Source organism: Phyllostomus discolor, chromosome 4, assembly GCF_004126475.2.
Source record: "Phyllostomus discolor isolate MPI-MPIP mPhyDis1 chromosome 4, mPhyDis1.pri.v3, whole genome shotgun sequence".
In the NCBI taxonomy this organism is placed as follows: Eukaryota; Metazoa; Chordata; class Mammalia; order Chiroptera; family Phyllostomidae; genus Phyllostomus; species Phyllostomus discolor.
This window is the reverse complement of record NC_040906.2, coordinates 22,334,802-22,442,422: the sequence shown is the minus strand read 5'-3', so window position 1 is coordinate 22,442,422 and position 107,621 is coordinate 22,334,802. Positions and strand designations below refer to the sequence as shown.

The window sequence follows — 107,621 nt, the reverse complement described above, 5'->3', positions numbered from 1 at the left end:
ACTTTCCTTCCTGAAAATAAAATATGAATCCTGAAAATAAGTGATAGTAGCACATGAGAACTGTATAAACGCTGCACTGTGTAAAAATTTATAAGTAATTTGAAGCTTTTTGATGCCATCGAAACTTTATTAAAAAATAAAAAGCATTTACCTTTTTCTTACCGAAGCCTGAGAAAAATAAGGGGAATAAGCTGTTGCAAGGCCTTTTATAGCCTATTAAATATTTTTAATTTATAGATATTCAAAATTTCCTGTTAAATGTCCTGCTTACAGTTTTCTCCTTGGTCCAGCAGTGAGTGGTTTTCTAGCTTGGCTTTTATTGGACCGTGTAAATAGTAGGGTTCTGTTGGTTTTTGTGGCATCAGCTTCTCCTTGGCGTTGGACCCACTAGCAATGGGCTTGTGTAAAGCTGCCAAGGAAAGTAATCTGTAGAACGTCTGCTCGGTTAATGGAGTGGAAACGATCACGGAGGAGCCTGTTGGCAGAACAGGTCAGGCCGCTCATTATTCCTCAAGTGTTAACAAACCGCCTTATGCAGTATTCAAAGCATCTAGTGCAATGCCTTTTTTTGTTTGTTTTTGTAACACGGGTGCATTGTATAATAGAAAAGTTAAAATTACAATCATGAGCATTTTAATAATGCTTCTGTGTTGGTTTTGTAAAAAAATGTACATTATGTCTTTTGACAGGTTTAATTTTAACTTAGAGAAATGATACTGTAAATCATAATAGCCTCTTTTAACTTAGTATGAAAAATTGGATTAGCAATGTTGAACATACCTAATGTATTATATTGTATATATTTCTCTACTTTGGTTCCATCTGTTTTATATGATTAACATGTTATTTAAGAGATAAAACCCATTGGCCTTTTAAAGACTTATACTATAAATAAAGAACACTTACAATAAACTGAGAATCCGTTTCACTTAGTTTTAAATCTGCTTGAGCTGAACACAGCGTGCAAGACTGGCCCCTGGTCATAGGCCCCGCTGCTCCTTCTCCCCCCTTTGTTTTCTGAGAATCTGTCTTTCACTAATAAATAGCCCTTCTCCTTGCATCCCAGAAAAGGGGTCCTGAGTTTGTGGGTCCCTTCCACTGGTAAGAAGCTGCCCAGCCTTTTCTGCCGGGAATGCTGAGTTCGCCTTAGCTTCTTCTGTGTGGTCCCAGTTTACCTACAGTGGGTCTCACTGTGGTGTAACCTGGGGCTGTGGGTGCTGCTGCCTGCCTCACAGGGACTGAACTCAGACTGGTGGAAGGCAGAGCCACTGGACTGGGGGTGGCCCCACCCCCGGGGTCCCTGGCCCCGCCCCTCAGCTTTTCCCTTGCCAGGGAGGAAGATGTGCAGGCGTAGGTACCAGGCACTGAGCTTTCTGTCCCCAATCCCCTAAATTAATTTGTGTTGGAAATTAATTTCTTAGTTCCTAGAGTAATTCTTAATAAAACTTAAATTTTTTAAAACCTGATTTTAACATTTATGCTACAAAATAAAATTACTCACCTTAACCATTTTCAAGTATATAGCTCAGTAGTGTTAAATATATTCACATCGTGTCTCTAGAACTGTGTCATATTGCAAAACAAACTATACCCATTAAACAGCCCTTCTTCACCCCTCACCCCGGCCCCTGGAAACCACCATTATACTTTCTGTTGCATGAATTTGACTATGTCAGATTCTTCATTATAAGTAGAATCATAAATATTTTTCTTTTGTGATGGGCTATGCCACTTAGTATAATGCCCTCAAGGCTCATTCATGTTGTAACTTTTCCTTCCATTTTTAAGGTTGAATGATGTTTTATTGTATGTATGTACATTTTAAAAATTCATCATCAGTGGACATTTGGATTATTTCCACCTCTTGGCTATGAACATGAAGTGCAAATATACCTTTAAGATCATTAAAAAACATTTTGGGGGGTAAATACAGAGAGGTGGGATTGCTGAATCGTGGTGGGTTCATTTTTTAACCCTTTGCGAGAACTCCGTACGGTCTTCCCCAGTAGCTGCGCTCTTTTCCAGTCCCAGCAGCAGAGCACAAGGTTCCCACTTCCCCACGTCCTCTCCAACATTTGCTTTTATTTAGTGGTTGCCCTCTCATGGATGCGAGGTAATGTCTTGTGGTTTCGATTTGAATTCCTCTGATGACTGATGATGTTGAGCATTATTTTCATGTGCTTGTTGGTTAAAGTATTCTGACTGTTTCAGATATCCAGTCTCTTCTACTTACCAAGTCCTCCTGTCTGCAACAAATTAGAATAGACAATAGCATTGGTAAGGAGAGAGAGGCTAATTAACTTCAGTATGCAAAAACATGCCTTGCGGTGCCACCGGGTAGTTATGGCCCTGTGCACGGCTATCCATTAGCACCTGGCCGGCGCACGTTCCCGAGAGCACAGACACCTGAGCCGGACTCCTGGAGTCGCCGTTGTCTTCACCTTCTAGCTTCTCAACTTCAAAGAGCTGCATAACATCACAGTTGTTTAAGAATGCCGAGGCGTGGCAGCAGAGTTTGGTGGGTACTTCTAGATTCTTCTACATAGAATTGGATGGGCATTTCTCCTGCTAGCTTGCTGCTTCATCTAGGAAAAACCCATCTGGCAGCTCCAGCCCCCAGACTCTGACACAGTCATCATCCCCAGGCATATTACGTACAGCACCAAACTGTGATGTGATATCGTCATGGAGCTGCTCCTTCGGAGAGCCCAGCTCAAGCTACTATCAGAGTAGCACGCCCTGTGTACTAGCAGCGTTCCTCCAGGGGTGTGTTTTGTCTGGTCACACCACCACGGTGTAGGGGCCCCGCTGAATCATTTCTATGTCCATCTGTAGATGCCCTTAGCTGGAAATTACAAGAATTACTCTTACTGTCAGAGGAGTGCTTGTTGCTTCTGCCTATCCAAGTGAATGCAGTTGTGAGTGACACTGAGAAAGCTGAATGAGACGGCTCTGAGAGACCCAAGCTCTTCAGCGCTGGTGGAGAGCGGCCTTAACCCAGGCCTGGAACCTTCACTCTGGGCATTCTGGCTGGCCGCCACAGGAGTGGGGTTTTTCTTCCTTTCTATTTATTTATTTTATTTTTTTATTGTTCAATTACAATTGTCCCCATTTTCCCCCCATTACTCTCCCCTGCGCTACCTAACCCCCACTTCTCACATTCAGTCCTCCCCTCTCCCTGTTGTCTTTGTCCATGTGTCCTTTATACATGATTCTTGACTCTTCCCCCTTTTCCCCCGTTATTCCCCTCCCCCGCCCCTCTGGTCACTGTCAGTTTGTTCTTTGTTTCCATGTCTCTGGTTCTATTTTGCTCACTTGTTGGTTTGTTGGTTAGGTTCCACTTATAGGTGAGATCATATGGTATTTGTCACCGCCGGGCTTACTTCACTCAGCATCATGCTCTCCAGATCCACCCATGCCACCTCCAAGGGTAGGAGCTCCTTCTTTCTGCTGCGTAGCATTCCATTGTGTGAGTGTACCACAGTTTTTTGATCCAGGAGTGGGACTTTTGTCTGCTACTTCTCATCAGCATGGTGTGTGCTATTCACAATCAGCAACACTTTTCTGCTCTATCTGGTGGTTATGAACCACCTCGTGAACACAGGGTTTCCCTATCCAATCAATCCATGGCTATTTGGCTTCATGTCACCTCGGTTTTTAATTCTTGTTTGATTTTGCAACATTTCCTCAAATTGCTCTGTGTGTGTGCAAACTTACAGGGAAAATTGCCAATAGCTGGATGACTCTACAAATACTTTGTCTTTGTTTTGCTTCTAACTAAGTTTAATTAACCAGAGAAAACCTAAATCGTGTATAATGGAAGCTGTTTTTGACTGAGAGCATATTAACTTATGTTGCAGTCTATGAATAAATTGATGATCTGGAAACTTTTATGCTTAGCTGATCAGTGAGATTTACCAATTTTGATTTTGCTAATTATATCTGCTCCAGCACTTGCTGATTTAAAAATCACACACTGAGAATTGACAGCCCCTGCTGTTGCCAGAATGGTGTGTACAGTATGTTTAAATGAAGGATATGACTGTTTTCGGGGCAGCAACAGCGTATCATTTTTAGAATAAGATAAATCCTAAGTCCCAGCAAATGTTAGTTTTACAGTTCATGTGAAATTTCATGCCTTGTCAGATAACTCAGTACAGTATTATTTATTTACGTGAGTGTAATATTTTTTAACTCACTGTGTGAACTGAAGGAATTTGTTTCTCTACTCGTTTGTATACTTTCGACCTCATCCCGAAGGAGTAAGAGTTCATTCTCCTCTCCAAGATGAACTCCCTTCTCCTTTTATTCTTGATCCCTTACTCTCCTGTCTCCTTCTAGAAGTTTCTCTAACAAGTAGCCCTGAGCCTTTAGCTTCTTCTGTTGTATCGACTCTTTCACTGTACTGGCATGGTGAAGTTCCAATTAGAATCACAGCTTTCTCCCTCACCCTTCCCTAGTGCAGTAATCTTGTCTTTCCTCTGCCATTACCGAGCTTTGAGGAGGCACATGCCACATCCGCCGCTCCCTCACACTGACCTCGCCTCCCCACTGCAGTCCGCTTTCTGCGCCCCACTGGTTGCTCCTGTGCAGGTCACCTTGGGTTTAGCATGCTCGTGAAATCGAATAGCTTAAATGCATGTTCATTACTGGTTAGAATTGAAACGACTTTTATTTTCAAAAGCAACTAAATCCAAATAACACCTTCACTGATTCAGTCAGCAAACAGGCTTATTCAATAAGCAACATGACACATTTGCTGACTTGAAGAATGGTACATTTAGGTGAATCCAGAAAAGAGATCTGTTTTTACTTTTCCAATTTTAGGGAATCCTGGCTATAAAAATGTTGTGTTTTTGGTAGATGTATACTGACACAGTCTTCTTGGTGAAAGCCAGGGAGAAGAAAGTTCATTGTGAACACGCAGTTTCAAGCATTTCTCCTTGGACATGCTGAATGGCCCAGGGAGGGAGGTTCTCTAAGCTAAGGCAGACTCATAACTCAAAAACTTTACAAAGACACCTAAGTGAAATCCCATTAAAAACATATTAATAGTTTGAGACTGCTTTATGAAGGCAGGGACCTTTCCTTACTTCTGTGTCTTCAACAACAGTTTTTTCACAGTTAAACTGACAAGAGCATGGCGCTAGGCACAGAGTGCTACTTTTAGGGAGCCACAGTTCCTTCTGAGTAAGCTGCCGTGTTTTTCTGTCAGATGACTCGGTTGTTGTGATGCTTGTGATTGGGTCCAGTCCTTGACGCCCAAAGCAGCCCTCTGCATAGGCTAGCTATGCAGAGCCCACCAGCTTAGGAGGGTTCTGTCCAACAGAAAGGCTTCCTGTGGGATAGCGCCTAGTGGATCCAATCAAATGCTCTTGCTTGGTCATTTCAGTTTCCAGAGAAGGCAGTAGAAGTAGGGACTGTGTGTGTCAGCTCAGACACAGAGGGAGAAACTGAGCGGAAAGCCGGCCTCGAGTAGCGTGGGCTCGGTGGACTAGGAGTGAGAAGGCGCTAGCTTCCCAGGTGATGATAGGATGCCCATGTCTCCAGTGCTTCTCCAGGGCCTGAGCTGCCATTCAGGACAGGAATGCCTTGCTGGTTCTCCATACAGTCCAAATAGGCTCTAAGGATTTTCTTTCACGCATATAGAAATAAATGCCCATCAGGTGACCTGGGCGTGGCCTGTTACTTAAAGCCAGTAAGAGTCTGACACAGTATTTAGGCACTAAAAATTCTAAAAGGAATTATTACTGCTTTCGTTGCCATACCATACATTGTAACAGCATGCCAACTCCGCCATATTAACATGGAGCTTTGTGGCTTTAGGTTGTTCCTGTTTTTCAGTCAGTGATGGATGCATTTTTTGCCAAGATAATATAGTGGTAAACGGTACTGCTTGAAATACTATGCTTTTCAATGTAAAAGAAAAAGTATCTAAATAGTATTATATCTAAAAAATATTATATCTAAAAAGTATCTAAAAAGTATTATAAAGAAAACCAACCAGGTAAGCCTGAGAAGCAATTTTATTATCCAGATTAATTTACAATTGTTCTTATTTAAATCAAAATGCCTGGTTATATTCTAAAGTATTTTGTACATATAAATAAAACCAGGCCTGGCCTACGTGTGGTTTTTCATTAGACAGGCTTTCCTTGAAGCTTTAATATTTTTTCTACAACTTTCTTGTTTGAAGTTGAAATTCCATGTTATCATAAGAATTGATCCACAGATGCTCATATGCAATCTGTACATTGATTGGGAAGAGTACCCTATAACAGGGTTTTAGCTGTTATTTTTTGGACTTACTCCCCAACCCAGACAGGCAATTAAGAAAAAAGGGGACAAACCGCCCATTACAATCTGGGCTGCACTCGGTGACACAGGCTTTGTCTCCTGGTCTCAGCGGTCAGCACGGCCTCGTCCCTGTTTACATCTCGGGCTGTGCTCTCTCTCCACAGCCCTCCGACTCCCCTTCCATCTTTCATGTGACAGGCTCCCACCCCCACCCCTTTTAAGTGAAACGCCTCCTTCTGGTGAGGAAGGTACCTGTGCTAGGTGACATCAGCTCTTAATGCCTTTCCTCCCCCCTCACTCAGTCCTTCCCGGACTGAGAACATGAGAACACATGATTTTTTTTTTAAATGTGCTGTCTATGCACACAACACCAGGAATTCAGGTTAAAATGGGGGAAACTCAGACAGACGTGTTTGTTCTCCCAGGTAGAGCTGCTCTCCTTCCTTGGTACCTAGAAAGGACTTTAACAGAAATTGGGTGTTTTCGTTTATTTAATTATAAAGCCAGCCCAGTGGCCGTACCGTTCAGGGGTTTCCAGGCAGCACTGAGTTGGCAGGATCTCTGATGTGTGTTTACTCTCCTAGTTTCCACTGCTCTGTGGATTTAAAAGCATAGAGCAAATATTTTAAAACTGTCAACTCAAGTCTTTCATGCAAATGTTATGGTGAGTAAAAAAATATAAATATATGTATTGAAAATGTAATGGGCTCCTCATGAAAATTCAAGAATTTCAGAATGCCATGGAAAAATACAGGAAGGCAGAAATCAGACAAACTATTAAAGAATTATTGCTGGATTTGTATCAGGCTCCTATTAATTTAAGCCCCGAATCCACAGGCATGCATTTATCGCTCAGTTAGGACTATGAACATAAATCAGAGCCAGGTTTATCATTGAACACATTTTGGAACTTTTCCTTTTTATTTCTCTTTCGACCCACATACTTGGCAGGTAAGCACTTACTGCCAATAATGGCTCACAGACCAAGAAGACCTTCTTCTCCAGTGAAAAGTCATTTCTGTTTCAATGTAGCTGGGTAACGGCCACTTCCCCTCCCGCGGAGGTAGCGCCAGCAGCACCTTGCACTACCTCATCGCCACTGTTCTCTTCCAGTTCTAACCGGCCGTTCCTGCGCAGGGCGTAAAACGCTCCCTTGGGGCAGTCAGGAGTTTCGTTCCGGAAAGCTGTCATCCCTCCCAAGCCGTGTGTGGCTTCCATCTTTTATTAGAGACAAAATCCCTGGTCTGTTTCTATTAATCAAAGTGTATAATTGTTTTTGTTGTATTTTTCCTGGAAAATAATTTTACATTTATTTCCAATTTGTTTGCCAGCGTAATAATATAGGACCACAGAACCTGTTTTTAGTAATTGCTCTGTTCTCTAGAAATGAGCATTAAACCTGTATAGAGAATAGAGAAATTATCAAAGAAAGGTTCTATAGATCTTGATATTTGGCTAGTGAACAAAGTGGAAATGCATGTAAAATCATTATCATGAAAAATAAGTCTTGTTTAACTTGTGACACCAACTAGCCAAGTGGCCATGGTTCACTCTCCCCAGTCTTGAAATGAGAATTTGGTTTCCATAAAGCTCTAGCAAAATATTTTCAGAAATATAATGCATTTGACATATCAAATATGTAAATATTTTAATGAAATACATGAATGGTATTAAAATCACTATGATAAAAATAGAAAAATATGGTTTACTTAATAATGAGGCATTAAAAGAAGATACACTTTAATTTTTCTTCTTTTCTAAGGTAACCTGAAATCTGTGTGGTTCTGTTTTTTTAAGAGGATCCATGATATAACGGGATGCCAGGCTTGGTAGTGAAGATTTCAGCTCCCACCACACATTGCCTCTGTGACCTTGGGCAAGTCACTTACCCTTCAAGGAGTCCTGGTTTACTTGTTTATAAAATGGGCTTAATAGCTGCATCGTTAAGTAAACACAGAGGAGTGGAAGTGCAGGGCCCTAAGGTAAGTTTATGTTTAAGATGGTAGGGAATTGCCAAGATGTTTTCTAGAATGGTTTTATCATACTCGATTTTTAAAAGAAGAGACAGACTAGCTATTTTGATGCTATCTGTCTATAACCTTGGAGATGGATGAGTTTCCCAATCAAGTAGGAATTGCCTGGCAATACATCACAGAGAGTGTGGATGGAGCAGGCGCACAGGAAATGTAGGTTGGAAAGTTCTGCTTTAGCATGCCCGTCCCACCTCATTCCTGAGTCTGACCTCACTGCTCACAAATAGAAGGGTTCTTCAGCCTTTAGCCCCTTTTCTGCCCCAGCCACTGAACCATCAGACAGAGGCAGAAAGAACTTAAGCTATTTCAGGGAAATTTTGATAGTGCTGTGTACTTCTGGACCCCCGGATAGCACTGTGGTGACCATAGTGCCCAACTCAACCTCAGGTGTATTAGCCCAGTGTCGACCGGGACACTGTGTCTGCCTGAGTTTTGCTTCATGCTGTTAGTGAGCCCTGGGAGAAACCGGGCCTCAGCGTTGGATCCATGCCGAGCTCCTTGCTCCGCCTTCCCGTTACTATCTTCTAGGGAGACCACATAATTATCATTATTAGTCTATTTTGCCTAAGAGCTGCACCTGGGCCCTAGTCTGTTGACACTGTGGCAGATCTGGGGCTAACCTGTGCCCTCCGCTTATGTACCAGCCCTTTTGACAGTAAAACTGGTGTGTTGTCTCAAAATTCATTGGTGAGAAAACTATTCCAAGGGAAGTAGTTAGAGATTGCGAGATGTAATAAATATTTTTATTTCTGTAAGTGTAATGTGGATCTAAAGCAAGGGTGATTTTCCTTTTATTGTACAGTATATACCAACTGATTCTTAGACCTTGGGCAGAATTTGTCAAAGGCCGTGGATGTAAAGCGGGGTGTATCTCTTCTGTTTCACCACCTCGGGAACTTCCCCGGTGAGATCTGAAACTGGCCCCCATACACAGAGGGCCAGCAGAGACCGAAGAAGAGGCACACCACTGCAGATCGACCGGTGGCAGTTTCATTAAGCGAGGGAACTGCCATGTGAGGCCTCGAGATCAGTACATCTCCGCACCCGCCTGCTAGATTCCTGAGGGTTTCTACAGAGGCCTTACCTGGCCGCAGTCACGGATACCATCCAAGTGGCCTCAACAACACACTCTGCTCCTGAGGCTGTGTCCCCGCAATGTCTGCAGCCACAGGGACAGTGGGCAGAGGTGCAGGCCAAGCACAGGGAGAGGGAGAGGAGCCTCTGTTCGCCCAGGTCCAGCTTCGGTGTCAGCTGGTGGTCATGTGCTCCCGATGACCTCCTCCCAGAATCACGTGTCTCTGCCCAACTGCTCACACGTAGCTACAAGGCAGAGATTTAGGGGAGTGCTGTACATGGCTGAAGAGAAATCATAACATTGTCAGGGACCCCAAGGCACTTTAGAAGAAATTGCTTACATTTTCTGGTAGAATTGTTTCAAAAGGTAGAAATGCTTGATTGTTTAAATATGATTCTTGTGAAACTTATGCGACATTCAGTGACAACTCTAACAGCCCTCTGAAGTTTGATTTATTCTGGCTATATTGTGCAGCCTCAAAAACCAGGTTATTTTTAGCCTTTCTAGCTAAATTTCTTCTGGCCTATAAATAATCCCAGGGAAACAATCTGGAAACTCGACATTCCATTGAAGCGATGAAGGAGGAACATATCGATGGCCGACGGCTGAACTTAAACCTAATGCATGAGCGAGAGGGCTGGTGTTGATGACCCACAGCGAGAACAGTGAGCTGTCGCTGCTCCGCTGAGAGTTGCGGCCTCTCCCCAACGCACAGGGAGTGTCCACGGGGAGCTGCTTGTTCCGGTCAACACGGGTCTCCGTGCTGTGTGCCCGTTTTCCTGGATGACAGTAGTGGTCTGGGAGGAGCAAACAGAGAGTGGAATGTGGGGAAAGGTCAGATTTTTTTTCTAGTTAGGACCCTTCTTACAGAAGCCAAGAGTAGGAAACAAAAAAACAAGTGTTCCCACCTAAAATTTGCTTCAGAGAAGACATCCATGGGAAAAATGGCTGAATACTCAAACAACAGCTTGGGGCCAAGAAACAGCGTGCATGGCACAGAAAAGAAGCGTGACAGCAGTTTAGCAGAGCGGGAGCTCCAGGCAGGCTGGACTGGTTAGAGCAGGTTTCTTGGTGAAGGTCAGGCTTGAATAAGGTCCTTAAGGATTTGTATTGGTGGAAGGACATGGCTGGACAGCTCACAGCAAAACAGGCTGTGCCAGTGGGCTTGATTGTGTTGGGAGAGCCAGTAAGAATGGGGCATGATAATGTGGAGAGAGCTGCTCAGGCGTGGGGGCTCGTGGTACTCAGTTTGGGGAACACTGACTAGGGCCTCTGGGGAGTGGGGGGAGAGACGGAATGAAAGCTTTTTAAATCTGAACTTGATAAGCAGGATGGGTAAGTTCCCCAACATCTTACCACTCCATTACCTCTCCTATAAGAGATAGTCCCCAAAAACAATTTAGTGTAAAAAGATTGTTAATTCAGTGCTGTAGCTGAAAGCTAGCCCATCACATCTCATCATGTCACATCATATCTCATCACATCACATCATGTCTCATCACATCACGTCATGTCTTATCACATATCTCATCACATCGTGTCTCATCACATCACATCATGTCCCATAATATCACATCTCATCACATCACACATCCCAGCACATCACGTCATGTCTCATTTCTGAAGCTATAATTCCACATGTAGTTTTGGAAAGGTCCCACCCTGGGTGGCGTTTCATGCAATCCTTCAGCCATGAGGTTTCTTTCTTCTGTTGTGTCTACTTGTGAATCTCATTAAATCAAGACATTGGTAACCTGTTAGGTCATGTATTTATCTCCCTATTTTTCCTACATATTTATCTACCGACTCTGTGCTGCAACATAAATATCGTAACTCATGAAATCCTCTATCTTTGCATAAACTGCATCCTTAATGAAACACCAAATAATAGTAATTGCTCTGGAATAGACAGATAAGAATTCTAAGGCAAAGTAGAGATGGTGAAATAAATATGACTTTAGAAACAAAACTATTAAGGGCCATTTCCAAACTACTAGGATATGAGCAAAACAAATCACCGCCCATATCCCTGAACTCTGTTTTCCTGATGTTTGGTTATTGTTCTTCCCCCAGAACTGCAAACATAGTTTTCAGCTGGCGCCTACACTGTGGGAGAGAATTCTAACCCAGGGTCCTGTACCAGGTACACACTCATGGATGTAAGCAGCAAATATCTCGTAGACCAGACTCACTAGAACATGGCACGCACAGAGGAAAGCAATGGAAGATTATTTAAACCTTGCATGAATATGTTGAATTCCAAGCAACCTCATCAATTTCGTTGCCTTCTTCCAAGGATCAAGAGAGTCTGGTTAATAATAAGAGGTGTTCATGATGTGAACATGAATTTAAGCATTAAAAATCATCTCCAAATTTAAGCATTAAAGTGTATTACATATTCAAGGTATTGGAAAAGACTAAATTTCTAAGCGTTTATTTCCCTTTACGCGGAACATCAGACGTCTGCCCTACTTTATAGAGTATCCATGGAAAATGAGTGTGTGTGCGTGCATGCGCACACGCACACTAGTTATTTGGGAGAAAAATCTTCCAATAGATGGTATTCCTTGGTGCAGCTCTACAGCATTATGCTCTATTTCATTAAAAGTCTTCTTTCTCATTACTTTTAGTGCTTGCCAATGTTTTACTTAGTTTAATCGATGGTGGATTACTGCCAGTTCTGAGTACAGAAACCTGGGTAGTTTATTAACTCTCATAAATGCCAAGAGATAACAGGAGCATTGGAGGGCTGATGATTAAATGCATCTTTTGATTTCTGGGCTGTGCGTGGAATCAAGCTCGTGCTAGCTTGCAGGCTTTGCCACTGTGTGGACTCGGGAATAGCCCCCCCCTCCCTTCCAGTCCCAGCTGTGTGTGACCCGTGGGGGAAGTTGTGAGTCATCGTTCAGCTGGCTGTCCTGTTCTCTCCAATACAGTGTGCCAGACATCGATGTTGTATTGCAGACCATCAAGGAGCAAAATTTTAAGATTCTTGAAAGATTTTTTGTTGTTGTTATGTTGCTACAACCTAGAAAAGTACCTGACACATAGTAAGTGTTCAGTAAATATTTGTTGAAACAAAAAAATTCTTTAAAAATTTACATTTATTTATTTATTTTTAGAGAGAAGGGAAGGGAAGGAGAAAGGGAGGGAGAGAAGCATCGATGTGCAACAGAATCATCAATCGGGTTGCCTCTCGCCCGCATCCTGACTGAGGCTGAACCTGCAACCCAGGCATGTGCCCTGACCGGGGATGGAGCTGTGACCTTCCGGTTTACGACGAGATGACGCCAGCCCACGGAACCATACCAATCAGGGCACAGATTATTTTTAGTTCTGTCTTTGAGAGGATATTTATATATTTGGTTTCCAAATACCATATATCAGAATATATTTACTGAAAGCAAATATTTATTATCCAATGAATAACAATACTACATGCGATTTGTTACTAGAAAGATTTATTCATCCAGCTGAAAAATAAAATCAAGCATTAAAAAATTACTTTTGGGGGGCCTTTGATTCTTAGTATTTCTTAAGCCACAGAGATCATGGAAAAAACCTGAAGTCACTACCTAAATTTAGTAAAAAATTTAGTTTCATTTAGTAAAAAATACTAGTTTCTTTTTCTCTCAGAAGTATTCTAAGTTCTAGAGCAGATACATCTTCATTATCCTTAACAAAATAGTGATGATTCTTAATTTTCAGTGTATAGAGTCCCACTTAGCACTGCTCGGTATTCTCCTAAGGCTCCGATGCCAGCATGGCCGTGTAAATGAGACACTGTCTCATGCCAAAAATAAAGCAACACACTCACTGCAGGCTTGTAGTAACTGCTGGCCGGAAGTGTGTATCGTTCGTAGGAGCCATGATTGATATTGCACCCATCGCCAATCACCGTGTCCATTCACTGAATGAGCTAGAGGGGTGTTCTTCGATAGGACCTGTGAAAGGGGAGAAGAAAGACAACCACACTCTGGTGTTTCTTATTTCAGAGTCATTTCAGAGGTGGGATACGGGGCATATGGATGTGGCTTGGGCACGTAATTAGACTGCTCTGTTAAATATGTTTACAGGGACTTCTCTCTTCCCCAGAGTTGTTATATTACCGATCAGTTTATCACTGTCTTGACTTGGTGCCATTTGATAGGTGCCTGGAACAACTCGAGTCTGAAGGCAGAGCAGAGTTGTCTGGTAGCCTGAAGTCCCTGGTGATAACACGAGAAAGGCTTGAATCATCCAAGTAAACCCTCTTGAATTCTAGCTCTTGACCAGCACCAGACTTGACGGATGGCTCAAGGGTCAGGCAAACACTGGGCACAAATAAAAACGTCTTTTCTTGGAGAGGTCTGAGGCCACCTTAGCATGGCTTCCTAAAATGGCCCTATTCTCAGGCAGGACAATGAGCTTTAGTTTTATATTAAAAAACAAAACAAAACAACTTATTGATTGATTGGGGGAGAGAGAGAAAGATCAATTTGTTGTTCCATGTATTGATGTGTTCATTGGTTGCTTCTAGAATGTGCCCTGACTGGGGATTGAACCCACAACCTTGGTGTATTGGAACGATGCACTAACCAACTGCACTACCCTGCCAAGGCCTGGTGTTAGAGTTAACAGACAAGTTTCTTTCTAAGAGACCTATGCTGATACATTGTCCAAACAAAGGAGTAATCTTGGTAATGGAACATAGCTTCTTCATACCCACAAGTTGACTGTGCGATCCACCCTCATTTTGTGGCAAACCATACACCCATAAATCTGCAAATGCTACGTTTATTTACAATAAATGTACCTGGTCAAGATATATCCTCTTAACAACACTGTACAGATAGAGACTTTCCATTATCTTTCCCTCCCTAGTAAATGCCATTAGCGAGCTTACGGGGAAGTCTGTTCATTAGTATGGGTGTGGGAAAGAGTTAACTCAGCAAGCCTGGGTTGCTCAAACCCTGCACATTCCCAAGAAAAGTCAGTCCTCAGGACTGGCCCTTGGCTGGCCCCTGGGGGACGACCTCCGAGTCCTTGTGATAAATATTCTTCTGGACAAGTGGTTTCGTCTGCCCGAGCCCTTGCTGGCCTCAGTTTGACCAGATAGTGTATGCTAACAATGGAATGTTTGGTGACTGTCTGTTTTTGCTTGAGATAGGGGGAGGCTAGAACAGGTGAGGTTAATAAAATCCCTGGTCGCCAAAGCCTGGGTGAGCTTCCCTGGCTGGCAGCGCTTTACGTGAGGGGCTGGGCATCATTGCTGGGAGAATTAAGCATGGGGTTGGTTTCTCCTGCGCTTGACCCCACGTGCCTTTTCCCTATGTTGAGTTTAATTTGTATCCTTTCACTGTAACGAGCCGTAACCATGAGTGTAACCGCTTCTGACTACTCTGTGACCTTCTAGCAAATGGCCCAGAGTGAAGATGATGGCCTGGGGACCCCTGCCTGGCATGTTTACAAGGAAATTGGAGGTTTCTCTTTCCTCTCTGATAGAGAGAGAGAGGTTTGCTGGCCTGCTGCTTACCTTTTCCTTCCCAGAGTGCAGAGTGGAGCCCCAGACCTCTATGCTAATATGCCTCTAGCTCTTTAAACTGATACTCTTTCTCTGGAGCACTAAACCATTCCACAGAAAACACAACTTTATTCAGTAGATCTCTGGTTAAATTGCCTGGAAAGTCAAAGTCTGCCTGTATCTTAAGCTACTTTCTTCAGTTATTTGACCTATTTTGTTTTGCCGATAACACTGAGGTTTATAGCTTACTAAAATAAATATTAGATTGTAGTGGTTGGTTATATGTCCAGAGGCTGGTAGACTACTTGTTTGTTGCAAACAACACAAAATATAAATTCTAAATAGTAATCCAAATTCTTCAAAATGCAAATGGTAGAATTGATTTTTAGTACTTTTCTTTTTAATAATAATATAATATCCTGAGAAGGACCCACCAAAAAAATATGCCCCGTTATTAAATTAGTCATTTGGAGCTACCTAAAATGAAAGGATGTCTCTGTTCATTCTGTAATGGGTATTCTTATATTTGCAGAAAGAGCAAATATTTGAATTTCTCATTAGAACCTCTCTTTTTTTGAGATGTCTGGTTTAGCCTGGGAACAGTAAAAATAGCAACATTACCCAAATCACTAAGAAATGGTTCAGAATAAATTTTATTGATGGTTACTTTGGTATTAGGTTTATTATATTATCTATAATTTTTATACAGATCCCATTGATTTATTGATTAATTCAGGGAAAACTGTTTTAGACATGATAAAATCAGACAGTAACTTAATTTTACCTCAATGTTTTCCAGTTTAAGTCAGAGAGAGTTCAGTCTGTAATTACTAAGAACAATTTCTTTAATTTCTAAAGCCTATTTACGTTTTAATGGAACCATGATATGTACGTGTTATATTCAATTAATCAAGATTCTCTTTTATCAAAAAATGCTCAAACGTCTAGACAAATATTTAACCAGATGTATTTGTATCTTTTGAAGTTTTCTGAACAAGCAGATCAATTTTATGGAGAAAATAATAGTAAATTTCATAGTAGCTCTTAATAAATATTTGAAAAGCGTTGACTTCATAGCTCCAGAATAGAAACCAACTGGGTAGATTTATTAGCGTCAGTAGATCTCATTGACCAGCTTTATGCTCGTTCATGAATTGTGCTCCAAATGCCTGCAGGAGGGGCACGTAGGACCATGACACGCTCGGGTGCATTGGGTGTGTGTGAGCCTGTTCTACGAGGAAATCACATCCTCACATACATTGACTTTATTCAAGTGATTTACCCACTGATGGTCTGAGTTTCTACTGTATCTGGACTATTCCTAAATCTGTTGTCACTCAGCCCCATGCTCCAAGTCCACATTCTGTGTAGTCCTCGAACTCTCCCCGCCTGCTGTCTGCGTGTTGTAATGTTACCTGGCATGTGAAACCAGCACCTTTTCCTGCCAACACGATTCCCATTTGTTTGGTCCCAGGATTTGCAGAAATTTTTTAAAAACCCCATCATTCCTTTTACCCTGCAATGCTAATCGGTGACCAAGTGATGATAATATTTTTTTCCACCTTGTCTCTCAGCACTCTCCCTTCCTGTGTATTGTCCTGCTTCTCGTTTTCATCCTCCTCACCACAGACACTCCAGGGGCCACCGTGCTCTCCCGCACTCCCCACCCCCTCGCCCAGGCTTTTCTCGCTGTCCTGGATGGCCTGGTCACGCTCTCCCTCGACTCTCATAGGGCCATTCTTCACACTCAGTCCCCACGTTCCCCCTAGAAATCCTCCCCACCCCCCGAAACACAGGGGTAAGTGGACTTGCACTGATTCCGCTGCTTCCTCTTGGGAGCACGTTAAGGACAAGGCGGGATTTTTCCGTCTGGAGTCTGGTGCCAGCACAGTCCCCGGTGCGTAGCTCCCTGGTTCCTCCTCACCGCGTTTTTTGGTCTACCCAGGGCAACAGAACATTTTTTCTTCCCTGCAAAAACATCTTTATGTGTCACCTTTGCAGTGGGCATGGCCGACCACCGTGTTATTCCAAATTCTGTATCTTAGCCAAGTAACTAGACTCCCAGGTGCTGTGACTTCTCACCTTGCCGTTCCTGCCAGCAAGGCAGTTTTCTTCCTGTTTTTGTATATAAATGCATTATGTAATATACCTATACTGTGTAACATTTTATACAATACACTCAGCTTCTTGGTGAGTTCACATCACACTAAACACATAAGTGCCCGTTCCTTCACCGTATCACCCGACAAGCTTTGCACTTCTCACTTCCCGAAACCTCAGCTCCCAACTGATCACTCCTCACGCTGCAGCCTGTGGCTATTCTTGTAATACGTGCTTTTGTCTATGTTGATATTCTGCTTTGTTGTATACATTCTTTAGGGCAAAAATAATATGTTCAGCTTCTTTTTTTTAAGCCAACATTTACTTCTTATGGTGAGCTTTGGTGTCTAGACAGATCTAGTATAAATTGCTAACAAACTGTCATGCTTCCCTAAGTCTTAAAAGTCTTAATCAAATTATTTTCTTTCAGGTTTCTTGCACTTTTTTTTCAAGAGAGAGAGAAACAACTACATTTTCAGTGTTTTTTCTTAACCCATCCTCCAATGAAGGTGCCATTCCTTTTCTTATCTAGGTTAAATTTCTCTTCTTAGTGTAATTTGGTACATTCTCAAGAGCATATGCCTGGCTCCCTGTGCGGAAAGAACCAAAATAAGTCGGCCACGGCCAAGTCATACTGCCTGAAATGCGACTGACCCTGTGGTTTAATGAGGATCCCTTTCAGCAATGTGGCTGTACCAGGGAGTTGTCTTCGTGAGGAAATGGGAAAGCGGATGAGAAGACCCTCGGTGGGTCTGTGGGGTCCCCTCCAAATGCTGGCGTGCACGATGTCAGGGTAGGAGAGGGTGGTAAGAGAAGTGGCAGCTGTGGAAACAAGACCCAAGCTGAAGGCTGCGCCTGTGGCTGTGTGTCCTTCTGCAAGTCCCGTGGCTTCTGAGGTACAGGTTCCCTATCCAACTGGGTGCCATCCTTAAAATGGGTGCCTGAGTTTGCCTGTCTTTTTGTTGTGCAGGGGACCGGGATATTTTGCTAATACAAATATTTGGCAGGATATACATTTAATGAATAAAACTTGTAAAATGTAGCACACTGAGTTATTATCTATGATAAGATAAATACAGTCACTAATTATAGCCAGTTCAATTATGGCCTTTTAATCCATGGTATTGGATAGTCCAGTGAAATGTTTTCCATGTAACTCTCACCATGTACTGAAGTAGTGATATTTTCATCACTAATTTTTTAAAGATTTTATTTATTTATTTTTAGAGAGGGAAGGGAGGGGTAAAGTGAGAGAGAGAGAGAGAGAGAGAGAAAGAAACATCAATGTGGGGGGTTGTTGGGGGCCGTGGCCTGCAACCCAGGCATGCACCCTGACTGGGAATTGAACCTGCGACACTTTGGTTCGCAGCTCGCGCTCAACCCACTGAGCTATGCCAGCCAGGGCTTCATCACTAATTTTTTATACGGGAAATGTGCCTATGGATTTATAAGAGCAATTTAATTATTGCAAAGAAATGGGAAGATTTTTCAAATACTAGTGTTTGTGAATCTGTGGCATTTCTAGAGAAGAATCACAAGTTTCAGACATTTTGGACAGAAGAATGAGTCAACTCTGAGAAAGCTATATCATGTTGGAAAGAAGAAAATAGTTACAGGAGCAAAAAGGCAATATCTGTCCAGTCAACATTTGGAAAGAATTGAATCCTGGCCACAAGGGACCTAGCAATTGATGAAACCAAACTGTTCTCTTCTTATGCCAACAGTTAGATGAGATTTTTTTTTTAATTCTTTTTTTTCCTTAAAGAGTGGTTTGCCACTTACAACAAACTGGAGAGGAGGGTACAGAGCTATCTCAGATAGCCCCGCCCCCACAAAGGCCTAGCTTCAGTGTTCCAGAGTTTGGCCTTTCTAATAGGCGAGGAGTGGTATCTCATTGTTGCTTTAATTTGCATTTCCCTGATGACCTATGACATGGAGCATCTTTTCACATGCTTATTTGCCCTCTGTACATCTTCTTTGCTGAAGTGTCTATTAATGTCTTTGGCCCATATTTTAATTGCATCACTTGTTTCTTATTGTTGAGTTTTAAGAGTTCTTTGTATAGTTTGGGTATGAGTCCATGATCAAATGTATCTTTTGAAATATTTTATCCTGGTTGCTGGGTTGTCTTCTAACTCTCTTGATATTATCTTCTGCAGAACAGAAATTTTAAATATTAATGAAAGCCAGCTCATCAATTATTTCTTTCATGGATTGAATCTTTAAAGTGGACCCTAAAAAGGCATCACAATACTCAAGGTCATTGGGTTTTCTCCTATGTTGTTTCCTAGGAGCTTTAATAGCTTTGTGTTTTATATTTAGGTCTGCAATCCATTCAGAGTTAATTCTTGTAAAAGTTATAAGGTCTGTGTCCAGATTCACGCTTTGCATGTCGGTGCTCAGTTGTCCCACCACCATTTGTTACGAAGACTGTCTTTGCTCCATTGTATTACTTTTGGTCCTTTGTCAAAGATCAGTGACTATATTTATGTGGGTTTATTTCTGGGCTCTCTATTTTTTCCCATTAATCTATGTGTCTCTTCTTTCACCTATACCACAATGTCTTTTTAATTTTTTTTAAAAGATATTAATTTGTTTTTAGAGAGCAGGGAAAGGGAAGGAGAAAGAGGGAGAGAAACATCAATGTGTGGTTCCCTCTTGCTTGCCCCCTACTGGGGGTCTGGCCTACAACCCAGCCTTGTGTCCTGACTGGAATTGAACTGGTGACCCTTTGGTTCATGGGCCCACACTCAATTCACTGAGCTATACCAGCCAGGGCACCTATACCATACTATTTTGATTACTGTAGCTTTACAATAAATTTTAAAGTCAGGTTCCAACTTTTTTCTTCTCCTTCAAATATTGTATTGACTATTCTGGGTCCTTTGCCTCTCCATATAAACTTTTGTAGGTGAGGTTTAGAGACCATAGGAATAGTATTTTGATGGTGAGTTGGTGTTTATTTATGGTCACTGCATAACAGCTACCCCTAAACTCATGATGTAAAATAACTACAGTTATTTATTGGCTCAAAATCTGTTAATTTGGGCGGGGCTCATCACTGCTCCACATAGCATTAGCGAGGCAGCTGGACTTGGGCTAGAGGACCCATTTGTCATATGGCTGCTGAGCTGGTGCTGGTTGTTGTCTGGAATGTCTGTTAGGGGTGAGAGCTGGGGCCCTCAGTCGTCTCTCTGGGAGCTCCACTGTTGGACTTCCACAAGAGCACGGTGGCTCGGTTTCAAGAGTGCAAGTGAGTGCTCAGAAGTGGAAGCTGCCAGTTTCCTAAGGTTAAGGCTCATTTCTGCGGTATTTTCTAGGCCAAGCAGTCACAGAGCTCAGAATCAAGGGGAGGAGACATGGACCGCCCCCTCAAATGGGAGGACTGTCGAAGAATTTTGGAGACATGTTTTATAAGCTCTCCGGAGAGATGCTGTGACGAGGCAACGGAGGTCTGGGTGCTGGAGGGCAGGGTCGAACTGGGATGTTCGTTAGCTGTAAGGGAAAAGGGTCTTATCTAACTGTTCAAGAAGCAAGTGGAAACCACTGGGTACCACAAGCCCGGGTAAGTAGATTTAAGAAAGAGGAAGTGGAGTGGTGCCTGACACCTAATTATTCATCTTCTTAATTTTCTTAGGGCTTTATTGTGACTGAAGTGGGTTCTGTATTTATTAATTGTTTTCTTTAATCCTCTGTAGGAAAATTTTAAGATTTGCTGTTGCTTCCTTTTCATTATTTTCTCTGAAGTTACCAATTAATTACCGAGTATCTTATAATAGGCTTTGCATATTAACAACTGTGCATTGAATTCGAGAGTGTAGGAAGGTATTCTATAGACACCAAACTTACTGTTGTTCGTGCAATTCTGTACAGCTGATAAAAGTTTCGCTGACTTTGTCATCTCATTTAGTTGTCATGCAGACATTGTGAAGCGGGCTGCTAGTATTAATAACAACCCTCTCGAGAGGAAGCAGACGGGAGACTACTTGGGTGGGAGCCACTGCATGTCAGTTTGGGGTCCAGACAGACTCTCCCTACATGTGGAGCACCTTTTCCGTGCCGTGATGTGATACCTGTTCGATACCTGTGTTTAAATGGCCAGACTGTGGCCTGCAGCTCTCTGCCTACTTCCTGAGTCCTAGCCAGAAAGCCCTCAGGATGGAGCTTTGGAGGCCTAATTTCTTATAGATTTTAACATTTAACAGACACTCAGAAGAAATATTGCTGAGTGGTTGCTAGGGCCCTTTATTGCCTGGGTTTGATGAATGGACTTTGGATAAAATGGACAGATGCTCTATTAAACCATCTGCAAACCCTGCTTTAATTTCTGAACCTCTTCCAGTGTAGCAGCCTTATGTGGGGCTTAACTTGTGATTTTAGAGCCATAAGTAAATGTTTATTCCCTACCTCCCTTGTTAAAATGTCTTCCGTGTTAAAAAGATAGACTGTTTAATAAATGATGCAGAAATTGTGGAATCACCATTAAGAAAATCAATACTTTAAAATGTTAGATTTTGAAATAGTAGACAAGAACTAGAAAAAGATCTGAGGGAAGGTACTCTTAAGTTTTAGAATGCAGTTTCTTTCTTGGTTTCAAAGCTAAGAAAGAAACTGTAAAAGATTGCTAGATTTAGATACATAAAAGTATTTTTTTAAAAGAAACCTTCTGTACTGATTGAACATTGTAAATGTTTAAATGCACAAATTAGGCCAAAAGGAGAGTTGGGAAAAAAAGGTTTGCTATTCTAAATAGAGATAGCGCTTTTCTACATAAATGGGAAACATTCAAATTCACCACGTAGGATGTGGGGTACAGTTTCAGAGGCTGTGGTCACAAGACTACAATTATTTATAACAACAGCAACAATAACACTCATCATGATTACAGTTATTGAGCATTTTTTCCTGGACAAGACATGGTTTTTAGTGCTTTATGTTTGTTAATTAACTCATTGAACTTTTCTAACAAACTTCTCAGGGAAGTACTCTTATTTTCTCCATTTTACAATTGAGATTAAGATAAAGAAAGGTCGTAATTTAATTTGCCCAGGATTACACAGGGAGGAAGTGCCAGAGCTAGAATTCAAACCCATGCTATCTGGCTTTAGGTTGTGGGCTCCTTAATTTCTTCCCTCAGGACACAGAAGTGGGGGGATTTATTTATTTATTTGATTAAATTACTTTTATTTTTAAAAATTTTTTATGGTTTTTTTTTATATTACCTTTTAGTGCCCTTGTACCCCCTCCCCAGCAATTACCACATCGTTGTCCAAGAAGTGATACAGTCAGCCAACAGATATATATGATAGTTAACCTTATTAATAAGCTGATTATTAAAATAATAGTGACAGGTTGTCTTTGTTAAATGGACAAGAATCTAAAAAACAACACCAATGAAAGCAAGAGTACAAGAAGAGATTAAATAGGTTAAATGTATTAACATCCACAATAAGCCTAAAATTTGAGCACAATGTTTGACAAGTCCGTTGACCATCTGTTGACCCAAAAGCTGGACCCGAGCAATCAGAGGCTCCTTACCTGTCCCCTGTTCTCTGAATGTACTTCCTGCCCACTGTTCCCACAGTGGGGGCTGTTTTCAAGGGCACAGCCTTGAGAGAGCTACCTGCTTTAGAGGCCATCTGGATGGGATATGTGACTGAACCCAGGCAAAGCTTCTATATAAGATTTTAAAATTCTAGCAGGCAGGTGTGGAGATCTACTCATTCCTGTGGCTGCCCAACACAAGACTCGCAGGCAGGTTCTCTTGCTTGTTAAAGCTGCCCACCTACCAGTCTGGGGTGGTCTCCCTCTTTCTTCAGGCTCCTCTTGCCCACTGTGTGTGAGGGCCGGTCTCAGGTTTCACCCAGGGAGCTCCCGTGATTATGCACCAACACGTGGATTTTTAACACAACTCAATTTAAGAAACTTATTTTAAGACAATATTCAATGATGGACATAAAGCACACATTCAAGAAAAGTCATCACAGTGAATTTTCATTTTCAGAACATTTTATCACATAATAAACGCATAGCAAGTATAGAAAATCAAACAATAAAGCTCATCCGGCCCAACATTCTTATCGCATCTGCTTGTCTCTCATCCTTTAAAATATTTTATGTACAGTACAAAGTTGTTTTTGCTTTAAAGTAATTATGAGCAGACAAAAGATTAGGTAAAGTATATTGACTGATTTTTCTTTGTCATTTTATGCATTTCAGAATTCCTCTTGAGACATGTATTATAATAAACAAATGTGACTAAGCATTTTTAACGAGGCACTTTTGGGTTCCCAACAAGAATGAGACTTAGAACATATGTTTGTTTCTCCTCTCTGTTTAAGGCCCAGTTGAAATTAGAGAATATACAGAAATATATATTTTAAGGAATCAAACTGCATCATACTGGGAAATATCAAAGGAGGAGAACGGTGCACTAAAATTTTTGAGGAATTCCTGGAATGTTAAAAGCAGATGCAATTGCAAACACTCACAGACACAGACACACTCACAGATTACACACTCACAGATTACACACACAGATGACACATGTACACACAGACATACAGACATACAGACACATATACAGGCACACACAGCAACAGCAGCAGCCATCCTTAAAAGGACTCAAGAGAAAACATCAAGGGAAATTGCACTGATAATTAATTAGTTAGCCTCCAATTAATTAACTAGTGTTAGCATTTCAGTTGCCCTTCCCCCAAATACAGAGCAGCTGATAGCAGGGATCTTTGCTCCCAGAAGAAAGCCCCCCAAGTCAGTCTCCAGAGACAGGGGGTGGTCTGCTCAAGAGATGCTCAAGGAGGAATACTGGAGCCTAAGAAAGAAGCAGAGCTTCAGATGCTACCACCCTCCCCAACAGATACAAAGAGAGAAGCACAGCGTCAATGCAAGAAAAGACACCTATCCTCAGAGACGGAAAGCGTTTACCTACCACTCCTCCCCCTTTGCTGCAGAGGATAATGAACTGCTCATGGAAAAAAGTATTTGGCTAACAGAACTTCAAACCGCCCATTTAGCCCACACTAAGTCGAGTGTATCCGTCAGTCTAGACAGTGGTGCCAAACTTTATCTTGAAAAAGAATTGCCCAGGAGCTTGTTATGAAGGCAGATTCCTGAACCCCAGCCTTGGAGACTGGGGCTCAGCAGGTGTGAGGTAAAGCCCAAGAGTGTGCATTGTAGCAAGCACGTCAGCTGATTCAGAGGCAGGTGGTCAGTATGTGACATAGCGGACCTACAGAAGACCAAAGCAAACTGACAAATGAGCCACAGCGAACAAAACAAAACAAAACTTCTCCAGAATAACCATAATTGCCTTGGGCCTGGGCTTTCCTTGGGTTGAGTCCCTTTAGCGCCAAAGCCCTGTTTTTTCATTTGTGAATGTGGGTGACCAAAGCTGTTACCTGTCTTTCGTTGCTTTTAAGGATTGCTGAGATGTCATTTGCAAAGAGATTTCATGGGTAACTTTGCACAAAGGTTTTTGGTTTTAAAGTTATGCTTGTAAATACTGTTAACCAATTATTCAAAATTTATCCATAATAAAAGCAATTATATATTTTATGGCAAAGATCACAAGTATCCTGATGATATCAGCAATTCGTGTAATTATTTTTAACTTTATTCAACATTATTCATTTACCGTAGTTTAATATGGCTTTGAACAGTCTAGAGCCTGTGGATTCACACCTGTTTGTATGAATGGCCCGCCTGGATAATGTGAGTTTCACAAGTACTGGTGGTGAGTTCCAGCATACGGGCTTCTGAGGCCTTATTGGCTGTCTAGTTTACAAACAGCTGATGGCTGTGGCTGCCCTTTTGACTGTAATGCAGGAGTTTTCGATTGTGTCACTTGGTGTTTTGGGACAGCTGTTTCTCTGTCTTGAAAGACTGTCCTGTGAGTTGTCAGATGCTTAGTGGCCTCTCTGGATTCTGTTCACTACATGCCGGTAACGTGTCATGTGACACACTCAAATTGTGACACAACTGGAAATGTCTCCAGACATCTTCAGATGTCCCCCTGGGAGACAAAACTGTCCTTGGCTCGGAGCCACTGCTGTCACACCCAGGGGATTTTTCTCGAGGCGTGGGAAGTGCAACAAACAAAGAAATAAAAGGAAAAAACTGGCTGGGCAAGTGTTCAGTGAGGCCTAAGAAACATGAAAACACTGTGCTCATACTGTCATGTAAAGAGGAGACAGGTGCTACTGAGTAGGGTATCTAGAACTTGGCGAGTGACTCAGTGTCTGCTTACTCATCTATAAATACGATAATAATGCCTGTCTCACTGGGTTAATATAAAGATTAATTTTATGTCAAGTACCTAGAAGAGTAACTGAATGTAATAAAACACCAAATAAATGTTACCGATTGGTATTATTACTATTAACCATTATTTTCCTGCTTGAGTAGGGTAATGTAACAGGTAATACTTCTAAGGAATTTACCCAAACTGAACACTTTTAGCTAATAGTGACTACAGAGGGCTCTATTTTGAAGAAGAGCACACACACACCCCACAAAATCTTACATCTTTGGTAGAATAAGTGGAAAGTGAAATTTATTTGATAATTTTGCAGGTATGTACCTATGAGTGTGTGTTGTATTATTTAGATGTTGCTACTTCCAAAAAGTATATCAGACGATACAATACATATAATACATAATATAAGCAACGCTATTAAAATAGAGGTAGGCGTGGACATTTTCAGACATGTAGAAATAGAAATAAAAGCCATCCCTTTCTAGTGTTTCAGAGCTAGCCAGCCATTAATAATCTAGACCTTTTAAAAGCAAACCCAGTTTTCATTTTGGCACACAAATGACAGCCAATGGTGACAGATCTCAGATCCTCACTGTCAAGAGGAGATGAGGGAATTACTGTGCTTTACCTATGGGAATCATTCCTTCCTAATGGTATCAGAGCCTGGGAGACTGAATATTCTACTCAAATTGCTATAAAGCAAGATCTCTGGTGTCTTGGTGATTATGCCTCTAAGAAAAATAGAGGAACAGACATTGCCTCAAACGAAGGTCTTTACACACACACACACACACACACACACACAGCATTACCATGGTAGTTAGAAGAAAAAGCAAGCAGAGAAAGGTAGAGAGCTGCACACTGTTGAGCACACAGTCGCAGATGCAAAACACGCCTGGCCTTGGAAACCTTTGAAAACATGGTCCAGTGCCTCTGGTGACTGGTGGTCAGCGCACGTCTGCACAGTGGGGAACTTTGGGATTACTCCCCGAGGGCCCCTAGAAACGGGGCGCTGGGATCGCAGCAGAATGGAGGGAAGCAGAGATAGTGCGAGTTGTGCGTGGCATTAGCGGCGCTCTTGATCAGTTGCCCTAGGGGTCCCCTGGGCCACGGGACGCAGTGACTCTAAGGAGGAGCGCGAGCGCCTCCCCGCTGCTCCCGCAGGCGGCGCCGGGGCCAACCCTCCCCGTCTGGGGTAGCGGGGCCACAGTCAAGGCCCGGACGCAATCAGCTTTCCCCAGAAGACCTCACCGAGCGCGTGCCGCCTGGTGGCCGGACCCGGATCCAAGACTAGCGAACCTCTGCAGCTCCGACTGCGGCATCCAAGGCCAGGTGGCCGCAGGCCCGGCCTCCGCGGCTGCGCCGCTCCCCGGACCATAAGTTTGTCTGGTGCTCTTCAAGTTCGGAGCGCGGAGCTTCTCCCGAGCGCCGAGAAGAGCGTCCTGCTTCTCGCTCCAGAGGCTATGGGCATGGCCCCGCCGGGGGCAGCGCCACACGTCTGGGGGTGGCTGCTGCTCGGCTGCTGCCTCCTCGCCGGAGCCCAGGTAAGAGCCCGGGACCCACGCGCGGCACCTGCTTTTCCGAACCTCCGAACCTCCGGCTGGATTCGGAATCAGGTATACCGAGACCACGGCGCTCTCGCTCTCTCTCTCTCTCTCTCACACACACACACACACACGCACACACACTTTAGTGGAGCTACAAAGATATACTTTGATGTCCTGGGGCGGGCGCTGCTGCAAATTAAGGGGGTATTTAGGAGCAATGGGGGCTCTGGATCCGGAGGGCAAGGCTGAGAGATGAAGGAACTTTTCTTACGCGCGTAGCCGCCTTCGCCCTCATTTAATTAATACAAATTATTTTTGTCTGCTGGCAATTTACCATCACTTTTGCGAACTTAAACTTCAAGGATTGGATTGTTACCACTATCTGAAAGGCTGTCTGGCTCTCCTTGGTAACAAATGATGTATTATCAAAACAAAAAGACTAGATAGAAAAAATATCGCCAAATAAAGCTTCGTTGTTAATGTTAAAGAATAGCGGTGGTTGTGATTTCGTACCATGCTAACTAATATTCTTCAGAGATTTTCTGGGCTTTCACAAGGGAGCCTCTCGCATGTGTAGGTCACATTTCACCTGTACATTTTTCTTGTGTCAAATAAAATCTAGAGTTTACACTCAGCTCTTAAGATGAACTAGGAGGAGAGGTACTGGTGTATGTAGTGCAGTTTTAAGAGCCCTGTGTATTTAAATTGAATCAACGTTATTACTCCTTTCTGTTCGGTAGGGGGCGCATCTTGACCACCAAATAAAAGCCCTAGTTTTTTTTCCCCCCTTTCTTTCAAATTCCTTCGCAGTGAGAAAATTAAGCATTGATTTATGCATTGATACTATATAAACTTAATACTATGTTATTGGCTTTCAGATGACCAACTTCAATTACAATTATACTAAAAGTGCAGTTGTTTTTTAACCACATAACCACAAACATGAAAGGAAATAGTGCCCTGCTAAATACTGGGGTTTAACCTAACATGACCAGGATATTTCCGTAAACTTGTTCTGTTTTTAAAAAGTCCAATAATGTGTGTGTTATACATTGACTAATAAGATTAGCTGTCAGAGTGGAGGAGGTTTGTGAGGCTGGTGAAAACTATGAAGGGATTAAGAATTAAAAAAAGACTCACAGTCACAGACAACAGCCTGGTGATCACCGGGGGGGGGGGGGGGGGGGGGGGGGAGAGGAGGTAGAAGAGAGTAAAGGGGGATAATGGTGATGGAAGAGACTTGAACTGGGGCGGTGAACACACAATACAATGTACACGTGATGTGTCACAGAGTCGTACACCTGAAACCCGTATAATTGTATTAACTAATGTCACCCCAATAAATTCAGTTTAAAAAAGATTAGCAATGGATGCTTAAATGTGTGGCATGCTTAAACTTGAAAATTTTCACCAACAAAAGTAATATAGCCGAACTGAAAAAAAAAAACACCTAAGATTTTGGTGATAGTTATAGAACGCTGGTGATCTCTACTATACTTCCTGTATTTCTGTCTCCTAAGATATTTGAATAACATGCTTAAACACGCTGCTTGCTTGTATAAAAGGCAAGTGAATGCTAACCATTTATTTACTCAGTGTTCTAGATTATTTTTTTCTAAGAAAACGGGAAAGTATTTATTAGTACAACAGCAACAACAAATCACTATGAGACCATGGACAGAGTATTTCCATTACTTTTAGACGAAATGGCATACTTTTAGTATGAAATGGTAATTTGTGTTAATATATTCCATTTTGGGCACTTTAAACAAAATCTGGAAGTTAAAGTGACTGGTATTGACATTGACATTGACAACTTCTCTGATCTTTAGTTTCTTTATCTTCGCTCCAAGCTCATGCATACATATATTTGACAAGTTTTTGATCCAGTGCTAGGACAACAAAGAGAACTCATGCAAGCAGAATTGGCATGTGTGGAATAAGTCTTTAATATTCAATAGATATTGGATCACATCACAAGATAGACAACATAGACTGGTACTTGTTGATTGTTTTAAAAATTTCTGTGTTTTTTGTTGGCAAAGATGTTGCCTTTGACTCAATGCACAGTTCAAGACTCATTCATTCATGCATCAGGCATCATTACAGAGCCCAGCAATACGTTTCCTCAAGTCAGGTACCACCTGGCAATGAGGACCACAATATGAAATGTGTAGTATTTTCTTTTCTGTGTCAGTGGTTCCTCCTGAAAGAGACTCTGAGATGGAATTAGGGCTGCAGTGGATATATTGGGGGGGGTAATGCCTGTGAGAGATAAAAGGGTACAGAGGCAGGACTGGATAGAGGGAGCCTCAGATTTGGGTGCAAATCTGACAAGTCTTGGCCAGCCCCATGGAGAGCCCTGGGACAGTGTGTCCATCGGAGGAGTCCCATGTGGTGATAAAATGGCCAGGCCCTAGCACTCCCGTTGTGCTCAGAATTATGGACGCATGTGCTTCCCCTCAGCAGTATCCACCCCCGGGTATAGATCCTGAGGAATCAGCTGGGGCTGTTTATGAGATCACAGACTTGGCTGCAGGGCTCAGACAGATGTTTGAAAGCAGTGCAGCTGGAGGCTGGCGGTTAACTGTGCTCCTAACAGACCAATGACTGGTCTTTCTTGAAGGACCATCTCCGTGGTAACCTCCACAGCTGCCTCCCTTACAGAATTATCAAGGAGCAACATTGGCTTTGCTGGGCTGACCCCACATGGCTCGGTCACCTTCCACAGGCTGCACGGCAGCAGATCGTGTGGCTCTCAGACAGCGTATGCGCAGAGAAGTGAGTACAAATCAATCAGCACAGCTAGCAAAAATTCCCAGAAGCTAATGACATACTGAGTGGAAGCAATAAGTTCCACCAGAGTACCAGGTGTGAGCAGACACTCACAGGCAGGTTTTCTTTTTTCTAGTTATTACTCATTTTGCCTGAGTGGAATCCCAGCGCTACCATGGACCTTCCCATGCAGGGGAAGGGGCACTGTCCTGGGAACCCAGAAAGCTGAGTTCACATTCTTCTGATAACAGACAGCCTCCCTGGGCATTACACTTGACCTCTCTATTCTCATTCTGTGTGTGGAGGATAACCTTCCAGTGTGAAGATTCATAGTCTACGGGAAAATCCAGACTATTAACAGGGTGGGAAAAAACTGATAATCAGTGATGACAGTTAGTTACTTAACATGTGCCAAATTCTGTGCTAAGCATTGCAATCTATTATTATCCCATTTAATTCTCATAGTAACTTTATGAGATAGGCACATTGTATAGATGAGAAAAGGGGGCCAGGAGGTTTTAGATAATATTCTCAAGTCCCACAGCTAGAGAGTCACGAGGCACACTCTGTCTTCCGTCTATTCCGGAGCCCACCCCTCAGACGGGTGCCTCATTATGGACAGCAGTTGGGCACTGCTTAGCTGAATTATGGATGCACGTGCTTCCCCTCAGCAGTATCCACCCCCGGGCATAGATCCTGAGGAATTTCTTGGTGACACAAGCCCATAGTGATTATTGCAATAATTCTCTGGTGTTAGAGAATTGAGGACAATAAAAAGTAATTGATTCAACGTGCACAAAGCAGCATGAATAAGATCTTTACAACAGGGTATAGTACAGCACAAACAAATGGGATGTGTGATACGACACCATTTAAATACGTTAAAAGACATGCAATAAACATGTTCATATAGAAGGTATATTTCATGTAAATGGTTGGATATGGGAAGGCAGAGAAGTAGGAGTGGAGGACAGCAACAAAAGGGGATAGACAGGTAATAGATAAAACAAAGAAACCTACACTCTCTCTCTGTCTCTTGTGTTGTTTGGGAACTATGGTGATAGGAGATGGAATTACCAACAAGCCATTACTGGTAGATTTCAAAAGAGGACATAGCTGGGACATGGGCAGCTTCTCCAAGACGGTGAGCTCAGGGACTACCCTCAGCACAAATGAAATGGAACTTAGTGCTAATTAGCTCTGTGTTGCGCTTGTTTCCATGAGCACCATTGTAGTCAAAGATCTATCTGATGGTTTGTTCTTCCTTCCTGTTGACAGCCAGGACTGTTTCCATTTGTCTGCTAATTATGGGGAGACCTGGTACCCCTGAGGGGTTGGCCTTCTTGGTGACTGCACTCATTGTGGGTGGTCCCTTCAGCCCCAGGGACCCAGGAGCAGCAAGGTGGATGGGAGCCACATGTGGCTTTTTCTAGGCAATGTGTAGAGAGTAGGTCTCGTTTACACAGGACTTTCTCAATTCATTGTAAGGAAAATGAGAGCATTTTCAACTAGCATTCACACATTCCTTTTAACTTCCTATCTTGAGCTTCAGTTGGTTTTGCCATCTGCTAGGAATCATCTCCTTTCTCTCCCCTTGGTTTTTGTCTTCCCTCTGAGTTGCTCTTCAAATTTTTTAATGGCAATGTGACTTTGCACAATTCATTTCACCTCTTTATGTCTCCATTTCCTCCATTCTAAAATGGGGAAAATAACCTCATTTATCTCAGAGAATGTGAGAGAGTATTGAATTTAAAAACATAAAAACAAGCTGTAATTGAAAAAAAAATAAAAGTGTACAAAGCAGATAAAAGCCTTAAGGTATCTGATAATAAAAATATCAGATCTTTTCTCTTGTTCTGATAGCCAATTAATAAAGGACTTTTCAATGGAATGATTAGTAGTAGTAGAGTGAGATATCTGAACATAGATATCTGAACCTGATTGGGAGCCACTGAAGGCTTTAAAATGGGGGGTGTCTGTGTGTGTGTGTGTGTATGTGTGTGTGTGTGTATGAGTTTCGCAAGGCTGTTCTGTCTGCCTGCAACACTCTTTCTTCTACTTGTGGTTCCTCCTGCAGAGCCTGGTAGACATTTCATTCATAGTACTAATAGAGGTTTTAATTTTACATTTATTTTTATGAGTACTTGATTAAAACCTATGACCCCATTGAAGAAGTCGTCTGGAGACAGAGCAATTGCTCCGAAGGCAGTGCAGCTGTCCTGACGGTCACTGGTGTGTCCTTGCACGAACGGAGATGCCACAAGGCCGATGGAACCCAGAGACGGAAGGTATATTCAGCTGAAGGAGGATTGGTCAGGGCCCGTCTGAAGAGTGAAATTTCTGGGTGAGCTGAGGGTGAGGAGCCTGTGATACATTTAGTAGGAGGTTGGATATTGGGTTATGGAGCTTGAGAAAAGCCTTGGATTTCGCATCATTACTTTACAGGGAGTACCTGAAGCCACATGTGTGACTAATATTCTCACAGAGAGTATAATTGTATTAAAAGGGCCAGCCAACTTGACTGGAAAAGAACATGTGGATGGTTTTCTGGACTATGTTATCAAAGGGGCTAGTAAACAATTTGGAACTCCCTGTGACAATGAGCGTAGTGCCTTTGGGTGGTAGGTTCTCCATCAATGTTTGTATAAGCTGATTTTTATCTCTTTCATTCCAAGAAAATTTATCCTCTTTGATCCCACTTGGAACTTGTCTCTAATCGTTTACTCAAGTTTTAATTTTAAAAAGGTCATTCTGTTCTAAAGGGCAGAGACAGCTGCCATGGGAACAGATGATGCAATGGAAGCTGCGTCTGGTGGGGAAGATGGAGAGGCGAGCACAGCTGGCAGAGCGTGCCTCTGAGAGCGTCCGTGTTTCCAGTGGGTTCTTGTCTTATAACCGACAGGCAGGCAGGCTAAGGGTTGAGCATGGCAATCATTCTGTTGGCTGACTCTCAAATAAAATAAACCATAATTTTTTGGAGAGAGAGGTTACTACATGAAATGGATAAGGTTATGAACTTTATTAGAAACAGAATTTGGAATCTGTTTCCTACTCTTTTAGCCCTTACTTAACATCTCAAAAACTCAGTTTCTTCATTTATGGAACAGTGAAGAACTAATGCCACATTCATTATGTTGGTGTGTGGATTACATGCAAACCTCAGGAGAAGCATGTAATGTAGTGCCTCTCAGAGAGTTTGCTTACCGTGAGTGTTGGCAAACATTGTCATTGTTCTCCTTGTTGTCATATCATCGTCATCATTGTTATCACAACTTCTATTCCATTTTCTAATTATGACTGGTAGAGGTGATCTCTATTATTTTTATCGATTGATTCATACCTACCAAGTTTATTCTTGAACAGTAACAATTTTCTCCAGCATCTACCTCTGCTTTTTCTTTTCATTTTTGTCTTATATTGGATTAGCTAGAATTCCCAGTATAATGTTGAATGGTAGTCATTATTACAGGTATCTTCTCTTGTTTATTACTTCAATAGGACTGCTAAAGATTAATTATTAAATGTGATATTTGCTCTAGGTTTTTAACAGATGTAACATCATTGCTAGTTTTGTTAAGTTGTTACATGTAGGCTAGAATAAGAGTTTTGAATGACAGTGTGTATGATATTTATTTTAAAGTCATAAGCATGTTATTTCTTTTAAAAATGTCATATTAGTTGCATTGAGCTTCTGCCACAGATACTGGGCTAGTTGAAAAAACAGAACTGATTTCCTACGGCATTGTGGCACCCAGTAGATGCTCATTAAATATTGATGTTTGTGTGATCATAGGTAGAAGGGCTATAATATATTGCTACTTGAATTAGCAAATCAATCAAATACTTTTGTTAATAATAAGATACAGATTGATAAAAAATTAAAATATCTCACAGACAAAAGTGTTGTCTACTACTCTTTGGCCAGATATTTTTGTGATGAGATTGGAACCATCTTACACATGTAATGAAAGTGCCTGAAGGCAGGCTTCTGTCTCTCCCTATTGAAACCCTTTACCTTGAATTGCAAACTGGCTGAAATTTCCTAAATGAGAACAATTTATACTACCTGTCATTTTCCCACTTATATAATCAGGCTAGCTCTGTTTTCTATGAGAAAAAAATTTTCCAGTTATTTTTTAAAAACATTTTTGAGATGAAGATTGTGGTTAACAATGCATTTAACCCAAGACTGTGGGCGTGGGCTCTGTCTAAGCTTGTGTAGCCTTCTGCCTGCCCCCGCGGGGGAATCTGCCTTCAGAAGGGCACTCGCGCCTGGAGTAAGTCCCTGGGTGGAACTTCTCTCACCGTATATTCTGGCACCTCAGTTTCTAGGGGACCAAAGTCTGTAAGGCACAACATCCAGAAGCTTTTGATAGTCACGTGAGACAAACTTCTGAGATCAGATGAGACTGGGCGCATTCAGTGTGGTATGGCCCTAGACTCATGGAAGCAAAACTTAAGCACAATGTTCGTGTTGATTAATTGAACTTAGAGATATATTAGAGACATCTGAGAATTAGATGAAACCTTGAGTAGACATATAGGGCTTTCCTGTAGTCTCAAAAATGCCTTTTAAAGTCCATCTGAAAGGCACGGCAGACCTCTATTTCTATGAGGTTGGTAAAATATTAATAACTGTGTTTTGTTTCTAGCCTATCATGTTTTCTGTGCCACTCACGGTGAATGTGTGCTAAGTGCCTGAGAGCCACACTGTCCTCCCCCAGGGCCAGATGCACAGTGCCTGTAGCTAGTATCTTCCCCGTGGATGGCCTCGACAAATACTCGTAGAATAAATACACGCAGCAGTCCTTGCTGCTAAACCAGCACAGACACTGTAAAATGGGTAGAAGTCGTCATTTCTGTGAACGTAAGGAGATGTCCTTCAATTAAAATTCTTCCTCCCGAGGTGTCTTCATTTCCAATGTAGTAAAATTGCACTGGACTGCTAAGTATGTTCATTGTGCAGGCTCTGTCTTCAAAGAAGCTTTCACTATGGAGGGGACAGGTTGCCAGTAAGCAGAGATGCGTTCCTTGCCTCTGTTCTTGGCTTTCATCTCCTCCCCTGCAGTATCTATCCATTTTCCTTCTTTCTAATGTGTCCAGTCTGCCTCTTCCTTCCGTCTGTGTAGGGTGTTGATGGTAGGTCCTCACTTGGGGACAGGAAGGCCTGCCTGATCTCTGCCCAAGGTTTCTCATGTTCAGCATTTTCTTTCTTTTTGTTTCAGTAGCTTACTGTGATCAAATATTGTATATTTAGAAAGTGGTAAAAGTATAGACTTGGTAATAATAGCAGTGGTAATAGTTAGTGCTTATACAGTGTTCTCTCTGTAAAGGCCCCTAATTAGGCATTCTATATGCATTATTTTCTTTAGTCCTCACAACCTCCTTATGAAGAAGGCTGAGCATTTTTATGTCTCTCCAACATCCGTTCTATTCCTTATCAACTGTGTGGCAAAGACTAGTAATTGGTAGAGTAATGATACACTGAAAAGAATGCAAACCCCTAAACCCTTGCTCTCATGAATTTTACATTCATGAATTCTCCTGAAGTCAACTTTACCTGGGGATTCGCATCCATGTGCTAAGAAATTTTACCTTGTCACGTCTCAGTGGAGGTAGAAGTTTAGGTGCCCCAGCCAGCTGCTGTTGACAGCCAAGGTGTGGAACTCCTTGTCACCGAGGACTGATGGTGTGAGTTCTGCTCTCATGTATTCCCACCACGCCGCAGTGGGGTGGACTCGGGGCTGCTAGGCTGACTCTCACTAGGTCTTCTCTGACACCACCCCAGCGCAGAGATGGAGGGACACCCTGCTACTGCCAGGTTGGGGTGGCAGTCCAGGCTCCCCACAGGGTCTCCACTGGCACCTGAGGTGGGAGGACAGTGAGTAGCCTTGTTACAGACCTGTGTGGATGGAAGTCCTGGCTCTCTAGTTAGCTCTGAAACTACTCTGGTGAGGATGCAGGGGCACTTCCTTATGGCACCTCCTTAAACCTCCATACACTTGGCCTTTGCTGATGTGGATGGTGGTTGGACTGTGTTTTTTTCTGTGGTTTTTGGGTTGGGCTGTTATTGTCTAAAAGTTTTCTGTCTTGTCAGACTGCCTCTTTCCTTTCTTTGCCATAAAGAGCAGGGGTGTTTGTTTGTATTTTTGACATTTTTGGGGGGTCAGTGCCTGTTGGTGTTTTAGAGTTGCCAGTTTCTAATCCAAGCTAGGAATATATGAGACCAAAAGAAAACCCAGAGAATTTCCTCCTGTATTTATTCTTCAGGATCTGAGGTCCCTACCTGGTCTGCTTTTTGCTTTCCACTTTTCAGAATCATCTTGTGTTCTTTTTATAGATAATGTCCCGAGTTTTTAGTTGTAATCACTGGAAGGAATAGAGGAAATATGTGTACTCCATCACACCAGAAATAGAAGGTCTAGAATGCTTCTTTTAAAATGCATCTAATTTATAAATTCATGTTGACTTTAAAATGGAATAAATGATGAGAGTGTTGTAATTATGAGGATTCATACTTCAGCATAAACAATTAGTATCTATAATGGCAACATTAGGTACTTTCAATAAGATACACATCATCAAATTAGGGCTTCTTTTAGCAATCAAGTCATGTGACAAATTGAAATTCAACACTTTATTTCAAATTGTAAATGATCACTTGCCCATGAAAAATTATTAACATCTATTTTCCTAAAAGTACCATTTCGTTTTGGTTGCAATGATTGCTTTTGGAATAACATAGAGTGTGAAACATTGAAGTAGACATTGGCTATGAAACTTTGAAGTAGATACTGAGTATGAAAAGCGCTCTTCTGTTTTAAATGAACTATGATTTTAATGTCTACAGTGAAGAATGCTTGTATCTCTAAGAAAGGAGGAGAAAAGGCAATATAAAAGATGTAATAAGCATTTTCTTACTCTCACTTGAAATGACTAAAGATCAATTTAACAGATAAAGAATTAGTACATCTTAATCAAATTTGCTTCTGGATTAAACTGGCTATGTTTTTTTGAATAAAGTATGTTTAGAAGCTGTGGTTTACAAAATGCTTAATTTCTGAAAGGATTATCACAGTGAAAGAGCTACATATGTACAAAAGAACACAAAAATGTATTTGTTCAAGTAAAAATGGTACAGGGAGTGATTTGAAATATTTGTGTTTGATATTGAAGTCAAGCTTTTCTGAATCAAATTTGTAGTTCTGAAATTTGGTCACAGCTTAACCAGTATTTTCTAGGATTTAAGTCAAAGAAATTAACTATTGAGCTGGAAAAAAAAGTCATGAAAAAGGAACAACTTGAATATTTTCTGACTTTCTGGGGAATGAATGGGGAAGAAGTCAATTTTCCTTCCAGGCCTACTCAGATGACTCATGTGGTCTTATTTTATTCTCCCTTTGTGATATGTGAGATTTTATGGCTCAATTTTTGTGTGGCTGCTTATAACTCGGAATCTGCATTGTGTTAGCCTTACATGCAGCTGTTAAGTCTGTTGTGTGAGCCAACACACTCCCCAGGTTCATTTTTGATTATTCTCTTGTTTCATGAAAAAATTATTAAACTATATGTGGGCATTGAGCTATGAATATTATCTAGCCAAATGTCCAAAACTATATACCTGATTATTTATGGAGCTACTCTTTATATTATAAATATATCAGTATTAGACAAAAAACCTCATAATTTACAGGAATAACACATTTTTTTGCTACTAAAACTAGTTCTTATGACAGATATTTTTTCTGTAACCTTCATTTCAGTTTAACCTGTCGGTCTCTCATTGTGTGTCATTTCAAATAGTTGTGTCATAATGATTAGTAATCTGTAATTGTTCTTCTTTATGTCTAGTGATATAAATATCTTTCAATTTCTAGGTTCAGTCCATAATGTGTTGTTATAAATATAGTATTAAATATATATGAAAAGGCTTATTTTCCATTTTCCTTAAATAATGGTTCTCGAGAATAAGTGTATTTGCAGCTGAAATGAAAGATTTGGGATTGGCAAAGGACTATAGGGAGTTTGTCACTCGGATAAACTGATAGTTTTTGTCATCTCGTTGGGTGTAAGAATCTCTGAGTCCCTAATTGAAAACAGACCTGCAACACTCTGGGCCCTGGTACCGTTAATACAGAACACAACATGCAGTATCCTTTTTCTAGCAAATAGATGATCGCTTGCAGAAAATTGTGGTTGTTTCAAAATATATTTACAAAGTTTCTGGTACTTCCCTTGAAGAGGTGGAGATTAGTTTCTCTCTCCCTGAGTGAGAGTTGGTGACACACTCTTAACAAATAGAATACGATGGGACCGATCATGAGCGACATCTGAGACTAGGTCATAAAAGGCTTGTCGTTTCCTTGCTTTCTTTCTGGAAGCACTCGCTCTGTGGGAAGCCAGTGGACATGCTGTAAGGACGCCCAAGCACCCGTACGGAGAGAACCATGTGGTGAGGAGCTCAGTCCCCCCGCCAATAACCATGTGAGCGGGCCATCGTGGAACGGGGTCCTCCAGTCCTGGGCCAGTCTTCAGATGAGGGCAGCTATGGCTAAAGTCTTGGCTGCAATCTCCTAAGAGGAAACTCTGAACCAGAACCACCCAGCTAAGCTTCTCCAACCTGTGAGACAATTAATGTTTGTTGTTTTAAGACACAGAGTTTTGGGTTAATTTGCTACACTGCCATAGGTGACAAATACAGATTTTCCCTGCCTTAAAGTTCTGTTCCTCTGGAATCACTTTTGGTACAAAATAAATTGCATCACATTGGATAGAAGCATGACTTTGTTATTGAATGTTTTGGAAACTAAGTGGTTTAAAGAGATCTGTATGGTGCCAGGTTGACAGAGGTGGATTTGGGTGGCTTTGTAATGGTGTAAACTTGACTGTGTTAGACTATACTTCCCGGGATCCCCTTCCCTTTATGTTTCCGGTGAGGGTGAGCCACGAGAGGCAATTTTTCATGAGTGTCAGAGGGCAGAGATGAAGCAGCAACAGTTTTGGTTTTTTACACCAGAAGGTCAAGGCTGGCACTTTTGTATCACACAGGATATTCCTTATCTGTGGGCTCATCTCATTGGAGAGGGGCTGTAGGCAGATCTGCAACTGCTCTCCCTTCCCTGGGTCCTCCTTTAACTTCTCTGGTTCCTGGGCCAAGTGCATGTTTAGGTTTTTGATGAACCTAAAGAGACTGAGTGATTTGCCCAAGGTTTCACAGTAATTCTTCAGTAGAGCTAAATTTAGCCTCCTCATCCATTCTCTTTCTGTGTGCTATAACTGACATATTGCAAGAAAATAAATAAAATATCAGGTCTCCATAACATTCTAGGAGTTTCCCAATCTGTTTATTATTTTTCTAATTATATTTTGTCTAATATAATTACTTAATAATATTAAAATTTTCTTGTATGGGAAAATTTTTTCTTTAAGCAAATTAGGTAAAAGTAAGATTATCCTAATATCTTATACATTGATGGATTTTGAATTTTGATTCAAATAAAGGACTATTTCAGATAGCTTGATATCAAAACTTCAATTTTCAATTATATTAGAAGGGAAAACCACTCAAGTGTATATCGTGGCTTTAAGAACTATTGCGAGAGTGTTTTTCACTGTTCCTGTTTTGCTCATTTCCGCAGCTGGATTCTGATGGCACCATTACTATCGAAGAGCAGGTTGTCCTCGTGCTGAAAGCCAAAGCGCAGTGTGAACGCAACATCACCGCTCAGCCCCAGGAAGGAGGTAACGTTGCTAAGCAAATCGTGTCCTCCTTGTGGCTCTACCCCAGCCTGCACCAAGATTGCAGATTTCCCTCCTTATCTAGTATTAGGAGAGCCCTGTTAGTCATTTCGTTTCCAAATGGAGGGGTGTGTACAATAAGGCTCTTCTCATCTCTTTAACCCACTAGCTCTTCCCTCCCTATGGCAGGAGTAACTTGCTTGAGTTGTGAGTTTGGGAACAGCAACTGTGCACACCAGCCTGTGTCTCTGGCCTGTCTTTGGGATCTGTCTGCCTGCAGGGAGCATGCCTGCGGGTATAACCACGATCACGCAGGAAGTTTGGAGGGGTGGGCTCTGTCCCTCTGGGCGTGGCCTGCAGTTTTGGGTAGGTCACAAAATCCAGAGGAACAAAAAAACAAGCCCTTTTATATGTATCTAAGTCATGTTATCCCAAAAACCTTTTCTTTAAAGTGATTATTTAATCTTCGCCTGTCTGATTCCTTATGTAGTTTCTCAGATAGTTGCAAATTTAACTGGGAAGGGAACTACTATTTACCGAGCTCCTTAAATTCCCAACAATCTGAATGCAGCAGACAACGTCCTTGAAGCTATGTCCTGTGATAAAATATGTAGTTTGATATCTGCTTGGTTCTAGTCTCCAAATATTACAAAACTTTTGTGATGAGTTCTCAGTTGGTTATTATCAAAGAAGGTGTTCTGCATGATGCTGATTGTTAACAATGGGTTGTGACTTCCTGGCTTATATTGTGGTCAGTTTTAATAAGTGTTCCATGTGGGCTTCAGAGGAATGTGATTCTCTGAGTCCATTGTCTCCCAGTGTCCACTAGGTTAAGGTTATTGGTTATATTGTTCATGTATTCCATATCCACTGTGATTCTCATCTGCTTGGCCTATTCTCATCTGAGGTTTATATCTTAAAATCTCCCACTATGATGGTGAATTTTTTGCTTCGTATATTTTGAAAATATTAGGTATATGCAAGTTTAGAAATGTTATATTTTCTGGTAAATTACACCTTTCATTGATATGAAACAGCCCTCTTTATCTCTAGTAGACTTTTGCTTTAAATACTAAATAATATAAAATTATTATAAGTATTAAAAGCACCAATATTTAATAAAGAAAATTTGTTTCTTTCTCTCTTGGTATTTGCCTTGCATATCTTTTTCCATCCTTTAAAAATGTCACTAATTATAAAATGCACACGACATTAAATTTACTATTCTTAAACATTTTTGGTATACATTTCAGTAGTGTTACATATATTCACATTGTGGTACAACCAATCATCTTGCAAAAATTGGTACTTTATGTCCATTAACCAACTTCCTATCTTTTCCTATTCTTTTACTAAACTTTTCTGTATACTTATGTTTTGGTAGTGTCTTTTATAAACAAGAAACGTGCGGGTTCCTTGTTATCTATTTTGATGATCTTTGTCTATTAAGTGAAATAATTGGTCCAATTACATTAATTGTGTTTATTAATATATAGTACCTGAATTTAATTCTACTAGTTAATTCATGTTATTTGGGCTTTTCATTTCACCACCTTTTCCTTCCTTCCACTACTCACCCCATCTTCTTTTGGGTTCTTTTGACTTGAGACTTGTTTCTTGGCTCATCCTTCCTCCCCCTGTTACTTTGTGAGATATGTATCATGTTTAATTATTCCAGTGATTAACCTAGAAAAGCCTCCAGTGCAGTGCTTGCCGACCCTATAGAATGATTTCTGGCCCCAGATTTATTCTTGTAATTTATGGCCAGATAAGTCATGTTTTTTTTAAGATTTTATTTATTTATTTTTAGAGAGGGAAGGGAGGGAGAGAGAGAGAGAGAAACATCAATGTGTGGTTGCTGGGGGTCATGGCCTGCAACCCAGGCATGTATCCTGATTGGGAATTGAACCTGCGACACTTTGGTTCGCAGCCCGTGCTCAATCCCCTGAGCTACGCCAGCCAGGGGATAAGTCATGTTTTAAGAAAGAAGGTCTTTACATTATTTTAGCCTTTGTTGATACCTTGCTCTGGGAAGCAGCTGTCTGGACAGCCAGACTAACAGTGTGAGAGAGGGGGATCAGCCATGCTGCCGGTAAAGGCCGTGGAAGGAGCACCACACCGTGAGGAATTTGTAAGGATTATTACCTACAGAGGGCTGAATGAACTATTTTCTATGAAATCTCAGGACATTTTGAGCTGGAAGATATCTTAGGGATTACTTAGTCCAACATTATCATCTTCAGTGTCCTTTTCCCATTTGTCAAGTATACTCTGTGTCCCCAGTGTGTCGCTTCTGTACTAAACATTAGAAAAAATAAGTCCGATTCTGTCTTTGCCCTGCAGAGATTGTGACATAGTTAGGGAGACGGATACTCTTCAGTAGGATGTTACTAACAACAGAGGCATCACACTGGGGAAAAGGCAGCTTTGCTCATTGCAGAGGGGTTTGGGGAGGCTTCCTGGGGGAGTGAGAGGTGTAGAGGAGGAAGGAAAGATGTTCCAGGCACAGGGAACAGGGCAAGTGAAGGCAAGCGAGTGTGACTCAGCAACACGCCACGGAGTCGCACGTAAAAAGAGCAGAGGATCTAGATGTAAACTTGTATAATATCTAAAGGTGTGGAACATATGAAACAAGTGGATGGATCAATATTAAAGGAGAAAAGACACTTTCTTTGAGATCTTTCTCCATACAAATAGAACTGAATGAAATCTGGTCAAACTTTGGTCTACCTGTGAACAAAAAAAGTCTAATTATATGTAAATTGACTCTAAATTTCTTCCCTTTGTATGTAGAAATGTAGAATGACATTTGAATTCACTAGCTAAATTAAGAAATTTTTATTTTCAATTTTATCTAAAATCAAGAGATGCATATTAAAATATTTAGGAGTGAGCTGTTATGCTATCTGCAATTTAATTTACCACCACAAAAAACAAATATGAAATAATATGGCAAAATATTAACAAGTGTCAATTCTAGATGATGGATATATCATATTCTCTGTTTTGTTTATAAAAAATTATGATAAAAAATAAAATTTTCTTCATGTCTGTGAAAGAAAGAAAAAGGCAATGCAAATGCAAATTCCTAGTTATAAAACTATTCACATGTTTAAAAACGCAAACCAAAATATTACTGACCCTGGCTCCACTCACAAATGTATGGTTACCCTGTGTCAGAGGTCACTGTAGAACTGAAAAGAGACTAAGTCAGGGCCTTGAAATTTTAGATTGTCCTGTGAAAAATAGCGCAGGTTAACAAACTTCACCGATACCAGTTTATCCTATCACATACAAAAGAGAACAGGAAATGTGATTAATGATATTAATTTATGAAGGGAGACTGGAGAGTCATCAGGCAATTAATTAGTTTCTTGCTAAATAATGGAAGTATTTACTCACAGAAGATGTGAGATAATTATCAAAGACTAGATGTTAATTCAGGTCTCTGTATTACCAGTGAGGTCATGGCTTCCTCAAGCTTTTCAAGCTTTTGAGAATATTTATCATTGTCTTTGTCAGAGAGCCACCAGAGAGGTGAACATGGTGTATAGAAACTTCATTTTGGGGAGTATTGGTTTTCTGGATTTTGGGGGTCATGTCTGTGTACGTATGTGTGGACTGGTTCGTCTGCAGGGAACTAGAAAACTGTCCTTTTCCAAACATGGAGAAAAACGTGCATACAGTTTAAAGTCCACATAACTATAGAACAAACTGGTCATTGCATTTCAGCCTTATTTGAAGACCTTATTCCATCACGTGACCAACTCTGGCCAGAACGCCTCACATGACATTGCTGCGTACATTTTAGAGGGACAACTAGTTACAAGAACACAGGAATGTGTGTTTGGTGTTAATTTATGTAGACTGCACAGTGGATGTGTACCTGGTAAAGGGTTGGGCAGCATGGATGAGCAAGGATGCACGGCTTGTAAAGACAAAGCAATGGGTGGGAAGCCATCTGGTGTGCTATCAAGACAGAGAAAAGTGTCTAGTGCAAAGTTGGTGGGAGAGATCGATGCATTCCACTCTGTTTAGACAGGAAGGAAAACAACCAGACAAAAAGCAGGTGAGGGTGGAGAGGCAGGTGAGCTGTGCCCAAGAAGCAGGAGCCAGTGTGAGGAGATCCTGGTTGCTTGTGGAATGTAAAGCCCAGGCTTTTATTATATGAACACAGTGTGGCTGTTTCCGGGAATAGGTTCTCTTCTGTAAGAGCAGTGTGGGTGAGGGAAGACATTTTCTTTCTTTTTTTTTTTTTTAAAAAAAATTGCATCAGCAAGGCACAAAGTGAATCAAATATTTGTTTCCCTGTGATATGGTGGACACTAAGAAGTGAATTTCAGATTTATGCTGAATTCTGTTTTGCAGAGATCTGTTTGTGGGAGGTTCTGTTATGCTGAGTGTTCAAAACTGAACAAACAACCTGAGGTCATGAACATTAGTGAGAACGAAAAAACCTCAGCCACAGTTAGTGTAATTAGTAGCTAAAAAATTGAGAGAGCTGTAATGGATAGTACCCGTACTAACAAAATAATGACCGTCCCAAAGATGTCCACTCCCTAATATCCGGTGTTATGCCTGTGTATGTCCTGTTACATGATAAAGGGGCATCGCAGATGGAGGTGAGGCTACGGGACTTCAAAGAGGTACATCATCCTGGATTACTCGGGTGGGCCCAGTGTGTTAGCATGGACCCTGAAAAGTGGTTGAGGAAGACAGAGGAGTCACAGAAAAGAAAGCGAAAGAGAGACTTGAAATGTGACAAGGCTTCGTTGACTTTAAAGATGGAGGGAAGGGGTCTTGAGCTAAGAAATGTAAGCAGCTTCTAGAAACTGAAAACAGCCCTCAGGTGACAGCCAGCAAGGAAATGGGGACCGCAGTCCTGCAGCTGCAGGGAACTGAGTTCTGCCAGCAGTTGGAACGAGTAAGGAGACAAGTTCTCTGTGAGAGACTCCAGAAGGGAACACAGCCCTGGCCAGACCTTGATTTTGGCTGTGTGGGTCTAGAAGCAGAGATCCAGCCGTGCTTGCTGGACTTCTGATGGACAGAATAGTGAAGTAAGAAATTGTGGTAATTTGTGAAGGTTGTACCAGCAAATGAAAACAGTACCTGTTAAGAGTGGTCCCTGTTTGGGAGGTCGGGATATACCATGACTGATGTGCTCTCTTTTCGGAAGGTCAGTACATGCCCACTGAAGAGGAGTCCTGCAGAGCCAACTGCTGACACCCGCTGATTCTTGTTCAGCCCCTGTCACGGGCCAGGTGGCTAATGCATGAGAGTAAACAGAAAAAATCCCCCACCCTCAGGGGGCTTCAACCCTGTGGTTTAAGAAAATGATAGTAAAATAACACAATATTCGAAGGTAAAAAATATAGAAGGAAAAGCGATAAGGAGTGTGTCAGGGTGTAACTTCACAAGGGGAAAGTCCACTCAGAAGCTGAAGTTTGAGACCTGGATGGCATAGCTCAGTGGATTGAGCTTGGGCTGAGAACCAAAGCATCGCAGGTTTGATTCCCAGTCAGGGCACATTCCTGGGTTGCAGGCCATGGCCCCCAGCGACCACACATTGATGTTTCTCTCTCTCTCTCTCTCTCTCTTTCTCTCTCTCTCTTTCTCTCTCTCTTTCTCCCTTTCCTCTCTAAAAATAAATAAATAAATAAAAATCTTTAAAAAAAAAGAAGTTGAAGTTTGGGTAAGACCTGTAGGAGGTAAGGGAATAAGCCTCGAGGCTGTCCGAAGGAATGGCGTTGAGTTCACAGGAGAGAATAGAGGCCTTTGGCAGGGGTTGAGGTCAAGGAGGCAATCTAGGGGAGAGGGCCATCCTGTCGGGGCCTTCGGACATTGTAAAGACTCGGCTTTTGCTCAGAGGGAGATGGGAAGCCTTTGGACGATCTGGCGCTGTTGTGTTAAGAATAAATTAAAGGACTTATTTCACTTAGCATAATGCCCTCTAGATCCATCTATGCTGTCGCAAATGGTAAGATTTCATTCTTCCTTCTGGCCAAGTAGTATTCCATTGTAGATCTGAACCACATCTTTATCCAGTTGTCTATTGATGGACACTGAGGTTGCTTCCATGTCTTGGATACTGTAAGTGATGCTGCAATGAATATACAGGAACGGATGAATATATCTTTTTGAGATAAGTCAGACAGAGAAAGACAAATACCATATGATTTCACTTATATATGGAATCTAAATAACAAAATAAACAAGCTAAACAGAAACAGACTCGGATACAGAGAGCAAACTGATGGTTGCCAGATGGGAGGGGGGTTTGGGTAAACTGGGTGAAAAAGATGAAGGGCAGTCACAAAACAGTCTCGGGGATGTAAATACAGTGTAGGGAATATAGTCAATAATGTTACAGTCACTGTATATGGTGCCAGTAGGTACTAGGCTTATGGGAAGGTCTCTTCATAAATTACATAAATATCTAAACACCATTCTAATACCTGAAGCTAACACAGTATTGAATGTCAACTGTAATTTTAAAAAAAAGAAGAAATGTAAGGAGAGCAAGTGCAGAGGCAGGAAGACCACGTCGCCGACGATGGGTGCGGACCGTGCCGGCAGCAGTGGAGGTGGTGAGAAGTGAGAGGGTCCTGGATGCATCGTGAGGAGAGGGGCGCTTATGAGAATGTTTTGTGAAATGAGTGCTAGACGCAAAGAAATTACTAAAATTATTAGTGAAAGGCAAACCCAAATCTTGGAGCTTACCTGTGAAGCTTAATCCATTTCATGCGTCATATTTTTTAACAGCAATTTTAAAATAAAACCTAGGGTACAAGATGTAGCTATACCTGTAATAATAGGAAACATTTTACTGCAGAAGTTGTTCACAGTGAATTCTGATGTTTCTTATATACTAACTGCTGTAACTCATTCATGTTGGAATCACTAAAATATTTTTAATTTATGCAAATCAAGTGTCCCTATCAATGGCCTTTTAATGGGGCTGAGTGCATGAATTTTGGGACATTTACAGCCTATCTACCTCGTTCTAGTTTCCAAAACTACCAATTTGTTTTACACTTCGCTACAGGCAGTGGCTTGAAATTCTGTAGTTTGAATGAATTTACTCCCTGATCCTAATTACATTTTTGTTTATTTGCTTTTAAATTTCTTTTTTCATCAGAGGGAAATTGTCTTCCAGAATGGGATGGACTCGTTTGTTGGCCCAGAGGAAAAGTGGGGAAAATGTCAGCTGTCCCATGTCCTTCTTATATTTATGACTTCAACCATAAAGGTATTGGGTTTTTCTGAAATGGTTAATTTGGAACAGAAATTTTTTTTTTTTTTTTTTTTTTTTTTTTTTTTTTTTTAGTAATGAACTCTAAGGGACCTGAGCAATCTCACTGATTTTCTTCCTGTCTTCACAGGCATTGCTTTCCGACACTGTAACCTCAACGGAACATGGGATTTTATGCACAGTTTAAATAAAACCTGGGCTAATTATTCAGACTGCCTTCGCTTTCTTCAGCCAGATATCAGCATAGGAAAGGTAGTGGTAATTTTGTATTTGTGGACCCTTAAGGGAAAGCAAAATAATGATTTTTTTTTGCAATTTTTGATTGTCAACCATTATATGTAAAATCCCTTTTTGTTCTATGACACAAAGATTATAAAAGGTAAAAACAAGGTTGGGATCTTCAGATACCTAGTTGAGGAAAGGTCCAGGGCCTAAAACATTCTGGTGTCTTCTCTAGGTTAGAGTGACCTGGCTAAGATACATACATATATGCTTATAAATATGTGTCTCTGTGTGTATTGTTGCATTACATTATGTTTACATTAGATTATATTACGTATAAAGATTTAAATAAATAATCAGCATCATGATTCCTGATTTCTTTTGATTACCTGTAAATGGCTGCTTCTCATCTCATTCTACATTCTAGGAAAAGCTTCGTGTTTTAGAGATGTGTTTTCCATCTCTTAAGATTTGCCAGTAGTTGAGTTCACTAGTATGTGAAAGATTAGAGTTGCAGAATGAAAGAGGAGCCAGGGGCATCCTGTAGGTCTCCCGGCATGGTACCTGAATTTTACACACGAGAGTCAACTCAGAACTGGAGGTTGAGTGTTGACCAAGGATACACGCTCACTGACAGCAGGGTCTAAAGTGGAGCTCTTATTTACAAATTCCTCACAAGTGCTGTTTCTTGGATAGTAATGACGTAATCTTTGAAAACATCTAGATAGTTACTTTTAAGTTATACGTGGTACTTCAAAGTCATGCTTAAACTCCTGTCACTCAGGCCACATGAGTGAAATGCGTGATGACGTGCAGGGGGGGTTCTGGGAGTGGACGTGATAAATTGGTGCATAAATGGTTTTTATGAGGGCCCTGAGAGCAGCCGTCGTACATACACTCTCCCAAAAGTAGATATTTTTCTTTATGGTCTGTGATTTTTTTAGGGGGTGAGAAGCAGTGAGTTGAAGATTTCTTTGATTTTTCATTAATAGTCAGACCTTTTCATTTTTTAACAGAAGGCATTACCACCTAAACAAGCTATTTAGTAAGTTGCTGGAAGATCTTCAGTTTGTATTTCATTGTTGACAAACTTCTTAGATGAAATTAGTTAATGTGAGATTGCTGTATACGCTGCAGTTCAACTAATGCCAGCAATGCCAGTGTAAGATGCTTCAAAATTATTTCAGTTCCACTGACACAAATAACATGCATAATATTTAGTGTACTCTGTGATGAATTTATTTGTGTATTTAATTATGAAAAATGCAAATCTTTCATGGGTTTTAAATGACCTTTAAATTTAAATCATGGTTTTATTTACACTGAACTCTAATTTTATGACCATTTTTTTGTGGTTATGATGTATTCTAAGAATCAAGACAGCTAAGGATGGTAATATACCCGAGATATATACTATTTTATATAAAAATGATTTAAAATTTAATTGAAAAATTTGAAGAATTTTGTTAGCATAATTTTATTTCTTTAATTAAAAATATGAAGTGTTTCTATTGTTTACAACCCATAAGCCATAATTTGAGAAAACTTAAGAAAAGTAAATATCCTCTAATAAGGAAACTGGATATTTCCTGAAATTTTTTGATACTTTAGGGAAAAAATGATATTTATGAGATATTAATTGTTAATGGTTATAAAGAAAAATTTTGTATAAGAAGCACAAAATAAAAAAGCATGCATTTTGAATAAATGTAGCATCCTTGCAGGAGAAATAAGACTAAAATATTTAAAGTATCCATTATTTTATTCTTTAAATAATTTCCCTATCATTGGCTTGACAGAATGAGATAATTACTTTTAATAAAAAAAGAAGGAAAAAACCTCTTATGATAGATCACAAGGTTATTAAATTCTTTAGTGTATGATATCTAAAACACTAGCTTATTGTACAAATTACTGTATCATATATCTCTTGTCTAAAGGCAATGTGTATTTCTGGAAAGCTATTTAGCAATATATATTTAAAAACTTCAAAGGGTTCTATCCTTTGAACTTATAATCCTACTTCTAAGATTCAAGCATAAGGATTTGCAATGGGGGGAACCAAATGGATTTATTGAACCATTAAGAAAAATGTTTGTATCTCTTAGACCAGCTGTGACCTCTGAAGGGTTAATCATTATGTGGATATGGAGAAGAATTAAAATTTCCAATGATGAGCCAGTTAAATAAACTCAAGTTTTTAAAGGGTTTTTTTCCTTGGGAAATTCTTTTCTTATACATCTAATTGAAAAAAAACATGTAATAAATGTGTATAAGTTGGGGATGAAGATGCCCAACACAATAGGCAATGATGCATAGACATAGAATAAAAAGAAGTACGTGAAATACTAACAGTGTTTCTTTTTGGTTGGTGAGAATTTGGGAGTTTTTTTCTGTTTTGTATTTTACACATTATCCAAATATTTTATATAAAAAGTTTTAAAGTTTTATTAACAAAATACTATGTAGTAAGTGTTAAAAAAGGAACCAAAGGCAATGCCTTCAGCTTCCAGTTGGGAAGTTTTGACAATAAGTGGAGTAGGATACAAATCAATAATCTGTGAAAAATGCAGCAGTGAGTAAAGGATCCCCAAAATGAAAATGAACCAAATTCCAGAGGAGGGCAAGCCCTTTCTATGGGAGAAGAGACCCGTGGCTGCATTCGTCCTGGGTCTGCGGCAGAAGAGGAGCAACCAAACCATGGAAAGGGATGAAAAGGATAGAACCAGACTTTCAAACCAACTCTGAACAGACAAGGGTTGGCACAAGGGCTTAGGGATTCTAAGGGCTGAGTCCCACTCACAGTGAGCTGTCACCCACCAGCCAGTTGTTTCCCATGGGACCTTCCTTCCCTGAGTGCCTGGAGGCGGTGGTATGCTAAAGGCCATGTGCATGGGGCCCTCACAGAGGGAAAGGCAGCAGCCAGCCAAAGGCATGGGGCAGGATGGAGGAGGTGGGAGACATGTTTTGAGGCGCATGGAGTCCTCACTAAGTGCACGGCTGTTGCAGCCCACAGGCCAGGGAAGGGCGGGAAATCCCCAGGGCGCACAGACCTCAGTGCGTGAAAGGCAGCAGCCTGACTAAGCAGAGCTGGGCAAGATTGTTCCCAGGCACAGAGGCCTTCATCTACCAGGGAATTTCAACCTTGCGGCATTTCTGGGCCACTCTGGAATAAGAATTGTCTTGGGCCACACATTAAATAGACAAACACTAATGAAACCGAGGAGCAAAACAAAGGTTTTAAGTAAATTTACTATTTTGTGTTGGGCCACATGTGAGCCACTGGTTGGACGCCCCTGAAAGCAAAGCAGTGGCTGCCTGAGGACTGGGGCGGGGCATCAGGGTGCAGTGAGGTCTGCTGAGATGCGGAAAGGCCAGGGAAGAGCAGGAGAGCCAGGTGAAACCCCCAGCAAATTAAAAAGCTGCTGGGCGGTTCACAGCAGAAAGAGTTCCCCTGTGGCTTGGGGACTTGTCAGAAGGCCCAAAGCCCATGTAATGGGCTCCAGAGGCTGCCGGCGCTGGGGTCCTGGGGTCTGCCGATGGGGATGTCTTGATGTCGCTCTCAAAGCCTAAAACCAGGATAAAAGAATCATATGAAAGAAAGCAAGACAAAAGCTACAACAAAGCCCAACTCCAGTTTGAGAACAGAGTAATCCAGTCACCCCACCAAGAAGCCTGAGAAAAGGAGAGGTCTGTCCTTTCCAGGCCGCTGAGTATGTACCAGGTCCCTGCCATACTTCGACCTGCAGTGCCTGGAATATCATAACAAATTACAGCAGGGATCCAAAATCTAGAGCAAAAATAACAGCAGAAAGAAACAGATGACCCAGATACTCAAATTTACAGATGTCTCCTTAATGATAACTATTATAAATATGTTAGATGATCTAGTGAACAAGGTGCATAAAACTGGTGGGAAAATTAGCAATAGGAAAAGAACAAACTTGATACATGCAACAACTTAAATGCATTTTGAGGTCATTATTCTGAGTGAAAAAAGCCATTCTCCAAAGGTCACTTACTGTATGCACGACTCCACTTCCAGAACATTTAAGAAATGACAGAATTGTAGAGATGGAAGCTAGACGAAAGGTGGCCAGCTGTTAGGGATGGAGGGGAGGAGGAGTCAAAGAGTCAGCACAGGGAGGTCTTCGTGGTGATGGAATAGCGCTCTGTCTTGATTGCAGTGATGGGGATAAACATGTACACGTGCATTAAGATGACACAGAACTATAAACACACAAACTGCACCAATGTCGAATTCCTGATTTTGATATTTTAGCATAGTTATGTTTTATTGTAACCACTGGAGGGTACTGGCTGAAGGGTACATGGGGCCTTTCTTACTATTTTCCACGTCTTGTGACTTTACTATTTTCAAATAAAAAAAATTGACAAGGAATGAATTTGATTCATGCAGGAACACTGAGTTTCAAAATAATATGTTGACAAAAAGAGCATGTATTATATAATTCTAGGAACTCCAGGAACAGTCAGGAAGTAAATGAAATATGTGAACAAATAGAGCTAATTTACGGTGACAGAAATAGGAACGAGAGTTTGCTGGGCGGGGGAATGGTGGGTGGTTTTTTGACTTGCAAGGGGCACAACGAACTTGGTTCGTCAAAACCCATCAAACACATTTAAAATCACTACATTTTGGTTTATGTAAATTATAGCTCAATAAACAAGTTACGGGAAGCCAGAAATAATATGCCAAAACTGACATATTTTTTACCGGTTTCCTCTTAAAATAGTCCCGTAACATGTGTTTCGTTTACTCCATGTACCTGATGTTTCATTCCAATTAGTTCAAATGAACAGTACAAAAATATATGAAATAAACATTGCAACATTTAATTTGACTTCACTTAAGTAATAAGAAATGCCAAATATCATCATTGCATCTTTAATCATGACTTGAATTTAGGAGATAAAAGGAAGACCAGTAGAATAATCTATAGTATTATATGAATGCGATAACACATTGCCTCTCTCTCAACTGGCAAAAGCATGATTTTTAAGTTTATCTACATTGACTGATTTGTTCAAACCCGCTTTGCTAATTAAATCTCTCCACCTGCAGCAAGAATTCTTCGAACGCCTCTACGTCATGTACACTATTGGATATTCCGTTTCCTTCGGTTCACTGGCTGTGGCTATTCTCATCATTGGTTACTTCAGGTGCGTGATTCCCGTTCATATTTTTATTCACAGAAGACACAGAGGTCTCACGATTTGTGCCCCCAAATATTTTTCCCAACTCAAGTTTTGAATTCAGCTTAATGTTGTATTACTTCACTTTGACAATTGATTGTTGTCATGAGAAGGGTTTAAACAAATAATGTTTATTTGTTTATAATCTTAAAGTATAGAAGTACTATGACACCCTTAAGCCAATAGATCTGCATTGCAGCCTGTTTGTTTGCAAAGTGATGCAGAATAGAACTGAATGGGTTACATGCATTTTCATTCATGATATAAAGACTTGTGTCACTTTTCCCAAATGACTTTGGTGACACTGGACAGAAATTCATTTTAAATCTCCCAAATTATTTGATGTCATATATCAAGAAATAGTATTTATTACATTTGCTGTGGCATATTCTTTATCTACTTATTTGTCCAAGTTAATTCAACTTAACCTATATCAACACAAACTCTGATTACCACTAAGGAGACAGAACAGTAGACAACGTGTACAGGCTATATATGCTCACGGTGCTTGCAGGTGGCTTGTGACTCAGATGGCTGAGGAGACTGTTAGTGCACAGCTTGAGAAGGGCAGGGGTCCGGTTGGTGCACAGTAACTGGGGAGAGCCGAGGAAGGAGATGAAGGAAGACCTCCCAAATGAAGGGAAATCTCAAAAATACATGAGTACAAGTAAGATTGAATCAAAAGAGGAGACTGGGGAAGAGAGTTCCAAACCTAAGTTTAGATTTAAAAAAAAAGCATAGAATATTTGCGATCAGAATTTTGGTGTAGGTAAGTGATGGGCATTGAGAGGGAGGAAAGCTGGGTCGAGAAGGTACTGAGAACTGTAGGTTATAAGGAACTGAACATAATCCTAAGAGCCAGAAAGAGCCATTGAAGGAATTCAAGCAAGGGAGTGAGAGGAAAGGGCACTTGCGTCTCGAGGTGGAGTGTGAGCTGGGGGGAAGCGAGAGAGGAAGCCCATTTGGGAGAGGCTGTAGAGTAACCCAGGACAAAGGGTGGTGGCCTGGGCTGGGGCAGTGGCACTAGGGACTGGGTAGAAATGGAAGGTTTTGAGATGTGGTAATTGTGATAGCACACTTTTAAGAATTTAGTGCCAAATTACTTGTGGGAAAAGGAGCGAGGACATACTTTAAAAACTGAAATAGAACATTTAGAAGCTAACAGAAACTGCAACTAGAAAAAAGTTTTATATTTTATTTCCTATCACATTATAATCATCTCTTGAAACATCTCATGCCTATTTTCTGCTTTGTTTATTTCCTTTGGTTTATTGCTATCTAATGTACTACCTGATTTACTTATTTATCTTTCTATTTCTTGTCTCTTCCTCTAGAATGTGAAGCAACGTGTCTAGGCATTTATTTATTTTCTTCTGTTTGCTCATTGCTGCATTTGCAGTAGCCACAATGTATTTGATCATATGCACTGGTACTCAAATATTTGTTGAATTAATAAATAAATGACTAGTTCTAATATTTCAAAACTTCCCCTCACACAGTTACCTACATTGCAGCAGTACTGTTTATATTTCCAAAGCTTTTTCTTTATTGATTCACTTGGCCCTTTATTGAACAAATACTTTTTTTCTGTCATGTGATAGAGCCCTTTGGGTGTCGATGGTGGCCAAGCTATGTTGTACACCAGAAAAACAGTGTACACACCCTTGAGAGAAACCAACCTATTAAATTAAATAGTATTAGTACTGTAATTATTAAATAAAATATTATTAGTACTACAATGCCAGCTTCTATGATATAAAGGGCTTTAGGAACACCAAGGAGGCAGTCCAGAATTGGCAAGATGGGAAAAACTTCCCAGAGCAAAGACGTGTGAGCCGACATTGGATGGTGAGAAGGAGCTCAGCACATTCCAGAGGCCGAGGACAGAATGTGCAGCCGTCAGAGGCACAGAGGAGCAGAGGGCAGTTGGGGAAACAGAAGAGTCCTACACAGACGCAGCACTCAGTGTGTAGGGAGGAGCGGCCAGTTGGAATGTCATGGAGGAGACTAGATTTTGTGGCACTCAGTTTTGCAGGTGCTTTGTCAAGGGCTTCAGATTTTGTCTTCTAAAAGCAGGTAACAGGGATACAATAAAGTTTGAAGTAGAAAGATACCACAATCACAACTATGAGATGAAAAAGGGGTTCCTCAGAATAGCCTCATGAAATCGGCTTGGCAGGTCTTGTCCCATTGTAGAGACCAAGAAACTGAAGCTCATTGTCCGAGGTTGCAGGCGATGATAGGCGGTCCAGCTGGAAACAGAGCCTTCGTCAGCTGACTCCTATCCAGTGGCCACTCCGTACACCAAGCTCGGCAGTGCTTATTCAGAATAACACACACCTACTTATGAGAAATGCACCTTTCAGCAGCATGCCTGTGACTAATAATTCTTCCACTTACATAACAGCTCATCACAGTATTTAACAGTGGACTTTTTAATAATTACTTTCTACGTAACTGCTATATTCTACAGAAAATGTTATACAGGAGTTTCAGAAGCTCTTCTGTTTTACAAAACAAAAATCTCCTTTCTTCGGATAGCAAATATTGTCAACCCGCTGAAAAATCAAAGCCGACCGTATGCTGGCATGGCACTAACCACAGTAAATAATTGTCAGGTACACATGATCAACACTCTGGCCAAATGCTGCCTATCTGTGAAGACTGTCCCCTTGAAGAGCCAATCTGAGAGGACCCCCTGGGCACCAGGGACATAAATAGATATCCCTAACGTATTAACATGTAATACTTTTGGAATGTCTACATTTAGCTTATTTTTATCTGACTTTCCCATTCTAGGTTATGAAATAGAGAAAGAGGTTATTGTATTAGAAGTGTTCTTTACCCCCTGACACTTCGGTACTTTTTCTTCTGGAAGAGAAGTTGTATCAGAAAGTTGTGTTTTCTCACAATCAAGCAGCGGCAGAGCTGGGCCTTTTGACCAGATCATGCAACCTTTTCCTAGAGTTTTTCTTTTCTTTTTGTTTATTTTCATCAGAGTTGTAGAAAAACTGTTTTTCAAAGTTAGCCTTCTGTATTGGAAATTAGTGTTATGATATCAAACAAACTAAGTATGTCACTGACTTCACTTGTGTCTATGATCCTTTTATAGCTTCAAAGCTTTTTATGTTAAAATAAGCTTGTTTACTCTCCATCATGCCTAGAAAAGAAACTGTTTAATGCTATAACAATATCTTACTTTTTCTTATAGAGAATGTATTGAAAATGTGAAAGTTAACAGTCTTAGCAATGTTTATCTCTGTTCAAGTGGTTCTCCATGAACTGATGTACAGTACAACATAATGCTCTAGTGTAACTGAGTGTAATGTTTAACACTGCAAAATCTGGATGAACACGGTAGCAGATGAGGACAAATTTGATGTTAATTTCTGAAAAGTCACATTTTAGTTATTGATCCTGGTTGTTTCCATTGAAAAATATATGATAATGGTTTTCTGTCTTTGCTCAGGTTTATTACATTTTCCTCTTTTTTTGTGTGGGGAGGAGGTTGGGCTCATTTGTATATTTTCTTTGCCCATTTGTATTTTTAGACAAATCTATAACTGATTATTCTCTCTCCATAGACGATTGCATTGCACCAGGAACTATATCCACCTGCACTTATTTGTGTCTTTCATGCTGAGAGCTGCAAGCATCTTTGTCAAGGACAGAGTGGTCCATGCTCACATAGGGGTGAAGGAGCTGCAGTCCCTGATGATGCAGGATGACCTACAGAATTTCATAGATGCTCCTTCTATGGACAAATCGCAATATGTAAGTGTTTTCACCATTTTCTCTCATTACTGACTCGTAGAACATTACATATAAGTAAAATCGTACAGGCCACTGCATACATATTAACTTGTTTGGGCTTATCCTTATCTCTGGACTAACTGAAGTAGGTGACCAATCTGTATACTGATGGTTACTATGTCAATTCTGTCTTCAAGTCTCCTGTTTAATCACTCATTCAAGAATATTCTGGAATGAAAACTGCAAAAAGCACATGATTGAAATGGCATTTGATGTATGCCGTAATAGCTGTTACCACTTCCAAAACCAGAAGCTTGGAATTTAAAAGCCTATGTCATTTAGGTCCTTTATTATAGAAGCACAGACTCGTTTCAATATAATATTCCATGATACTTAATCCTGCTGTTAAATATCCTGGTGTTATTTACTAAATAGAATCACCCAGTGTTTCAATTAGTTAGCTTCTTGAAACCATATGTTTAGACATTAAGTATAGTAGATTAATTGTCGTGTTGGTCGAATCAGTGCTCTATCTGCATCTTTGCCCTTTGCCTCGTAGCTTTGTGTTCCCTGCTGATTCCGATTCTAGGCTGGTTTTGTGACTTGTTTTACACAGCAGAACCAAGTAGAGGTGATAGTGTGCCTGTTGAGAGTAGAGCTTTCTGAGGAAGCCTAGCCAACCAAGATCAGCTGAGCCTGGCCCAGACCAGCACATTCACCTAGCCAATCATTAGATTCATAAGATATATTTATTGTTTTATGTTATTAACTTCTGGGGCATCAAAAATACCAGAATAAAATGAATTTATGGTAAAATGATGGATAATATTTTCTTCTTATTGCTTTTCTATACTTTCCTCTAATGATCATGGATACTTTTTATTAACAGGAAGAAGTAAGGAAAAGTGACTTTTTAATAATTTCTTAAGAAAAAATCTTATTTTAAAAATAGAATCAAACTTATTATCTTAAGAAAGAACATATGAGGGGAGGCCCCCAACACTTGGAATTATCTTCTGGAGGGTGGGCCCCTTGTAGCAGTCTTTTCCTGCTAGACGTTTGTTCTAAGAGCCCATCTGTATCAGTGTACCAGCTGGTGTTGTTGTGAGAGGCTGCATTTGGCTTCAGTGAAATTTTTTGAAGACTCTTTCAACACTTTTCATTTCATGATGTATGATTTACCTGCCTAGACAGTGCTGAGTGTTCAGCAGTTTTTGACCAAAAACTGCATGACCCCATACCCAACCCTCCCTATTCGCCTGTTCTTGCACAGAAGAACTTTTTTTTTGTTTCCCTGAATGAAAAAAAGTCCTCAAAGGGAAACATTTCACTGATGTGGAAGAGGTGAAACAAAAATTGGCAGAAGCACTAAAAGGCAACAAAATTGATGAGTTCAAAAACTGTTTTGAGCAGTAGAAAAAACATCTCAACAGGTGTGTTGCATCAAGTCTAGAGTACTTTGAAGGTGACTGAAGTATAATATGTAAGAATAAATACAATTCTTTTATAAATCAATTCTGTTTTCAGTCCCTCCTCATGTATGCATGCATGCATAGCCCATGCATACAGACTACAACATGGTGAAGGTGGGGTTGGGGGGTGTTGGGTGGAGGGGGCCAAAGAGAGGGAAAATGGGGGATACCTGTAATTGTGTCAATGATAAAAATGCTATGTTAAAATAATTTTGTTATAGTTTCTTTCAATAGCCTTGGCCTTGATGTGTCAAGAGACAGATTATAAAAAGGAAAATGAGGAGTCGCTTTTCAGTCATCTAATGTTGGCATTCATAGAATTAGGAGTTCTAATGTAATACAACTCTGGTTTATTTGCAACAGATTGGGTGCAAGATTGCTGTTGTGATGTTTATTTACTTCTTGGCTACAAACTACTATTGGATCTTGGTGGAAGGTCTCTACCTGCATAGTCTAATCTTTGTGGCTTTCTTTTCCGACACCAAATACCTGTGGGGCTTCACCTTGATAGGCTGGGGTAAGGAAATTATGTCTCTTTTTCTCTGAAACTGCATTATGGATTTTAGGGCTTTCTGTCATGCCTGTCATTGACATTCTTTCAGCCATCTTCCTGAAATAATCCCTCCTCATTTTATCTTTATCCCTCCTTCTTTCTCTTTCATTGTTCACTGAAGAAAATTATAAGAGTAAGTTTATAACCTTCCCAGTGGCAACAAACTTTCATGGTTGACATATGGCTCGTGCTCTTAGGCCAGATTCTTGAGAGGATTTTTTGGTGGAAATACAAGAGAACACATTGTTTGCATTGCACATTTAGAACTGCTCTGTTCATCCCTTATGCCAATGTCCTGATTTAGCAATAATTTCATCCTAAAATTTTCGATTTTTGAATTTCTGAGCTAAAATGGCTCATCATTGATTTGTGTTTGTAGGTTGTCTGATGAAAATGCCAGAAAGGAATTTATAAGACCATCTTGACTGCATGTCACAATAAAAACTGCAAAATAATTATGTAGATTTAGCATGTCTTTTGGACAGAAATAACTCAAATTCCTTATGGGATAAATAATGTAAAAAGAAGATAATCAGCTCACATTTCAAAGATGCCTTCTCAGTACTGGAGGGATGACCCAACTAGGCACGAATGCAACATGGTGTGGAGAAAAGGATGTTTGTTATAACTGAAGAGAAATTAAAACTCATATGTGGTTAATATTAACAAGTTTCAAGATTAGCAATTGCATATTGGGATTGCTATTTTAATATTAAATTATGAGGTGCTCAACCTAGCAAAAAAATGAACTAAGTGGCTGACAGTGAAATTGGAAGGATTTTTTTTCCCCTCTCCAAACTCAGAATATTTCTTGGCCCATTTTGTCTTCAAGTAAAAATTATATCTGGATACCTACATAATCACTAGACATTAGTAAAGTGTTAACTTACTGACACATTTATCAATAAATGTTAAATTACATTATATATTTTTTTGGATTTCTACAGCACTGGTCACACTGGTAATAAATTCTTTTTTCTCTATTTACTCATTGGTTTGGTAGCTAACTTTCCCATGAAATGTTATTTGGGCTGAATCAGTCAGTTCTTCCCCCCTTTATAGTCAGAACTTTGTTTCACTGAAACCCAGGAAACGAGTTTTCAAGTCCTTCTTTGAAAAAGAGATGAAAAAAAAAGTCCAGTGAGCTTCTACATAGGTATGAGTTTCTTACCTTTTTTAAAACAACTCCTGCCCTGGCTGGCATAGCTCAGTGGATTGAGTGCGGGCTGTGAAACAAAGCATCGCAGGTTCGATTCCCAGTCAGGGTACATGCCTGGGTTGCAGGCCATGACCCCCAGCAACCGCACATTGATGTTTCTCTCTCTCTCTCTTTCTCCCTCCCTTCCCTCTCTAAAAATAAATAAATAAAATCTTAAAAAAATAAAATAAAACAACTTCTTTAATTTGTTCACAAAAGTTTTGTGATAGGAATGATAATTACAATAAAGAGATATGCATCATTCTTTGAAATCATTTTATCAAATGACTCAAGAACATACATGGAAGCAAGTAGGATTTACATGCAAGCTCACTTTGAAAATGCATTTACATGCAATATTATGCTCACTCAATTAACAGTAGTCTGAAATACTAATAACCAATCTTTATAGAGTTATGATTCTAGAGTTGGTCTCTCTTCTGACTCCCTCTCTTTTAAACTACATTTTTTAAAAAAGTAAATGCTCCAGTTTAGTACATATATAATTAAAAGAATAGTAATATTCTTTGAAGTCTCTCTCTCTGCTACTCAGACACATCTATTTAGGAAAGTAAATATCTGTTTGAATAATAGACCATTTTTTCCTCTCAACACTGAGTCTGATCTCAAAACATTTTTATTTCTTACTGATTTTTCCAAATTCCTATGAGAAAAATAGTGATCAAAAACATTACAGCTGCTTTGCCAGGGTCCTTTGCTAGAATAATTCCTTCTCTCTTTCAAGGATGTGGTTTACTGGCTTCACTAGAGATGAGAGCTTGCTGGGACTCCTTTGTTATTCATTCGGACACAGTCATTGTAGCTTGAGCTCTCTTCAGCCGGGTGTGCAGTTACATCATTTATACTGATTTTGCTGATTTTTGACAATCCGTTGGAAGGGAAGGAAATGACAACCTGAAGAGGATCAGATGTCACATCTGACCTTTAGTAAATTGAAGGCAAATATTTAAAATTACTGCTTTTACACATCTTTATCGCAAAACAAGATGTGTAGAGGAGTGAAGTCAAGTACTGATGCTGAGTATGCTTCTTTTCTTTCAATGAGCCTTGTTCTTCATTTTCCTTACCTCTGCCTCAGTTTTCTCATAAATATGGCACTTTATTCTTGGTTCTATTTTGTCCTTTTAACTACACATTTAAAAAACATAGTTAGTTCTATATGTAAAAGGTGTCAGTCTTGTTTCTTTATCCTTATTGAAAGTAATTTACCTCCATATCAGCAGCCATTCTTTTCTCCTTAAATTTTTAAAAAAGATTTTATTCATTTATTTTTAGAGAGAAGGGGAAGGGAGGGAGAAAGGGATAGAAACATCTATGTGAGAGAGAAACATTGCTCAGTTGCCTCTCGTACCGGCCTGGACCGGGCACTGAACCCACAAAACAGGCATGTGCCCTGACTGGGGATGGAACGAGCAACCTTTCACTTGGTGGGACCACACCCAGCCAGCTGAGCCACACGGGGCAGGGCTAAGGAGCCGTTGTTAATTTTCCCCTGTCAAGTGCAATGTCAGAATGTACATATTATCCTATAAAAGCACTTTTTCTGGTTATACCATGTAGTCACATCCCTATTGCCAAGCTTTCATGTAGAATATATTCATGTTCTATATCCTCAGAGAATAATAGGAGAAGATACTCCATTTCCAGTTTCATTATTCCTGTATAGAATGATCTCAATCCAGTAAACGCCATTTACTTATCCATTTGGCAGTAAGTACAACTGAAATGTGGAGATATGTGTACAGTCCCCACACACTAGAAGCATGCAGTCTGACCCTTTACGTTATTTTGCTTTTTGTTTGTCTGTTCTGATGATATATATTATATTCCAAATATTTAATTTATAAAATCTGTCTAGCCCTAGCCAGGTAGCTCAGTTGGTTAAAGTGTCATCCTGATACTCCAGGGTTGCAGGTTTGATCTCCCGGTCAGGGTACATATAAGAAGCAACCAGTGAATGCATAAATAAGTGGAACAACACATTGATGTCTCTCTCTCTCTCTCTCTCCCCCTTCCCCATGCTCCCTTTCCCATGCTATTTATTAAAAATAATTTTATTTTTAATAAAATAAACTTAAAATCTGTTTATATGATTATTTTGATAGTCAATATTACTGTTTTACATAATTAAAATCTCATTGTTTGCTTCAAGCATAATTTAAAAGAGAAAAATCTCTCTATCCTCCCCTATGATTTTAATATCTTTATTAATTCTATTGAAGGCTACCTTAAAGTAAAAATTATGTTACCTATTAAAGTCAATAAATATCTGTATTTTGGCTCTACCTTATAAAAGATAAGGAACTTGCTAGTCTCCGCTTATCACTCTTCCCACACTTTTAAGATGTAATTTGGGGTTTTACTCAGTCATTTAAAATTATATAGATGATTACCTCTGTAAATGAAAAGAAATGCCAGCCAACTTCAGATTCACATTTGCACCAGTGATGCAGACTTATCTGTGTGGGTTTACTTCGTGTCAAGACTCTACCTCCTCTCCGTCAGTTTGTGTTCTACAGTTTCTGCACACTGGCGATATTTAATTCAGTAAACATATTTTCTTTTCCATTGCAGCTCTCTGTTTCAGACTGGCCCTTTTTTATAATGCCTTGTATTCTTCATCAGCATTTTGTGGTCTGACTATGAACTGGATATATTTTTTAAAGATTTCTTTTATTTCCTCTAATAATTTCACCTCAGTAGGAGGTAGCTTTTCTACAGTTGCAAATATAGACAGTCTTCTTTGTAACAGGACTTTCAAAGACTCTGAAGTTTTCCTGACAGAGAGATGCTTTAATTCATTATTGGCTTTGAGTCCCATGAGAACGATTCTGCCCAAGTTGTATAGGGGACTTCTAGGTTCCTTAAAGAACGGACCAGCGGGGAATGATTCGCAGCGTCCTGTTGTGAGTAGTCAGGGGCCTGGAGGCACAGCCTGGAGCTTCCTGTCTGGGCAGTCAACATACTGGGTTCCCAGGGGTGTCCAGGTTTCCTGTTTCTAAGACATTGCATGTGTGTAGCGAATCTAGGAGTCCCTGTGTCCTGACGAGTCACTGATTTCTAGGACTGTACGATCAATCTGTGACTTCACAAGACTGGAAGAGCGCCACGGGATTAGGGCAAGGTTGAGAAACCTCTGCAGTGTTTAAAACAAGATGAAGCTACATAGACCAAGATGGGAGAACCTATTCCCCCTCTTTGGCTTCAAAGCATCTTCTTTTTGCAGCTGGTGGCTGTAGTGTTTTTATTTGAAGAAAGGGTCTAATTGCTAAAGTATTTTTGACTATCAGTGGAAACCTTCATTTGATAGGAGAATACTAACGGAGCCACACCAGAACCCAAGTGTACTTATCCTTAGACCAGAGGTTGCCTCCCTCTCCAAGTCCCTTATTTATGCTGAGACATTTTATGAAAATAACTTAGCTGTCAAGGTAGATGCATGTATTCAGTAACATTCAAATTTACATTAAATGGACACTTTAAAATAACGTTGAATTTCAAACATTTCCCCTATATTTATGTGTTCTCAATTATGTAATAGTGTGATACTAAGGTTGGAGGTCAAAACATCCTTAAGGAGCCCCTAAGTGGTTTCTGTTCTTTATTCCTCCATGCTGGTCTTAATGCTAGTCTTGTCAATGGAAGTCTTCCAAGAGGATGAAAAAAGCAATTTTTATTAAGACATGGTGCCTGGTATAGTATGTTTGTTCTAATTATCATCTAAAACACAATTCTAATTCAAGCACCATTAATCAATGCATGTAGTAGGACATCAATCAGGAAATTTGCCTGATCAGGAGACTGTAAAGGAAGCAGAGGATAAGGACCTGCCGGTGAGAGAAAGTGGACACTTGGCTCCAAGGAAGACAGCCACTCTTTAAAGACAGCCAAGGCGGCAGGGCGGCAAAGGGGCCGTGCCAGGCCTTCTTGAACCACGCTGTCTGAAGGCGCCACGCTGTCTCCCTTATGTGGTATCATCCTTGCTTTTCCTCAAAATGCTATTGATAACTGAAGTGGTACTATTAATTTTGCCTCCCCCACTATAAGTTTCAGAGAAACAAGGATTTTGTTTACCTGTTCATTGTTTTATCTTCAGAGACTAGAGCAATCCTTGTCACAAGACAAACAGTAAGTGCTGACCGGATGTGAGGTTAGACGCTGGGTGAACAGGGAGGCAAATGCATGGATGGCGGGATGGATGGGGGAGGGAGAGATAGAAAGGGTACGTGAGCCGAGCCTAAGAAGTAACCAATCTACTCTGACAAAAACGATTTTTCTAGAAGATAGAAGTCGAGCAGATTTTTGAAAATGGGAGTAACATGCAAACAATAAGTAAAATTGGAATATAGAGACATAAAATTAATAGTCTGGCAGGCAGGTTGAGGTTAAATTCAATGAGGTAATTTGCTGAGGAGACCACCGTATTGTCATCTTATTTTTATTTTTTCATGAAAGTTTTTTCCATCTGAATATATTTCTTTGTTCCCTTTTTTGCCAAGAAGTAATATCTGAAAAATTACAGATGTGTTGTTAAAAAGTAAAGAATTTAATATTATGTTTAATAAAAAATATTCTAAGTTAGATGAAAACTTTTTCTCTCCCTTTGTAATATGCTTCCTAGCTTCTATAATTTTTTCATCATGGTCTCTCTCTCTCTCTCTCTTTTTAAAATCTTCTTTATGAAAGCCACATAATGAAAATTATCCATCAAATCCTTTCATCCCCTAATGCAATGTTCCATAAAAGTTATGGTTTATAATTTCTTTTCGTGATGTCAAAGTCTAATCAACTGTAGCATAAACTGAATAGTCAGCCTTTTCTGGGGGCAACGGACTCATGGAAACTCAGTGTAATAGATTTGACATTATAAGCTCAGAAAGCGTTTATCACTGAGGAAGCACAAACTCATCACACTAACATAGCGACCACCCGTTGCTAAGCTTTTAATGCTTGCAAGTGCTTCTGTCTTGGGCCAATACACAAACACAAAACACACACATACTCAAAAGAACAAGAGGCTAAACTGATTAAAACTTTCTGATTTTGTAACTTGCAGAATAGCCTCTTCCACTTTTAGAATGAAAACCTCTAATTTTTTGAAACAACAGCCTCCCTGCAGCTCCTCATGGGTCCCTCTAGTTGCTCTACTCTGCCTCGAAACCACGTGGCTGTCTGTGAGCGTGGCAAGAGTCACACCTGAATGCACCAGCCACCGCCTGCTCTGGCCCCGGGAACCTCAGTCCACTTCCAGAGAGGCTTGACCCTACATCTCTCAAATGAAAACTGAGCCAACCTTCATCTTCATTTTGGGACCGAATAACATCCCCATATTGATTCATTTCTCAAGTGAACGAGATGAAAATTGGACTTTTTCTTGTTCACATATTAACATTTTTCATGTCTATTTTTCCATTCTCAACTTTAACAGTATATTTTTATGTGTGGTGAATATAAGAAAAAAATCCCTCAATCTTAAAAGAAATACAGCCTCTGATCCTTTTCTGATTGCAGGGTTCCCAGTGGTGTTTGTTGCAGCCTGGGCCGTGGCACGGGCAACTCTGGCTGATGCAAGGTGAGTGAAAAGAAGAGGCAAAGAGAGAGCCTCAGATTTTCTCGAGATGCAGACTTGCTGTTTGGAATTCACACTCGATGGCATCGCCCTTTAGGGATGTCATGTGGGAAATTACCTTGATGTAATGGTAGCCTCGGATACATTACCAGCAAGCTATCCATCCCAGAGGTTTTGGAATGGAAAGACTCACAGACTCGATTAGGATGCTCAGATTCCATGGCTTGTGAAATCAGTTTGATACAAGGGGAAATTGATGGGTAAGTTAACACACTTAGGATATGGGGCAAGTAGGTGGAAGGACCTGAGTCCTGGGATGGGCAATATTCACATCCCACCTCTTGCTCCATCTGCCACACCAGGTTTCACCACTGATGGTGTGGTCATGGGCACCAGAGATGAGATCGCAGCCAGGGGACCCACAGCCAGAAGGTGCCCTGAGCCAATGACACACACATGCTGTCTCAGAGAGATGCAGGTGCAGGTAGGCTGGACCACAGCCGTAGCTTCCCAGGTAGCCAGCTGCACAGCTCTGGGCTTTATTTGGGATACTTGGGTTAAGGGCATGTGGGCATAGGTTTCACCAATCAGTGGCTGAATTAAGATGTCATGAATATTAAGCGTTTACTGTGTATCCAAGATATCTTGTGTCTCATATATTTGGTATATCAGGAATATTTAGTGCCCAGTTGCCACATAGATGTAATACCTGTGTTTAACATACATATGCTCAACTTGTTACTTATTTATATTTAGTGAAAACTATGGGTTTCATTCATCCCATTTGTTTTCTTGTCGTCTATAGTATAATTACGTATTTTTAAACAATAAAGCAAATGCATGTTAGAAGTAGAATCCATGCTGGTGAATCACACTCCCACTCCCCATTTGTCTATGTTTCTCCTTAGGGGATGTGTGATTAATGGATACTGAAACATTCACTTTTTTATATTATTTCTATTTTTAGTAATGATGAGTCAAAGAAAGGAAAGGAGAAAGTAGGAAAGCATTCAGGTGCCTCCTGTGTGTTCCCGTAGTCAAACAGATTGCTATGGAGTGGTGTGTGTCTCCCCAGACTTTATCTGTGGAAGCCCGAAGCCCCAGTGGGACTGTACTGGGAGACAGGGTCCTTAGGAGGTGATTTGGATTGAATGTGGTCAGACGGGTGGGGCTCTGACATGATAGGATTAGTGTCCTTATAAGAAGAGACACCAGAGAGCTTCCTGTCTCTCCATGTGCGCACAGAGTGGAGGTCTCGTGGGCACACAGCAAGGTGACAGGAAGAGAAGCCGCACTGGGACCGGACCAGGCTGGCACCTGGGTCCTGGACTTCAGCCTTCAGTCTGGGAGAAATGAATGTCTCTCATTTATGCCTCCCAGTGTGTAATGTATTGTAACGGCAGCCTGAGCAGAGCAGTGCACTTATGGTAGATGAAAAAGTGATTTAAACAGAGACGGATTTAACTCCACCTAGCTGCAGTTGTGTGGATCATTCTTTTATGTTAACAGAATCCAATTTAATATTTCCACAAGTTGAGTACATTTCAGGACAGTGTATTTTTGTTAGCTCCTGCGACTCTTTCTTTAATTTGAGCCTACATGTTTATTTTGAGTTACCAGGTATTTTCTTCAGAAATAATTTGCCTGCTAAGCATTTGACAAAAATGCCACACTATGTGAGCGTGTGGACTGTATAAAGAATCTGTCTCCGTTTCTGCAAATCTGAACTCTATAGATGATCATGTTCAGGTGCAGCCTAACGCTACTTGCTCCCACACTCCCCGTTCATCAGCTTCCCTCGGTCCTTTGTTATCTTTACATTTTACTTGCATTTATCTCTTAATGCTATCTGGATTTTTTAGCAGTTGAGGGCTAATCTTATCTACCTTATCACTGCAGTATAGAATTGTACACCTGAAACCTTTGTAATTGTATTAACCAATGTCATTGCAACACATTCAATAAAAAATAAAAAAATGTATAATTTCTTTAAAGTCCTACATCAAAGTTTTAAGTGGAAGTAGTTTTAATAAACTCTATGCTAGTTATTCTAGTGAAAGACCAGCTTGGGTGAGGCCGAGTCAAACTTACTTTGAATTCAATTCAGTTCAACAAATATTTATGCCTGTATGCTACGTATTAGTCTAGGCACTTATAATGCAATGGAAGACAAGAACCAGATGATCCCTGCCCATGTAGAACTTAAATTCTGGTTGGGTGGGAGGGAAGTAAAAGATAAATATGACGATTAGGTAAGTTATATAGTGTTTTTAATCAAGTACTGCTAAAAACTTTTTAAAATGAAAGGTAACATTATGGATCTATATAAATACACATGATCACCTGTCTAAGGTTTTTTTGAACTCAGTAATAAATGACTGAAACAGTAAGATGTTATAACTGCTTCAAATAAAGAAATGAAATGAATAAATTTACAAATAAATGCAAAAACTAGTCAAAATTCACAGGTCACTGATCAGTTATATTCCACCTAACATGGCTAATTTTTTTCCTATGGAGAAAAATCATTTGTATTCAGTTTTCTATTGCATTTCTATCAATAAGAATCATTTGCATTACTATAACTTTTCTTTTCTTTCTTTCTTTTTCTTTCTTTGATGTTGAGAATACATTTGTTAAAGCTGGGGGCAGTGAAACAAGGAAGGGCCTAGCATAGAAGCAGCAGCAGGAGAGAGCCCAGGCGGTGCTGCTGTGGCTCTGTAGAAGTGTTATGGGAGAGAAGTGAGCCAGGGCGGGGCTGCAGCGAGCTCCCTGGAGAGTCAGAGAGAAGGGGGCCTTGGAGACTGGTTCACGGGGTTGGCCCAGGATGAGCTGCTGCCGCCGATTGCTCCCCTGGTTGCAGGTCTTGTGGGGACTGTTAGAATTTAGAAGACAGAAAGTTCACCCCAAAATGAGATTTGAGAGGGTGTGTCCCAAAGATGGAGAGCCTGTTGTGTAAGTTTACCGCATTCCTTTAGATAAGAATGATTTGCATGATTGTCGGTGTTCTATAAGTTATGAAGCTATACCATAGAATTGCTGTAACTGCTGAAAGTCAGAGGACTTCATCATTGCAGTGATAATAAAACTAAAGTGTCAAATGTGCATCATTTAGAAGACTAATTTTTTTGTGGCTCTGGAAATGTGGTTTTGACTCTTGTTACTTGGGAGTAACCAGTATTAATAATACTTTCTAGCTAATAGTATGGAAACCAGAGCTCATTACACAATTTCCCCCCACTGGTTTGGGTGTTTTACAAGATTCCCTCTCTCTCTCTCTCTCTCTCTCTCTCTCTGTCTCTGTCTGTCTGTCTCTCTCTATTTGTTTCTTAAAAGCTTGGGGCTGGAGTTTTTGCTAAACTTAAAATATTGCTTAATTCTCATTGCTTGCTTGCTTTGTGAATTTATTTATGAAAGGTCTTTTTCATGTCTCAGGTGCTGGGAACTTAGTGCTGGAGACATCAAGTGGATTTATCAAGCCCCAATCTTAGCAGCTATTGGGGTAAGTTCAAAAGCCTGTTTTTTTCTTTTTTTAAAGAGTGCATGGTTAAGTTGCTGCTAAAAGCCGGAGAAGGTTTGTCGCTTTGTTCTAGGAAAGTGTAGGAAACTCTCACGTTACAGCAGTAGCTGTTGGGAGTGTCTAGGTTGGGGTTCAGACCCTTATTCATGGCTGACATTGGGAAATTTATTTGCTGAGGTTTCTAACTCGCAAAGTGAAGCAGTGAAGTGATTATAGACAGTCTAAAAGATTTGCCATGGGGGAGGAAGAAGTACAAATGAATGTACACTCAGTAAATCTGGAAGGAAAGTGAGAGAGAAAAGGCCATTTTCATCTTCTTGAGCTAAAATTGTGACAGCTCCAAAGCAAGAATTCTTAAGTATTTTTCCAATATTACACAGTCCATTTAATCTTTGAAATCAGAGAAGAGATTCAAGAGCACCTTTCTGTTCACTGAGAGTTACCTTTTTGTTGCATTATTACAACTTAGGGGTATCACAATTTCCTTCGAAGTGAGGAGCCTGTCAGTAAGGGAGGGGCGAGCCCGGGACCCCCATCGCATCCTTCTGTTGGTGGCATTCCTTCTGCCGAGCTGTTCTTGGCCTGAAGCCAGGACTGATGCTCACGGTAACAGCGCTTCACAGTGCTCGCCACTGCTGGGACTCTTTTAAGTGCTGTGTTATATTAATTTTTCTGATTGTCCCCATCGCTCTAAATGGGGAAACTGCCCAAGGTGACACAGCCAGCAAGAGGTGGAGCTGGGGTTCTAACTTCAGGGTCAGTGCACTGAACTCCCTGTACTTTTACAATAAGATCTTACATCCCTGATACTCTAGGGAAGACCCTGTCACTCCTGCCTGCCCCACCCCCGCCTGCTGCTGGGCCTCAGCTGTGTTGTTTTCCTCCAGTTTCTTGAACTTGTCTACTTCTGTCCCTTTCATTGTACCCTGTACCCCTGTAAGGCTGGGATGTGCCTCCTTCTACTCCTAACTTTATTTCTTATTTTATTTTATTTCTTGTATATCTTTATTGTATTTTTCCATTACCATTTAGTTCCCTTATACCCGCCTCCTTCCAGCAGTCGCCACCCTGTTGTCCATGTTCGTGAGCCCTCTTTCCTTTTGCTCAGTCCCTCCAAGCTTTAAATGCTGCTTCCCCGGGGCTTCCTGGGTGCCCCGGTCCAATTGAAGTCACCTCTTATCACCTTCACGGCACAATGAGATTTTTTTCTTCTCAGGGTCGTTACAGTGTATATAATGCTTCTGACTGTTTGTTGAATGCTATCTTGCCCGCTAAATTGCAAGGCTAAGTGAACAAAACCCATATTTTTTTCTAAACTGCATTCCCAGCACCTAGCAAGTTTCCTGACAAATAGTGGTTCTTCAGTAAATACTTGTTGAAAAACTAAAACATGCCTAAGATTAGATATCCTGGGGAACGTAGGGAGGAAGAGGGGAAATAAGAGCACAAAGCAAGGATAATTTCTGAACCCCGAGTCCATTTCATGCAACCTTGTCATTTTCCTCGAGAAGGAAACCGAAGCCCATGCAGGTCAAGGCCACACAGCGCGTGTGACAGAACAGGGACGATGACCGCTGGTTTTGACCACGTTCGTTTCACTTGCATTCTAAAGCATGTCAGGATTGGTTTTTTGCCCAATAAGTTCAATAAAAATAAATACATAAATAAAAAAGATTGTGTCTTGAATTTATGGAAAAGGATCTTTCCATCTTTATGACAATATTTATGTGTTTTTATGTGTTAACTTTAGGATAAATGGTTTGATTTTTAGCCTTACATTAGATGTAGCATGGTTTTATGTAAATATAACAGGTAGGCTCCATATATGTTGCCAAAAAATTATGTGTCAAGAATTTTAAATGTGTGTTGGACCCCTCGCTTAATTCAGGCTTTGGAAATCATCGTAGTATAGATTCTATTAATTTTGTTTTTGTATATTTGGGAGTAAAATCTAGTGAAGTGTGATCAGAATTTCTAAGCAATATGTGAAGCAAAATACTTTTAGGAGAATAAAGGTGTTTGCAGAGGATGAGTACTTATAGGTTCTTATTGGAATAAGTCATAACAAACTAATTGAATTTTAAGGATAATCACAGACCTCACTTGGTACAAATTTGAAAGGAACCACTTGATTTTGGAATCCTAGAATCTAAACGTGTAACACTGTTGTTTTATGTGTTTCGCGTACATGTTAAAATTATGTTAAAGAGAACTAGAGTCATTAGAAAACATTAATTGTTTTCTGAAAAGAAGTCTCTCCAAATATAACTTAATTGTTCACCAGCAGCATCTTGATGTTGATTTGAGGATTATTGCGCAATTCTTCTGTGTAGCATAAAAATGTGAGAGGAGTGTTTCCTAAGGGCCAACAGAGCATGCAGCATCGTTGGGGCCCCGGGCCCTCCAGAGCATCACTAGAAGGAACAGAGTGCTCTCCCCGAAGAGCAGGGCAAGTGGCAGGCAGGGGGCAGCATGGTCTGGAAGGCGTAATGGTGAAGTCGACAGATGTAATAGATTCTGACCAAGCACTGACCCCTGAGACGTGAGGACCTGCCTTTACACTGGTGTCAACGAAGAGACACTGTAGCAACTGAATAGAAATAAAACCACAGGCAGAAGACTGCAGCTTGGGAAACTGAGCAGACTTGTTTGTGAGTACTTAGGAGATGGCCTCAAAGATGCTAGTCATATGGGGTGGAGACAGGTTTGGCTCTAGCTGAAATCTGTGATCTTGAATTTATCAGGGAAGGAGAAGAAAAAGGGGAACTCTCTTGCGGTATTTGTCCTGATCAGTTGTTTCCTTTATCCTGTGTTATTGGCTCCACCTACCCATCATCCACTGCTAGGTGATCAAATGGTCTTTCTAGTCCCTGCTCAATTTTATCTTTACTAAAAAGTCTTTTTAATTAATTAATTTATTTATTGAGTCTAGGGAAAGAGGTATGGGGAGGGAAAGAGAGAGAGGGAGACAGAGAGAGATGCATTTCTCATCCCACCCATCCAAGCATCTCCTGGCTGATTCCCTGCCTGTGCCTCAAGTAGGGGTTGAACCTGTGACTCTGGCATACAGGGCCCACACTCCAGCCCACCGAGCTACACGGCCGGGGCAAAAGTCCTTTCTTTTGTCCCTTAACAGAGTTAAATCTTTTACTTCCTATCCATCATTTGATGAATAGATATGTTTGGTGCTTTTATTTTGCTTCAGGACTGTCTCAGAATCTTTTTTGCATTAACCCTCAAACAACTTTGAGATAGTTCTTTGCATTAGTCTCCGTTTTAGTCCCAAAGAAGTTATATAACCCGCTTAGGGTTACACATTTGGAAAGTGCTGAAGCAGGGGTCAAACCCAGGCAGAAAAACTCTGGTTCTCGAGCCCACAGTTTGTACTGTTAGTGATGATAGGATTGAAGCTAGGCTGTTTCCCAAGGTGGGTCACATGCTTGTCACAAGAGAGGATTTACTGGGTGGTGCATGCAAGGTGGTTAAGTACCACTGAGTCACATATGGAGAACATTGGTCCTTTCCAACCCTTCTGAACACATCAAGGAGAAATTCTCATTTTGGTATATTACTTATTTTTAGATGTTTATCATGACTCAGCACCATTGTGTACCCACGTTAAGAATGAACCTCAGTGTTCAACATGTAGTGAGTGGTGTGTGTCACGGGCTTGCTCACAGTGTGAATAATGGTCTAGTTTGAATGGCTGGACAAGTGGTGGCTCTGGAGGAGACGGCAAGCTTCTTAAGGTGCATTAATGGAGATCTCCAGTTTTTAGTGTTTTTTTGCTTATAAATGGTTTCCTTTTAGAACCTCTGAGGTAATTCCAGAAGAAGGATTAAGATGGCACTTTTAATGAAAAGCCTTTAAGAAAAATTTTAAGTGATTTGTTTTAAAGTACATCCAGTGCATTTTGTAAAATACGAAAAGAAGGAAACAAACAAGACCTCAGCTTCTCTGCGGCCGATGGGTGGGTGATTCACTTCCTCCACTTATCATTCAAGGAGGCTCAGTCGTGAGAGGCAAGGGGTCAGGGTACAGGGACCACTGGTAAGAGGGGAAAGTAAAATGGACAAAATTTCATCTAGTCTTTGACGGAATTGCAAATACCAAATTGATTTCTTTCTCAGAGGAAGATTGCCACTCTAGAATCCCTTTCCTCTTTTAAATCAGTCACATTTAGAACTTCAAATGAAGTTAAAGCTTTAACATTATGCATAGATGTTGTCCCTACTTACAGGTTGACTTCTAGCTCCCAGTCGCTATGGAAAGCGGTACAGTTGGTGGGCGGGGCCTGCTAGGTGCTCAGTGAGAGGATGGCAAACAAGGTGGCGGGGGAGGGCCTCAGGGCTGGTGCAGATGATCAGCTGGAATGGGGAGTGGGGCACATGGATCTCCCAAGAACCAAAATTCTCCAAATTCCAGCGATGATTCAAGACTGCAAGACAGGGCATCCCCACGAACACAGCACTGGCTGGGTCCTGACCTGTGCCCTGTGGCTGTTGCTCTGGGTCCACTCTTGGCAATCCACCCTATCCCACCTAACTCTAAGGGCTGCAGGCATCTTCCCGAATGAAGGGCTCAAGGGGGCAGGCTTCCAGTTCCTGTGCTCCCAGATCTGGAGACCCTGTTCTTTTTCTTCATTTGGAATCTCTCCACTGATCCTTGAGGCCCTCACACATAAAAGGGCTTATCCTACCAATACCTTTCCTTCGTTTTTAAAGCCACAACTCTGGTGGTGCCTACACTTATATTTCAAATTCAATTTAATTGCCTATGGTAGCACAGTTGGGGGGAAGTGCTTTTTTTTATACAGCATCTTATTTGCCTTAACAAACTTATATACTTCACCTAATATTCTTCATATGTTATGAAAGAGCATACCCCAAACAACTCTTATTTCTCTCCCTAAAATAGAGGCGGAAGCTGGGGCTTCATTTCAAAAAGGCCACTTGGTTGCATTTATATGATCACTGTGATCCTGTATCCTGCCAGTTTGCTGTAGGACTTGATCTGCACTCTGGTTTGGAAACTCCCTGCAGATTCTGGCAGATCATTCCCTGATGTTTCTGGTTTCCAGGGCTGTTGAAACTTTTTCTTCTCGTGTCTTCAAGGGGGCCAATCAAAAGTCATTCACTCTCCAATAGCTTATCTCAAAGTCCCTTACTGATGCTTATGGAATGGGTCATTTTCAGTCTTTGAATATGAAGAAGTTCAATTTATGTAAATTTGATGAACATCTTGAAGACAAACTTAATGATTCTTTGTAATCTTACCTTCTCTTTCAGCTGAATTTTATTCTGTTTCTGAATACGGTTAGAGTCCTGGCCACCAAAATTTGGGAGACCAATGCGGTTGGGCATGACACAAGAAAGCAATACAGGTAATTCCAGGACAGGCGTCCATCAGAGGAAATGGTCAGTTATTATTTATTGTCAAGAACAGATATTGATTGATTTGAAATGTTTCTAAGATATAAATTTATGAATGGGTATTTTTGTTTGGTTCAGTTTGTGATTTATCAGAAAAGACATATATGTATTTATTAGGGAAGTATGTTTTAATCTTTTAATCCTCATCTGAGGATATTTTTAAAATTTCTTTTAGGGAGAGAGGAAGGAAGAGAAAGACAGAGAGAGAGGGGGAGAGGGGGAGAGAAGGAGAGGGAAAAACAGTGAGAGAGAGAGAGAGAGAGAGAGAGAGAGAGGGAGAGAGGGAGAGAGAAACATTAATTGGTTATCATCTTGTGTGTGCCGTGACTGGGAATTGCACCCACAACCATTTGGTTTCCAGCACTATGCGCCAACCAACTGAGCTACACTGGCCAGGGCAGAAAATATAAATAACCCCAAATGTTTCCAGTATGCTTAAGTTTGTAGTGTGTGTGTATATGTGTGTGTGTGTATATATACACACAAATATATATATTTGTAATAAATACATATATATCTATACATGTATATATATATGTCTGTAACAAATACATATGTATTTGTTGTTAGCAGATTGGGATTCTCCTATACACTATGGGATGCTGTCTCAGGCACAGAAAGGAAGAAATCACAGTCAGCGTTTTGATTCCATCTCACAAATGTTCTATAGGTTCTTTGTTGAACTACTCCCCTTTGGCATTTAGGCAGCATCTCCGTTGGGCTGAAAAGACTACAGCTGTAGACTGGAGTCTGGACGAGGACACATGGGATGGACAAACCAGCAGCGGCGAGCTCATTATTTGCAGTGTACTGCAAGTGAGAGTGTTATAATATGAATTGTGCACGAGAGTTTTCAGTGAGGGACCTTTGCTACTCTAATATAGCTTGTCTCATGTCACATCCCGTTGGTGAAGACAAAGGCCGCAGGATGCCAGAACCATGGAAAATACAAGGAGTCTTTCATTCTTCTTCAGAAAGTGAAAAAGTGCAGTGGTGTTGGAAGGCTGCTTGTTTCTCTAGTTCTGAATAAAAGCAACTTGTTTCTGTAGTTCTGAATGATATGAACTTGTATTTTCTGTAAAAAGTTGCGCAAGAGATTTGAGAAACTCTGGAGAGAGCAAAGGGTAGAGCATCTTAAAAATAGAGTAGACAGTATTTTGAGTTTATTCATGGGGATTATTTCACAGAATAATTGAAGAGAATGATTTACCAAGGATTAAAATAATATACTATTAAGAATTCATAACTGGATTTTAGTCTTGGCTGGTGTGGCTTAGTGGTTGAGTGCTGGCCTGCGAACCAACTAGTCACTGGTTCAATTCCCAGTCAGGGCACATGCCTGGGTTTTGGGCCAGATCCCCAGTGGGAGATGTGTGAGAGGCAACCACACATTGATGTTTCTCTCCCTCCTTTCCTCCCCCTGTCTCTAAAAATAAATAAACAAAATCTTTAAAAAATAGAATTCATAATTAATTTTAAATAATCTGGTGCCCAGAAGTTTCTTAAGTTTGAAGTGATTAATTAGAACATGGTCTAGACTAATACTTGTCGGGGAAAGTGTTTTTCAGCCAAAATACATTTTGTTCCTAGAAGAAACATATTTAGTATTTTTAACAAAGTTGAGCTACAGATAAAAATGGAGTGGGAAATGACTTTCTTTTTGGAGAGAAAAATGTGGGCACCGACTTGGCCGGGATTTGGGAATTCATTTCAGTGTGCAGCCTCTGAGGCCGGAGAGGATCCAGTTCAAATAGCTTCTGACTTTTAAGCGAAGAGACTTAGGAAAATGGAACCCACGTTCTGTCCCAGTGATATTCCTCATAGGAGGCTTAACAGGGTATTTAAATTTATACCCACTCATTTTTGCACCTTTAAACTTATAACGTATTTTTGGACTATAAGATGCACCCCCCCAATTGGGGAGGAAAAGGGGGTGGTGTGTCTTATAGTCCAAAGGTAGCTTTACATTTACACTGGTGAAATATTACGTCATTTATGTTACTAATTATTTTACCACATTTTTGCTTCAAAACTTTTTTTCCTGTTTTTCTCCTCTAAAACCTAGGTGTGTCTTGTGGTCCGAAAAATACGATATTTTATTTGGTTATTATCTTTGTCAAATATTCAAATATTTTTGTTAAAATGAAAAAAATATATTTCCAAATTGTGACACCTAAAACCATTTTTAAAAACATTTCCTTGCACATTACTGTCTAAAGGACTGAAAACAGTCTCTCCAGGTGAGCTTGCACATATATAAAGAGACTTCTGAAAAGTGTATGATATCACTTCATGCATATAATGTCTTATAATTGAAATGAATTAATCAAGTTGCTTTAAGTTGAGGTAACTGTAGAATTACATGCAGTTATAATAAAACAGAGAGACCCCAAATGCCTGTCACCCAGTTCCCCCTGCAGGTGCCATCCTGGGTAACCACAGTTTACAATCACTCATTTTAAAACAAGGCTGATGTGAATCCATTAATCGATCAGATTTAACACCACAACTAATGCATTTCTCCTCTTTTAAATTACAACTCAATTCCTTTGCAAATTAAGCAAAAATTACCAGGACTAGAAGAACATGAGAGAGATGAAAAATGCAAGATTCGGTGGAAAGAACATTTGAATGTTTGGGCTAATTTGACTTTCCATTTAATATTACACAAAGGTCATATTTAATATTTTTGTTTGTGGAATAAGTTCAACAAGTATTTGTTATGCAGTTTGATAGCAAAGAGGACAGACTTTAAAGTGGAACCTACTACTAACTGTGTAACTTTGGATGAATACTTTGCCTCTGTCTGCACCTGGACACGGGGTCATAAAAGTTCTCCCACGTGGTTGTTGCCAGAAGAGAGAGAGATCGAGATCGAGGTAGAGAGCTGGAGACAGAGATGCATGTGTAGAAAAGAAGGAAAGATTAATTCAAGGCCAAGAGGGATTGAAAAAGAAAAAATAGTATTGTTTTTAAAGCTAAGTTAACTCTTAAAAGACTAGAAGAGATTTTTCAGAACTTCCTACCCCAGGGAGAAATCACCCAGGAAGAGATATCGCAAGAGGTGGGTGTCTTCTACACAGGACACTGAGTCCAATGAAGCATGTGACTTTTTTGTATTCCTCTCATGGCTTTGTCCTATGGGCCACCACCGTGCCTCTGGCAGGCCAGAAGGCCACTTCCAATTTTCACCCCTGAGTCATCTCACGAGGCAGCTGTGCCTTTTCAGGGAGCTGGGCTGCAAAGATGTACAGTGTGCATCGGTGAGCAGGTGGACCGTGAACCAAATCAGTGCCCGGGGCTGCTGAATGATTTGACGTGTGGGAAAGTCCATCTTTATAAGTGAATAGACAGATGACCTGCACAGACGTTGGCCTGGGATACACCACTACTTCAACTTGTTCACGCTCTTCAAAGGATCAGTTTTAAAAGAGGATGTAACCATAACTCTTACACAAATATAAAGGAACAAATTTCGAAAATCTTATTTAACTCATTAATGAAGGAACTGGCAAGATATTACATATGTTTAAAAGAGAATAATGAATGCTGAAAAGAACTGACAAATGGATGCAAATTAGCAAAACATGGCCATATCCATAGGGCTATAATTAGTGGCATTCCATTTGGACACAATTTGCATTTCTAGGGACAGCAATTATTTGAACTGCTCTGAGAGGCAGATTTAGGCTACATTATATGGCAAAGGTGATATAAGACTTCATCCCAGCAGCCTGGAGAAAGATTTCTTGCTGGCTTTGAAGAAGTAATCTGACACGTGGTGAGAGCCTAGGGCTGGGACCTGAAAACAGCCTGAGGGAAGTCTGTAGAACTGAGAGACCCCTAGCCAACAGCAGCCTTGCAACAGCAAGGAGCTGAGCTCTGCTAACCAGCTGGATGAGCGTGGAAGAGTACCCTGAGGTCCAGGTGAGAATGCGGCCCTGGCCAACACCTTAATTCCAGCCTTGTGATACCCTGAGCAGAGGACTCAACTACATTGTGCCTGGCCTTCTGGCATAGAGAAACAGAGATAATGGATGGGTTTGGTTTCAGCTACTAAATTTGTTCCATAGCAATTGAAAATGAATTCACGTACTGCCTATTTTCTACAAGTTGACTTTTATCTCTAGAGAGTTGTATGAGAGTCTGGTCATAGACAAAGAGAGAGAACCCAGATGGCTGAGCTAGCAGGATAGCTACTAAATTTTAGTCTTTGACAAGTTTTTCTCACTCTGCATGAAACAAAACTGTCCCTAAACTTTTTACTAAACTTTTGATTATTTAATGGTATGTTTCTCTGCTTTGTTTTTGTTTTAAACTAGTTTTTCACTCCCAGGGACACACAGCAGGAGCTAAGTTAGCTACATTTGACAATAGTTTCCAGGGGGAGTTACCCATTCGTGTTAAAGGAGGAAACACAATTTTCTTTTCAGTGTGATATTAGACAAGACTTCCAAGGTTCTGCCAATGCAGAACCTGCTGTTCCCCCTCTATCTGATTAGACTACATTAGAGTGCTATGAAGGCATTCTATGTGTCCTGACCGTGTACACGGTGATTTACACTCACTGGTCAGGATTCGGGAGGGGGATAAGCACACCCCAAGGAGCCTCTGAAAGGTGAAAGCATTAGTTAGGTCAGAGAAACCCATGGTCTTATCAGGACTGCTGCCTCGAATAAAATGGCTGTAAGGTAGAATTCTCAAATTAAGTGGGTTGTAGGTGACCTAAGGTACGAGGTATGAGGACTGGGAGCAGCACAGGAGAAAGCCCCCAGGTTAGTGGGCAAACTGTGGGTGGGCGGTCAACCAGATGTCCCTGAGCCAAGAGGAGCCAATGATCCAGGCACTGAACAGAGGTAAAGGAGTCAGAAGAGAATGAGGGGGAGCAATGTGCAATCTAAGTGTCTAAATTAGGCATTTCATTATGAGTTATGGGACATTCCAGCTCTTGCAGGAGCTGAGAATATAGTGATGATAGGATAAAGGATGTGTCTGGAAGAGGATCCCGAGTAAAGCCTTAGACTGTTGGAGTTCCAAAGGGCTTCTGGGCCCCACCCCTCCTGTTAGAGACAAGAGAACTGAATCATGACCACACAGGTAGTTAGTGTCAGGTCTGACACCTGAATCCAGTTTTCTCTAGTCTCAGTCCCGTGTGATAGTACTTGCCCATACCTTTCATTTCTAAGAAGAAAAATAAGTAAGTAAGTAGATTAATAAGTAACTAAGTAAGAAACGAAGGAAGGAAGGAAGTAAATAAAGTATCTAGAGGGAAGACTAGTGAGAAAGGAAGGAAGTTGCAGTGGTTTGAGATTACCAGGGCATAAATGGTGCACAGAAAAAAAGGAATATTTGAGAGATAAGAAAGAAGAAGCCAGATTTGACAGTTTCTGGGATAGACAGTGCAAAAGACAAAACAAACAAACAAACAAACATACAAGCCCAAACACGGAATAACCAAACCAAGCACCAGAAAATGATGGATTGGCTGTACTGGCTGTCTATTGCACAAATGAATTATTACAAATTTAGTTGCTTAAAATAACATACTTGCTCTTTCACAGCATCTGTGGGTGTGGAATCGGGGCCCAGCTTAGCTGGGCCCTGTGCTTCAGGGTCTCTTACAAGCCTGTCATGGAGATGTCAGGGCTGCAGTCCTATGTTAAGGTCAGACTGGGGAAGAATTCACTTCCAAGGTCATATGGTTGTTGGCAGGATCCACTTGTTTGCTGGCTGTTGGCCAGGAGCCGCGTCTCCTTGCCACATGGACTTCTCAGCTGAGCAGCTCACAGCAGGGTCATTTGCTTCACTGGACCAAACACGGGAGAGAATCTGCTTGTAAGATGAAAATGACAGTCTCATGCAACATAATCACAGAAGTGATCTTAGCTATCCTCTACTCATTACAAGCAAGTCCCAGGTCTTGCCCACATTCAAGGTAAGAGAGTTAACAAGGGCGTAAATACTAGGAGTGGGAGTCACTGGCGGCCATTTTAGAGTCAACCCATCAAATCAGAAAACCTAGCATGCCTCCAAATATGCAAGAAAAATATATATAGGAAGGCAGTTAAAGTAAAGTAAAATTGATTTGCTTTCAACCCCCAAACCTTCAGATGAAATCTAGAACTACAGACAATTTGAGGTCGAACATTTGACATGGACTGTTTGGAGAGGGTGACCGCCTGCAGCACGTAACAACATGTGAAATGACAGATGGAGATCCAACTGTACAAAGAAACTGGGGAATAGTTGACTTTAACATGAACAAAACAAGCCAAAATGGTGCCTACAGAAGTAAAGACAGTTAATTCAAATGGAGTAGTAATACTTACTTAAATCTCAAACACAGAAGTTCAAGAGGAGTTGGGGCTGAAAAAGTAAGGCATTTGATGCCTTATGAAAATGGTATCCTTTAAGCAAGAAGAGCAGAAATGAGATTGGAGAGACTGAGGGGATAATAATCATGGGAAGTGCGAATAAACGACCTGATTTGGTGTAAAAGTGACAGGAAGAGGAGAGCGGGGGAAACTAGCAGAAGCCCTGGGGTCCAGATGGATGGGAAAAGCCGGCCCCTGTTAGCTCTGCTAAGCTTGGTTTTGCTCCAGCAAGCTGTCTCTACGGAAAGGTGCTCTCCATTGATTAACCAAAAGGCTTTGCACTCTCTTGCAGGAAACTCGCCAAATCCACGCTGGTCCTGGTGCTGGTCTTTGGAGTGCATTACATCGTGTTCGTGTGCCTGCCCCACTCCTTCTCGGGGCTTGGGTGGGAGATCCGGATGCACTGTGAGCTCTTCTTCAATTCCTTTCAGGTAGAGCGCCGTCTAGTAAGTCGGCTCTTGTGATTTGCCTTTTCTGCCCCAGCCCCTGGCAGCCTCTTCCTCTGCTCCTCTGGCTTTCTCACACCTGTCTCCTGAGGTCACGAGAGGGCGCTGTTCTCCGGTGCCTGTGTTTTTCCAACCCGCGGAGGTCAGGTTAGTCTGCGACCACAGCAGGAGCCGTTCCTCACGGAGGAGCCTGGGGGGGCGAGAAAATGTGTTTTAAACTGTGCACCACCTGCAGGATAGGGACCTCTGCGTGGGTACGGAAAATGAATGAAAGCAAGAGAAGGAGAAGGCAGGGATGAGGAAATAAAGGAGGTAAAAAGAGGAAGAGGTGGCTTCTACACATTTTGTCTTGTTTGAAAGTAACACTGTCATCCGTCGCATGGATTACTGCAGGCGCCTCCCGACCTTCTTCCTGGGGAGGCGTTTGCTGCCACCTCCCTCCTTGCCTCTCGTCTCCCTACAATAGTCTGAAGAACCTAAAACACAAGTTTGATCGTGCCACCTATCTGACAGAAGTATCCAGAGGCTTCCTCTTGCACTCAGAATAAAATCCAAATGCCATTTCCTGGTGTGCATGGCCCTGTGTGGCAGGGTTCCTCAAGCTCATTCCTGCCTCAGGGTTCGTACACGCTTTCCCTTTGCCTGGAATGTTCTTTTCCTGAATATTCACAAAGCCTAACTTGTTCTTGTCACTCAAGCCAGCTTAAGTGTCACCTCCTCAGAGAGGTCTCCTGTTGAGTTTCTTATCTGATTCATCTTCGTTCTTCTCTGTCAACACCACTCGTTTTGCCTGCATAGCCCTTATCCTGTTACATTTTTCTTGTGTGGCTATTTGTTTTTATCTTGTCCATTTGTATCTCCTTCTAGAATGTAAAGCCTGAGAGAACAAGGACCATGTCTGTCTTGATTCAACTGTTTATCCTTGGCACATGAGCACTTCACATTGCATAAGCTCAATAAATATTTTTCAATGAATGAAAACAACACTTTGTCTTTTTACTATACAACCCTCCATGTCTGTAATTTCCAGCATTCACAGTGTATAAATATCTCTTACCAACCAGGAGATACTCAGTGACCCTTGAGTGGCAACATAAATGAAATGAATAGAAGAGAAATGAGTTCTTCGTGTATTTTGGCATGTTTTATTCAGTTGCTTGCTTGGTTCAGCTGATACGAAGGAAAGCTCTCAGACAAATTTAATGTACACTTAAGGATTTGGAAACATTAGGAGAGAATAGTATAAAATTTTCTGAAGGACTCATTTGACGTGAGATACTGTAATGCTGTGAATTTCATGCACGGTCAGCACCTAACTGGCTCTTTCGTCCCCCAGGGTTTCTTCGTGTCCATCATCTACTGCTACTGCAATGGAGAGGTACGTAGGCTGAAGGGGCCCTGGACAGCCCGCAGGTCTCCGTCCCAATGTGACCCAAGTGCTTTAGGATCCCCGGGAGTTACAGGACAACATGGCCAGGGAGCGAAGAGATGTTTTAATCATAAATTATTTTGAGAAAGCAAGAATTAATTTCAATAAGCTAAAGTCAATTCATTTATAAACCCTGATCTAAAAAAACTTGTTGAATGCAAATTGAGACTTGGAAGGACAGTGGGCTTCATATTCCAGTTCATGCTTAAATTTATTAATCCATGTCAAGTTCTATAAAACACTTAAATATGTATTCTAGGGACGAATCCATTAGAACCTTTTGACTTTTTTTACACTACAAGATGGTGGTGGGACAATTCACCATCATCCAGGAGTTGGCTGCAGGGGAGTAACTGAACTGTTCTTTTAGGGGACATAAGCTTTCCAGGTTTCCTCTCTCCCGTGGAACTTCCAGATAAGCTACCTTCTGGAAAGCGGCCATAGCTGTGCAATTCACCGTCCAGCCAATAAACAGAAACAAGAGCCCTACCCCACTAAGACTGCATTTGGGTGTCTGCTTCTTGGAGTCCAGTCCTCTCCCGTCTTCCTCCTTCATAGGCCTAGGCAAGGTGATAGAGTCACATCTCAGGTTGAGTTCCTTTCATGCCATTCCTCAGCCACAGCTGCCACTATTAATCTCTCTTTCTCTTTCAACCCGAGTCCTCTTTTTCCTCTCCCACAAGTGAGATGTTGCTATTTATTGGCTGTGTTTCAGCCTCTATTAAAATACTAATCTTGGACAATGCCCTTTACCCTCTCTGTAAGCCTCAGTTTGCTCATCTCCAGTAATAACACCCACCTTGCAGATTTTTTGAGACTGAGGGAGTATATATATGAAAAGTCCCTGGCATACATCGGACCCTTAATTAATGACTATATTACATTCATTGCAATCGGGGCAAACATTTGTCTAACAAAGCTGCAGGGTCTCCCTGATGGTTTCTGATGCTCAGTATGGTTCTCACTGTTCAGGTTCAGGCTGAGGTGAAGAAGCTGTGGAGCCGGTGGAATTTCTCCATCGACTGGAAGAGGACGCCCCCATGTGGCGGCCACAGATACGGCTCCGTGCTCACCACCATGACGCACAGCACCAGCAGCCAGTCGCAGATGGCCACCAGCACTCGAATGGTGCTCATCTCCAGCAAAGTCACCAGGACCGCCAGCCGACAGCCTGAAAGCCATGTGACTTTACCTGGCTATGTCTGGAGTAACTCTGAGCAGGACTGCCTGCCACACTTGATCCAGCAGGAGACCAAGGAAGGCAACATGTGGCAGGGAGATGAAACTCTAATGGAGGTATCTTCCAGACCATTGGAATGCACCTCAGGCCCTGAAGGAAGCAAAGGAGAAGCAGAGGATGTTCTCTGAATCAACATCTGTGGCTCGAAAGAGCTGGCCCATCTGATTGTCCAAGAGCTGATAGTCCAAGAGATCGGCTGTCATTCATCTCCTTGAGCTCCAGAGCTGAAAATTCAGGGGTGAAGTGGTATTTTACAAACGTTTCAGGCTCCATGAATTGGCTCCTATAAACACTAAAGATACAAAAGGAGAGGTGTCAGTGGTGGACTTTGTTACCTTATTTTGGCATCAGATTCTCCTTTAAATTGATGTGTGGCACTTGCTCTGTGATTGTTTATTTTTCTGCTACTTTTGGGTAGAACACATTTTAATTGCTTGGCTTGAATTTTGCTTATGTATACACCACTCTAAGTATGATAGAGATCATTTGTATGTGTCAGTTTCCTTTTAGGAAATCAGTATTCTCTTTTCTTCTTTCCGACTTGAATATACTCCTATCCCCGCACTCATTATGTCTGGGTGTAAGAGCGATCAGGGTCTGGAAATGTACGGTCAGATATCGAGGGTTAAGAACAAGTGTACACCGGCAAGTGAGTGAGCTGGACTTCGGTAAGATAGTACACTGATGACAGCTAGACTTGTTTCTTTCCAGGAATAAGGAAAATTACTGTAAAAAGAATACTGCACGTATTTCTCCTTCTGAATGTCCCCCCACTCCATGACCAGCCATATCTCAGGTCTTCAGTGGTTTGTACACTTTGACCTGTTATAACGTTTTTCTGTCAGTGAGCTTGTGTCTGCAGACTAATCTTATCTGTAATCATTTATGTTTAGTATAAATCACTTGTATTGATCGTAAATCACACTGCACCTATGCTTTTTGCTTCTTTGTTCTATTACTGTATTCCAAATGGCATGTGGGATAAATTAAAAGTTTGTTTTAAAAATACATTTTGGGTCACTTTTTAAGAATTTCTCTCAGCATTGCATCTCAGCTTGTTTCGGGGAACCAAGCAAATGTCCCTTCTTTACACGTGCAGAGATCAGCATGTAGCTCCAGTACTTTTTTGAACTTGACATTTCAGTATGTTGCAGCAGTAAAACATTTATTGAGTGCATGTCAGGCACCCAGCATCCTGCTAGGTGTTTACAGGCATTATTTAATCCTCACTACAAACTTGTGGAATAAGTCTTATCACTGTCACCCTTTTTACAAATGATATTGTGACTCAGAGAGGTGGAGTAACTTACCCAAAGTCACATAGCTAGTCATTGACAGAACATGGTTTCAGACACAAATCTACTGACTTCAAGTCCATGTTCTTAACCATTAGGCTATACTGTCACCAATATAATGTCACCCATTAACCACTTCAAAAAATTCAGCTGAATTCCTCATGTACTGAGAGTGCTTCTGGAGCTCTTAGAAATGCACTGTTCTGTGTTTTAGTCACAGAAACTCATGAGGTTTTCTCTCTAGTGGGGGCAGACGGATACACACAGGAAATGAAAACATCACAGAACAGTGCATTTTCAGATGAAATGACACTGGTCCAGGCAATCTATTACATTTTACTGAGCAATTTAACCAACATGCAGATAGTGCCGTGGTAAGTAAGGCACTCTGATGTCTACACACCCTCTTGACAAACATCACATTCTCTTTCCCTGCTCTTCCTCCGCTGTGCCGCAGCGCAGGCCTTTTCCTTCCCCTCCAGTTTATGAAGGTGCCATTGTGCATACTTAATTAGTCTGATTTGTCTCTATGTGGGCACACCCCCATGCTGCCTCCTTGTTGGGAGAGAGCCATGGCTGGCTGAGTGCAGCTCCATTGCTAGCTTTGTGCGAGGCTTTGTAAAGTCAGTTAACGTCCCTTCTAGTTCACATTCTCTAAAATGAAATAATATCTGTCTACCTGAGAGAGATGACCTGATGATAAGAGACATCACACACTGAAAGGACTTTGTAACATAAAAATTTCACACAAATACTTAGTTTGGGTTGTTGTTACATTATTGTTTTCAGTTCAACCTCTTTTGTCCCATCATATTATAAAAGGCCTCATTGGTAATTGCAATATAATAATTGTTAGTGTATCTATCTATCTATCTATATATCTAATAATATGGAAAATATTAAGGGTTTTTACTTTCTAAGCCAATCTGAATTCTAAGGCCAGACGACTACTTTATATTACGAGTATGAATAATGCCTTCAGAGTTGCCAATGTTTTCCTTAAAGTTTGGTCATTCCTTAACTCACAAACATTTACTTTGAGCCTGTTATGTGACAGACACTACACTACGTGCTGGGGCCATGACCAAAAATAAGGCATACTCCATTCCCTCAAGAAACAAGGAACCCCTTAGTTTCTAAGACTCTTGATCTCGTCTGTGTCCACACATTTTTTTCTTCTAGGTTTTGATGATGTTTCCATTCAATTAGTCAGCTAAGACGATAAGTTATACTAGTCTATATATTTTATCAAGTGAAATATCAGGCAGTTAATCAAGGACTGGCTGATCTAGATGCCAAGGTGCAAACTACTGGCTGATAAGCTAAAGTTGGTCCATTACTGTGTTTTATTGCTCTGTCACTGGGCGACAACTATTAGCTGCTGCAGCTGCGTGGTGGCCGGGGGCTGGCCTCTTCAGATGGGGCACAGGGGCGCTAATATGCCCAGTGCTTTCCTAGCCACGTCTGATTATTTCTACCACCTTCCGGGCTCCATTCCCTGATCTAGACAATGCATGGACATAGAACTTTAACCCAGCTTTCTAAAATATTCTTGGGGAAGGGGTATGACATTCTATATAATTTTAATGTTTCTAATAAATTAAGCAATGGAGTATTTTTATATGTAGTGGTATTTAACTTAAGTTTAATATAACAACAAATGCTCTGTTTAGATGATCCCATTAAGAGAAAAATTCATCTCACAGTGTCTGTGCTCTCAGATCCCACACGTACCATTTAAAGCTTCCTCTCTAAGTCCTCACACGGAGATACTTACTGCTAATACAATGATATTTTTCCCTTTGGAAATACAGCAATTCCTAGATACAAATGGATGAAATGATATGATAAGTCCCAGAGGTGTGTGAAGACAGCCTTATAAGGCTTGCTGACATGGATATTACATTTTGTATATCCGATTTCTCCTGGAGCCGAAGAGAGCCTGACATCAGTGATAATCCATGTTCATCACCGAGTGTAATCAGCTCACAGAGCTCTTACTTTCATAGCGTTGCCTCTTTCTGCTCTTGTTAAATAACATGGAACACATTTGCTTTGCAGGTTCTAAAGTTGCCAAAAAAGATACTCCTCTGTTTGTGAATCATTGGAAGAAAATGAATAAGGTATGTGTGAGTTGCAGTACATGATTTACCCCCAGAGATAAATGTTATGTAATTCAGAGGTAATCTCCTTTGGAGAATATGGTAGAAAGAATAATGCACCCCCCTCCCCCGAATTTGTGACAATGTTAGATTACTTGACAAAGAGGAAGGCTGTAAGTAGAGTTAAAGATTACTAATCAGGGAGATTATCCTGGGTTATCAGGGTGGGCTCAGTATAGTAGTAACAGAGGTCCTCAGAAGTAGAAGAGGGAGGTGGAAGAGATCAGAAGGATGTATATAAGGACTGCTGCTTGTGGCTGACTTGGATGGTGGCGGAAAGGGCCCTAAACTAAGGAATGTAGGCAGAGAAGCTAGGAAGAGATAAAGAAATGAATTCTCCCCTAGAGCCTCTGGAAAGGAAAACAGGAAAACAGCCCTATCGAGTGAGACCCTTGTTGGACTTCTAACCTACAGAACTGTACAAACAATACATTAGTATTGTTTTAAGCCACTGAGCTTGTCGTAATTTGTTATGACATCTACAGACACCTATTTCAGAGGTTTATATTGCTTGCCTATATGGAAAGAACTGCAACAGCTGGTTACTTAGACTATGTAATTGTTGTTGCCCGCTTGCTTCACGGAGTCTACTTCTTTTGCTAGTGTTTGCGGTGTTTTATGTGCTGCGTTTGCATGAAGGAGTGTTGACTCACTTGCCATTTAACTATAATTCACTCTTACCAGCAGTTGTTTCCTTTTAGAAATGTAAACATTTACATGGTTGGGTTTATTCAAAAATCTGTGAAGGACATTCTCATGTTTTCTGAAGAGTTATTCAATACCTTGTTTTAGGGGTTGGACTGCAGTCTTTTTCTCTCATCAAGCCTGCTCTGTCTATGTCTTCCCCTCTCGGACCCTGTCCCTAACACACAGACCACCGCTTACTCAGGAAAGCTCTTCCCTGTTCATCCTGGGATGCTTTTGGCAGAGGACATGGCCTTGTGACTGCAGGTCGTAGGTATTTGGGAATAGTGTAGGTAAATAGCTGATGGATACCCACTTTGTTTTAAGAATTGAGCTCAGTATTTTCAGCATGTTACCATATAATCTTCATAACACACTATGATGTAGTCATTGCCATTTCACAAAAATGTTGAGACAGTCAGAAGTTAGGTGGTTTGCTCCAGGTCAGAGTGACTGAGCCATGGTTTGAATCCAGTTCCATTTGACTCCAAGGCCCCTAATTATTCCCTCACTCACATGGCCCTTTTTACTTTCTTTATCAAGAGCCTAATAGTATAAAAAGTCAATGAGGAAACAAAAAAGAATTAGTTCAGTTATTCTAATCGTAGAATTAGCAATAGTTATAGGAATATAAAACATAGTAACGTGATTCTAGTTTCAGATTAAAGTGTATTTATCTCTCAGTATTTCACGGCTATAACAATAAAAAAACTTTTAAATCTGAACTCTTCTTTTAATTCTACCCAAAATATCTGAATAGATATAAAGACCTAAGTACTGTTCTTAAGCTGCCTCATGAGACCATGGAAAATTTGCCCACATATTGTTGCAGAAATGACTTCTGACAACTTGACTTCAGATTACTCATCTTTGTGGCATTTAAAGATAGCTTTTATGTAGCTTTCCATTTATTTGCTATTATAAAAACCATTCAGCAATGGAAGTACCTATAAATGGTGCAGAGCCAGGCGAAATGGTAAACATTCTTATCTATCACTGACTCTCAATTTAATGCTGTGAGCATTGAAATTCAGCTCCTACTTAGACCTCTAGTCTCTTCCAAAAGCTCATTTCATTTGGGGAGCTTATGTGGTTCATTTGCTTAATTATTTAAATGGCTAAGTAAGAAAACAAATTCAGTATATGAAGCTGTGAGTTTGTATAATATTGAAAAAATTTTTTAATGTTATACAGACTCACCCCAGACCACATGGCTCAGTTGGTTGGGCATTGTCCCACAAAGCGAAAGGTCCCCAGTTTGATTCAAGGCACAAGCATAGGCTGTGGGTTTGATCCCTGGTTGGGGTGCATACAAGAGACAACCGATTGATGTTTCTCTCCCTCTCTTTCTTCCTTCCTTCCCCTCTCTCTAAAAATACATAAATAAAGTATTTTAAAAAATTAAATTTATTGGAGTGACATTGATTAGTAAGATTTTATTTAACTTTGTGTGGTGAGCACGTGATGCAGTATACAGATCATGTGTCATAGAAACATACACTTGGAACCCATATGGTTTTAGTGACCTATGTCACCTCAAGAAATTCAATTTAAAAATGGAAATAAATAAACCAAAAAGATTGCATAGGCTTCAAGTGCACATTTCTAAGATACATGACCCGTACATTGCACTGTGTGCCCACCACCCCAAGCCTGATCTTCCATCACCGTACATTTGGCTTCTTTTACCTTCTACTGCCCCCTCCACCTCCCTTTCCTCTGGTAACTGCCATACCGTTGGCTGTGTCTGTGAGTTTTGGTTTTATATTCCACATGTGAGTGAAATCATATAGTTCTTAGCTTTTTGTGACTAACCTATTTCACTTAGCAAAATATTCTCCAGATCTATCCATGTTGTCACAAGTATTTCAGCATTTTTTATGCCTGACTAGTATCCCGTTGTGTACATGTACCACATCTTCTTTATCCAATCATCTATCAAAGGACACTTGGGTTGTTTCCAGGTCTTGGCCAACCATGAAAAATGCTGCAGTGAACGTAGGGATGCATACATCTTTGTGAATAAATGTTTTCAAATTTTTTAGGGAGATATCCAGAAGAGGGATTGCTGAGGTCATATGGTAATGCTAGTCTTAATTTTTTGAGGAACCTCCGTACTGCTTTCCATAGTGGCTGTACCAGCTGACATTCCCACCAGCAGTGAACGAGGGTTCCTTTTTCTCCACATCCTCTCCTCGTTATGACCTGTCTTGTTGATAATAGTCGCCATTCTAACCGGTGTGAGGTGGTATCTCATTGTAGTTTTGATTTGCTTTTCCCTAGCAGCTAGTGAAGTTGAGCGTATTTTCATATATCTGTTGGCCATTCGGAAGTCTCTTTGGGAGAAGTGTCTGTTCAGGTTCTCTGCCCATTTTTTAAATTGGATTGTTTGTTTTTTTTGGTGTGGAGTTCTATGAGTTCTTTATACATTTAGAATATTAATCCCTTGTCAGAGCTGTTGTTTGCAAATATCTTCTGCCATTTGGTTGGTTGCCTTTTTGCTTTGTTGGTGTTTTCTTCTAAATGTAACCCCCCCTCCCCCCCGACATCTCTAGGACATACAGCAGGTCCTTGCTGACCAAAGACATTTCCAAAGTCTGCCCACCTTGACCTCCACACAGCATGGTGACAGAGGGCCTCAGAAAAATGCCAACCTGTGCAGGCAAAAGACAGGCAATTTAGCTTAGATGAGGGGTATACCATTGAGTAAGTGGAACATGTAACACTTTCAAAGCTACTGTAACTTGGAAAGAATGAAACACTTAATCATTGGAACTCTTTAAAAGGTGCACATGGATGAGAATGACCATATGTGCTTTAATCTTGCTGGACCTCATTTTGGGGTCAGATTATGGGCAGAATAAACCAAGAGGGTTTTCACAGGCTTTTTTGCACACAAAGAAAGTGGCTATTTAAAATCAGACTACTTTAGCAAGTGCTAGTTCCCTGACAAATATTGACCTGGGTTTGATCATTAGAAAAACAACAGGCAGACCTAGATTGGGGACATTTGACAGAATAATTGGCCAGTACTCCTTCAGTCTGTCAAGGTCGTGAAAAGAGAGGTTAGACTGAGAAACTGTCATGGTCGCTGGAGACTGGAGATGTATGACGACTAAATGCAGTGTGTCATCCTGAAATGGAAAGAGATTAAGGTCAAGTCTGGTAAAATCCAAATGAAGTCTGGAGTTTAGTTAGTAGTAAATGTGTTAATATTAGTTGTTAATTTTTGACAAATAGACAATGGTAATACTGGGGTGTGTAAAAATAGGTTTACAGTTGTGAGTATGCAAAACAGAGTTCAATCTTGTATTATTATTTATTATTGTGTTATTTTTCATACAAACAACTGTAAAACTACTTTTGCCTACCCCTGTATAAAATGTTAAAAGGGGAAACCCATTGTTAGGCAAGAGGTTTACTATCTTTGCAACTTTTCTGTAAATATAAACTATTCAAAAAAAGTCTCAAAAAATCTCATTTTAGCAAATTGGGAATACATTTAAGAGATCAGTATGATTATCATATTCTAACTCCACTTGAATTTTTCCATATCAAATATTTGATATGGTTGAGTTGCCATATTAACAAAAACACATACCAGGCTACCTTGGCTTATAAATATATCTAATATTAACCCCACTTTTAAGAATAAGTAATAATTACTGAATGCCTTTATCTGAAAATGTTAAACATTTGTTTTTAGTTGTTCAAATAGCAAACCTTCTATCTGTTTCACATTCACTAATTACAATTCAGATTTTCTAGTTATAATTTAAAGTTTTTGAAACCCTTGGGGTGGAGGAAATGATGAAAGAGTGGTTTGGAGACATTAGCATTTGGAGTTGTTCAATAACAACTGTTATTGTATCACTGTTCCCTCTCTGGTAAAGCCTTCCTCCCCTCCTTACCCCACCTTGCCCAGTTTTTGAATGTTATTTTTATTATAGTGGAATTTCTGTCACACTGAAGAGAGTTGGTAAAAGGTCAGACCTGGAGCTCAACTCCTGTAGTTTTATGATATTAGCTGTAACATCATCAAGCATATAACATAAACTCTTCTGTATATTTTGTGCTTGACAGTTTCCCTTCTGCGAAGGTATCAGTTTCTATAATGGAATCTGTATTACACATTGCCCTTTGTAAATGAAACAGCCACAGTAATTCCGATGTTTGCCTTTCATTTTGATTTTCATACATATATACATTCATTGATTACAGTTAAAGTGAATAATGTGTAGAATCTCTTCTTTGTACACTTTTAGACTATTCCCTTACAATCTTGGAAATTTTCAATTGAGCAGCAGTGACATGCTGACTCATTTTTTTTTGTTTAACCAACAAAAAACTCTGAACTCTGTTTAAAGATCACAAATTTAAGATATAGAAATAACAGTCTATCCCTACTGTCAAGATACTCAAGGTCAAATTTAAATACTGTTAGGAGAAAAGGTCATTCATGGGGGCACAAAGGGGAGGTAGTTGGTTCAGACATGGAGTAGAAAGAGGGCTTTCTGGAGAAACCCAGAATCTCTAAAGAAGAGCAGAAGCGAGCAGGCAGGAAGGGAGGAAGGCATTCCAGGCACTTGAACCTGCAGTCGGAAAGCTGTAAAAGGTTGGAAAAGTGGTGCATTTGGGGAAATGTGAGCCATGAAAGAAGCGATGTGAGAGATGAGACCGGAGACGGAGGCAGGGAGAATACTGGGGAGGGCTTGCATCCCTTGCTGTGCCTGAAAGGGAGTGAGGAAACCCTAAGAGATGTCAGCAGAAAAAGGCAGGTGTGGATTTTTCAAATAACTCCCAGGCTGTATGAGAATGATCTAGAAAAGGTTAAGTAGGAGCAAAGAGATATTCATGAACAATTAAAGGAATATTAAATAACATAGCCCCTGTGCTCCTTTGTATTTTCATCATCTTATCAGTAATAGTGGAACCGTGTAAAGTGAGTGACATTCAAATACAAAGGTGGGTGTGAACCAAGCTATGCCTGGTGGCAATGAAGGGGTTAGGAGAAAGATGCCATCGAGGACCTCTGGCTTTTGCTGCCCAGAACCTGTTGTTCTTTCTGGTAATGATACTCCACATTAGGAAACCACCCTCCCCTGTTCTCTGGCATGTGATGTAAGTGGGATCCATGCCACTTATAACTCCCAAGTAGGACTTCTTAGGCTGTAATCAAGCAATGTATTTATTTCTTCCCTCTGTCTAGTTATTGGGTGGGCTCTGGGGAAGAAGAAACTTTCTCCTTTACGGGACTTATTGTTAAGAGGTGTGCCTGAAGCTGTTATCGTACAGCTTGACAACGGAGCCAGCCCCAACGAGGCAAAGTTGACGCTCTCATCCTGGAAGCACCGAAGTAAGAATCCTTTCATTTCATGTATAAACCCTTGAATGATGAAACCAATACATTCCTTATTCGTTTGCCTGTTGTCAAGGCTTTTCTGCCATCGTCAACCCAAAGTATATGGAAATAAAAAGTCACAGTTTATGTTGAAGTTTATTTTATTCACTCAACAAATATTTAACATATGCCAGGCTGTGTTCGGCAGCGGAGATTAAAGCAGTGAACAAGAGAGACAGGGTCTTCATTCTCAGGATGATTGTGTTCGCTGGGAAGAAAGCACAGGCAGTAAACTAATGAAGCCTTGCACAGATGAGATGATTTCGGACTGAGTGGGCTGCTGTGAGGAAAATGAATAGGGTGCTGTGACAGAGAGTAATGTTTGGGGAGATGCCTTAGAAACAGCAGGTCAGGGAAAGCCCTTTTTCTGAAAGTGTGGTTTCTGAGCTGAGACAAAAGCCAGCTATGGGAAAAAAAAAAGCAGATGGCATAGCAAGGGCAAAATTCTTCAGCTTGGAAGAGCTCTGAATGTTCTGAAGACAAAGAAAGTCAGTATTATTTGAGCAAAATAATGAGCAAAAAAGAGAGATGACTAGAGAGGCAGGTGTGGTGTACCTCTACCATGAACTAACCTGATTTTAACCCAGATGCGTTTCCTTTTCATCTGCACGTCACACACCCTTTTATGTGCCAGGCTCTGGGGTAGATAGAGCTGATAAAAGGATGCGTGACTCGGAATTCCTGTTGCAGACAATCTCACAAATCTCTGAGAGTCCCGTTCACCCACAGCCTCTGGGATCTCATGCACTTCTCCAGGCCTGGGCTGGCCTCTCAGTGTTCTGAGCTCGATGTCCATCCCCTCACATCCCTCACCAGTTCAGGCAAGCACTGTCATTGCTGGTCCGCAATTCCATCACATTCTTCCTGTGACCTTCTCAGACCCGAACTTTTCTCCTTGTAGTTCAGCTCCCCACTTTCTGAGTTGTAAGCGCTTTTCTAATGCAAACCTTTGTGTGCTATCTGATAGCACAAGTACTATCACAGATGGTATATGATTTGTTGTAGTAGTTGCTGGTGGTCTTAGCACATGCATGCTTATCATTATAATTTTTATATGTATATTTTTAAGGTTGCTTTAAGCTTGTAACACTGAATTCAGGAATTCTGTATAGAATTCCTGTATCTAAGACTGTTCAATGATGTTAATGGAGATCATATGTTTTTGAGATTTTTCTATAAATTTTCTTAAGAAGCTTAAAGCCAGATGGGCAGATAGATTATGAAAAAATAACTAGAGAAATTGCCACACGTGCATAAATCTGCTTACTGAATTAGGATACCCAGGCCTTACATTTTTATGAATCTGAACCTTTTTTATGAAGGTGCTTCAGATAGTCACATCCGAGAGAAGGCCGGAAAAGCAGTGATAAAGGCAAACCAGATCATCTTTATTGGAAAACAGATTAATTGACTCTGGGCTATTCCATAGACATAGTTTATAATTATGAAAATAACATTTGAAGGCAAAGTGATGAGAAATCAGGAGTGTATTTTGAAAATATTGAAAAAGTTTGAAAGCTTAGGCTGACCAAACTTCACGCAGTCATTCGGAATGCGGAGACAAGTATTTCACACCAACCCAAGTGTGGTCCAAGTGGTACAAATGAATAGAGATAATTAACTTTATTTTACTTTTCCTCATTTATTATTTTGTTTTCCTTAGAGTTCTAAGAAAACAATCAAATAGCAATGTGGGTATATATATAGAACTATGAATTTTATATGTACTTAAGGAAAATTTTTTATTTAAATGTAACCTCCTATATTTTTTTAGTCTAGTAGAATTGCATGAGGAAATGAGGGGCAAATCATGGACAGGCAGACAACACAATGAAACCCTGTGGTGTTCAAAAGAAATAGATAACATGTACCTCTCCAAAAGGCAATTAAGCATGAAATATAGCTTACAAATTGAACCATGTAAATTATGAAACATAAAGTCCAGTATTTACTGAATCTGTGTAAACATAAAAAATGCGTGTTGGATGATGATTTATGTTAGTATGGAAGCTGATATAATATCCAACTTTAAACATAAAGAGAAAAGTAAAAACAATAAAAATAAAAATAAAGATTTTCTTTGGGGAAAAACATCTATGCCTTTGTCCATGGAAAACTTATGTTAAATCCTTTATTAGGTTAGCCTGTTTCACACTTTTCTTACAAACCAAAGTAATTTTAATGGTAAAAAATGTGTGTGGAGATAGAAGGAAAGCATAAAGATAAAAGGACGTGCCGTTTCACGGCATGGCCGGTCTGCTCTGAGTCAGACTGTGGGCTGCGCCTGTGCAGTCACCGGTCTACTTCTGACTGGGCTTGGTGGGGCGCAGGGATGGGGAGACACGCTAGCAGGGTGAAGGGGGCACTCAAAGCCCATTCTTCATGAGCAATGAGCTAGCACAGTTTATTTTCTTTGTGAGCAAATTATTATTCTCAGCGAATAATACCACTATGATGGTAACATCACTTTATTTTAAAGCATTTGCATTATATTTCTTCATTTCTTCAGCTTTTTTTACCCCCCGCCCCACTCCCCAACACCGTCCCATCTGGCAACCATTCCTGTAAAAAAAAGCAGAAACTATTGCAAAAGATACCTGGAAATTCACATTTTTCATGCTGAGTTTCCCAGTGGGTTTTGTTAAAAAAGACTTTACTGTGTTAACATAAAATACACCTATTTTTAAGCATAATGTTCCGTGAGTTTTGACAAAAGCGTATGCCTGTGTACTATTACCACAATCACAAATATTTTCTTCATCCCTAAGAGTTTATTTGTATCCCTTTGTAACCAAACAAAAAAATGGAGGTTCCACTGTTGCCACCAAAGCCAGGCTCATGAGGACTTTTACATCTACATTCATGAGAGACATTAGTCTGTACTTCTCTTACCTTGCAGTATCTTTGCCTGGTTTGCGTATTAGAGTGTTGCTGGTCTTATAGAATGAATTTATTCTTTTTTTAAGATTTTATTTATTTATTTTTAGAGAGGGAAGGGAGGGAGAAAGAGAGCGAGAGAAACATCAATGTGTGGTTGCTGGGGGCCGGGGCCTGCAACCCAGGCATGTACCCTGACTGGGAATCGAACCTGCAACACTTTGGTTCGCAGCCCGCGCTCAATCCACTGAGCTACACCAGCCAGGGGCGAATTTATTCTTTTCAAAATATTTTCTAATAACTCTTGAGATTTCTTCTTTGGCCAATAGATTATTAAAAGTGTGCTGTTTAATTTCCAAATATATGGGGGACTTTTCAGATGTTTCTGTTATTCACTTCTAATTAAATTGAGTGTGCTCAGTGAATACATGCAGAACTACTTTCACCCTTTTAAATTTTGTTGAGACATTTCATGCAACATTATATGGCCTACCTTGGTCAGTGTTCCACACCCATTTGAAAGAATGTGTATTCTTTTGTAGTTAAAAGTTATTTATAATTAATATAGAGTTATACCAACATTTGTGTGGTTAGTCATAGAAATTATAATATTAGTCATTGTACACATTTTTAACACAGTTGATGGTGTTTTGAGGATCGAACATGTAATGCCTTTTAACCTTATGATACCCTTATCCATTAATTAACAACCCATGTGATTTTTCATCTAGAAATAATTAAGGAAGCAGGTACAGTAAAGAATTTGTACCCAAATTCAAACAGTTGCTAAAAATGATTTAGTTCTTAATGAAATTTTATTTTGAATAAAAGAGTATTTTTTTCTATCAGCCAGGGAAAAGCTAGGGTGATAGGCTTAGAAACTATGAGTATCCTCTATTTTAGGTATCCATAGGAGAAGTAGGAATAGGTAAATGAGCAACAAACAGTAAAATAAGCAACAGTTACATCCATTTTGTAGAGAAAGTCATTATCTGAAAATTCCAAGATGTAAGGCTGCATCTACTTTATAAGTTTTCATCCTGTTGTTATTTGGTTTATAGCAAGTTAAAAACAAACTGCTCTCCCATGTGTTGCTGTGGCAACCTGTTTAAAAGCATAATTTTCCTGGAAAAAAAAAAGCAGAAAATGTCTATGTAACCAATCAAGTATCTCTTTTAAATATCCAAATGAAAACTAGTTGAAGAGAGGAATTGAATGTAGTGAGGCATGGAATTGTAAATTGCGAAAATGTATTGCAACATGGTTTGCCTGTAGTAATCTCTCCCACAGACTTCACTCAGGGGTAACAGGCATGGTGAGATAAGGCACGGTTCCCTTTTTCCTTCAAATATACTGTCACAGTGATTGATGAGTAGTAAGTCAGAAGGTGTCCTGAGCTACAGCAAAATGAAGAATTCAGCTTTATATTGATGCATTTAGAATTGGAGGATAAACATGGATATATAATTCATATATATACGATGTATAATTCATATTGGAGTAGGTCTATCATGTATTAAAACTGAACAATGGTTTCAGTACTAGTCACGAATCTGAGTTTTGGCAAATGTCAAGGTGCATCACTTAACTCTTCGTATATAATGATATCTCATATTCAAAGCCAATGCACTTATTTCTGAGCCAGGTAAAAGAACACATAATCATTATAGTAATAGGAAGAAGTCATGGCCCTAAATTAGTGAGCTAAACTCAGATACAGGGAAGCAGGCAAAAACCATCTCCCTTTCCTTTATTTATAGTGTGTGTGTGTGTGTGTGTGTTAGTAGGTATAGACGGTGTGTCTGTATTTGTATGAAGTTGGTGGGAAGGTATACATAATTTATCAAATTCGGTGTCAGGTAGATAAGCATAGTAAATATGCAGGGATTTTTATTAAAAATTGAAAACCGAAGAAAGCTTAATTAACACAAAAATACATTTCAATTATTTTTATTAAAAATTGAAAACCGAAGAAAGCTTAATTAACACAAAAATACATTTGAATTAATTAAAGAGCTGTCACACCCAGTGAGAGTATTTCCCCAGCAACTGATGCTTACTTTTTAAAGTTTCTGCATAGATTTAAAAATCCAAAGGCCCTGAGACATGTTTCAATGACACTATATTGGGAAATGATATGTTCTCCTCAGACAATGTGCGTGATGTGAAATTATTGGCTTGCTGAAAGATGCTGTGAAAATATAGAAACAATATTAGAGGTGGATACTGGAATATATGTGCCTGTTCACACACACATCATTAAGAACCTGTAAAAAATAGAGTCATTGCTCCTGAATAAGAGTAATGGGACTTAATTAAGACATTTCAGAATGATGAACATATAAGAAGAACTGGCCAGTTACTTCTTTTCATGTTGTCCTTTCATTCAAGAAAATAATGAAACCTTGGTGAAATGAAGGGCCTGAACATGAGGGAAGACTCTAATATGAAATATATTGAAATATACGAGATTTGACTAATGAGTTGAGTGCCCAATGCAGAAAGTCTCTAAATCATATAGCTTATCCGAATGCAAAAGAAATGATATTTTTTTTATCATCGTTATTTATTCACTGGGTTTATGATGAAATTGATGCCCACAATGTAGTCAATCAGGATTTAAAGTTCATTATGCACAGATTATTAATAATGTTCACAGTGATAATTGCTTAGCCAGATCCTCGCTTAATGGGAATTAAACCAGTCAGTGAGGTAACTAATCTCGTTTAGGTGGAAGCCACAGAGGCCTGGGCACCAAAGGGCTTGTTCTAACTCAGCCGGGCGCAAGCCTGCCCTGCAGCCCCCTGAGGGTGCCCATTATTCCATTTTAAAACAGGGGAGCGAGTCATCAAGCTTTCCACCTGAAGTCTTCGTGACTAAAAACTTCTATCTAGACAATACTCAATTGTTTCACGTGGGAAACAATCTGAGGGAACCAACAAACTGAGCAGTGTATTTTTTCAAGATCCTTTCTCGTGTTAGGTTGTGACTGCTGGGGACTGCTCTCACTCCCTGTGGGTTACCATGGTGGGGAGCACTGGCTGGAAAGCAGGGGTCCCCCAGGAGCCCAGAGTGGGAGTCCCCATGCCACACAGTCTGCTGCACCCCTGGGTGGCAACCAAGGGCACTTTGGCTCTGCCAGGCAGTGGGTCACTGCCCAGGCTGTAAATATTTAGTTGGCTCCCACGTCATCTTTATCTCCTTTTAGATTACCAAGTGCTCCATGGACGAGCAACACTCTGTGAGAAACAGTTCACTTCCTTAAATCAATGTAATACAAATGTAATCAGAAAATTTCTGATTACACTTCCTTAAATCAATATAATACAAATGTAATCAGAATTAAACACTCTGTCGGAAACAGTTCACTTCCTTAAATCATTATAACACAAATGTAATCAGAAAATTTCTTGATAAATCAATGATGATTTTAAAGGTACCAATGCAATATTATTAGTACATGTAATTGGTACATTTCTGTCAAAGCAATGAGTCTATTTTTTTGATACCAATATATAGGAAACAATTTCCTTTTGAAAATTCACTGTCAATACATCTGACACCACTTTCTAGAACATGGGGCCATCAAGATTCCAGTGTGAAGCAAAATGATCATGTTTAAGATTAAGTGCAAGGGGGTGAAGATAAGCTTGATTTCCCTTATTTTTGTTGTCTACTTGAATAAAACCCCAACAGTATTTTATTTGGTCCTTGGTAAATAAAAGCTTAGTAATTTGTAGATGGGTTACTAAGACCAAGTTGTACGTGTGTGTGTGTGGTTGTGTGTTCTGTATTGAAAACAAATTCATTTGCATTCTGGTGTTGCTCTCCTCAGTAATATTTTATTAAAAATGAAGGAAGACTAAATGTATACTCCATTTTTAAAAGCCTCACATTTTAAAATGAACTAGATACTTTAAATGTTTGTTAAATAAGGGAAGAAAGTGATTTTAAAATGTAAAGGGAAATGGACAGTCTTACAAAATTAGGGCACATGAATGCAGGCTTTTAATATTCACTTTTCTTCCTATGAATCAGCTGAAGAACGCTTAGGGATGACGCTGTTCATTACATCCCTCTCAGCTGAAACTGCATTACAAAGCACAAATTGCAATATTTTGATGGCTGGAAATATCTATGTTAGCATGAACCTACTACAATATTTTATCATGCTCCTAAATGCACTTTGTCTAACAAGTAAAATTGTTCAAGAACTCAATTTATATATTACCTTTTCCTTTTCTGTTGCGCGTGGGTCACTGGCCAGCAGTGCCCACAGAACGCTGTGGATGGCTCGCTGAAAACACGCGAGAAACAAAACACACATGCACAGAGACAAGACTAGTTTCTGTGGGGAAGTAGGGACGAAATGGCCACCCCCCCAGTGGGGAGGGCCTCAATTTACCGTCCATACATGCTTTTATTGGGCTCATTTTGCATAATAATTCAGGTAAAGTACAGTACTTATCAGGGGGAAGTAAGGAACCATAGAAAACAAGGAACTCTGCTGGTCTATTGAGTCGGGGTCAAAGAGCTGTAAGACTTTGAGGAACATAACTTCCTCCTTGGACCCCTCTCATTCAACTGAGAGCATTGTAAACAAAGAAGGTTTCACAGTAATTTACATGTTCTTTCTTAGGCCTGATCACCCGGGGATCCGTCCTTTTCAGCACAGAGCTGCACCACCCTGTTATTGTTTCAGGCTTAGCATGGGAACTAAGGCAATAAGGAGATTTTCTCCCAGATGAGAACTCTGGCTATGCCAAAGCCGAGGAGTGAGGGTCCGTCACCCTCTTTTGCTGCAGCCCCCCAAGTCCTTCTTTTGGGGGGCCTCCCAAAGTGATCGTGCCTGGCTTAGGTCGTTCCCCCTGTGGGGAATCTTACCCGTCTTTGGCTAACCGACCAAGCTTTTTGGGGTTCAGTTATGAATAAAGCAGCAGAAGCAGCATTCCTGTCAGGGAGATAAGCTTTTGTCTCCTTGCTAGCTTATGGTTCCAAGGGCGTTCCCTTAGCCTTAGCCTACTGGGGGTTTCAGCTTCTGATACCAGTCAGGGTGGTTCCCAACACTTTTCCATGGGTTTTGTTTCTCTACACTTTTCTCCTCTTCAATTTCTCCTCATACAGATGCAACAACATTGCTTTCCATTCTCGTGAGAGTTGTTGAGACTAGAAGCATTACAAGGGCAGGAATTATGCGAAAATGCTCCCAACTAATAAATACTACAATGTGGGCAAATCTAGGGGCTTCCAGTTTGCAGTCAATGGCGAAATTTGCCCTGCAAGCAAGGATTTTAAATGGTTGTTTGGAACTACAGGTACAAAGACCACAGGTATAAAAGTTAGGGTACTTCCTCCATTTCAGCTGATCTACTTTGGAGCGGCTCTTCTCAGAGCACATTCTGGGGACCACTGGAGTGTCCCTACGGCCTTTGCTCAGGGCCCCCGAGGTCCTTTTTCCAACTGCATATCTGGGCGAGGCTCGATTTTCTTCATCTTCTTCAACCAAAAATAACACTTCACAACAAATTGGATAAAAAGCAGCTATGAAAACCTGGCTGCATTCTGTTAAACCAGACTTTAATTAGATTTTATAAAAATGTAAGACAGTGCTATCTCACTATGTTTTGAAACTATAGTAATTTTTCATAAAAATGTTTACTATTATGCATATCATATATTGTTAATTTACAATGACTTTATTAATGAGTATATTTAAATGCCATGCTATTAATTTCTAATATGGTAAATACTGATGGATGTAACAGACAGGAACAAAAGCTCTTCTGGGTTCTCAATATTTAAGAATGTAAAGGGACCTGGGACCAAAAAATTGGAGAGCTGATGCTTTAGGGTATACCTTCTACCAATTAAAGCAGAAGAAAATGTATTTTTATCCTGAAATTAAAAATCTGCATACATATGAATTCTGGGTTCATTGTCTCAAGCATCTATTTTAAGGTCATCTTCATGGCACTTGATGGCACGAGGTATTAGACTAGCATCACTACAGATCCCCGAGCCCGTGTCAATGCAGAGCCTACGGCAGCGACTGCAGGTTCTCTGCAAGTACCTGCTCTGGACACAGCATTGCTCTCCACTCCCATTCCAAAGCTTCCAACTGGAGCACCTGCAACTGTTTGCTTTCAGACTGTCTCCTCTGCCAGAAGTGCTGGGGAGTAAATTCACCCCGGGAGCAACACTTAACCAAAGACAGATAGGAGCTAATGGGCTCATACCCAGCTCCTTCACCCTCCGGTAGAGTAGGTCAAAGCTATGTCGCACAGTCTCCTGCAGGATGGAGCTCAGTTGACCAAAGTCATAACCTGCTAATCACACACCCTCTACTGGCTTCATTCCCTTCCCTGTCACACCTCCCCCACACCCACAGATGTGTTTCTTGGAATCACCTGTAATAAATTATTCAAATTCTTTTCTCAGGGTTTGCTCCTGGGAGAACCCAACATAAGACAACAACTCACCGAAGAACGCACCTCTTGTGTGCAGCTAAGACAGGAATAAAACCCCGAGGTCTCTTGCTTATCAATTTAGGGAATCTTTTGTATGACCCTTAGTCTCTCTAAAGCACAATATACTTCAAAGGACTAAGACACTATTGCCTTTTACAAAAATAAGTTATCAGTAATTAAAATGCCAAAAAGCTGGATCATTCTGACATTTCGTTACTAGAAGATATCCTGTGTTTTCATTTCTCTCAGAGATTTTCAAATCAAAACATTTCCACCATCGCTGCCTTGACCTCTCTTGCTAATAAAGCACCTTACTATTTCAGATGTTGTTTGCATTAGGTAAAACTGCAATTATATATTGAGATTAATTACATGCTCTCCAACTACAAAGAAAAAAACCCTGTCATTTACTTTTTTACTCTGTGTTTATCAACCACAATTTATGACAGCCCTCTAGCAAATGTAACATTGTAGAATGTTTCCCCTTGATTTTTGTTGCTAAATATTTTCATGATATGCAAAACCAAACTTTTATAAAATTAGAAAGAGAAAGCTTTAATGGATGCCTCCCCAAAAGAGACAGGAGATATAGCCCTTCTCTTGTGAACTTGAACAGAATCTGAATGATTTTAAGATGTTTATATAATACTTTGAGTAGAGCTAAAACATATTTAATTATTTGTATTTCTTAAATTTTTTTTGGTTTTACTGTAATATGTTGAATTCTTAAATTCACATGAAACTTGAACTTAACATCCAACCTTGGAATGATTAAGATACAGGCCAGCATAGGGCACAGATGAAATTGTGTCCTAAGAGAACCTGGAAACATCACTCGGTTTCCAAAAATGTCTTTTTCCTTTACATTAATATCTGGATTTGTTTCATGAACTTTGAGCAATAGATATAGAAAAATTGTTCCCCAAAGGAGCTATATGATTTTGGAGCTTCTCCATTTTATATTTCATTAATCACATAGCCTACACGACTCTCACGTTTTCCAACCAGACGTGCTCCCTGTATCCATAAATGTTAGGTTTATTTACATGAAGGAATCCAGGAATACCATGTTTAAAAGATATTTTATAGGTGGGCACTTTCCACTAGCAAATACTGTTAGTTGTTTATAAAGGCAACTGGTCAAGGGCATTCATTAAAACTTGTGTGCAAGCAGGGAGGGTCAATAATCGGTAGTTAATGAGCCAATTTTGAAGTAAAAGTAAGGCTATTATTTCTACCAGCTAGCAATGACTTTTCCTTTTATGCTTTCCTTTTATTATTTATATTTTCCTAACAAAGCAGAGATGCAGTTCTACTTATCATTTGATATATAGCCAAGGTCTATATCTCAAGACATTGATATCCACTTTGCCTCTTCCATACCTGTTCCTACAAGGCCAGTGAGTTTTTATGTCAGAGGGATGATTTCTCACTAATTGACTCCACTGTTTCATTTGAAATTTGATTCAAAGTTCTCTGTATAGGAAATTTAACTGGTGTCTGGGATCACTCTCTTCCAAAGGTCAGTAGTCAAGTTTGCCTACCATTAGCCCTAGGACATTCCCAGAAATTTGTTTCCTTACAGAAACACTGCAACTACTATTTTTTCTTACTATACTACAGTATCCTCGCAATGGGTAAAGTTATGAGTCTTTTCCCTTCCAATGAAATAATGGAATTTTTATTAGTCATAACTGCATAAGCTCATGGCCTTAAACTATTCTTATTCTATGAGAGAGATGCTGAGGTATCTCCAAAGTTAGTCTGTTTTGTGGCATATTATCCTTTTCTCATGGTGGATGGTTCTGAATTTAATGACTCTCAGTGCACTGTGAAAAAACACCCCCAAATCCCAGGCCAGTGGCAAGTTCTTTATATTGATGTCCTCAGACTTTAAAATAAAACACATCCTCAATATCATCTTAAAAGTTACCCAGTAGTGTCCATTTTAAGCTGGGGGTACATATAAGGACGATGGAAGCAGTAGGAACTAAACGTATACCAATACATTTAATTTAGTGTAGGGGTAATTGGCAATGTCACCAGAACCTTAAAATCATCTGACCCGTGCCCTGCCTCTTACCACTGCTCTTTGCCATTGGAGTCCCTGGAGGAGTCTCTCTCGTGCTGTTGGAAGGCACCTTCCCCCTGACCACCTGAGGCATCCTTTCCCTCCCATTAATCATGGAATGGCTAGCGTGTGCTTCCTAATCCTGCCTCAGTGCCCTCCTCCCTTTGCTGGGGCAGCTGTCCTTACGCTATGCTCCAGCAGTCATTGCATTCGAGTGGATGAGAACCATTTTCCTACCCACCATTTGATTAGAATTCACTGCTTTATAGCCTAAAACAGAGCTGGTATGTGGGCTCTCAGTTTCTCAGATATTGATGTTGCTCCCTTCAAACACTGCTCATTTGTTATCACTTTCCTTCTTCACATTCTCCTCCAGAGTTCAGCAAAAGTTTCCTAAGGGCTGAATCAGATGACAATTTGAACAACTCAAGATTTACTTTATTCTAAAACCCAACCAGAATTCCAAGACCAGTCTAAATCTATGCGCCTAGACTCTGTTCTCATAATGATCCCACCTGTCTCTCAATCCCGTTACACAGCCAAGGAGGATAAGGGGCAGTCACCGTTTTCTTCCTTGGCTACCATCAGCCCAAATACTCCGAATCATGGTGTCCCTTCTAAGGATTACTATGTCCAATGTGGCCCACCTTCTTCTGTTTATCTGAGGCACTCTGAACCATGCAGGAAAGACTGAGTGGTAGGACCTCAGACTCATTTTTCAGACTCATCCTGAACAAATTCTGTATACATCTTTCTTTCCTATCTATGTCATCTCTCAATTTGCTAAACTGTCATCTCTGTATTCTTCTCCATTGACATGTGGTGTGTAACTGGATCCCCAGCCGTGCAGTGATCAAGTCATTGTAGTTTCTGACAGCTGGATCAGGAAATGTCTATCCCACCTTTGACCAGCAGACCTGCCCCAGATAAATGGCTGATGGGCAGGTTGAGCTGAGAGCTGTATAAATCAAGCTGCTCTTCAGGCGCACATTTAAGAGGACTATCTTTAAGTCCATAAGTCGATGATGAAGGGAACTGAGAACAATGCACTGAGCTTTTCTATTCCCAAGTATTTATCGACTGTGGGTAAGGCTCTCCTCACTTGAGACTGGATAAATAAAATCATCCAGAGAACTTCTGTCTCTGAGAGTGCTTTGCTATGATAAACAAAAGAAAATTTTAGAAAACAATTTTGAGTCCTTTCATAGGTGCAAATTAGGTGGTTTAAATGAGACAGGAGCAGGAATCTTGTGACAGGTGACGTACAAAAAGAGTGCAATGTCTTCTCTTCGTGGCAATGATGTAGACTGGATAAGCTGCAAAGCATCTGGAAGTGCTTGGTCATACAGTGAACATTCCTCCTTAGTTTAGGGGGACATTTTTGTCCCATTAAGAAATAGAAAAAACCTGGGTTCTTAGATAATGTCCACAGTTCACATATCAGTCATTTATTATAATGATGATGCAACATAACCAGTGACTGCAAAATGTCAGTGGCCTACAGCAATGCACATTTCTTGCTCACATGTCTGTGCAGTCAGCCTTTTGGTTTTGCTAACCTCAGCTGGGCTGGCTCACATGTCCAGGGATAGACTGATGTGGACTGAGAGTTCTGAGTTGAATTGTAGCAATTTCATAAATTGGAGTCCTAGCCTCCAATGCCTCAGAATGTGGCCTTATTTGGAAATATAGTTGTTTATAATTGCTTTATGCAGTTGCCTTTTAAATCAGATAGGAGAAAATAGTTTCAAAACCCATATCTGATAAATGACTTATATTCAAAATGAAAAAACTCTTAAACCTGACCATAAGAAAATCAAGACCTCAATTTTAAAAATTGGCAAAAGATCTGAACAGACACCTCATTATACAAGATCTGTAGATGGCAAATAAACACATGAAAAGATGTTCATCATCATTTGTTAATTAGGAAGTGCAAATTGACCACAACACTGAGATACCATCACACACCTGTTAGAATGGCCAAAATCTGAATCACCTGACATACTAATAGCACAAGAAGATGCAGAGCAACAGAAAGTCATTCATCGCTGGTGGGAATACAAAACTTTATAGCCATTTCTCAAGAGTTTGGCAGTTTCTCACAAAGATAACCTTTATCTTACTATATAACCCACTAATTCTGCTGCTAGGTATTTACTCAACTGCTTCCAAAACTTGCATCCACAAAAAACCTGCATGTGAATGTTTATAGCAGTTTTATCATGGCCACCAAAAATTGGAGACAAACAAGATGCCATTCAATAGGTGAGTGGATAAACAAACAGTGGTGTATCTATACAGTGGAATAGTATTCACTCCAAAAAGGACTGAGCTAACAAGCCATATAAAAGTTTAACTTTGAATAAACCTTAAATGTATATTTCTAAGTGAAAAAAGCCAGTTTGACAAGGATCTTATTTATGATATTTTGCAAAAGGCAAAACTATACAGATAATAAATAGATCAGTGATTGCTAGGGAAGTGGGGAGTGGGAAGGGTTGACTACCTAAAGCACATGGGACTTATGAGGATGGTGAAACCATTCCATATGATATTCTAATGGCACATACATGGCATTATGCATTTATCAGAACCTATAGAACTCTACAACACCAAAAATGACCTTAATGTATGCAAGTTAAGAGAGGTCTCTGGACCCTCATCCAACACGAAGCAGAATCAGAAATCTATAGAGCTGAAAGTATGAATGGTTTCTTGTGGGAAAGGAAGCCTAACTCAGAGTTCAGAGCCAGGAGGGCATGCGGGCCAAGCAATGAACCATGTAAAAGTACTCTTAGGAGGCAGAACTGGCTCCATTCAAGCAATTGGTGCTGTGCCTACCTGGATTTCAGAATTGCTATGGAGCATATTATATGCCTCCTGTTCCATTTATTGGAAAATATCTATTGACTCCTGTTAAATTGGACTCTTGTGTAACCCCTTCCTTGCAAATCTGAGTCAGCTCTGTGGGTTCTCTTTTGACCAGTGAAGAGCAGCAGATGCGACAAGCAGTGTGCTTTTGCAGCTTCCCCCTGTCCCACAGCTGCCCCTCAGGTGACAGTGGATCGAGGTCTGATTTGTTCCATCGAATTGCTGTAAAGATTTCTGATGTAAGAGTAAGTGCCACTGCTTCAGAGAATAATTTTTAGGTGAATCACTGATACTTAAATTATTTCACTTATTTTGTTTTTAGAAGCATCACAAAAATTACTTAAAATTTCTGTGTTTTACTGAGTCTTAAATGAGATATTATCTATATGAAAGTGTAATTCAAGGTTTGGTTGGATGATATTTGGTAAGAACAAAACTACTTTTTAAAAATTGTTAAACACGGGGTCTGAATTGAAGAAAGGAGAATGTGGGGGAAGTGGGTGGTGTTGCTGGGCAACATAATTTTGCTTCAGAGAAGTCATCCATTATGTGAATTTAATCTAATCTTGGAGTTGTTGTTATTTTTTGCTTCTTGTTTGTTTCACTCTTTTATTACAACAGAAGGACTAGTTTCTTCAGTGAATGAGGAAATGAGTTTCTAGAATGTTAGGCCTGTGACTCCAGGATTTCAACTTGCGGGTCTTGCAATAAAAATTCCATTATGATGACATCAATGCTTGGTTCTCACT

At 40.5% G+C, this 107,621-nt stretch overlaps 1 protein-coding gene across 2 annotated transcripts; it reads left to right on the top strand.

The window, feature by feature from the left end:
• The first annotated feature begins 26,066 nt into the window (after positions 1-26,066).
• On the top strand, positions 26,067-84,066 carry PTH2R (parathyroid hormone 2 receptor). 2 transcript variants are annotated; one of them, XM_028510734.2, is made up of 13 exons: positions 26,067-26,827; positions 39,244-39,346; positions 46,482-46,592; positions 46,726-46,847; positions 51,904-52,001; positions 55,619-55,808; positions 57,623-57,776; positions 64,543-64,603; positions 68,036-68,102; positions 73,409-73,503; positions 80,219-80,357; positions 81,709-81,750; positions 82,774-84,066. In XM_028510734.2, the coding sequence occupies exons 1-13, from the start codon at positions 26,747-26,749 to the stop codon at positions 83,167-83,169; spliced, it is 1,659 nt and encodes a 552-aa protein (XP_028366535.1). In that variant the 5' UTR covers positions 26,067-26,746; the 3' UTR covers positions 83,170-84,066. The 2 variants fall into 2 exon arrangements, with proteins under 2 accessions (XP_028366535.1, XP_035878850.1); XM_036022957.1 differs by lacking the exon at positions 81,709-81,750.
• Positions 84,067-107,621: the final 23,555 nt, after the last annotated feature.

Excerpts from the sequence above, each read along its gene's own strand:
- PTH2R (XM_028510734.2), top strand. The coding sequence starts at position 26,747 with ATGGGCATGGCCCCGCCGGGGGCAGCGCCACACGTCTGGGGGTGGCTG. Across the intron at positions 52,002-55,618 it reads CTCATCATTGGTTACTTCAG|ACGATTGCATTGCACCAGGA; the intron begins GTGCGTGATTCC and ends CTCTCTCCATAG. Across the intron at positions 81,751-82,773 it reads ACTGCTACTGCAATGGAGAG|GTTCAGGCTGAGGTGAAGAA; the intron begins GTACGTAGGCTG and ends CTCACTGTTCAG.